General features: G+C 35.0%; 1 protein-coding gene across 1 annotated transcript; it reads right to left on the bottom strand.

Moving 5' to 3' along the window:
• Nucleotides 1-34,191: 34,191 nt before the first annotated feature.
• Nucleotides 34,192-127,571, bottom strand: LOC150096593 (beta-alanine transporter-like). Its single transcript, XM_090408655.1, has 7 exons — nucleotides 127,551-127,571; nucleotides 110,769-110,872; nucleotides 109,873-110,027; nucleotides 108,250-108,418; nucleotides 79,019-79,233; nucleotides 78,337-78,515; nucleotides 34,192-34,323 (listed from the first exon to the last, which is right to left on the bottom strand). Exons 1-7 carry the CDS (start codon nucleotides 127,569-127,571, stop codon nucleotides 34,192-34,194), a joined length of 975 nt encoding a protein of 324 aa, XP_090264781.1.
• Between the last annotated feature and the right edge of the window lie 16,608 nt (nucleotides 127,572-144,179).

Raw genomic sequence — 144,179 nt, 5'->3', positions numbered from 1 at the left:
TTTCGAGACGGACTCACTTCGAACGTAACTTTACTATTGGATGTGTTTTATAGTAACCAATGCTAGCGTTATATTCAGGTTTATTATAAGGATTAATACAAGGGTTCCAGCTAATTTTAGAATCTAGAAAGTTATTTTACTGTTAAATTGTGTCTATAAATAAGTCTTTAACAAAACATCATTGTTCTTGACACTTTTGTCAGAGACATGACTGTAATATAACTAACACTGTCATAGGATTATAACTATAATATCAACTCACTAAATATGATTGAAAATATGTCTTATTATTTATCTCCATGTTTATAATAAGTCAATTATTTTTTAACCGTTCAAAACTGACGCTGACTACCTTTCCTTTAGAAACGAAGGTATATTATTCAGGTAAATCTGTATTAAAATGGAATAATCGACAGAAGTAAGAAATTTCGAAATTTATTCTGCAAACCACCGCTAAAATATTGCATGTCATTGACCATGAAGTCTTGTAATCTGGAAAAACAAGGTGCCAAAATATTTTATATCCCACCTCTGGTTTTCTCGGACTAGGTTGGCACACCCGAAATAATGATCTTCAACTTTCCAGCTTTTCATGTGTAACTTGTAACATCACGCAATGTTTAGAGAAATAAAGATAAACTTCTCCTTACTAAACACTCGCGCTTTTCCAACAGACTCGTCTGAATAATTAGGGAACGTATCAGGTGAATGGAACAGCAGGAAACAGCTCCTCAATGTTGTATCAACAATTTGTTTTGACATTCAACGATGGGTAATTAGGGTTTTGCAAAACTAAACACACTTTCGGCAATCACATGGAATAATTAAAGTACGGGCTTCATTCGTAAATTACCGAGAAACCTTTGAAAAGTCTTTCATTTTATTATAACGGATACATCAAACAGAAGTTTGTTTTGTTTGACTAAATAGTTTCTTACTCTGACAGGTTTTGTGTTTGCTATGTTAAAAATAAGTTACCGTAGTGGCTGTTTGGATTGTCATACAGTGTCCAGTATAATACTGTTGAATTCTTACGCAAATGGATTTTATGAAATTCCCGGCCCCCTTTTCACATAAACCCTTCCCCTTCCTCTAAAAAACAGTTGCTATTTTCAGCCCCCTTTTTCATCTTTTTCTCACCCTACAAAAAAAGCGCTCTGCCCACCCTCAAAATAATATATGTATATATTATACAAGAAACCCGAGTCTTTTCAAATTAATTCTCCCACATTGCTAAGTTCCCCCCCCTCCCCTTTCAACACCATAACAGCAGAAGTATGCGCATCGCAGAAAGAAGACAGGCAACAACATCCAAGAAAAGGTATGTGCGAATTTTCTTTTATTATGCTACATATATTTGTCTCTAAAATACATCTGCAATGCACAAAGAATTCTTGAGTAAAAAGCCAATGACATTAAAATAGGGGCACTCCTAAGCAAAAGCAGGCAAAATAGCCGTAAAAATAAAAGGATTTTATGAAGTTTGCGCAATTTTCATCCATCTGTCATGTGGTTTGTTTTCTTTTACTGCAAATAATGTGTAGTTTATATACTTTCATTTAGTAAGCCTATTCTGCTCTAAAACTGGTAGGAAATACTTTGTTTTTTTGTGTGCGCAAAACTATTACTCGTTTCTTTTTCTGCCTTTCGCAAAATTATGTTGATGTATTCTCTAGCATGGATGTAAGACAGGCAGATAAGGATATTGAACACTGTTCGGTTGACATATAGGAGGCCGTTGCACCTCGATAAATAATCTTGTATTTGTCATAAAGTCATATCTGTCGATCTTGAAATTCCAGTCTGGTGATTTGTGAACAAAAGACAAATGTTGCAGATGACTTCATTCAGATCCGAAACTATAACTGAATACTAAATGGTATTTTCACAGAAATAATAACTTGTTTAACAACAACCAGTGCCGGCGGAAGCGGGCATGCAGAGCAAGCGGGCACCGCTACGAAGGAGGCGCCGCCGCCAGGCACGGTTCATAAGTTCATTTTTAAGAAACAAAATTTTTATCATAAAAACAAAAAAAATTCTTAGAATGATCAATACTAAAATAAATAAGGCCGGATACGCCGAATACAAAATTTATAAAAATTGTATATTGCCGCATCTTTGATCAGCGCTGCAAAATGTTTACAATTTTGCAGCGAGAGCAGGCTAAATGCTTGCCTGCAGAATGTTGTGTCTACTGCAGTCTATCTAAAGTGAATCGGTGAACGGTTTTTATGCGCAGAAACGAATTTTCGTACAAAACATTTGTTGCTAGTTAACCAGTAAAATGTACGCATCTCAGTAGGTTACTGACAGTGCGGACTATTATTTCGTCTGTGTGTTGTGTAATAATTTCTTGGGTATAAAATAGAAATGAAATAAAAAATTTAAAAAACGTTATCCGGTGCACAAAATCGTAAGCGTCATGCTGCAAAAGAAGCTGATATTAAGAAATAAACTGGGGCTCTTAATAAATTTGTTAAAATATTAAAATATTCTGATGCAGATTGTAACCAACTCGATACATCAGAAATCAGAATTGACGAAACGTGTACATCATCCAGTTTTCATGAAAGTACTATTTCAACTATTGAATAAGATAACAAGGCGCATGATTTAAGTGAAAAATAGAAGATTTAGTTATAGTTGACCACGAAACTAACACATTGTTAGTCTCTGTAAATTTAGAAGATCTAGGTGAATGGGGAAATATTGATGAAAAATTACGAGTTGTTTTAATCGAAATGGGACCTGTTCAAAAGAAAAATATAATATATCCCAGAGATACATATGGTCGTAAATTTGGCTACACGTATTATAATAGAAAAATGGAAAACGGGGAGCTCGTGCGCCAAGAACATGGCTCATTTATTCCGAAACTTTAAATTCTGTTTTTTGCTTTTGACTAGTTTAACTCACATGAAAAATTTCTTAAAATGGAAGGAACTTGATAAAAATTTAAAAAACAAAACTACTATTGATTGCCAGACTCAAAGCATGTATGAAATGGAAAAGAAACATTGGACGAGTGTTTTTAGAACGCTTGATTGAAATTATAAAATTCCTTGGTAGCCAACATTTAGCTTTTCGCGGATCATCTGATAAATTATATGAAAGGAATAACGGCAATTTTTTAAAATTAGTCGAACTGTTTCCGAAGTTTGATCCCGTTATGGAAAATCATGTTGAAAGGGCCCTACAACGAAACAATAGATTACACTATTTCAGTAAAGACAGTCAAAATGAAAATTGGAAACTTTAAGTAACGCAATCAGGGATACAATTTTGTTATCAATTCGAAAATCTAAATATTATTCCATAATTTTAGACTGCACACCTGATGCATGTAAAACAGAACAAATGACCATTATTATTCGCTTTGTTTCCTGTGACAATGGAATTTTCAAGATCAGGGAAAACGTTTTAGGTTTTACAGATATATCAGATTCTACAGGACGTGGTTTATGTGCAACAATAATGGAACAACTGGAAAAATGGAACATTCCCATTGAAGACATGCGAAGTCAACGGTATGGGGCAAATATGAAAGGGAAAAAATATGGGCTCCAAAATTTGCTTTTGAACAAACATCCTCGAGCTTTTTGCGTGCCATGTGCTGCTCATACTTTAAATTTAATCATTAACGATGCAGCCAAAGTGAATTCAGATACAATTAGTTTCTTTGCAATTATTCAAGAAATATACAATTTCTTTTCATTCTCTTACAAACGTTGGGCAATCCTTTTAAATTTCGTAAAAACTTAACATTGAAACAGCCATCAGAAACGCGATGGGAAAGTAAAATTAATGCAATCCGCCCTCTACGATATCAATTAGGAGAAATTTACGATGCACTTTTTGAAATTTTAAATAATGAAAATTTTAATAAAGAAACCCAGCATGAAGCACAAACATTATGTGCTAAAATAAAGGACTACACATTTATTTGCTGTCTTATAACTTGGCATGGTTTACTTAACAGAATAAATCCTGTGAGTAAAATGCTTCAAGACAAAAATATGAACATTATACTTGCTTTAGAATCTATCGAAAACTTAAAAATATTCTTACAAGAGTATCAGAGATCAAATACAAATTTTAAAAAAAAGTTCAAAAAACGGCAAAAGAAATGAGTGAAGAGGTGGATGGAGAAGAAGAATTTAAAACTGGTACGGAAGTTCGACGACGAAAGAAGACACGGCAATTTGACTATGAGCATAATGACAAAACGCCACAATCGCCAGAAGATAAATTTAGAGTGAATGTGTTTTATACACTTCTAGACGTTGCAATGTGTTCGATAGAACGTTTTGAACAACTAAAAACATATTATGATGATTTCAATTTCTTGTATAGATTACTACAAATTAATAACGAAGATTTACGAAAAAATTGTGACGATTTAGAGATTCTCTTGAAGGACGGCGACAATAAAGACGTAAATGCAATAGAACTATATGACGAGTTATGTGCTTTCAGGGATATTTTTCGGAAGGATAATTTAATTATTCAAAACCCTTTCGATATTCTTAATTTTATTGTGTCCAATAATTTATCTTTTCCTAACTTTTCAATTGCTTTAAGAATACTATTAACCTTACCTGTTAGTGTAGCGAGCGGTGAACGTTCCTTTTCCAAGTTGAAATTGATTAAAACCTACTTAAGAACATGTATGTCAAAAAAAGCTTGTTAGTTTGGCGTTAATAGCTATTTAAAATGATATATGTGCGGAATTAGACGTTAAGACAATTATTTCTAATTTTGTGAATATTAAATCAAAAACCTTAAAATTTTAATTAAAAAAATTTCAAGTATATTTATGTAAATTAATTTATTTTCTGTTATTCTGTAAAGATTTTATTTTTTGAATACTTATATTAAATGTTCTGATTATTTCTGAATTCTTTTCTTATTTTCTCGTCTATCTTGAGTTTCTTTTATTTTCCTAAAAGATAGTTCCACTTATAAGAATTATTAAAACATTTTTACAAGTTACTGAGAATTTAGTAACATGCAAGAATTTTTTAAACTTTAGTTCAAATAAATTTTAACTTTAATTAAAATTCATTTTAATTTTGTTAGCGATTCGGATCGGTGAGAAGGCTATAATCCCTGTATCATTATATTCAACGATTAAAGTGAAGCGGCTTTATCAAAATTTGCTTTAACTTTTGTGAATTTTTGAATATTCGGATTTTTAAAGATTATCCTGCCTAGTCAACACCCCCGGTTCGTTACATTTAGCGAACCAACGTGTGGCTGTTCTGTCAAAATTTATTTAAGAAATTTCAAATAATTTAAATTTTTATTATCGTAAAAGAACCACACACGCCGGATCGTTACAGGGGCGCTTAGATAGAAATTGCATGCGGGCGGCAAAGATCCTAGCGCCGGTTCTACCAACAACCATTGGCTCTCTACTCAAACTTTCCCCCCGCACAGAACACACTTAAAAATAGTATCTTATCTTTTTGTGCACGCACCAACACAAGCCTATGTCATGGTCTCACTGCACACATTCACTGACTTCATATATTTCACGAAAGTAAAATACCAAAAAAAAAAACCACCCTAACGTACATCGCAAAAAATACACACAAAATTCCTTAAAAATTGCCTCAATAACAACATCATATCAAAATTCGGTAGCACGCGGCAACAACACAATTCCTGGAAACAAACAAATTTGCTTCCTGGCATCCAGAGCACTCATGAAACAGGCCCTGAATAAGAGATTAAAAAAAAAAAAAAAAACAAGCATATTCATAACTTTGCAGTATCCCCAAAATACGTACCAAATAAAGACATTATTATCGAAATCCAAGCAAAACTAGAAACTCACCCAAACAAAGAAATAATATTCCAGAAAATAAACAACATCGTAAACAGCAAAATAATAGTAAAACCCAACATTAATCGCAACCTACACAAAGCCCTTATATGATTAAAAAGAACCCAAGTATAATTATTACAAAAGCAGACTAAGGTGATAGAGTAGTCATCATAAACCAAACAGATTACTACAACAAAATATCAGCTATCTTAAACGACCAAAACATGTATCAAATAATTCAAAATGACTTAATCTCCGACCTCATAAAACAAATCATCATCCTACATACTCTAAAAAATCAGAACAAGATAGACAAAATCACAATGAAAAACACAACACCTCGCACCACACGTACCCGCTTTGTAGCTTTGTATATTCGGCCAATTCCAAACACGCAAGGAGGATTACCTGATACTGCCAATAGTCTTCTATAAAAAAACACCACCACCACATCACCCTTATCGAAATTCGTAGCCAAACTATTCAAACCGTTATTTACAACGTCAGAATCTATGATAGAAACACAGAAGACCTTTTCCAAAAGGGAAAAAAAAAAAACTTTATACAACAACGTGCCCATAGACATCGTATACCCTACTCACAGAAGACCGCACACTACATTCAGTGATATCATAAACCTAATTAAACTAGTAATCTCAGCAAACTTCTTTAACAACAACATGTATATCCGAATTTTCGGACTCCCTACGAGACAAAATCAGCGGACATTTAGCTGAATTGTTCCTAGCACACATAGAATCACTCCTACTCCCCCCCCCCGGCATCACCTTTTATGGCAGATATGGACGATATTCTGTGCATTGGAGAACCAACACACATCACCACCTTACAAGCGTCCCTTAACGATTACAGCAAGCAACAGACTAAAATTCACCATAGAAACCGAACAGGACAAATCCACCAATTTCCTAAACCTGACATTAGTCAGAACAAACAACAAAATAGCCACGAAAATATTCCACAAACCCACACATATCAGAAACTGCCTCCATTTTAACTCATACCATCCTTATTCGATTAAAAAGTCAACACGATTCCTAAATGCTTACAAGTTTTCAACTAACCGTAATTATCTCAATATAGAAATAAAGAAGTTAACACACATTTTTCAAAATCGGAATTACACAACACAACTAATAAATTACGCGCCAACAAAGCAGCAAAAACCAGGTAAAACAACCCAGCAACCAAAACAAACTTCCCAAAACAAAACATTATCAAACCGCCATACATACAAAACCTACAAATACATTTTCAAACACACTGACTATAAGCTGGTGTTCACCACGAACCAAAAATTGGCATTCTAAAACGAACAAAATCTCACACACACAAAGAAATATTAGAATATCACAACGTAGCTTACAAATTTGTCCGCGCGGTTAGCCTAGTGGCTTTGCGCTTCGCAACCATATGCCTGGGGAAGGAGTGTCCTAGGTTCGATTCCCGTCGGAGACGTGAGGAGCTGAAGGATCTTCCTCAGCCATAGCCAAGTTAGCCGGTCTTGGGCGCGGGCAGTAGGGTTTTTTCCGCCAGTTTATCTGGTGTTTTTCATCCCGCAAGCAGGCAAACCGGCCCCTTGAACACACAGGGATACAGCCAAGAATACCTTGAGGCATAGGAGTGACCATTCTATCCTCGTATTTCGGTTACGAAATCCAAGCATGCTTGGAAGGAAGTGGGCCTTAAAGGCCTGTTAAAGCCATTGGGATAGATAGCTTACAAATTTCCTTTGTCAAAAAGACTGTGATATTACCTACACAGGTTCTACTATCAGGTTATGGGCAAGACTACAACACTTCCGGGACTGTAACATCCCCATTCCAGATCATTTAAACAATAAAAAACGCAAAAACAAAAACAGAATACAAAGTACAGGAAAAACAGAAATAGCAGAACAGAAACATACCCGCAAATCAACAAGGCCATAATATTAGACACACAGGACAACGAAACAATGCATAGAATATCGGAGACGATAGCCATAAAATGTGACGAAAACTCAACAAACGTCCACCGACCCTACATAGGATATGTCAGAAACAACAGACAAGACATTTCAGGCCTTTCTTGCCACTTTGCCTCTACTAACCATCACATTGAGTGGGATAAGAGCCTTATGCCCTATATAGAAGATAACTACCATTCAAGAACCTTCAAGAAAGCAGCTACAGTCGCCCGTAAAACTGAAAACCTAAACAAGAATCAAGGTCTAACCTTACCAGAAATTTGAAAGCTTTAATCAGATCATTAAACATCAAAGAAATGAACTTTCATGACAATTACATCATGAGCCATAACGAATAAATCACGTTCCCGAGATACTCGCATTGCTTCGTTCAATACTAATTTTTTGTATGAATTACACCCATCAGTTATAACCTAGTCTGTGACCTTCATATAGCTTACTAGTTTGTATTCCCTGAAGATGCCGATAGAAAAAAATTGGCGAAACATGTAGGACGATAAAATAAAGCTACTTGACGAACATTATATAAAAAAAGTGTAATAGTCTTATCTGTAGAATAGATTAGGCCACAAAGGATCCAAGTTCACGTGATTCCTGAAACTTTTAACTTTGTCAAGTATAATTTCAATAAGTAAATATGAACTTTTCCTTTGCATTTAAGCTAATTCTAAACTTTTTTTAATAAAGCAATTTCGAACTTATATAAGTTCACTGAGATTTGTTTTAAAGCAATTTTTTTTTTATTTCTTTCATAGATATATTTATCGGATAAAATTAATCGTTCTTGGATAGAATCGGAGGTACTTTGCTAGCAAATACTTTCCACTCTATCTAATAATGATTAGTTTTGGTCAAAATGAATCCACTAGTTTCTCGTTCTTATTCTTCAGGGTAATAGGTTGGAAAAGGAAAATATAAAACAAAACATTAATACCATTAATAATTAATCTTAGAAGTGCGACATTCTCATTCTTCAACCTACATTACAAATGTTAACGTTTTGCATTTCTCTCTTTAAAGAATACTGATTTTAAATAAAAGTGTCTTCCATTATCTTCCATTACTTTTTATGCAACCTGGCCTATGGCCTATACACCAGGATATCGATCTATATTTGATTGTGTAAATACGTCTAAATTAATTACTGTATGACTAGTTGTCTCGTAATCCCATTTTCACTATCAGTCTCTGCGCATGCCCTGAATTACGTAAAATAAGTGACGAATAAGCATATGTAAAAAATAGATATAATCAAATTTTTCTATTTTGTGATATCTATCATTTAAGGCAGAAAAAATATATTTGGACGCAAGTTTCTATGCTTTTGTTGGCTAAAGAAACCTTAGTTAAAAAAACAACGAAATGGTACTTTATTTGTTTATATGATCTTCATCTAAAAGAGACCCTGTCCAATTTGTATTAATAATAAGTTTTTTCATTCATTAATTTTACTTTCCAAAGAAAACGTGCTTATTGCTGTGGAGTGGGAATGTATTTATGGAGGGAGAATTAAACAGAGCGCGAAATAGATAGTTCAATGGAACACATTATCTTGAAATCTTGATTCAAACCATTGAAAGTCCTGCTTGTTTATTTATTCAGGTGCAGTTAAATATCATTAAAGCTGTGCAAGTCATATATATTTTAGCTGTTCTAACTTTTATTTAATAAACAAGCAGGGCTTTTAATTTCCACCCCCACTCCGTTTGTATCGGAGCTACCAATCTAATAAGCTATTGTACTACTGTAAGCCTCAACAACAAACACGATACTGCAGATTATGGACCCACTTGAAGTTGCGAGAACACCTCTTAGATAGACAGATCATTTCTTGAAGTCCCATCCGATTCGCTGGAAATAGATCCATCACGAATATCTCGTTCTACATTTGATTAATAGGTGTCAGATCCGGTGATTGCTGGCAAGTTAATAATTCCATTACGGTCACTTCTTTTCTTTTCATCTACATAATATAACAGGAAACGAGATTCACCACTCCATTTAATCTTTCTCCAGTCCTCCAATTCCGACCATAGAAATAAACGTATCTTTCAGACGGTGACGACGGAAAGCTTGGTTATTATCTACCCTTGTCTTGTTTGTCTCAAGCATTTTTCACGAACCATTGAGGTTCTTTAGCTGTAGACCTCACAACTGCGACCGTCTCGAGGATAAGGTTGGTCCTATGCCTCCCGGTGTGTCCTTTGTCTGTAGATGCGTGTGTTCACTGGGACGGTTTCCTATTTTGGAGGACGAAAAATCCGAGTTTCCGGGTGAAAAACCCTCTATCTCCGTATGAGACCGGCTCTGATTATCTACCCTTATATGGAATAATGTTCTCCATACAATACATTTAAATACGCTACCTTTCTGTCGCGAGATTATACTGCAAAGTCCTTCTTCAGATTGTGGCACCTTATGGTGTATTCATTTCAAACTTTTCGATCACCAGCCTCTCGGATCAGTTAACTGAGTTTAGCAAGTCGAATGATGATTTTTAAACCATCCTCAGTATACCCTAATGAAACTGCAAGCAGTTAACCAACCAAAGCCTAAATTGATTTTCATTTAGTACACTGGCCAACACACTTTTAGTTACCAACGCATGTAATTGGTAGCGATAATGCGTTACCGTCAACTTTTGTTGCTTCGATCGTAATTCAAAACAACCAAACCATTGTCCCCTCTCTCTTTCACACACACACACACACACACACACACACACACACACACACACACACACACACACACACACACAGAGAGAGAGAGAGAGATCGCCTAACATTCATTTATAGTTGGCTCCAAATGTCGATACTGGGTTATTATGCTGCAGATATTCTGCCACTGATTTCATTTATTTGTAAAAGTATAACAGTTGCCGGAATTGCGAGCGAAGCAGTTATTCTGTGTGGTCAATGACTTACGGGTAGAAAAACACTACACACCCGTATTAGACAGTCTAACACACCTTCACTTTTGCAAAGCCTTACAAACGTTTTTCTCTTTTATAACTAAGATTCGAATTCTAGTATTTCCCGCCCCAAAGTCAAATGTCCAACCCCCAGCTACTTTGCTAATGGAAGTGCTTGAAATAACAGTTCATTTATTCTTTCAAAATCATGACAGAGCCCACTGGGTAATAACAACAGAACATCCTCTGTATTAGGAAGTGAAAATAAAGGTGTCACTAAACCGGCAGATTTTATGTTTTTACACTATATCCAGTTCAATAGAATCTTCACTGATTTTTATCCTCGCACGTCGTTTTATAAATTCAAAATTTATCTTGTAAGTAATACGATTAATTTGCATATGCTTAGTTGAATTCTGAGAAAAATTTTTCCCGAAAACTTGCTTCACGGAAGAATTCGCCTCAAGTAATGTCGACAAGAATACAATTACTACTCCACACCCCAGATCAATGGGAAGACAGATGAAAGAAAGCCTGACTTAACTTCCTAGTAATTTCTGTTTCTTTCCCATCGAGAATTAAAAACACATTAACTTTAATTTTATTGCACGTATCTTATTTGAAACTAAGAATAGTTTGTGGCAAGACTAGTATGGGAATCCTGAATGAAAACTTTGTTTTATTAACAACAATGATGAAAGATTCATTAGTATATGCCATTAAAATATTAACAGAAGATTGCCCTTCTCTTGTAGTTGAACAGATCATAACCATGATTTTGAATAAGTTATAAAATGGAGTTTTTAACATTTATTTTCATTTATAAGAATAAATTATTTTGAAGTCATCATACGCTCTTGAAATCAAAGGGATCTGGAATGAGTACAAGATACATGGTTTGACGAATGATTAAGAGAAAATGAACCGAAAAGAATACAAAGAAGAGGCACGGAGTGAATCTAGATGGATGGACCCGAACAATAGCTGTAGTGAGAATACACAGTCGAAAAAGAGTTTTTAAATGAAGTATGTGATATTTCACTATTTGAGTTCAAAGGAATCATTGCAGCAAGTTGAGTAGATAAAAAATATTTAAAATAATTATTAATTAAAAAACATATGACCACTTAATAGTGATCACTTCCCAAAACATGGATACTGACATACAATCTGATCATTTTAATTTCAGACGGTTTCTTTTTTGTTTGCTAAGCTTTTCACGGAATACAGCATGGAAGACTGTTGTTTAAATTGGAGAATATGGGCTTGGATTATAAAATATTAGGGTGGATGAGAGGATCGCTGACTCACATATCAAACAGTGGTATACAGGGAATGGAGCCTGCAAGATGTAACGTAGCTAGTGGTGTATCACAAGAATCAGCGCTTGGTCTATTGTTATTCAATCTGTACATTAATGATATCGGGAAGTATTTGACAGGCCACATACAGCTATTTGCTGAAAAAGCAAAGATAGGTAGGATCATCAGAAAAGCGGCTATGTATTACTTGCAGAATGATTTGAATAGGCTGGAATTTCGAGCATGGAAAAATGGATGTCAGTTTAATGTTCGTAAATGTCAAGTCATGCACTTTGGCGTGATTAGATATCCAATGCCATATTATATTGGTATTATATTATGCTAGAAGAAACTGATCAGGCTAAGTTATATATTGTAGTGTTAGTAGATAGGACGTTGAAGTTTAGAGGCCATGTAGCAATGATTGCAAATACAACTCAAAAGATAATTGAGCTGAAACGAACTTTGATATGTGAATATGCCACAAGGCGTTGATGAGATCTCACTTGGAGTATTGTGCGCAGATCTGGTTTCCGTTGTGAATCTGATCGAGAGAGAGTGCAAAGCAGAGTGTTAAAATTTATATAATTATTGTGAAGTACTGATTAGAAGCACAATAGTATTATTCGATACTATTATTAGTACCGAAGACTTATCTTGGGCTACCTGATTTATCCACACAATCTATCATACCTCTCCTTGAACCCATTAATAGAAACTGACTCTGGCAACCCATTTTTTATCTAACTCAGCTGTTACTCTATTGTAAAAAGTTAATAAATTACTAAGGCATGACAACCCTTCACGAAGCCATATCGATCTTCTTACAGTATCATATTTTTATCGACCCATTCTTGAATTCTCTCTTTCAGAAATTTTTCTAGTACTTTACGATTACCACGACGCCTGAGAAACTGATTGGTGTATAATTTGCTACTGCAGTCTTAGAACCTCCCTTATGAATGGAATTACTTTGCTAGATTCAAGATTTTTCTGAACTGGAATCCTGTTTTTTGGGGGGGGGTCTCTCCAGAAAAACCAACCCAATTAGAACTCTGCCAGAGCTGAGACTTAAAGAGACCATTCAAAGACATTGCCAGTTCCCTTGCACATTCTCGCAAAACCCTAGCTGATATCCCATCTAATACCACAGCTGTATTTATTTAGATACTGCAGTATCCTAAGAACCTTCAATTCACCCACCTCTGTTCCCATATTAGTCTCTGACACATAGGACACACACTAAGAGATATATGTTGTGGAGCATATATCTCCCTAGTGAGATTAAAAAAGTAACCTCACTAGGGAGATATATGCTCCACAACATTTTCTTCTTCTTCAGCTCGTGCGTAATGATATTACTCATCCATCTAACTCCGATCTGATAAACTTTACTTACCCTAGGTTTACAATTTAATACTGCTTCCTCTAGATGACCCTTAACTATATCCCATGCACTAGTAACATCCTTACTCTGCAGTGTTTTTAGCCATGGTACAGATTTAAGCTTCTTCCTACGCTTGTCATAATTACCTGCCTTGTAGTTCCACAGATATTCCTTGAAAGAATATTCCTCATGTTATGCGGTCTTGACTTGGGATATTGCAAAACACGAATTTATAATTTAAAAATTATTTTTACTTTCAGCATAATCTCCATTGAGATTAATATATTTATTCCAGCAATGCTCCAGCACCATTATCCCGTCCATGTAGTGGTTCTCAGTAAGATATGCAAAAATACCCCTCTACAGCTGCAATCATCTCTTGATTCGAAGGAAAACGCTGACCAGCGAGGAATAGTTTTAGTTTTGGAAAGAGACAGATGTCAGAAGGAGCCAAATCTGGTAACAGAGTGAATATCCCAACAATTATTCGTAGTGCAGATCCCTTAATTTTCCCATTGCCAAAACACCTTTCTGGGCAGGTGCATTGTCCTGATGAAAGATGATTTTTTTCTTCTGCAAACCGGGTCTTTTCTGACGAATATTTTCGTCTAGTCTGGTTAAAAGATCGGAATAATATTCCCCGGTTATTAGTTTACCCTTTTCTAGATAATTAATAAACAAAATGCCTTTAGCATCGCAAAACACCGATGACATGACCTTTCCTGCTGATGGAACCGACTGTGTTCCATCAGCTGAGCAACCGGCTTCTGTCCACTGCATTGACTGCTGTTTGGATTCTGGTGTGTAATGCTAAATCCAAGTCTCATCCATAGTAATAAATCGACGCACAAAATCGGTGTCATTCTTGTTAAAACGCTTCAATCTCTGTTCAGAGATTTTCATGTGAGTGCGTTTTTGATCTGTGAGCGTGCATCTTGCGCAAAGCTTTTACATTTGCAATTCTTCATGCAAAATATATCCTACACGTTCTTTATTATTATTATTACGGGCAACTTCAAGGAGTCCTTTGACTCAAGGTGGGAGGCCCTAAACATCATGTCAAGAACAACTATTCAACATCCACACGGTATCTATCATACTTTGCATTGAACTAATTCACAGTCATGGCACCCACAACAGAATCTGGCAGCTTATTCCACTCATTCACCGCTTTCCAAGTAAAAAGCCTAGTTATAACACCCTTGCTAACCACACTCTTGCCCAGTTTCCATGGATGGCCCCTAGTCCTCCCACCACCAGTCCTGTTATCAAAAACATCCTCTGAATTAATCTTATCGAAACCCTTCAGTAATTTGAATGTCTCAATCATATCATCCCTTTTCCGCCTATCAACCAATTTCTGCAACCCATAAATCTTCAACCTGTTCTCATAAGGTTCATTCCATAGACCTGCTATCATCTTGGTCACTCGCCTCTGGATCATCTCCACCTACTCCCCATCAAGAAGAAACCCTGGCGCCCAGATCTGGACACAGTAGTCAAGATGGGGTCTTATCAAGGCTCGATACACAGGAACAATAACTTGCTTGTCACTTTTGCAAAATGCCCCCTAAACTTCAACTCCCTATCCACCAACACTCCCAAATCCCTGGCTTCATCAATCTCCTGGAGTACAGTTCCACCATTGTGGTATATTGCTGCTAATCTTTTCACCCCAAAATGCATAACTTTACACTTTGCCACGTTAAATTGACATCCATTATTTTGAGATGCCTATAGTCTCAGTAATTTCACAGCCTTTGACTCGCCAGTCATCCAATACAATATCATGCACTTGATCAATGATTTCTAGTGTTTTTACACTTTTTGGACATCCTTCACCTGGATCAACTTCAAGGCTTGTATGGTCACGTTTAAATTCTTCAGCCCATTTCTTAATTGTCGAAAACGAAGGAGAAGAGTGTCGGTAAACTTTTATGAACTTCGAATGAATTTCGTTTGGCGTTAAAACCTTCTTTTACAAAGAATTTTATAACCACAGGATCCTCAATTTTACCATTTCAAAGGATACAGACAACACGCTTGCTTTAGACAGCTGTATAAATTAAATTACTTGATAGAATCACTTGCAATTTCACATTGATGCTTATGACAGATGTACAAACTTAGAAAAAAAATCTTGTCGATAGGTTTGCCATCTATGGTCGTGGCCGAGATCTTTTCAGACCACCCTTTTATCTTCCAAATCATCCGTGAAACTTTCTGGCCTGTATTAACAACCAACTGTATATTTTGTCTTAATGACTTTAATATCCCCCACCAGATTGCTTCAAATGAACAGACATCCTATTGCCTATTCTTATTCTTTTTGGCTGCAATTCATCTGTTATTATCACTTGCACCCCCCCTCCCCCAATCCTGTCTTCTCTATCTTCCCTGTAAATACGAAACCTTTCACATTCAATCCCTGTAACGACATCACTGACCAATGCTAAAAACACTTCTCCCATGTTTCTGATATATCTGGCATTAGTCTTGTCCGACAATAAATCGCACGAAAATTCTTCGCGGATATATGTGGAAAAAAAAATTCCCATATAAGAAATACTTTAAAAAATATTTCTTTTAAAAAGTATTTAAAAAAATTTAAGAAATATTTTGTATATTATTTAATATTTCGATGACCTTCATACGGAATAAATTTTTCATACGGAAATTTTTTTCCGTATAAAGTTATTAATATTCTTTCTTACTACAGGTTGTGTAGATGGAATATTAATTGTTAGAGAACATTGGATGGTTAGGGAGAAAGAGCACTATATTAAGAATATTTAGGGAGAAAGAGCACTATATTAAGAATATTTAGGGATAATAGTTATATCAAACTAATATTTATAGTTAACTACTAATTATATATTTGGTTTAACCTTTATATAAATGTAAACAAACAAAGTTTGCGCCTGAAGTATTTTCAGGACTGAGAAAACTCGTGGTAAAGGTGGAATAAGTTCTGATCACTTGCTTTAGTATCACATAGTGCAACGCACATCTCCTTGCGAACATGTGTAATGCTATGCATTAAGGGAAGGGCCACTACCCAGACCGGTTTCGACCTTTATTGAGGTCTCATCAGTGGGAGCCAGACCCAGAGGTGGTGATACTAAGGTGGAAGTAATGCAGAAGTCATATCACCATATACCAGTTGGCAAAAGGTGTCAACAACGTATTATTAGAATTCTCTGGGTTAGAGATAGTTGATAGAAGTTTTTTCATTTGGCTGTGTTACCAATTATATATTTGGTTTAATCCTTTATCCAAGTGTAAGCAAACAAAGTTTGCACCTGAAGTATTTTCAGGACTGGCAACTCAGGGTTGTGGCCCTTCCCTTAATGCATAGCATTATATATGTCCGCAAGGAGATGTGCCATGCATTATGGGAGATACTAAGGCAAGTGATCAGAACTTATTCCACCTTTACGACGAGTTGCCGCAGTCCTGAAAATACTTCAGGCGCAAACTTTGTTTGATTACACTTGGATAAAGGATTAAACCAAATATATAATTGTTAGCATAGCCAAGTGAAAAAACTTCCATCAACTAACTCTAATCTAGAGAATTCTAATAATAAGTGATATGACTTCTGCATTACTTCCACCTTAGTATCACAAGTTCTGGGTCTAGCTCCCACTGATGTGACCTCAATAAAGGTCAAAACCGATCTGGGTAGTGGCCCTTCCCTTAATGCATAGTATCATACATGTCCGCAGGGAAATGTGATTTGCATTATTGGAGATACTAAGGCAAGTGATCAGAACTTATTCCATCTTTACCACGAGTTGCCACAGTCCTGAAAATAGCTCAGGCGCAAACTTTGTTTGCGTACACTGGGATAAAGGATTAAACCAAATATATAATTGGTAGCATAGCCAAGTGAAAAAACTTCCATCATTTATAGTCAACTATTTACATATCCTCAATAATGCAAAGAACATCTCCTTGCGGACATGTATAATACTATGCATTATACATGTCCGCAAGGAGATGTATTATATGTATTTAGTATATGTATAATAAAATATTATACGTATAATTAGAATATTTATTAGGGAGAATAAAATATTTAAGAATATTTATTCTTCTGATCATTCACTATTGTTTTGTTCTGCTCATTTAGGCATCCATCCAGGTGTGATATATATATATATATATATTTTTTTTTTTTTTTTTTTTTTTTATCTGAGCTAATTCAGAAGATGAAGTGTTTCAGTTATTGAATACACGTGTAATTTGAAAACCACTCCAATTTTTCTGCATAAAGACATGTTATGTGCTGCATGTTATAACATGTAACATATAATAACTGCATGTTATTATATGTTACATGTTATACAGAGTTTATGATCATAGGTTATTTTTCAGTAATTATATTAAAGAGATGCAAAACCAGTCTTTACCTTTTCCTCCAATACTAATATTTCATAACACTAAGAACTTTTAAAGTTTATATTTAGTCTTCTTTACTGATAAAAAAAAATGTATATATAGATAGATAGATGCATGCTACCAAAGTGAAATAAGTAATTAATTACTTCTCTTGTGAAACGTTCAAAAATAAACTGTAATCAGAAATATCATGTCGTTAACAACTGACTAGATAGCATACCCTTTCACCAATGAGCTGTGGCATCGAAACTCGGAATGGGCTCGAATGTTTGTAATTGTTTTTAGGTAAGAGATGAATTTCGTCGTCTGATGTAAGATCACAGCACTACTTATTGGAGGCCTGAAGTGGCTTGAGTGGTTTCCATGTTTGGTCATGAAATTTGAGCAGTATTTCCGAACCAAGTTAAAATGAATAAAAATTACAACGGAACTGAAATTAGAAAACTCATCGATAAATAAACGTATTACTTTCATTGTATAAGAATAAAATATTATAAAAATCTAATGAAAATCTCAACAAATAATACATACATACATACATACATACATACATAAAAAAACTATTTTGTGAAATTTATCTTGCGCTTTATTTACTTTTTATATATTAGTATCAATTCAACATCGTTTCAATTTTCTGGCGAATTTTTTCTGCGATGAATTTTGCTCTCGATGAATTGTCCGTGAACCGGCATTAGTATATAGAAACTACCTTAGCAGAATGTCTTCTAAACTTTAGCTCTCCGTCTACCACCAACCCTAAATCTCCAGCTTGATCTATGAAGCTAGAGATTTATAGATTATGAAGACAGATGGAGAATTTTTAAATTTCAAACACTAGCAAATGGGAGAAACAGGGTTGATATGATTGACACTTCCAAATTTCTGAATTTGCATGCACGATTTCTGTTGAAGGAATTTTTTATTTTATTTTATGGAGGGTTGTGAAAAGGACAAGAGAGCTTCCATGGAAGCTGAAATTGTTTACCGCTAAGTAGAGAGTGCGATCTAGGTTTTTCTTCCATATGGGAGAAAAACCTAGATCACGTGGTGAAAAAACCGAAATCATGTAGTGTGTGATTGGAATGGATTGCTATTGGATGTTGTGTGTGCAACCAGTGTGAATAAATGCTACCGATATGCTACAAATAAAAGAAACAATGACTATAAAAGAATAACCTACTGAATTTAGACGGTGTGAGGGTGACTGATGCAGAAGACTGCCATTTTGCTAAAACAATCAACCTGGTGTATGCAACATTGACTTCACTGCTAGCTCTTCACTGAATAAAGAAACGCAGGTGTATGAGGACAAGGTATTACAGCTGTTGCACAAATTGAATAAGAATTCAGCAATAGGGACTGATGGGGTATCAGCACGTGTGCTGAAAGAGTGTTCAGCTGAACTGGCTATTCCATTGACCAGGCTATATAATTTGCGTCTCAGAACATGAAACATTTCGCAGTAATGAAAATAATGTATGGTAATCCCAGTGCAAAGATCGAAGTGTCCAACTATCGAGGAATCACTATATCAGGAGTGGTGGTGAAGAGCTTGAAAAGTTAGTTAGGACTCGCATTCAAAAATGGATTGACATTGAATCTGTATTTTGAAATGAACAGCAGGCTTTCCCAAATTGTGTTCCGCAGAAAGTGAATAAGTGTTCCGTGATGTCAGTGACCAAGCCGTGTATTTTTAAACATGGAAATAATTCGGGAACGGGAATCCCGCTGTTTATGACCGGTCATAAAAATTCCCTGCAAGCCGATTACAACAATGGGCGGCGTATCCTCTGTTCTCAAAATTGAACGAAATAACATGTGTGTCTCAAATGTTAGTGACCAATCAGCAAGGAAGTATAAAGAAAATTTTTTCACTGACATTGAAGATCAAGGTAGTCTGTATCCGGTTCTCAAATTTAGTAATACTGAATACTTTCTTCGCAAGTTCGTATTGCAGGCTGAAAGGGCTTGTTTCGAAACCGTAGTGCCGTGATTTTTTAAAACTATTAGGCCTAAAGATTTAAATTTTAATATGAATAAGACACAAGGGACTTTATTTAATTTTGGTATTAAGAAATCTCTTATTGAAGGTGTTTGTGACGCAACAGATACCGATTCATCCACCTCCAGCCTACAAAGCGATTTCCAGGATGTACAAAAGGAGGGGAAAACTACCAGCACACAGGAGAAAAAGTCTGCATTCACTCGCAAGTACTTATAATAATATTATAAATTTTGGTGATCAGAATGGAATATGTCAATAAAAATCAGCACAAATTAATTTAATGATGTTGTCCTCAGGAAACTACAATATGCTAGAAGATTTCATTAGTCCAGTGATTGATAACTGATTTAAATCTAATTTTATATTTGTCAACATGTCACACCGTATTCATAAGTGTACTAATACTCTTTATGATTATGTCATAATTAATTATTAATAGATTACGAAAAAAACCAAGGTGACCCGTGAAAATTTCAGGATTTGTGAAGTATTCCGTCGTAGGAAAAATCTGGGAAACGCTGTACTAAGGGAAGGTCACGTTTTAGCAACTTGTTCACATTCTATAATAATGTTAACATTGAGCTAGACAAGGGGAATTGATACATCATGATACTTTTAGAATTTGCCAAGGCTTTTGACAGAATACAGCATGGAAGACTGTTGTTTAAATTGGAGAATGCGTGCTTGGATTATAAAATATTAGAGTGGAAAAAGGATCGCCGACGCACATATCAAACAGTGGTATACAGGGGATGTGAGTCTGCAGTATTACGTATATTATGACATGAAGAAACTTTATCTGTACAATAATGATATTCGGATAGATTTGTCAGGTGATATACAACTATTCCCGGAGATGTAAAGATATTTAGGGTGATCAGAAATATGGTATAGATAAATTAGATAATGATATAGATAACTTCTGAAAAGGTCATACAGGATTTCCATTGATGAAATTTTTCATTTTATGGAGGGTGGGGAAAGGACAAAAGGGCATCCTTGAAGCTGAGAATGGATTCTACTAAGAATTCATTCTCAAAAAAAGGAGGGGTGACAGCTAGATTTTTTTCTCATAGCGTGGTGCGTGATTGGAACTGATTGCCATTGGATGTTGGGGGTGAGTCAGTGTAAATGAATTCAAGAATAAATATAATAGCTGGTGCATGAAGTATGTGGCCTCCCTCGATGAGTCTCTGATTCCCTGGAGATTTTTGTCTTAAAAATAATAACAACAAATTAAGGAAAAAACCGAGAGGTTCTGCAATGGCCAAAATCTTACAACATCTCTCAACAGAAAAACCCTTATAAATAGAATTCGTTTCCTGCAAGGGATTCGAACTAAAACCTTTGCCTCCCTGAGAGCATTTGTGACCGACAGTGCTAAAGCAGCCACGTAGGAAATTAACTTAGAACTGTAGCAAGTTCCTTATAGATATTTGTCTCATTCATTATTTATTTGATTAATGTGGTTAGAAAGGTTAGCACGTTGTCCCACTTCACGTTTTTTGATTACTTTATACGGGGGATTGAAATACTTCACAAAGTGACACTTTGAGCGAGCTTCTTGCCACACTCGGGTAACGATAATGACTTCCTTGAAACATTTCTTCTTGTGAGAATGGAAGGACAGTACCACGTGACTGTAACGAAACAGCCTTTCTGTTTTCCCCCCATCTTTTTGTGCATAAAGCGTCACCTATCTTTGTTTTCTTAATTTCCGTCCTCCTCTTGCTTCTTCCAGAATTCCTTTGCTGGATAGACATAATTTGTTATCCCTTGTATGAAACAGGAGCATTTGTAAAGATTTCGTCGATTCAAAAACACCTCAGTATATCTATAAAATGTTTAAATTATTTGATTCCACACAGAGATAAAATTCCTGGTCGTCTTTCCAGGCAAAGCCACCTCAGAGAGTACATGCAGTGAACACGCAGAAGACTAATCTCGTAATCTTTGTTATTTTTTATATAACCCTCATCAGTAAATAATTATAAACGTATAGCCCATTTGTAGCATCGGTTGGATAAGAATATTTCATCCACTTCAAGTAAATTTCCCGTTTCCTCTATGAGCATTAAGATTACTGATTTGGGAAACAAAAACATACGCCCCAGTCAGTATGAAAATTTCCAAACATTGCATCATATCTCCTGCCATAGTCTGTAAAGCAACTTAGATAAAGGTAAAGAAATAACCAATACTGGAAACACAACAATACATTCTTCGAATGCGATTTGGGCAGAAAAAAAAGTACAGTAAACAATGCTATAGTGATTCATTATTACGTAACGATGGAAACCAGAGTAAATATACAAGCTGCATTTCTACCACTTCGTACTCGGATGATTCCTTGGTATGCTGCGGGTTCAAATCCACACGTAGGCAGATATTTGTGAAATGACCTAAGTTGGGAGATGAATTTCATTGTGGGATCAGGCTGTATATCAGAAATAGAACAGGTTATATATTTTAACCTTAATCCCAAGGAGAATTTATTTTAATTTCAATCCCTAAAGCAGATCTTTAGATTAATAATTCGGATTATCTAACGGTGTATTCTAAAGACTGAATTATCGAAAAATTATGACGAACTCATTAGACTAAGAATCAATCTTCTAGTATCATAATATAATATCTTTTAATATCATAATCAATTACTTTGGAGTGGGTGGTTGGGGGGATGTATGTGGCACGTTGACTTCTATTTCAGGAGATCTTGAAAAATGGGCAGTAGACAACCGACATTGTCTAAAACATTCTCAGAAATGGTTTAATCGAGTTGGTATGAGGTTCGATTAAACCATTTCTGAGCAATTACCTTTTGATAGAGTGGACCTGTTTTGCTTAATTGCACAGAGCCCACCAAATGCCGTGGACATTTGGTTTCGATTTCGGAGATATTGAAAAAAGGCGTTAGGCAATTGACGTTGTCTTTATTTTCGGAGTAGTTTTAATGAGTTAAGACGTTCATGAGTTAGAACAGGCAATTATGTTTTGGTTTCGACCGAATATTTGTGCTATGTACATTCTGATTTGCGATCCCAGTAATATTCGTTGACTCTTTGAGAATTGTCCTCAGAGTGGGCTTGTCTTGTCGAATTGCTCAGATCTTTCCAAATGCCGTATAACCAGGAAAGGTAGCTTAAGTGTTTTTATGATTTTCATCAAAAAAACCCGTCATTTGTCAAACCTCTGATGACTATTACTTAACTTGCATAGTTCGGGTATATGCTATAGAATTTAGTAATGAAAATAGGATGTCAGCAATGATAAACTGTGGAAATGGCGTATTAAGTGCGCTGTCGCAACTTTCTTATACTAATATAAATTCATGTAGATTCTTTTTATCTTTCGTTGCAGAATAGCTGTACGGGATGAGGAAGGAGAAGATCAGGTTCTAGAGATCTCTCTCTCATAGCAAGTTACGTGTTTAATGTATATCCGTGGTGTGGAGTGGTGGGCGAATAAATAAAAATGTTTTTTAAGAAAACGTTGAATCTGCATTTTGTGTTTTAATCTGTTCGTGGAGTCTTCGTGGTGATAAGTTTGAAAAGGAAATAAAAAATCAATACACGTTAATATAATTAATAATTAAACAAAAGTGCGATCTTCTCATTCTATATCCTACCTTCCCAAATGATTACATGTTTTGCATTTCCCTCTTTAAAGAATATTGATTTAAAATGAAATTGTCATCATTCCTTGTTACGGAACCTAGGGTAGAGTTGACACACCAGGGTACACTTCAAGAGAAGTTTCCAGAAACACCTCTATAGTAATTACTTCAATTACTAAGCTGTTTCATAATCTCACTTGCAATATCAATGTTTGCTCATGGCCAATATGTGACTTTTTTTCTATTCACCGACCGTCACTAACTCCAGTGGGGAAAACATGTATAAATAAGCATAATAAAAAAATAGATATAATCAAATATTCTTATTAGTAATTTCGTAATATCTATCATCCAGGGCAGCAAAAAAAAAAAAGAAAAAAAATATTGAACGGAGTTTTCTGTGCTTTTATTATTCTCTAATGAAACCCTTCAAAAAAACAGTGAAATGGGACTGATTTCTTTACCCATCTTCATCTAAAAAGCGGCAGAAGCCAATTCGTTCTAATAGGTAACAATACTCCTTTTCAAAGAAAAATGAGTGATTATTATTTGCAAAAGGTTATTAGATTAGTATCGGATTCGATACCAGGGTATCGAACCGCATGGGGTTCAGAAAACACCCTTTAGGTAGATGTGATCAATCCTTGAAGGCAGTTCGATTTGCTATAAATGGATCCATCACCCATGCCTCGTTCTATATTTCAATCATAGCGAGTTAAAATCCTTTAAAGTAGTGTCATATCGGGGTCATTGCACTGTCCCTCTGACAAGATCATATTTTCCTATGCATATTTCGTATACTTCGTCAACCTTACAAAATCGAGCAAAGATTGCTAGCCTAACTGATGATGTAGCGTCTGTGCTCTCATCAACACAAATAGAAATGAATTTACATGAAGCCAAATATTTTGTTAATTGTTCTGCTGTATTTCTTTCCAACTTACGTATGAAATGATTTTCTACTCACAGATAAATCTTTAATGCGCTGAATAATTTTTACCTTTTCTGAAAGATTGTCAAAAGTAAAAGAACACATTCTAGCCATGCTTCTTTAATTTAATATACTCCCTATCACTGAGTGGATTTCCATTGGGCAATAACTTTTGAAACTCCAAAACTAGCAGCAACTATGTTGGAACTAGGCCTACGTGAAATAAATTTCATCCAAGTATCGGACTGTTTTTTTTTTTTGCTCAGTTCACGAGAAATTAATTATCTTTGTTCTTGCTCACGTTTATTGCTTAAGTTCTTATGAACAGTTTCAATTTTTTTTTTTACAGAACAAGTCCTACAAATAACTGATTCGGAACATAAAAATGCATAATCCTTTACAATCTTTCTTAATTATACCAAATTGTTCAGTCCATAAATTCTCTAATAACCTCTTCATTTGAATGTTTATGTTTCTTTGCTGGTGGTTGTGATCACTAGATCACAACCACCAGCAAATAATGGTATATTTATATAAATAGCATAATATGAATACAAAAGGAAGAAAGAAAGGAAGTCAAGAAGGGAATAAAGCGAAAGGCAAATGTAGAAAAGTAAATTACAACTGAATGACCAAAGTTGTACAACCACAAGATACATACAAAAAATAATTGCTTTCTTCATTATCCATTGGGCATAATTGTTTTCTTCATACAGTTTTCAACTTTAATGAACATCCGATCATGGGATGTACAAATGCGGGCAAAGACGCATGGACACTGACAAATTATAATTTAGAATCAAATGTCATAATAATCACTCTCTGATAAATTATTACATTTATCAGCCTATCTTAACCTACACACATGCAAATGAAAGAGAAGGGTATGCATGCCATCTAATCACGTACAGATAACACTTCATAATCCTTGAATATTGATAATACATTTCACATAGCTTTAACAATAACTTATGTTATTGTTAAAGCTATGTGAAATGTAAAAATAGCATTTATTATGGGCAATGTAAAAAATTAGCATTTATATCTAATAAATTAAACATATTAATGACAGTAAATACTTCCAATCCATATTTTAATGACTTACGATTTAATTAAATCCAAATCCACATATATACACACTTTAGAAAACCGATAAATTCTTTACGAAACACGAAAAATAAAATGATATTAAAGGAATCGCGGCACGTTTGGCTGCCTGGCGAATGATGCAACAACTGAACGGGACAAAATTTTCTTATTACTCATTTAAGGAGATAAAAAATCCCTTGTTATTTTAAAGCCGAATAAGAAACTCGAAGATCGAAATCTAAGAGACAATATAAATCTGACATGTTCTTCGGCATGAAACTCTTAGATTTCGATCTTCGAGTTTCTTATTCGGCTTTAAAATAACGAGAGATTTTTTATCCCCTTAATTAAATAATTTACGTAGCCGAAAAAAACAGCCTTTTGGCTCTTTATTGTATTACTTATTATTGTTAAAACAGTCGATAGGGTTTGTTTCTTTACTGCATTTTTATTTGGTATCGCAGTACTTAATAAAATTGTATTCTATTAAGTTAAAATATACAACTCAGCGAAGATGTTAGATATGTATTTATTTATTTTTTTTTTAAAGTGAGCGTTTGCGTTCCTGAAAAAGGTTTGGCGTGCCACGAGTTCCCCACCCTGGTCTAGGGCTACCCCTCTTAATACCAGTAAAATAAACACTGACGATGTGGCTACTTGAACTGAATCCACACGCACAACTCAGTCATTTCATCATTTATCCTTTGTGACATATTTCCAGCAGGAAAATATGATCTTGTCAGAGGTACACTGCAATGACCCCGATATGACACTACCTTAAAGGATTTTAACTCGCTATTATTGAAATATAGAACAAGGCATTGATGATGGATCCCTTTATGGCAAATCGGACTAACTACAAGGAGTGATCACATCTACCTGAGAGGTGTTTTCTGAACCTCATGCGGTTCGATACCCTGGTATCGAACCTCATATAACCTCATCCCCATATATAACCCCATATATAACCTCATCGAAGATATTACTAATAAGTATATTTGATTATTTGATTATATCTATTTTTTTCTTATGCTTATTTATACATGTTTTCCCTACTGGAGTTAGTGACGGTCGGTGAATAGGAAAAAGTTACATATTGGGCATGTCCAAAAATTGATATTGGAAGTGAGATTATGAAACAGCTTAGTAATTGAATTACTGTAGAGGTGTTTCCGGAAACTTCTCTTGAAGTGTACCCTGGTGTATCAACTCTACCCTAGGTTCCGTTACAAGGAATGATGACAATTTTATTTTAAATCAATATTCTTTAAAGAGGGAAATGCAAAACATGTAATCATTTGGGAAGGTAGGATATAGAATGAGAAGATCGCACTTTTATGTTGAATTATTAATTATATTAACGTGTATTGATTTTTTATTTCCTTTTCAAACCTATCACCACGAAGACTCCACGAACAGATTAAAACACAAAATGCAGATTCAGCGTTTTCTTAAAAAACATTTTTATTTATTCGCCCGCCACTCCTCACCACGGATATACATTAAACACGTAACTTGCTATGAGAGAGAGATCTCTAGAACCTGATCTTCTCCTTCCTCATCCCGTACATCTGTTCTGCAACGAAAGATAAAAGAATCTAGACAAATTTATATTAGTATAAGAAAGTTGCGACAGCGCACTTAATACGCCATTTCCACAGTTTATCATTGCTGACATCCTATTTTCATTACTAAATTCTATAGCATATACCCGAACTATGCAAGTTAAGTAACAGTCATGAGAGGTTTGACAAATGACGGGTTTTTTTTTGATGAAAATCATTAAAACACTTAAGCTACCTTTCCTGGTTATACGGCATTTGGAAAGATCTGAGCAGTTCGACAAGACAATTCTCAGAGAATCAACGAATGTTACGCGGATCGCAAATCAGAACGTTCGTACATAGCACAAATATTCGGTCGAACCTCATAACTCGATTAAATGGTTCTGAGAATGTTTTAGACAACGTCGGTTGTCTACTGCCCGTTTTTCAAGATCTCCCGAAATAGAAGTCAGCGTGCCACATATATCCCCCCAACCACCCACTCCAAAGTAATTGATTATGAAATTAAAAGATATATGATATTAGAAGATTGATTCTTCGTCTAATGAGTTTATTTCTTCATAATTTTTCGATAATTCAGTCTTTAGAATACACCGTTAGATAATCCGAATTATTAATCTAAGGACCTGCTTTAGGGATTGAAATTAAAATAAATTCTCCTTGGGATTAAGATTAAAATAAATAAACCGTTCTATTTCTGATATACAGCCTGATGGTCCAACACTGGTCCCACAATGAAATTCATCTCCCAACTTAGGTCATTTCACAAATATCTGCCTACGTGTGGATTTGAACCCGCAGCATACCAAGGAATCATCCGAATACGAAGTGGTAGAAATGCAGCTTGTATATATACTCCGGTTTCCATTGTTACGTAATAATGAATCACTACAGCATTGTTTACTGTACTTTTTTTCTGCCCAAATCGCATTTGAAGAATGTATTGTTGTGTTTCCAGTATTGGTTATTTCACATTGTTTACCTAAGTTGCTTTACAGACTATGGCAGGAGATATGATGCAATGTTTGGAAATTTTCATACTGACTGGGGCGTATGTTTTTGTTTCCCAAATCAGTAATCTTAATTCTCATGGAGGAAACGGGAAATTTACTTGAAGTGGATGAAATATTCTTATCCAACCGATGCTACAAATGGGCTATAAGTTTATAATTATTTACCGATGAGGGTTATATAAAAAATAACAAGGATTACGAGATTAGTCTTCTGCGTGTTCACTGCATGTACTCTCTGAGGTGGTTTTGCCTGGAAAGGACGACCAGGAATTTTATCTCTACGTGGCATCAAATAATTTAAACATTTTATAGATATACTGAGGTGTTTTTGAATCGACGAAATCTTTACAAATGCTCCTGCTTCATACAAGGGATAACAAATTATGTCTATCCAGCAAAGGAATTCTGGAAGAAGCAAGAGGAAGGAAGGAAATTCAGAAAACAAAGATAGGTGACGCTTTGTGCACATAAAGATGGGGGGGGGGGAACAGAAAGGCTGTTTCGTTACAGTCACGTGGTATTGTCCTTTGGTATTGTCCTTTCATTCTCACAAGAAGGAATGTTTCAAGGAAGTCATTATCGCGTTACCCGAGTGTGGCAAGAAGCTCGCTCAAAGTGTCACCTTGTGAAGTATTTCAATCCCCAGTATAAAGTAATCAAAAAAAGTGAAGTGGGACAACGTGCTAGCCTTTCTAACCACATTAATCAAATAAATAATGAATGAGACAAATGTCTATAAGCCACTTGCTACATTTCTGAGTTAATTTCCTACGTGGCTGCTTTAGCACTGTCGGTCACAAATGCTCTCAGGGAGGCAAAGGTTTCAGTTCGAATCCCTTGCAGGAAACGAATTCTATTTATAAGGGCTTTTCTGTTGGAGAGATGTTGTAAGATTTTGGCAATTGCAGAAACTCAGTTTGTTCTCCTTAATTTGTGTTATTATTATTAAGACAAACCTCCAGGGAGATAGCGACTCATCGAGGGAGATTTCTCATACTTCATGCACCAGCTAGCATATTTATTCTTGAATTCATTCACACAAACTGCACTCACAACATCCAACGGCAATCAGTTCCATTCACGCACGACGCAATGAGAGAACAATCTATCCCTTATCCTTCCTTTTTTTCAGCAGAATTCATTCTCATCTTCAAGGATACCGTTTTGTCCATTTCCCACCCTCTAAAAATGAAACATTGCATCGATTGAAATCTTGTATGACCCTTGTAGAAGTTCTCTATATATTCCTGATCACTCTTAATACCTTTACATCTTCCGGGAATAGTTGTATATCACCTGACAAATCCATCCCAAAATCATTAATGTACAGATTGAATAACAGTGAACCAAGCACTTATCCTTGTGGTACACCACTGGCTACCAACGAAATTCAGCTGAATTATACGCGTTTCGTTTGCAATTTGGAAAAGAAACGTGTTAGTAATTACAATTACAAAAATGGTATTTCGGTGGATCTAACCACACGTCCTATCGTAAGATGCACGTGTGTTTCAAACATAACGGATCTTTCAAGTCGTTTAGCATACTCTTAGAACACCAATCGGCATTACCCGCACCCTCTCTTCGTTAAGCAAACCAGATGAGCTGATATCGCAAGTGTCCGAGTGAAATCAGCAATACTCGCATCTAGCTTGAGTCACGAATTAAGTCAAAGAGAGAATTGATTCCTCGATAGTTGGACACATCGATCTTTGTAATGGGATTACCATACATTATTTCCATTCCTGCGAAATCTTCCCTATTCTGAGACTCAAATTATATAACCTGGTCAAGGAAATAGCCAGTTCAGCTGAACACTCTTTTAGCACCCGTGCTGATATCCCATTAGTCCCTATCGCTGAATTCTTTTTCAGTTTGCGCAGCATCTCTAATTCCGCCTCATGCACTTAAGGTACTTTATTCCGTGAAGAGCTAGAAGAAGTGAACTCAATGTTGCACACACCAGATTGATCGCGTTTAGCAAAATGGGCACTCATTCGACAACCTCTTCTGCATCAGTCACTCTCACACCGTCTAAATTCAGTAGGTTATTCTTTTATATTCATATTCATTCTTTCTTTTACTTGCAGCATATCGGTAGCGTTCTTTGGGATTACCTTTTGCGTGCAGAGCCAGTTTCTTTTTCATACTCAAACTTTGCTTTCTGTACAACAGTTGTGATTCTTATGGCCTACTTCTTTTAATTTTCATAACGGACATCATTCTTATGCACACGGTATTCCTTCTGCATCATCCTTTTCTTACTAATCTCCTCCTTGATATGAATACACATTCTGATATCGCATCATTTAAGTATTTTATAAATAGACCGAATAGTTACGTATTTAACTGAAACCCCCTCTGACACTATACTCAAATCTAACATCTGTGACTTCGAGTTCCTTCAGCCACATACTGTTTGAGAAAGTTGTCCCGCAATAGCTTAATAAATTCAGTTTCATTTTTGTAATGAGATTTTATTGCTACCCAATCAATGTTTGGACGATTACCGTCCCCCATTATTGCTGAATTTAACAATAACAAATACATTTCTTCATGTATTTGTTTATTTTCGTTTCCACCTCACAACAGATGGTTTCAAACTCACTGCCACATGAAAAACTCTTACTAGTGTTACACTCATAGTTCTCAACTTGAACTGGATTCAAGTCATCTGATATAAGCAGCACGCATTCTCATGTCCTGTCTTGTGAATCTTTTCTAAAAGTACTCTACCATTTACACTTCATACCAGTTAGTATGTCTGATTCTGATAGCCAGGTCTCACTAATGCGTACAATCTGAGGTCCCAACATGTTGACTAAGGCAATAAACTCTATCCCTTTGTTTCTGATACTCCTAGCATTTGTATAGACATAATAATCTACCTGCATGTTCTTTTCTATACGAGTACTCTTGTCTGTAGTCTATGTGGCACAGTTGGACAACCTGCATATCTCTGTTCTTTTCTAGTGCCTTATACATGTAGACATCTTTGCACACGTTTGATAAGTCCGAACTGGACGAACACGAAATCGAATTTGTTCTCTCCAAGTAAATCATTTCCATGATAATGCCCATTCCCGTCATTAACACAGTTACATAACATTGTCGCTCTTACACGCATATTCTCACCATTTCTTCCATTATAATATCGTTTATCTGACTCTCTATGTTAGGTCTCATACCAGTTATTAGTTTTTCAAGACTCCTGATACCAAACGCATTCAAGTGTAGGCTGTCCCTCTTATACAAATCCAGTCATCCCTTAAACTAACTCTGCATATCCAAAAACTCACATCCATTCATTTTACACAGCCTATGCATCGAATTGTCATCATACCCTTTCTTCTTAATCCATTTTTATCATATCAAGGTAATATACTTACTATTTTCACTTTCTCACTCTTCACTTTCACCTCTTCCAACAATCCTGAATTCTGAACTTATCACTAGTTACGTTAATGTTAGTACCTACTACTACTAAAATCTCTTTTACTTTTCTTTTCTGCTTTTCAACTGCATGTGCCATGTTTTTAATTTTTGTTCCTGGAAAATTTAAAGTTATAATCCACTCATCATCAGCATGTTTTATGATAGATTGACCATACCAAATAATATCATTCTTTTTACAATTAACGTTACTTACCTGATTTTCATTATTACGCATTACGTTATCTGATTCTGCGCTCTGTTTTTTATTATTTTGCTGCTTAATTTTCTTTTCATCCCTATGTTTATTCACAGGCCGCTCAACGTTCTGTACTTCCCTCGTCTTCTGTCGAATAATTTACTTTAACTCTGCTATTTCGGAAATTAATTCATTTTCAATAATCTCCTCAATAACTTCAATATCGTGCTTCGCATGGGAAAACCTTATTTTCCACTTCGCTGCTTTTCTTACAGTTACGTGTCTTGTGCAGTATCTTAACAAAAATATGTTCTGAAACACCGAAAACACTAAAAAGGTTCACTAAAATACTACAAAACACTAATTTTCTAAAACACAGCACAATAAAACAGATATAAATCACCAATTTTACACGCCGTTCAATCACATAGCCTGGAACCCAACTACAATTTATCTTTAGAATTTATTAAAAAAAACTGAAATATATTTCACCCAACGTTACTTGGACATCGTCCGGGAGATAGACCGTTAACTACTTTCAAAGGATGAATCACTGTGAGCCATAAATCATGCGTATATTAGCTCGTGTCTTGGTTTCAGCTGATGTATATGATATTTCACTATTAATCTTCAAAGAAACAATTGCAGCAAGATACGTAGGTAAAAATTATTTAAAATAGTTATTAATGAAAAAAAAAACTTATAACAATTAATAGCGATCACTTCCCAAAACTTGGATACTGGCATAGAGTCTGGTCTGTTCAGGTTCCTATGATTTCGTAGTGTTTCACATTTCAGCGGAGCAGAGGTTCAATTTTGAACTTGCTGGAATGAAGAATTTTTGTCTGGTATGAAAGAACTCTGTGCTTAGTGTCAATAGCGTTAGAAGTAAAGCTTGACTTATCAGATCCAAAAAAAAAACAAACTAATATAGTCTTGATGTTCTTCAATTCGAATCAAGGCTGAAGGGCCAGTCTACTTCAAACAGCAAAGATGACGTGAGTAGTGTACCTGATAAGTACCTGGTAGGGAAACAAACGGTAAAGTATCCTTTATTGGTGGGAGAAGGGAAGACAGTTTCCGAACTGGTTAAAAGTAAGCGTATAGCTTAAATTTACTAAAAATCCTTGCTATTTGTTCCGAGGTTTTTTTTTTTAACGTATGGTATTGAAATTCTTTCAATAATATCATGGATCTTCCTAAAGGTAAATGTAAATGCCTGTGCATATCTGAACAGAAGTCATTGCTTTTCTATATAATTCTGTGGGAATCAGTTAACCTCAAGAGGACTGCCGTGTTTTTATATGTTCCTAAAACAAACTACTTATGTGTTCGTGATTTTTGACTATTCAGCGATCTGACAAAGAACCTTGATTAATCATGAATTTGCTGATATTACGTGCATTGAAGATATTAAAACCTATTAGCATTTCTTTTGTTTCCAATGATTTCGAAGGGTATAATACCACGTAATTGTATTTAGTACCAGTGTTTCTTTGTGTATGAAATTTAAATGCAATTTTTTCTGGGGGGGAGGGGGGAGGATGAAGGGAAACTGAAATAAATAGTTGAAAATGTAATTTAGTTTTTTTTTTATTTAATAAGGGAAAAACATAAACACGTTAAAACAGATTACTAGTGAAAAATATAAAACTGGGTGACAGCACACTGCACTCCTTTTCGTTTGACAATTCTTGTAAAGCTCAAATCACCGGGACATGCAAAACATTATCCTTCACTCCCTTAAATTCTGATCTTTAAATTATCCATCAACCGGTTTGGAAAACTTGACAACACTTCAATTCTAGGAAACCACATTTTTGCATTATTTTCCACAAAAAAGAACCATTTTCTTCCTCTCTCCTACCCTTGACAATAGCTATATCAGTATTCAAAATGATATTTACCTAATTGGAATTACTCTAACTTTTAATCTCTCTTGGCACAAATATCATGGAAGCATTAAATGATTTTCACAGCTTTTCATGTCATATGTGATGAAATTGCTTATTGGCTGTCCATGGTTCTAGTGTACAGTAGGTTGACCAACATCTTGTGGATAGGTTCTTCATTAAAAATAAATAAATTAATTTAAATATGCTTAAAAGTAGCAAATTCTTAGTTGTTTTAACCTTATTTAGTTGATTTGCTGTTATATATCTGTTAACTATGTTTGTGCACGCACCGGCCCCCTTCTCACAGGTTTTGTGTTCTATAGCGGGGTCAAAAAAACTCCGGTTTCCAATTCAGAAAACTTTTTTCCGAATCCTGTATATAGGTTAAGGTGAAAGCCTATTTCAATGTTCTTTGCATCTTAGATGAGATTTTAGACCAATACAGTACAAAGCTTGTTTATTATTCTTCCGACTGCAGTACCAAGGCTCTGTCATTGGCCCAACACTGCTTTATAGATTGTGACTTATCTGAAATCCTAAGAATTTAAAGTCACCACACACACACCGAGAGCAGTTGTTTTCATTTAGCAATCTTTTGGTACTGTGCATTTTCACTGTAGCTATTCGTGTCCAGTTATATCCACTCCATATCTCTTCTTTGTATTATTTTCTGTTAATTTTTCTCCTAATAATTCATCAACTGCTATGTGTCCCTTCTTCCTGAACTCCTTAAATTCAGGAGATTGCCATGACTTCAAAATAATTTATTCTTATAAGTGGAAATAAATCTTTAAAAATATCCAGTTTATAAGTTATTCAATGTATTTTAAAAATGCTCATCGTCAGAGTAAATATTTCAATCTATTAGGCACGATATATGGCTACAGATTACTCATAAGGATTGCAAACCTCCCAACTCCAAACTTATCTATATCATTGAAACTATATACCGTTGGTTACTCTTATCAATTTTCTTTAGACAATAGTTGACAAGTAATAATAAATTCTTCACCGTATACAGGGTGTCCACGTTGTAATTCCCTAGTTTCAACGTATTACTGCTGCTTAAATGTATGGACTGTGTCGAAACTACACAAATGAAAAGGAAGAACACTCACCAAGTTTTCGTAAAAAAATTCTGGATGAAACTTGTACAGTCTCTGGAACGTTTGAACAACCCAAACCGTGCATATTTCAGCATTTCGATTTTTTACTGTTCTTTGAAACTAGGGAGGTCCAATGTGGATATCCTGTATTTCTTAATTTTTTTTTTTTCTCAAGTCTATAATTGCCATCAGTTGTAAATAATTTCGCTAATGGGCCTTGACTTACTGATGGCACAGTGGTCTGTGATTCTTGCTTTGGTTTTCTCTTGTTCGTCAGCAAAAGAAAATCAGTTTTTTGTTAATATTTTAGTGACATACACCAATTAATTTTTAATTGTTTTTGTTAATATACCAAAGTTTTCATACTTTAATCTCTGTGACAATTCAAATATTAGCCTTGCCATAGTTTGTTCAATCAAGAGTTATATGGTTTTAAAATGCAAATGGGGGTGTCATAAAATTAAAGTTTATTCCTTGTAATTATCGATGAGAGAGAAATGGAAATGAAACATTCTTAGAAAGTTAAGTCGCACTTATCTTCGAACAGATTTTAGAACTGTCTTCCGATTGATCTCGTGTCTTGAATTCTAATTGTATTCCAGCCGACATTACTTGAGGCGAATTGTACCTTGAAGAGAGTTTTCAGAAAATATTTTCTCACAGAATTCAACTAAAGAAGTGTGAATTAACTGGTATTCCTGACCAGGGACGGCTCGTGCATAGGCACTACGGAACTGCAGCACCCCCAATTTTTCTCGATATATAAATATATTTATTAATTTATTTATATTTGCTGGTGATATTTAATTTTATCATCAACAATCCTTGTCACCAACAAATAATTCTCTTATTTTGTATAAAAAATAATAAAAATCCATCGTGTAGCACTTAGGAGGGCGAAGGACGCTAGCAGCACTGTATTTACCACAGTGTCATATTGTTACGCGGGCAAGCATATGCACGTCATAGTGAGATGCGAGCTATTAGCGTAATGCGGCACTGTCCGTCGCGCAGTTCCACTGTTGTTTATATGCGGTTTGCGCCAGTAGTAAAGTGTTCGTAGTGCTTATTTTGTTTACTCCGTCTCTTTAAATATTTAGACATTACAATTAAAGGATTTAATTGTAATGTCTAAAAATTGTAAATCCATTCCTTTAATTACAATTAAAGGAATGGATTTATTTTTAAGTAATTTTGAATTATAGTAAACTGTATAATTTTATCGATAATAAACAATATTTTTTCATGTTTAATTTTTATCATAATTTGGATATTTTATCCAAACACGTATACACTTCTACTAACAGTGTGTATGCGTATTTCGAAAGTTGCAGCACCCCCACGATTTCAAGCCACGAGCCGCCAGTGTTCTTGACAATAGGAGATCGGAATTTATAAAACGAGCTCCACGGATAAAAATAAGTGAAGATTCTATTGAACTGGCTGTAGCGTAAAAACCTGTTTGTTTACTGACACCATATTTGCCACTTGGTATTCTAACAGGGAGCCTCCGTAGCTCAGTCAGTATAGACCAGCGTTTCCCAGATTTCTCCTACGACGGAACACTTCACAAATCCTGAAATTTTCACGGAACACCTTGGTTATTTTGTAATGTATTAATAATTAATTATGGCATAATCATGAAGAGTATTAGTACACTTGTGTATACGGTGTGACATGTTGACAAAAATAAAATTACATTTAAATCAGTTATCAATCACTGGACTAATGAAATCTTGTAGCATGTTGTAGTTTCCTGAGGACAACATCATTAAATTAATTTGTGCTGATTTTCATTGACATATTCCATTCTGATCACCAAAAATTTATAATATTATTATAAGTACTTGCGAGTGAATGCAGACTTTTTCTCCTGTGGGCTGGTAGTTTTCCCCTCCTTTTGTACATCCTGGAAATCGCTTTGTAGGCTGGAGGTGGATGAATCGGTATCTGTTGCGTCTCAAACACCTTCAATAAGAGATTTCTTAATACCAAAATTAAATAAAGTCCCTTGTGTCTTATTCATATTAAAATTTAAATCTTTAGGCCTAATAGTTTTAAAAAATCACGGCGCTACGGTTTCGAAACAAGCCCTTTCACCCTACAATACCAACTTGCGAAGAAAGTATTGCTAAATTTGAGAATCGGATACAGACTACCTTGATCTTCAATTTCAGCGGAAAAATTTTCTTTATACAGGTAACTCTCGTATAACGCGGATGTTAGGTTCCACAGAAATGCCGCGTTATATAAATCGCGTTATGCGAGACTCAGATCACATAGAAAAGTAGGGTTATGTTCCGAAATCGTGTTTTTTTTAATTATATAAACAACAATGACATCCAACAAAAAATATTTTTATTTAATTCATGTAAGTTAAGAAAACATAAACTATGAAACAAATACGTAGTATAAAATGGTAAAAAATTACAAATTGTACGTAAACCTAATTGCTTATAATACGTAAAATGTTTTAGGCAAAATAAAATAAAGTGCATAATTTAATCGTCATCACTGTTTTCAAAACGAACATTTCGTAGATGGTCTTCATTTAAAAATGGCCGGATTTCATCATCACTTGAATCTCTTCTATATGGCTTGTATAATTCTCATTCCATACTCCGACTGGTTTAGTTATCAAAAAGTCAGTAATAAGACCTTGCTTACCACTATGCTGCAATTTTTTTTTATTAAGTTCATAATATGGAGCTACACAAATATTCAACTGTCTCGTGAATTTTTCCGGACCGCTCCATTGAGGGATCATTATCCGTAAAATAACTCCCTAACTTTCTTGTCAAGCCCAATCCTTCTGCTAATTTCTTTAACGGATTCATCACAATCAGAATCTTCGGCAGAACTTTCCCCGCAATTTGGTTCGACGTCATCTATTAATTGTGCAAGTTCCTCCTAATTTAAATCTATTTCCCCATCAATTAATTCACTCATTTCGTTTTCAACCATATCGCAAAAGCCCTCTAAGTGGCCATTACTATAAACATTAATTTTTACATAAAAAAGCATTACATATTAATTATGTATATAACTCACCAGAAAATAAAGTTCTCAGCTTGAGATTAACACACTTATGATTTTTAATGCACTTTCCTGGCAGAAAACGAAGACAACTTTCAACAATAAATACTTTATACGGTAAACAATTGACGTACATGCGTGCTGAAGGGTATTTCCCCTATGTAAATTCGCTATCGCTACGTATAACTACATGCGCGATACGAGCAGACGCAAAATTAACGAATATAAAATTTGATTTTTAAGTCACTCGATGAAAAATATATGAAAAGATAAAAGGTTACTACAATTTAGACCGTGTTTTTATCGAAACCGCGTTGTATAAGTACCGCGTTATACGAGGATTACCTGTACTTCCTTCCTGATTGATCACTAACATTTGCAACACATGTTATTTTGTTCAGTTTTGAGAACAGAGGATACGCCACCCATTGTTGTAATCTGCTTGCAGGCAATTTTTATGACCGGTCATAAACAGCGGTATTCCCTTTTCCGAATTACTTCCATTTTAAAAATACACGGCTTGGTCACTGACTTCACGGAACACTTATTTACTTTCCGCAGAACACAATTTGGGAAACCCTGGTATAGATGAAGCCCTTTGGTCAGAAAGAACAGATCTCGATTCCCGTAAGTGACGTGAGGAACTTTTATGTGATCTCGCGAACACACATGGATTACAGTCATGAATACGTTCCAGCCATATGCCGGTCCCCAGCCCGGATGATATTGGAGGGGGGGAAGAGATTGGGGGCAAAGATGAACTGCCTTTTAATCATCTCACCAAGAACACTTTGTGGGCTAACGTGCAACGTCACCTAGGGTCGAAAAAGACTGATAGGGATAAACCACTACTATTCTCGTTTTACCCAGTAATCGCTGTCATGAGTGTGAAAGAATAAATGAACTGTTATTCCAAGCACTTCCATAGCACAGTAGCTAGTGGTCATCACATTTGACTTTGGAGTGTGAATACTGGAATTAGAATTTTGTTCGCATGCGAAGAAACTTTATAAGGTGTTCCAACTAAAGGTGAGTTAGCTTGTTTGTATGGAGGTCAAGCGTGTATCTACCAGAACGTCAGTTTTTTTTTCATCCTGCAGTATAGGCAAATCGGCCACAAACACACACAACCAACAGACCTTATTACATTGATCTCAGAGATTGTTGCTTCGATAACAATTCCACAGTTGTTATTTTGATTGCAGTGTTATAGTATGCCCACAGATTCGAGACCCTTCGACACTTCTGCGCATGTCAACAGGAGGAGAATCCATTCCGATAATATGGTAATCAGTCCGTATTGTGAGATGAGTTGTTTATTATTACAAGTCGGAAAGTTAACTTCTATTTTATGATCATTGTAGTTAACTATGTTGTTTGTATTAACAGTTGGAAAATTTTACCTACAAAGCACGTGATTTCGCGTGTTGGCGACAAATTCGTACGTCCTTCATTTCTTTCACCCCTTCAGCATGAATCGACTATTCTTGGCAAGACGCCAAGCAGAGATCTACAAACTGTGGCCGAACTATACTTTTAAAAATAATATGAAATCAATGGTCAGAATATCAGGACTATAAAAACATGTGAGTGCTTGAATCCAACTATAAATGGATATTAGATTTTGTTTGCGTGAGTGAGGAGAGAAAGAGAGAGAGAGAGATAAGGGATAATGGAGTTTGGTTGTTTTGAAATATGCTCGAAGCAACTAAGGCTGTTGGCCACGCATTATCTCTACCAATTACGTGTATTGTTCACTAAAAGCGTGTTGGCCCGTGTACTAAATAAATCCAAACCAAGCGTTGGTTAACTGCTTGCAATTTCATGGAGAGTGTATTGAGGATGGTTTAAAACGACTCACCTAAGTATCAGCCGTGCTAAAATCAGTTAATCGATGTGAGAAGCAGATGATCGAAGATTTTGAAATTTAACAGAGGTGTTACACTCTAACGAAGGACTTCGCAGTTCAACATGGGAACCGGAAGGAAGTGTATTTAAATGTACTGTATGCTGAACATTATCTCAAGTGGGTATAAAGTTAGATGATCCACAAGGGTTCCGTCGTGTTCGTTCGAAAATCGCTTATTCCTTGGTTGGAAAAAGGAACATTGAATAACGTAGGTCTGGAGAAAGATCATACGGAATGGTGAATCTTAGTTCCTTTTTTATATCACGTAGATGAAAGAAAGACAAGTATGCTCAACATAGAGGTTGTACATCATAACAACAGAAGGTGGCGAAATGATAGTCTGAGGCATCGTTAAATGGATATAGGCCATTTTGCAAAGCAAAGATTGAATGATGTGAACTGCATCTAGCTACAACTCAGTCATTTTATCATTTATCCTTTGTGACTTCCATTTCCAGCAGGGAAATCCGCTCACGCCTTAGGGCACCTGCCATCCATTAACGGTTAATGAACTGCATTGACCTTTTAGTGATGCTAGCTTTATGGAAATATTTCTGTCCGCAACCGCCATCATTCACCGGATTTCTCTCCCATTATTGAAATGTAGACTGAGACATTGTTGATGGATCCATTTCCAGAAAATTGGATGGAACTTCACGAAATTATGTCTGGCTTAGGAGTGTTTTCGGAACCTCGAGCAAGTCTATATACTGTGCATCGAGGTTGTTGTAAAGACTGATAGTAATCCAATCGGTTATCAGATTACTGATAGTAATCCAATCGGTTATCAGATTAGTATCTCCGACACATTAGTCATTCCTCGAAGATTCTTTGTTAATTTTTTAATTAATTAGAAGGTAGAATACGTAATATATGCATGACGTGACTAGCTGTAATGATATTCTTTTACTGCTCATTGACTAAACAAACAGTGCTTTCAATGGTTCACCACAAGATTTCCAGTCAGTGTGTTCCATTCAGCTTCCATTGAACATTAATTTCCTCTCCCACTATCCTCCTTTTTTTTCCCTCTCATCAAATGCAGCACATGTACTTGATTGCGAAATAAGCAATGCGAATGGCCATTGCCTCTTTTTAGATGAAGATCGGATAAAGAAATGAAGTCCCATTTCATTGGTTTTTTTAAAGTGTTTTTTAGAAAATAATAAAAGCACAGAAAGCTCCGCTCAAATTTTTTTTGCTGCCCTAGATGATAGATATTACTAAATAAAAATATTTCATTATATCTATTTTTTGACTTATCCTTGCTGCCCACCATTGAAAACTGGGCATTCACGGAATTCATATTGAAATTTTGAAATTGAGGTTATAAGACAAAGTAGGTAACTCACCTGAGGGATGGTTCCAGAATCTGCTGTAGATCGCTATCCTGTTTATATTGACCATAATACGCGAGTTTCCGTGAAAAAGAATGGAAATCACTTGTTTTAAATCAATTGACTTAAATAAAAATGCAAAACGTGTAAGCATTTGCAATGTAGGATAAAAGATGAGAAGATCGCACTTTTGTGTTTATTATATTAACTTGTTTGTTTTATTTTTTTCCTTTTCCAACCTTATCTTCCTGAAAATGCCACTAACTGATAAGAACGCAGAACTAGTGAGTGCTGACCAAACCTATTCAGTCTCGGAAGGAGGCGGTGGGATTTTGCTCTGAAATTCAAGTTTTCTCAATTTTATCAGTCATATTCCCCGCCACATATGTGTATGAAAGAAAGAAAAATAGAATTAAATTTAATACATTTAATGTTATATATTAAAAAAATTAATTTAATAAATACCTTAAATGCCAATTGACGTTTCATTCTTTTTTCTTATTTGAACTTATTCTTTACAAAATTAAAAGCTTTAAGGATCTTGTGACTTTGAACCCTTTAGGGTCTGTTCTACATATTTTATTCATTTTTTTTTTATAGAGCCTATCACTTTCCTAATGCCAACAGTTAGCGCAAGCCATAAACAAGTTTGTGAAGAGCAATCTTAGCTTCTTCCTGTTCACTGTTAATCCTGACTTTTTTGAGATTCGCTTTTACACGAGATTCACTTTTACAAACCTTCGATTTCCCGTTGAATGCCAAACAGCCCAGACCAAACGTGTTTATAACAAATGAATCCTCATAACATAAAGTGAATTCTTACTCTATTTTGTTATCCGTGAACTGGGACAACTTTTCCAACACCATACGGTAAACATTATTCTACTTTATATTCACGTTCAATAATTATTGACGTCCCAAAAATATTAAAAATTCAATGCAGTTAATCTTGTTTTGTATTAATTTCTGAAAATTAATACAAAATCCTTTAATATTTGTTTAAATATATTTAAAAATTATATAAATTTTTTAATATATTTTATAAAGTCCCGCCCTCTCCACACCTTGGATGTGCAATAATCACTTACCCTGCCATCAGGGATCTCTAGAACGTCTTCTTCCCCTTCCGCATCCCGTACAGCTGTTCTGCAACTAAAGATAAAGAATCTAAACTCCTGTTACGTATAACAGGAATGTTGCGATAAGAGCAGCGCGCTTAATACGCCATTCCCACAGGTTATCATTGCTGATATCCTATTTTTAATACGAAATTAAACATGGTAAAACCCACCCAATGCAATTTACGTAAAAGTCTTGAAAGGTTAGACGAATGACGGGTTTTTTTGACGAAAAATCAAAAAAACACTTAAGGCAACCTTTCCTGGTTTACACAGCATTTGGAAGGATCCAAGCAGTTCAGCAAGACAGGTCCAATATATCCTAGGACAATTCTCAGAGATTCAGCGAATGCTACAATCGCAGTTACAGAAAAATTGGTATATATACCAGAAAAATAATTGTTAGTAATAGGTTACAAAGGTCTTCACTCGCTAAAACTACTAAAAGAATAAAGATGACGACGACTGCCCAACGCCTGTTTTCAAGATCTTCGAAAGCGAAGCCAAATAAGGCATTTGGGTGGATCTGTGCAATTAAGCAAAGCAGGTCCACTCTATCAAAAGGCAATTGCTCAGGAATTCAACGGGAATGCTATGAGGGTCGTAAAGAAAACAGTATGTCACCAATTAAATGAAACCGAAAATATTTGTTAGTAATGACTTACGAACCTCATAACTCGCTAAAACTATTCTGAGAATTTTTTAGACAACGTCGGTTGTCTACTGCCCGTTTTTCAAGATTCCAGAAAGCAAAGGTAGTGAATCACATACATCCCCCCAACCTCCCAACTCCGAAATAAAAATTGAATACGAAAGTTAGATGAATTTAAGTTTCGAAATCTTTGTTATAAATTACTCGTTACTGGTAATTAAAATTTGTTTAATTACATATTAAACAAATTTTAATTACCAGTGATTAAGTTAACTTCGCCTAATAAGTTTGTACCCATAGTACCCATTGTACTATGAGTGATGTATACTATACTCCGTGATTTAGATAATTCGAATTAAGATGTAATGTGCTTACCTGCTATAGGAATCAAAACAAGGCACTTGGATTTCCAATATCTAGCGTGATGTTCTCACACTGTGCAATGAAATTTATCTACTAACTTATGGTATTTCACAAACAAATCTGCCTATGGAAGGACTGGAACCAGCCCAATAGCAAATTCTGCAACTACCGTCTGCTAGACATGCAGCTTGTATATATACTCTTTCTATACTAGGCTCCCATTGTTACGTAATAATGAATCACAGCTGAAGCGTTTACTTTACATGTTTGTGCAAAACGCATTCGAAGAAAGTATTGTTGCATATTTTCATTATTGGTCCTTTCATTGTATATCTGAATTGCCTTAGCGACTATGGCAAGAAGATATAATATTTGGAAATCTTAATACTGATTGGAGGAGATATTTTCCCTCTCTTTTCGATTTTCAAATAATAAATGTCATCCTGTTGTTTCGTCATGATTTTTATCCTCTTGTTGTTTACCCAACCAAAGATTGAAGCAATCACTTAGGCCAAAGTTATGCAACACGGGCGGGCTTGTTATGGAAACCACCGTTGCCATGGAAACTTGGTCATTTTCGTTTCCCTTAAATTAAACCGTGCTATTACATAGAAAATAAAATGCACTCATCAGACAAAACATTATTACCATCCAGCCTGTTTCAGGACAAGGGTTGGAACCAGCTCACCAGCAAATCCTGCAACTACCGTCTGCTAGACAACCAGATTGCACGGTTTGCTGAGAATAGGCCGGTTTATGGCTGTATATTGCTATAGCAATGGTTCTCATGGACATCCGGAGTCCTCTCATTCCCATTGAACATACTTTCACCGCAAATTCTTGCCTGCAGATTGTTTCGGATCAGGGTATTGTCCTAAATGATGAAAATATGACAGATGAATCTGGATTCGTCCACTAAGAAATTCCGTAGCTCAGTCAGTATAGACCATTGGTTCTCAAACATTTAAAATCCTACAAATAATTGTAGGCGCACTATATGCAAATTTCTGAGAAATATGCTATAATAATTAAGTCAAATATTGCAGGAAAAAAAATAATGCGATAAAAAAAATAAAATGAAACATACCTTAAGTTTATTCATTCTTGTGTTTATGAGAAACATGAGCCTGATGTGTCCTAGTGATTGCTTCAATGTTTGGGCATATATTTGAAAGGCAAACTCTCATTTCCTCGTTCCTCTCTTTTTACACTTAATTGTGGTGAGGGTAGAAAATCCTAATTCACATAAATATGATGTTGAAAATTGTAGTAAAATGTTCAAAAGCTTTTTTAGATATTAATACATATTCTTCTTGTATAGAAATCCAAAAGGCTTCAAGAGACAATTCCTTATGTTTAATCATCAATCCACGATCAGTGGATATAGCTGCCAGTTCTTCTTCTTCTGTTAATGTTAAACCAAAATCACTTGAAGTTTCCATAAATTTGTTTCTAATCCAATCGTATTGTTCAGTGTTAAGTGATGGAAAATAAAACTCAGTTTTTCTTCTAAACTTGTTAAATGTTCAACTATTATTGGAAGTGTTTCATTTATGCAAGTGTTACTTACCAATGGAAACATTTCCAAATTACCTTCAACTGCTTTTCTTTTCCAAATCTGTAGTTTTCTCTGAAACGCTTTCATTTTGTCAGTGGATGTGAGAATATTTTCTTCTTTCCCCTTTCATGCTGGTATTCAAAATATTGAGCTGCTGAAATATATTGGCCAAATACTGTAACCTGGCAATCCAAAATTCGCGCCGAAGGCGGTTACAAAAATGTAATTGTTTCATCTCTTCAAAAAACGCAAGAAGTTCTTGTCGTAGCTCGTGTACACGGGTAAGTACTTTCCCCCTTGACAGCCACCTCACCTCAGTGCGTAAAAGCAGCCGTCTGTGTTGTGAATCCATATCGATATAAAGCTTTTCGAATAAACGAGATTTGACAGGTCTTGTTTTAATAAAGTTTACCATCTGAACAACTTGATCTAAAACCTCTCTTAATTTTTCTCCCAATGTTTTTGCCATCAAGGCCTCCCTATGAAGAAAGCAGTGAGTTACGATAACATTCTCATTTTGTTTATTTACAAAAGATGTAAGGCCCTTAACACAGCCTATCATGGATGGGGCTCCATCTGTACAAATGCCTACACACGACTTCCATGTTAACTGCCATTTATCAAGATAGCTATTCAAAATGTTAAAAACGTCCTCACCTTTTGTAGACACACTTAATTCTTTGCAAAAAAATAAACTGATTTACTATTTGATCTTCATTAATAAAACGGACGAATGCTAAGAGTTGCGCCTTGTTGGTAATGTCTGTTGACTCATCAACTTGCAATGCAAAATTTGAATACTGAAGTTTATTACTGCATACATTTTTCTCGATATCAGAAGACATTTCTATAATACGCCTGTGAACTGTATCGTTGGACAGTGGAATCTTGCTTATTTTCATTGCTGCTTCATTTTCTAGCATTGTCATGACCATTTGTTTTGGCAAAATAAGTGACTCACCTAAAGTATGATCTTTCATATTTTTTGCTATCAGTTCTGAGACTTGATAAGAAGCGATTTGAGCTTTATCAGAAACAGTCATTATACTTTTAAAAGAATTTGCCGCTTTTGTTTGCTGTTCAGACAATCTCTTGAAAAAACTTACAGATTTATTTTGTAAATTAGAGTGTGTAGTTTTAAAATGTTTACTCAATTTACTAGGAAGCAATGATTCATTTGCCATTTTACATCCACATACTAAACATAGCGGCAAAGGATGATCTTCACTTCCGGTCCAAGTAAAACCAAAGCTTAAATAACTTTCATTATATTTGCGAGTAGGCCGCGATTTTGCTTTCTTACTTGCACTTAACTTTTGCTCACTTCCAGAATCTGATTCATTTTATTTGGGTGTATTTATCTGAAAATAAGTAATATGCACATAACATCCACTTCCAACAATTTAAAATAAGTAATATACACAACAAGAATAAACCATATTCTTGTTCTCTTTGCAAGAAAAATGTTAATTAGCATAATAATGATGTGTTGACAAAAAGGGCAGTATATCCGTAATGAAAAGGTATAATATTAGAAAGTATAATAGAGTAACTATATTTATTTTTATATCTGGACACTCTGGAATACCACAGGGCGCACCCGGAAATCTTCTAGGGCGCACCCTTTGAGAACTACTGGTATAGACGAAGCCCTTCGGTCGGAAAGACCTGGGTTCGATTCCCGTCCATGACACGAGGAACCTTTAGTCTAACCTCTATAAAAAAAACCTATATTATAGGGGTGGAAAAATCCTGTAATAATAGGTTTTTTCACCCGGAAACTCGAATTTTTTGTCCCCCAGAACAGTTAAACCTGCCCCGTGAACACACACACACACACACACACAGATATTACAGTCAGGAATACTTAAGACGTAGCCATAGGTCTGATTCGTCAGCTATGCCGGTCCTGAGCCCGGATAAAATTAGGGAGAGATTGAGTTGGTGCCGTACTTCCCGGCAAAAGAGGTCTCACGGACGTTGTATCATCATACGAAATAATAATCTTCCACCAAGAAAACGTTCCGTGTCACAAGGCTCGCATTGGGCAGGCATGGTTTGAAGAGCACATACGGGCAATGCATGTGTTCTCCTAGTTCTTATTTGAATCTCATCAAAGATTTGTGCAATCAGATAAAACGTAGCATAGGCTGGTCGATGCTAGTGCCTAGCTCTGTCGCTTATCTCCGGGACGTTATTCTGTCTAGTTGGTTCAGAATACTTTAGGATACTATATATGCTATAGCAAAGTCAATATACGTGCGTGCAAGTGGTTCTCTTGGCTGAAGAAAGCCCAACACGCTGGCTGATAGGTGGTCATAATGTTTTAGTTAATGACTGAAGACATCTTTGTACCTTTCTATTTATTTGTTTGATTTATGCATTTTTTTTTCTGTATTTACCTTGTTATCTGCAATTTCAGTTGTAGCCACTTAACAACCAAAACTCATTTGTGCTTTTCAGTCGAATTCTCATCTGAATTTAAACATATTGGCACTGTACATCTATGACGCAAGGATTGTCATTTGAGAAAATCAATCTAAAAAAAAACGGTGTGTTAAAAACCACTAAACTTAGCAATTCAGTTCATATGAAGAAAAATTAACAACGATAATTAGAGCCTCTTCAACGTATTTTGGTACGTATTTCCATATGAAGACATCATTGGTAAACTAACAAGGGATTTGTTGCCATTGTCCCTCGATAGCTATAAAGTGATCACGTCCGCTAATAGTAATTGCTTAAGTACCTTTCCAGAACATTAAAATTCTTTACTAAGCAGGCTGTTGTAATAATGACCGAAGCTCCTTCATTTATGCAGATATGGAAACGAATAGTTTCCATATCCGCCATTCTCTTCACTTGTTCTCCTCCCACTTTATTCAAATGATACACGAGAGAATAATTTCCATTTTCCTAAGCGAATAATTCCTTGAAAAGTCCCTGGAAAGCTCTTACTTTCCAAGGAATACCACTCTCTCTTTAATTGCAAATTAACACACTCATTGTGTAGGTATGAACAGTTTTACAGATATTTTCGGCTAAATTAAAAATTTTCAACTTATAGCAACATGTCTAAATCCTTATTATAGAACAGTTTAAGAGAAACCGGAAGTTTAAGAGAATTAAAGTATTTATTCGTCTTTAAGAAGGGGGGAAAAATCATTCCGTAGAAACTCTACTGCCATCTATGGATTAAGTATGTAACTATTTCGCACTTTGCTAATTACAGTATATGCATTAAAATTGTCAGTCATCGTGGAAAACAATAAAAACGTAATTTATGAGTTAGATATCTTATTATTTATACATTTTTAAAATAAAAAAATCATGCCTAATGATCGAGGAATCCTCTAAAATAGTATATTTGAGACAGCACAGTATTAATGATTTTAAGTATATACAGAACTCCATATTAATACCTTTTTCTAAAGGAGATTGTAATAACAGACCAATAACTGAACTTTATAATCTTTATACCTTTTACTTATCAAACGCTTACATCAATTAAGAATAGCTTTTCTTGATAAAGGTCAAATTCTGTAGAAAATGACAATTGGAAGAGCAGTTTTACAGTAATAGCAGAACACAATGCCTCCTCTGTGTAGTGCCTCATGTTGAAGCTTTTGTTAAGAAAGACGATTCCTTTGTGAAAGGAGCCTTTGTACTTCGAAGAGTACCTTCGGTTCACTCAAGTTACTCAGGTGGCCTTCGCTTCTACAGCGATTGGCTCTGGAGAAACCTGTTTAGAGGTAGAAGATCACTGATTCTAAATATAGACTCACAGCTTTCCCATGGAGATCATCATTACGTAGTATGTTAGCGGTCGTTGCAGAGGAATTAAACTGGCAGAGAGAGAGAGAGAGAAAAGAAAAGAACTATGAGAAAGGACAAGATATAAATAAGAGAAAAAAACGATGTGTGTGAGAGAGATTATTCAGCAATTATATATATATGCTAGCCAGGTTAGCGTATCTTCTCTCCAACCAAGATGGGATCCAGTCTATGTCTGCCCAGAAATCGGATTCTGGAAAAAGCAAGAGAAGGAATGAAAGTGAGAAAACAAAGATAGGATGATTAATGATGCACACAGATTGGAAAAACAAAAAGAAGAAATGAACGTAAATTGGGCGTATTCCTTCGTTCTTAATTCAGTACATCCACATTCATTTATTAATGGTGGTTCTTACGCTTTAAGAACATCAGTAAACTCTTATCAAAATCATGTGAAAGTGAGTGGTAATAGTTAGTTCAACTTTACTCCTTGGAAGTGTTTTCTACAGTAATGATCTTCGGGCGGACAGCTTGCTGACATCGTAGATTTCACTAAACGATCGGTAATTTGTGGCCCAGCGCCAAACGTTATCTGAATAGCAATTCTTCTTCGACAAGTTCTTCCCCTTCTTTCCCTGACAGGTGGATGCTCCTTGCTGAAGATCACGGGAGCTATTAGGTTATTGAGGCTATCGATAAACCCTTCGGACAAAGATGAGCTTTGGCGAATTCATCCCGAATAAAAAAAAAGCGTCGGTGATAGGGCATGAATTATCAGCTGTGCTCGGAGCGACAGCGCTTTCCTTGAACTACACAGGACTGTTCGATGCCATTATAGTCGTGTGGCATTGCTCTTTCATTCACACAAGAAGGAATGTTTCAAGGAAGTCATTATCGTTACCCACCTTCCAGTAGTGTGGCTTCAAGCAGCTCGGTCAAACTGTCATTCGGTGAAGTATTTCAAGCCCCAGGATAAAGTAATCAATAAACTTGAAGTCGGAGAAAGTGTTAGCCTTTCTAACCACAGACTGACACTCCAGGCTTCGGAACGTCACTGCACAAGAAATAAGGTACTTCAGGTTACAGAAACTGATAGAGCACTCCCTTCTCAACACCTTTCTCTCTCTTCCCAAATAATACTGGACCTTATTATTTATTTATAATCTCGTATTTCTTTCTATGCGGCTGTCATTGGGATACAAAAATTTACTTATGTGAATAGAGAACATGTAAAAGTGAATTTGACTGAAAAATTCATTTTTTTTAAATGCACATTAAAATTATTATTTTATTGACCATTAAAATTATTACACCTAGAATTATTTTTCTGAATCTACATGATTGATTCAAAATAGTGATATTTCTGATAATTTAGATCAGCTGCTCTCAACTTATTTTAATCGTGGAATCCTTTTCACCTTGATAAAAAATTTTGGAACCCTGACAGTTTTTACTGGTTTATAAATAAAACAACAAATTCAAAAAAAAATCAATTTATTCAAAATAGAAAAAACAACGACAGATGAATAATGGAAAAGCACATATTTATTAATTCAAACCAGTCATTAATGTGAAGAATTAAACTAGTTTTCTTTCAAAATTTGGTTTAATTGTGGGCAGCTGAATTCTAATCCCAGGAATGGCATTCAACTTACTTCTGTGTTTTGTTTTGTCGCAGTGTCAAGCAAAAATTCTCTTTCACACCAATATGTGTGATACTAAACGACAACAAACAACGAATTGCCATTTTGAACAAATTTTGGTATTATTCTTTTACGTCACACCAATACTCGTTTCAGTTTAACTTTTATTTAGCTATTTGATACCAGTTCGATGAGATTTTCATATTCTGAAGTAGATAGCTCCTGTGGTTTTTCTTTAATAATCTTTTAGTAGAGAGAGTATTCGTTTAATGCCATATTTACTGAGTTTAGATGACAAATAATTTCTTTTCGAATTTCCACGTCCATTCCTGTAAAAAGTCATTCAAAGTTGAAAATGGATTCTTATTATTTTCTTTAACAGCCACGGCCATTATTGTAATTTTCGTAATTTATCTTTTGTGTTGATAATATTTACATTTTTGACTTGAAGAGAGAGAGAGAGAGGGGGGCATCATTCAATTTTGTGAATATATCCGCCAGATAAGCAATTAATCCTAGTTATTAATAAATAACTCGAGTCGTATTTACGTTTTTTATGCACCGCTATCCCCCCACCTCACTACAGATGATTTTGTCAAAAGATGTAACTCAACTAGTAGTGGGAGAATCGAATGCAAGTACTGTATTCGATTCATCCATCCATCATTTGACTCAACGAATTTTATTGAAAAATTTGAAACTTTATTTAAATAAATTTTTCATACATATTTTGAACTATTCATTAAAGCTCAAGAACACAAGTTGGGAACCTTTGGTGTAGAGTAAACGATAGTAATTTCATAAGTAAGCTTCCGAGTTAGCTAAATTTCATTATATGATTAACTGACTTCCGATACTTAGTCCTAGACTATCAACATTCTCATAACTTTACTTTGGTAAGAATTCAGGGATTTTTCAAAATTCTTCGATGGTTTAGAAGATGGTTTGTTTTTTAAAACAAAACATCTTTTAAACCGTTTTTCATTCACCAAAGTAAATAGACTGCACTGTTTTTTACGTAGCTTTTTTGAAATTAGTAGGCTACTCGCTCTCTAGCTTCTGCAATAATGCCTGCCTATCAGATATGCCAATCACACGGTCAAGCATGACCGTGTGATTGGCATATTTGCTATCCAACCAACAGGCCGCAGATTTGAATCTCGCCGTGGGCCTGAATGTTTGTGATTGTCTTTAGGTGGGAGATGAACTTCGTCGTCTAGTTGAAGACCGTCACCCCACTTATTAGAGGCCTGAAATGGCTTAAGAAATTCCATATTTCGGCTATGTATAAACAGTCAATGAAAAAATTCAAATCTCAACCGCGGTATGAATGTATTGTAGGTTTGCAAATAAACCTTTCATTGGTTGAAGCTACATGAAAAACAAACCAGTTAAATGCACTATATATGAGATGAGATGTCAACAACGACGAAATTACGGTAGACAACTATCGCAATCTGGTGTCCTTGGTCCTCTTACTCATATATATAATTCAAGTGTAGTGTGTACTCTGCACTTCCGAGTATACCATAATATACCATTTGGATGCTTTGAGATGCATAGAGCGGTTTCTATAGCTCAGTATCGCCGACGCCCCTTAGATGTGGGTTCAGATTCCGTGCAGGGGACACAAAGGACATTATAAGAGTTTTTCAGTTGAAGGAGAGTTACCGGTTTAAAATAGAGGCAGAAAGATTTAACCCATCCAAACTCTGAATGTTTTTATCCTTAAAACAGGTGAATCGGCGAAAAACACACGCAGTTAACAGACACTGATGCTATAATTCTCTATTGCCAAAGCTCAGGCGCTAAAGGTTTTTACATAGTGCAGTCCGTAATCTTTAGGACTCGATTTGTTTGCCTAGCGTATTGGAGCGATCTGTTGACAAACGCACTAAGTAATATCAACCACCAATGTCTCCACCCCCAGAGATTAGCTTACGTTTATTAGTGTGCGAGTTATGATGTGTGGTGTAAAATGCTTTTTCTTTGGACGTCATGGATGTGAAAAGTGAACAGATAATTGTGATTAAATTTTATTTTTAAAGCGGCCTTTCTGCTACGGAAACCCAAGAAATGGTAGAAGGCATGCAGAAATGAGGCTCTGAACCAATCTAACGTCTTCAGATTGTATTCGTGATTTCGTGACGGAAGAAAGTCGGTAGAAGATAAAGAGAGAAGTGACTATCACATATAAACTCAAGAAAACGTTGTCGATGTCATTGAGTTGGTGAAGAACAATCGTCAAGTCACATCACGGTGGATGCTTCGAACATCCCTAAGACCGTCGTTCTTAGCATTTTGATTGAAGATTGGGGATTAGTGAGATTTTTTCCCTGTTGCATGATAACGCGTACCCGCTTACAAAGCTGGACATACGTGTCACTTTTTGACATACACAAACACAAAAAAGTATCCCCCACCCGTTATCCCACGCCTTTCCTCACCAGATTTATTCCCTGCGTTTTCTATTCCCCAAGTTCAAAACGAAGAACATCAATTTGCGGATATTCGTCCGTAAACTCAACGAGCACGCTAAAGCCTCTATAGATGCCAATGGATTATATTTCGAATAAAAAGATGTTTTATTTTTATCTCACGTGTTTTTGATTTTTTATCATTTTTGTCCCAAAACTTATGGACCACGATGTGTGTATATTGACTTCACAAGCACGATTAAAAAGAGAGAATATATATTGCTATTCTTACGGAATATTAGAATGTTAGTGTTTAAGGAGGGAAGGGTGAGCTACGGAGATGGTTTTTCCCCAGAACAGATGAACCAAAGGAGGAAGATTTGTTTGTTTATTTAGGATTTATGGCTCAAGCAACTACCGCTATCACGCCAGTATATTGCTGTCTGTAATTTTTTTTCGCTGCGAAGTAATTCTATAATTGTTAATGATCCATTCCATGGGGGGGGGGATATAGGACTCAGAGGTATGTTTTCCTTCTCGTTGCGTGATCTCGACGAGTTAACTGCATACCACGATATCTGCCCCCCTCCCCCTACTACAGGCACGACCCATATCTAGCAGTGCGAATTCAGAGACAACCATCATTATGTGATCGGTATTGACCGACCTTTTGGTTTGCAAAACACCTGGGTTCAAATTTCTTCTTGAAGGAGAACAATTTTATAAGAACTTTTCACCTGAAGGTGAGTTGGCCAGTCTCAGATGGAAGTGACGGAATCCGGCAATTCAGGCTTCCTTCTTGTAAAACAGACAAATCGTTCAGAATACGTTATGAGACATAATGATTCTGGCCTGGTTGCTTCAGCTGTAATCTAAACAACCCAACTCAAATGGGTGAAATATGGCACCTACAATGCATATAAAAGAAAGTGGGTGGGACAGAAGATGTAGGTCCTGCTCAGGAAACCAAATATATCATTATCCAATTCAGATAGATCTCACTTTAAGTAGGGTGGAATATTCCACACTGAACTTTGAAAGTCTTGTACTATTCGGTGGTCTAATTAACATTTCCTTGAAAGATGTACTTTTGCGGTGACAATTTTTTTGCTATTATTTAGGAGGATATTTCTTTCCTTATCTGAATAATATTTTAATAGGCCATCAATATATATATATATATATATATATATATATATATATGTTCTTTTCCACTCAAATCAAGTCAACTCCACCTTCTGTAGTATGGTCTCTTTAAACAGACTGGGATGATATTTAATGCTTCTTGAGAGTTGGCTCCCCGACCAGCTAGCAGATCATTCTGTTCTGTCTTGTTCTGCCAAGTCCTGGAGGAGGGGGGGGGATACGTGTGAACAGCGTCCAGGGAAAGCAATGTCGAAGCCACATTTGTACTGGAAGTACATACGTTTCAAGTATTATTTCAACCATGGAAATATAACAAAATAAATACTAGTTCCACTGCAGTTATAACAAAATTTCCACTGAAATCTTCTTCTTCTTCTTCTCTTCCGTCTAAGACGGGTTGAGTCTTCTCTTGAGCAGGATCTTCCAGTCTTCTCTATTCCTTGCTGTTCGAAAAAGTTCCTTATATGTTCTGCATCCTGAGATGTTCTTTATTAATTTCAGCCAGGTAATTCTTGGTCTTCCAGGTCTTCTTTTTTCAGTTGGAAAAGTATTGATTAGGACGTTAGGAAGTCTGTCTATGTCCATGCGTACAGTGTGTCCAAACCATCTCAGTTGTTGTTTTCTAATTTTTTCTATTATTGTCTTTTTATACAATAGTTCTTGCCTGACTGTGATGTTTGTTTTCTTTTCTATCCTACTTGTTCTATTTATTTTTCTTTTTCAAATTAAATTTATTTTTCATTTCAAATGCCAGCAGTTTTTTCTCCTCTCTTTTTTTAACTGTCCACGCTTCTGCTCCATAGAAGACTGTTGGTATAATTATTGCTTCATATAATTTGATTTTGGCTTGTTTAGATATCTTGTTTGTTTTCCAGATTTTCTGTAATTTTCCCATGGTGGTCCATCCTATCGCTATTCTGTGTTTGATTGTTTTGAGTTCATCTGTTGTTTCTGTTAGTTTTGATTCAAGGTATATGAAATTGTCTACTTGTTCTATTTGTTCTACATTTAGGGTGGCTGAGATGGTAGTTCTGTTCCTCCCTATTTTCATCACTTTTGTCTTTTGTATATTTATTGTCATGTCATATGTTTTACAGGTTTCGTTTAGCTTGTTGATCAACTTTTGTAGTTCATTTGGGGTTCTTGCAAGAAGGACGAGATCATCTGCATATTTGATATTATTTATGTTTAAACCATTGATATTGATTCCAGGCTCATTGTCTATTGCTTTCTTTACAACTTCTTCTAGATATATGTTGAATAGGCATGGGGATAATGGGCATCCTTGCATTACTCCTTTTTGGATCTCTATGGGTTCTGTTGTGAGTGTGTCCTTTTTAATTATTGCATTTGTCTTAGAGTAATATTTTATCCGAAACTGTATTATATATTTGTCTATTGCTTTTTCTAGTAGAATTTTAAGAAGGATTTCTCTGTTGATGTTATCGAAAGCTTGTTTAAAGTCCACAAAACACCAATATAGTTCTTTATGGTCTTCCCAGCTGAGCTCTGCTAGTTGGTGCAATGTGAAAATTTGGTCTATTGTTGAATAGTTTCCTCGGAAACCAGCTTGTTCTATGCCTATCATTTCTTCGTAGATGTTTTTTTAATCTATTTTGTATAATTCTTATGAATATTTTATAGGTGTGAGGGAGTAAATTGATTGGTCTGTAATTTCTGCAGTCTCTTTTGTCTCCTTGTATATTGGGATGATCTTTCCAGTTCTCCTTGTATATTGGGATGATCTTTCCAGTTCTCCTTGTATATTGGGATGATCTTTCCAGTTCTCCTTGTATATTGGGATGATCTTTCCAGTTCTCCTTGTATATTGGGATGATCTTTCCAGTTCTCCAGTCATCTGGGATCTCTCCTACTTGTAGTATTTTATTGAATAGGGTTGTTAAATATTCTATTGATATGCTGCCTCCATATGACCACAGTTCAGTCGGGATAGTATCAGTGCCTGGTGCTTTATTGTTTTTCATCTGTTTTATTGCGTATCTAACTTCTTTTAAAATATTTGATGATCATTATTTTTTTCTATTGTTGGCATTGTAGTTTTGTTTCCTTGGTGGAAGATAGTCTTAAAATGGTTTGACCAGATTTTTCTTATATATTCAATATTCCCGGTTTCAGTCATCTTGTTGTTTATCATTGTTACTGCTTTTGCTGAGAATTCCTTTGTAATTTCTCTTTCAGTATCATAGAAGACTTTTAGGTTGTTTTGTTGGTATGCTTCTTGGCATTTCTTAGCTTTTTCTTCTAACCATTTTTCTTTGGCTTTTTTGCATAGGTTATCAACTTTATTTTTTAGTGCTCTGTATTTTTCTCTATTCTCTTCATTGTTTTGTTGGTTATCTTGGCCTCTCTTTTATCTTCTATGGTAGCTATGATTTCTTGGGTTATCCACGTTTTGTTTATTTTGGGTTTGGAACCTAGAGTGTCTTTTGCAATTGATAACACTGTTTCTTTTCCTTCTTCCCAGTATTTTCTGCTGTTCTGGAAGATGGAGGGTTTTAATTTCAAGTACATCTGTTCTAAAAATCGACTTCTGCTTGAGTTATCTTTTAGTGTTGATAGGTTGATGTTTTCTTCTTTTCTGATATTATTCACGGAAATCACACAAAAAAAAATTAAAAAGGCAACCAAAATTTTCCAAAAATAACAAAAGTATGCGTCCAGAAAATACAAAATAGCTTCAAAATTTCTTGCGATAAAAAAGCATCTTCGCATCAACCACCATCACTTGCAAACATCGAAACCCCAACAGTTATTTCTTTTCTAACTCCCTTGTGGCATTATATACTCTTACAATTCACTTCGGGTATCGCAAATACATAATGAATGATGCCTTCCATAAGAAGCATAGAATTTTTTTTTCTTTATATCTTTATATAAAGTATTCTTTGTCAAAAGATTATTAAACCTGAAATCGCCGTCACACTATCAGCTCTGACTCAAGATTTCCTTGCCTCACTTTATACCCTCATTTGCAGCCGTTATCATCCTCCTAATCCATGTGGCCATGCTGATCACTTTGCTTATCTCTAAAAGCCGATTTCTTGCAGTCTAATCAGTTTGGGAGACTTTACACAAACTGGGTCGGTCCATTTTCTAACCTACCTGGAAGGGAAGCCAAATCATTTGCTGTCAGTCATGATCTAACATAAATAGTTAAAACAACCTACAAAAACTTATATTTATTCCAATACTCTGTATCTGGACCGTTTCTTAATCAGATCTCGCTCCAAATATGCCGTAGGTTCTTGCTCTCCTCTTGGCAACTCTGAATATAACCTTATCTGCTTTTCTTTTTCTTTGCTTCTTTCTGCAATTAGATGGGATCATCCTTTTTCAGCCTAGCTCAGCTTCGTACCCTGTATCACTACAACGTTGGTAGCAACTATTTATTTTTCATCATTTGATTGCGGTTTCCGTTCTCCTAATCCAAACACATCCTCCTCCAACAGCAAAATACTGACCAAATCCTTGATGGAGTGAGGCTCTTCGTTCCTTACTCCACTGCAAGCCTATAGTTACTACTCGTATCTAAGCTCTGGGTGGTCTCAAAAAATGTGCCCAAACACCCCAAGATAACCATTATGCATATATTCAGTGTGTCAAGTAAAAGCTTACTCCTTCATATAGCACAATATATGTGCAAGAAAATCATTAAAACTCAATCCAACCAAAGCAGATGCTAAGGCTGAAATGCTAAATGCTTGTCTTCTATTAAAATGGTATCAGACCATCTATCTTGATGCATATCCTGATGATGTCATAGTGACAACGCAGAGACATAACAGATCTGTTGACATCTGTCCTTTCTCCAGTTCTATATAGATTACCGAGAAAAATTCTTCCCTCTAACCGTACCTACCTTTGGATATAGGCTAAATAAAAATCCAAAAAAATCGATGTGATTGCTTATGATATTTCCAAGGCATTTGTTCATCTCTCTGGCATCGTGATCTTTCAACAAGCTTCCATTTTATGGTTTTCTCTTACCTTTTCTGAATGGATTGCTAGCTTCTTGTGTGGTTGCAATGAAGTTATATTCCATTCCTCCTCTTCATTCGAGAAACCTTGTAATACTGAAACGATTCTAACTTCAGGATATTCCTTAACTAGTGTCTTAAACACTGATCTCTTTACTATTCTCAATTTCAGTCTTATTTCTGAATGAAGATCCTATTTTACTTCCTCTTACTTTTGATAATGATTTGATTTCCAGTGAAGATCCGTTTTTCTCTACTTTTTTAATTGACGTTCACGTGTAATTTATCCTGACATAGCTTTCTCAGCCTCCACTGGTCATCATCAGTACACACTTCAACTCCAAATATATGAAACCAACTTCTGATCATCTTCTCGTATTCCTCTACTCTGTTTTCTTTTCTTTTTTCTTTTTTTTTTTTTTTGTATGTGTTTGTGTGTACGCGCGTGCAGCTTTCAATCCTAATGTTCCCAATAAGTACAACTAGATCTTTTCAAGAAACGTATCAATAGATTACTTTATGTTTGTTTATTTCCACACAACAGCGCATTGTTACGTTATAGTGATTTCTTATTGTGGAATTAATATAAAAAGTGAAGTTTTATATGGTTGCAATGATTTTGAACTTAATGAAATAATTCTAAAAAAAAAACAAAAAAAAACGGGTGATACGTATTAAAATATCCAGGCATTTTAAATTAAATACGTGGGACTTTTAAATTTCTCTTGTATTATAACCTTTTTAAGCATAAATGCTTCTATGTCCCTGAATTAACGTTGTCTTGACATTCGAATCAGCATCTGTAATGTTTTTAAACCCCGAAACCATGTGCACATAAAAAAAAAAAAAAAAAAAGGATGAAGATAACTTTTAAATATTCGCACGGATTTCCATATCATATGGGACTGGACGAGACTTGATAACTTGCACCATCGGTACTTTTTATTTATTTATTTTATTTTATTTTTTTTTTGAGATATAAAATGCAATGAATGGTTGTTGACGTACAAAGGAAGAATAATTCATAAACGTTTGCTTTTTTTATTTATAAAATACAATATTATAAGACATGAACACAAAATTTAGATTTTTTTTTCTTTCTTTTTTTAAATCTAAAAAAAATTGGCTTTACTCAAAAAACATCAAATCAAAATAGCACATTCGCTTGTTAAAGTCAGAAAATAGCAGGCGTACTATTTGCTGTTAGTATTCTGTTTTGTTGTTTATTTCACTGCACCTGGGGACAAAAATGGTAAATCTCTAATACAGTTATGCAAGCTTAGCTTGTGGCATGTAATGCGCATGACCACCAAAACCCGGTTAACACTTCCGCTTCTTACAAATAGAATAAACATTGTTTTGAAACCTTTCGAAATGCAAATAAGTTGTTATTAGGAGCATATGAATAATACATGTTTGTAATATTCTTTCCGTTTACTCTCCTAAATAAAATAACTTCCGTTTGGTCAGTTCACATAACCACAACCTTCAGAAGTTTATTATCTCGTCCATGTAGTCGAATGAGACTTAAACGTCATATTTATGGAAAACTGCACGCGCGTTCTCGATTGCAGACTACAAAGCTAAGGCAATGCTGCCTTAGCTAAGTTAATACCTACCGTATTAAGGTTAATCACCTTCAATTTCGCTAACGGTGTTTGTCATCTAGATTACTTTATGGATCAGCAGCAAAACGTTTTAGTGTATAGACACGAGGAGACTGTAGAAATACGAGTTCATCAATTCAGGAGTAAAAATCTCGATTTTTTTTCTGTAATGTTTGTCACTTGAAGTAAAATATTAATAATTTAAAATAATTATTTCAAATATTAAAACAAATTATCGTTTATAGAATTTTCGGATAATCAAATCTTGATTGTTTTTGGATTTAAAAATTCCCCACATTAACGAAGCAAATTGCATTTTTTTTTTTTTTTTTGAGTATTACAGATGGTAAATACCAGATGTCGCTGTTATAAAAAACTAATTATTAGCTCGTAGTAAATATTAAGTATTTAATTTTTTTTTTAATTTCAAATATTAAATCCAAGTATTGTTTCTAGAATTAACGGATGATCGAATCTAATTATTTTTAGATTTAAAATAGTTCACATGCAAGAAGTAAGTTGTATTACTTTATCTTTCGGAGTATTGCATTATTAATATAATAATATTAATAATATTATTAGTAATTAAAATTCTTTTATTTAAAATTTTATTTCTTTTATTAAAGCCAATTATTATTTTTCTAATTATCTGTCTACCAAATCTGATTATCTGTATATATTGATGCATTTTTCTTTTTGCTTGTTTGTTTCGGACGACAAATTACAGACGACAGAATTTACAGAGTATTACAGACGACAAATACCAGATGTCGCTGTTATAATAAAAACTAATTACTAGCGTGTAGTAAATACTAAGTATTTAAAATTCTTTTATGTAAAATATTAAAGCAAATTATTCGTTTTCGAATTATCTGGTAATCAAATATGATTATTTACAGACTTAAAATACTCCAAATGAATCTAATAAATTCATTTTTTTTCCCCTTTGGGAGGCAAACGATAAATACCAGATGGCGCTGTTATAATAGAAACTAATTATTCGCGCAAAGTAAATATTAAGCTTTTAAATTATTTCATTTCAAATATTAAACCAAATTATTGTTTCTAGAACTATCGGATAATGAATTCTAATTATTTTTTAGATTTAAAATAGTCCACACGAACGAAGTAAGTTGCATTTTTTTCATTCGGAGTATTGCAGTGCGATAAATACCAGATGTCGCTGTTATAATAATAATAAAAACTAATTATTAGGGCATAGTAAATATTAAGTATTTAAAATTCTTTGATTTCAAATATTAAACCAAATTATTGTTTTTACAATTATCGGGTAATCGAATCTGATTATTTGTAGATCTGAAATACTCCAGATGAACGAAGTAAATTGTATTTTTTTTTTCTTTCGGAGTATTGCAAATGATAAATATCAGATGTCGCTGTTATAATAAAAACTAAGCACTGTCAAATTAAGATTTCAACGCGACAGTCAATGTTGACATTAATTATAAATCAATGCATATCAGAAGAAAGAATACTTTTTTACTTCATAAAAATGCTCACTTTATGCCGGATAGTTTTGACGGTATAATCAGATATTGGAGACACTAATGGGAATTTCTTTTTATCATTGATTTCGACGATGATGAAGTGCAGTTCTAACATTTCTCTTAGGAAACTACTGATATGCTTTGTCAAGAAGTTACAGCAATTTAAAGAACACTTTAAAACAACTGGAGGTAATTAAATTTGATTATGTGTAAAGATAATAGCAACTTCATGCCTCAGAAAGACAGAGAAAAGAATCTGCTGCATTTCTTGAAATAATCACGAAATAATTTACACTTTCTAAAATGCTAATTTCCCTGGCGCTTCCATAGTCCAGCGGGGAGGATTACACTAATATTTGGTTGACAAGACCTGTGTTGAAATCACTCTAGGAGAAGAGGGATCTCTATGCTGATAAGTCGGTTTTTTTCCATCTGAACAATTCATGATATAAATATCTTCTCAGGGAAAGGATATGGCTTTATATAAGAATAAGAAGTGACACGGTTTTGGTCATTAGGTTATCGACAAGTGAACTAGGACCTAAATGAAATTATAGATCCACTAATTGCGTGGATGTTCTTATTCTTTTTTTGGCATCATAATTAACCAAAAAACTCAGAATTACCTATATGGGATACTTTTACAAGTATAAGTGGATTTAGTATTTAAAATTGTATTTTAAGTTACAATTGTCTAAGTTACGAGAGTGACGAATGCTTATAAAATGAAATAGGCTTGAACAAGCTCCCTTTAATTATAAGCCTCGTTAACTTAGAGAAGTAGTATAAACCTCCCCGCTCTAAGATGCGTTAGTGTTCACATTATTGTATTTTATTTATTTTATGAAAATGGACTTTTCAAAGAGGTAATTTTGTCATTTTTGAGGATATGCTTTTTTTATTTTCCTTCCATCTCTGATATTTGTAATTTCTATAAAAATACTCTTCTTACTATTCCAACTATTCAGAGCCTTTTTGATTTTTCTTCAGAAAACATTTCCAGATAGCAAAATATCTCCTAATTCAAAGATATCTTTGCCTTTTCAAAAATGACTTTTGTTCTGTTTCATGTTTTTACAATTGTTTATTTCATTGGTATTTACAATCTGCTTTGGAAAGCTTATCATAAACCGATACTTCATAAGACTAGTGTCATTTGCACAAATATTGACCGTTTCAGAAATCATGAAGAAATCTATTCAGAATTAACTTGGGTTTTACTGGAAAGATTTGATCTATGATCCTCCCTATGAATTTCACCGCTATCACTCAAGGGCGATTGCGAACATTTATGAAACAAAAAGTGTTGCTGTTAGCCTTCGGATGCAGAAAAAAAAATTATCCCCTTCCCCCTCAACTGTCGTGTCACATGATAAGGTACTACTGAAAAGATATGCTTATAGTGCACTGCAGTTATTCTCCTTTTACAAATGGTTTCACCAAATAAAAAACTAAATGCTTTTGAATAAACGCATCTCTGACGATTGGTCTCCATTCATTCTTCAGTGGGAATCATACAATGTTCTTAATATCGAATTCAGTTTCTCATGTAAATATAATCTTTCTCTCATATTTAAAGCCTTCAATAATGTTCCCTATTTTTTCTTGATTAAATATGTTCCAAATCAGTCTGAGTAGAGAACTGTTTTCTCGCATGTGATGAGAATGTCCCGATATCAGAAGATTTCCATAAAATTGGTAACTCTGTCAAGCAGAGAGAAGTTAAGTTGACTGACGATTCTTATCGCACAGAACTCTCCTTATCGCAATCACTCCTTTTTTCTAGTAATTTTTTTGCGAACTCTTGTCCTGTGATTAGACTTTCTTCGCTAAAGGCATATTTCTATTCTCAGTATAAGAAATGTACGCATATCAGCCACGTCATTTATGAAGTGTATATGCAAAATACTTGGTCACGTCCGTCACTACTTGTTCTAGGAAACTATTTAAGAATGCTGCTGTCACTAATCATCAATAGTGTTGATCACAATGGGAAAAACAAAGGATCATTCGGACTTCGATAAAGGGCGCCTGTCGGGTTGGAGCCACGATTTTGAAAACAGTAGAGCTGATTGGTTTCTTAAAAGGGTGAGATATCCTGGTGTTTAATCAGAGGAAAAATAGGCGTAACTGTGGTTCTAGGACAATCTGTCAGGAACGAGATCACCATTGTGTGGGAAGGCTTGTACGGACAGACATAACTTAGTGTGTGTGTGTGTGTGTGTGCGTGCGTGCAGCAGTTGACCGAAACATTTAATGAAGGCTGTTCCCGACCCATATCTCACCAAACTGTGCGTAGGGAATTGAAAGGATCGGTATTGAAAATCGCAAGTGTAAACGTCCAACAGGGTATTAAATACAAGTTTCTAATTCAGTAGCCGGTATGTGTCATTTCTGATCTCTAAAATATTGATAAATCAAATATATATTTATGAATACCCTTTGTAGATTTAAGAACGTAACTCAAATTAATCACGTCTCCAAACAAAAGACAGCACTTTTATAATGCTAAATGTAGAGACGTTATTTGTTTGTTTTCCATGTAGAATTTATGTGCAGGTGCAGTTGTAAAGGTTATTTGAGAATAACTGAACTAACAGTTACTCTCATTTCAATTTATTAGAAAGCATATTTCTTAATTTACCGGTGTTCTAGCTTGTTATCATGGATAACGGAGAGGAATAGTTATTCAGAGATGTCTAGCCCCTCAGGAAATTTACCCACTCGAGTCCTTCGCTACCATAGCCATACATCTGACAGTGTTTAGTTTTCTTCACACTGAATGCACTCGCCAGGATCAGATTCCCTCATTATCTAAGTAGAAAATCCTAGAGACTTCACAAATTCAAAAGAAGTTCAACGAAATCTTTTCAAACCGGTCTGCGTCTTTCATCATTAGAAACGCACGTAACCGTGAGACTAAGTCTTCGAAAGAATTACACAGCACGAACATGTTATTTCATTATGAATTCCGAGAATATTCAGTACCGAATTCTTCTTCCTGCATTGTGGATATTGCGGTTGTAAAGACTGAGTGATATTCCTTTTTTTAAGGTTGTGCATTTCTCATAATGAATTAATTTTTATCCTTTCTTCTGCATGTATGTATATTATTGTTATTTAGACTCTGACTGCTCAGGTTTTATTTAAATTTACTATTTCGAATTGTTACAAAAAATTGTCTAGCCATTCCAATTTTGTTTCCATCGAGCCAACTAGAGGAACATAAAGGGAAAAATGTGTGTGTGTGTGTGTGTGTGTGTGTGTGTGTGTGTGTGTGTGTGTGTGTGTGTGTATGTGTGTGTGTGTGTGTGTGTGTGTGTGTGTGTTACATATTGCAATAACTCAGCTCTGGTTGGTGGGATTTAGAATGTACACATTAATATATCAGTATAATTAAAGTTCTGCTTGAATTGGCACATTTTTATTGTCAAAATTTGTCAGAATAGTTTGAACGGATAGTAATTACTCCTTTTCTTGCTGGGTGGAATTTCCTGAAGTTTTTTCGCTCTTTGTACAATCTTAAAACATAAACGAAAACTTTCCTTTTTATTTTTAATTGAAATTTCAACATTTGTTGTATTCTCATGTTCATCAAGGCATCTTACATCACCTCCATCTTTCTGCGATGCATATCTAACTGACTCAAGCTTTGCTTGTTTTTTCCATTTTTAATAATTTCATTATTTTCCTTCAATTCTAAAAATTGTTACCTTAAGGTAACAATTTTTAGAACGAATTTTAAAGAACACAGAACGAGTTTAAATTCGTTCTGTGTTCTTTACCACTCTGCTTCCTTGGAAAACGTCCAACTATAAAATTCTAACGAATAAATACAACCGTCTTCTTTCAGTACCTTTTGGTGAAGCATCTATTTATTAGTAAGCATTGTCTGGAGTTCTCGAATGTTCATTTAATCTTCGAACAAATTGCTTGATCATAATCCTAATAGACTCATTCCTTGACTTAATGGCAGCTCCTTTATTTCTGTGTACGGTATAGTTCTTATGGATGACACTCCATTGCTGAATTATTGGATATTAAATACAGTCAAATGCTGTATAATACGATATTTCTGCACATGGTCTCTCTCCCTAACTGAGAATTGCGGCCAGTCTCGCATAACACGGTATTTTTGAGCTATTGTGCGGGATAACCCTGCTGTTATGTTGGATGTAATTTTTTTAAACATTTACATTATTTTTTTGTGAATCTGAATCCCCCACTTCTGACTTAATGTTCCATTAAATCAGCATATATATATATATATATTTTTTTTTTTTTTGGGGGGGGGGGGGGAGAAGGTATGTGTTACTAAACTTTGTTCTTAAGAACCGTATTGGAATAATTTCTTTGTTGCGAATTAAATTAAGGCCCTAAATTATACTTAAAGAAAATAAAAAAAGCACACAGCTCAAAAGGAACTTTGTTTCTCAAAAATCAAAGATACAAATTTTGGATCGTCTTAAAAAAAAGGGCCGGTATCGTACGTTGCAAAAAAGTTTAAATTTCAATGAAACAAGAATCCGGACTACAATAAATGAAAAGAAAATTAAAACGGCTATATTGCTGCAGGATATTCCATTTCTGCAAATATGACAGCTCGTTCCCAATCGCCAGTAAATATGAAAAAAAAAAAAAAAAGAACTCAGTATTTCGACTGACTATAGCAGTAAAATCGGATTCCATTCAGAGGTCATGTAATTAAACCAAAGGTACACCAAAACTTTCTGTCTATTTAAAACAAAACGGAGAATCTTCTCTTAAGCTGGAGTTTAAGCGATTTAAAAATCGCTTCTCATAACATAATAATAATAATAATAATAATAATAATAATAATGTGCATTATGTCTTTACATTACCTGACATAATATCTATCATATTTTTTAACGCAATTATTATTTTTAATAAAAATTAAGTTTGAGATAGTTATGGAAAAAAAAAAAAATGGTGTGTTTGAATTTTTGTTGGATTTTGTAACTCCCTCTGTTTTTGTATTGATTTCTTAGCTTTTTTTTTTAACATGATTTCATACTACATGAGATTTTATAGGAAAATAACTACTCTGTATAAGAGACTTGTGTATACTTCATTAGCAAGGCCGTTGACTCATTTGATTACACTTTATTAAGTGTAAACACATAAACACTTTTAAGGATTCTAAAATTAAAAAATAAGTATTAAGCCACTGTTTGAGTGGTGATTGCTATAAACATCAGCATTAAACAACGTCACGTCCATCGGACATTTGTGACATTTTCTTACCAAAAGCATTTCCATTTGGTTTAGCGCATGCACAGAAGAGGATAGTGTACTAATTAGAACGTTTATTATTCTGCATTCTGTTTCGCATTTGGAATTTCTGTATCATTAAAACTTATGAATGATGGAGCCTTACTTCTTCATCATCATTATTATTATTATTACGTTATACCTCCAAGGAGTCCAATGACCCATTGTGGGATGGCAATCTACTCCACTTTGCTACACACACACAGACACACACACACATCTCCCCGTCTTCCCTACTACTTAATTATCCTACTACACGCAACTACCATCAACGAAACCTACCGCCAATCACTACCACCCACCACCACCACCATCAGTATTTTTTTGTCTGTTCTGATGGCCGATTTCATCCCACGTACTTGTCTATACGTAGGATGAAAAGCCTGAGTTTCGGGGGAGAAAAACCCTGCTATTACCCTATGAAATTGACTAACTCACTTCTATTGTTATAACTACTTTGTTTTATGCCGAAATATTTACTGATATGAAAATGATGGCAATTTTGTAATGATAATTATTCATTGTAAAAAAAAAAAAGTAGGTACAAGCACGTATGCGCCTGAAGATAGTTTTAATGTACCAAATTTTGTCATCTTATATGATAGAGATTCCTTTTTCTTTCTTTTTAATATATAATAGCCTTCACATATTTTGGCATTCTCAGACATATATAAAATTTGCAACAGCAGTTTGTCTTACAGTCACCAGATGGTGCCAAGAACAACACGCCACGTTTTTGCATTGGAAGAGAATCGCCCATTTCGATTTATTTCATTTTTTTTTTTTTTTTTGAAACTATTAAACCGAATAGTTTTCTAGTAAAGAAGTTGGTTCTTTATTGTTTCTCAAAACTCATAAATTGTTATTAGATTCGTGTTCGTTTTTTTTTTTCTTCCTTCTATAAAGAAAATTATCTTGTGTCTCCTGGATTTCATTGAAATTTGGAAGAAGGAAGAATGCTTAAATTAAAAAAAGTGACCATATCCAGTTTGTTTTTCAATTGGATAGAGAGAGAGAGAGAGAGAGAGAGAGAGAGAGAGAGGTAAATCGAAATGGTCGAAATTATATATTGAAATAACTACGATCTGGACAGATGAAATTTAATATCACTTAGTTTATAAGGATGTGAAAAGAATAATCCATGTGTTTCAATTTCGGTTTCAATCGGCAATTTATTTATTTTATTTTCATTATTATTATTATTTTTCCATAATGATTCGAACGGATATTAATGAATCCAAACTGACTGGATGAAAGTTAATGAAATTTGAGATTTGGTGTTTTAATTTAAATTAAAATTAATTGGACAGATTGCAACTTATCTGGGTTTTGCTGATGAAACAAAATTAAGAGAGTTATCCCAAGTGTTTACTCAAATTGGTTTGAAGATGAATTTGAAGAAAACGAAAATAATGATCAATAACAATTTAACACACACACACACACACCAAAAAGAATTTGTATTGGCATATAGAGAAGTGGGAAAAATCGCTACACACAATAACTGGGGGCTTAACGATATCTTCAAAGGTGATATCTCCATTAGTTTGAAGGAGAAAGCTTTCGATCAAGCGTGTCTTGCCTGTAATTACATATGAGAGTAAAACTTAGGATTTAAATCAAAATGTCAAAATATGATTCACTAATTGAAAGTTACTCAGAGAATAATGGAAAGAAAATATGCTCTGTGGGAAAAATTGAATAACCTCCCATTTATTAAGATCGAGAACAAGTGTACAGGACAGCATCGTTTACATTATGCATCCAAAATGGAGGGCTGGACACATTGTAAGTAACATAAATGATTGAATCATGGATGGCAGTTGGAAAAGTGGAAGACCAAGGAAGAGATAAGATAGCAAGATGAAATTGTTAGGATTGCTGGAATGCAGTGGAAGAGAAAAGCCGAAAATAGATTGGAATTGAGAAAATTGGAGATCTTCGTCCAGCAGTAGACTAATACATGTCGAAGAAGAAGAAATATTTTTATTCCAATAAGACCATTTATAGTGACAAACTTAGATAAAACAAAATTATGTGTACAGTTAATATGCTGAAAAAGTGGCTTACCTTTTAATAGAAACTTTGATCCTTTCGATTTGTTTCATACCTACCAGCATTCCATAAAGCTGTTGAATACGGTAAATTTGTCCCAGACATCTTGATAGTGGCGAAAATCTGACAATCGAAAATTCTACATAATAATATCTTGTGTTTGTAAATTGCATGTGTTCTTCTAGCTTTGTCTGTTTTGCGGCTGAAAAACCCGAGTTTCCGGAAATGAAAAACCTTGCCTCCTCCGTATGACACAAGCTAAATCATCTTCAACTGAAAAATTCACACGGGCGTTTTTCGCGTACTAGACGGGATCCAAATCCACATCTCTTCAGCCAAAAGGCATCGTAGAAACCGACTACAGAACCATGTAGTCGGTTTCTACGAACTACAGAAGCGCTCTGCAAAATGCATGTTAAAACAATTATGCTTTGCATCATCGGGCTCTTCTATTGAATCAAATGCACTGCATTGAAAGAGAGCGATTTTTACTTTTAGGTTAAAGACTGATTAAAATATATATAAAAATAACTAAGAATTATGAAATAATAACTCTTTCTGATCGAAATCAATGAAATTCGGATAGATGGTCACTATTAAAATTTATCGAGGACGTTGCATGGAACCATTTTGAGTGGCAAAACAAAACTATACAGCGCATATGAGAAAAACTGTTTTAAGTTTAAAAAATCTACATTGATTCAGACATGGTTTTAATCCATCTTCATAACTTGTTACTTCTATTTTCTAGTCGGTATGTCTGTTTCGCAGAATAAATGTCCCAACTTCCAGATAGCAAAAATTCATTTCTTTTCAGATGTCAATCCATTTTGAAATATTTTTTGTACCCTGAACAGAATTCGAACCAAGGTATTTCCAACTTAAAGATCCATGGCATTCTATCGTGTTCTGCTCTCTGGTGCAGGTAGAGTGATCTCTGGGAAATTTCAGAAAATAATTTCGGCTTAGTGCTCACATTCAGAACGGTCTTTCTATACTCTTTGTGGTTTTGTGGACTGAACCAGTTAGGCATATTTTTTTACGTTGCTCTCTTCAGATGAAAAACCGTTATAAAGTCTCTTAGCATTCTAGAAAAGATTCGAATTCAGGTTTTTCCAACCAAAGGTCATCGTCTATACCGAATAAGATCGTGCTGTGCGTCAGAATCAAACTCGACATAGTTGCTAGTAAAAGTTGTTGGCACCTATATCAAGTTTGATTCGGATGCACAGAGCGATTTCTCAGTTGGTGTAGACGACGTCTTTTTGGTTAGAAAGACTTTCTAACCAAAAAGACTTTCTAACCAAAGAGACTTTCTAACCGAAAGACTTCTAATAAGACTTCTATTAGAATTCTAATAGAGACTTATTAGAATTCTTCTAATAAAGACTTCTATTAGAAAGACTTTCTAAACGACGTCTTTTTGGTTAGAAAGACGTCTTTCTTTGGTTAGAAAGACCAAAGGGCATCATCTATATGATGAAGTGCATTTTCATGAATTTATTAGTTATTCAAAAGTATGATGCTAGCGAACAAGTACATGGTTCATGCGTAACGTTAAAATATCGCTTTTTTGGTTTCCCAGGTAGAAATATTTGTGGAGAAATTGTACTCAGGTGCCCAACATTTGGCAGTATGTGAATAACCACATAAGCAAAACTAACTGTTACCATGGAAACATTGACACATCTGTATTTCTGACTGAAACGAAAAAAAATGCATCGTATATGCGAGGTTATTATAGAAAGCATATCACCAAATGTGATATTTAAGGATCAATATTACTTGATTTCATTGCTCATCCATTTCATTTAACACAGCTATTTTTCATGAAAGAAAAAAGAAAGCCGCCATCATCATTTTGTTTGCGTCTGTCACCGCTAATGCAGTTTATGTGAACTGATAAACTTTTGCATAAATATCCTGACATCAGAGGTCATTTCAATGAGATTTTTCATAAATCGTAAAAAGCAATCCTGCGGGGGTGGCTGGAGGGAAGGAGATTGTAAGTTGTTCTTTTCAGTATCCTGAAAAGACGAGTATACACAGAAGACATTTTAAAAAATTAAAATTCACTAAACGTGATATAGATGGAGCTATAGTAGGTAGAAGAAACAATAAACCTAACATCTTCAGATGTCAATTGACTAAATTGAAGATGCGTATACATGTATAAACACTACGGATGCAGATGTGTTCTCAAATTAGAAATATGAGCGGCACCTTGAGAATTTTTATAATATCATTTAATATGTTAAATGATAATAATAGTATCATTTAATACATTAATCATGATATTAAATTAATGTATTACGTAGCTCTTAAGATAAACTATGCAGACATGAATGGAGATCATTTTGTAAGGTTGCATAGTTACATAATAATGTAAATGATGTATTTTAATTAAAAATTTAAAAAAAAATTTCCAGACGAGATTCAGTTGTTTTCTTATATTATGAAATATATAAATTATATAAATAATATATTATGGAATAGCTTTCAGATGCATTCCAATTGTTCTTATGTATTAACAGTGTATAAAAGCAGATAATTCCAGAAATTATAAAGCGATTGAATACAATTCCCAGATGCATCTGTGGATACTAACAGAATAGAACTGTGCGCAAATATCATCTTTAACTGCTTGTAGTTCGAATCGCTGAAATGCTCTGTATCGATATGGTCAACAAAATGTCGAAAAGCATCTGCTGTATTCCACAGACTTACAGTTATATTATATAAAGGAGTAGAATAATGAATGTTGTTCCACTTGATCCAACGAATGCAGAACTATTTATTGTACTCATTGCACAACGGATTCATTGACGTTTGCTTAGCGAATGACAGCTTCGATTTGCTGAAAGCAATGTCAACAGAGTCCCAGTGTGACCATTGGACATACACGATTAGTATGTACGACCACGTAAGCAGTCGAGTTTGTTTCGGCCTCTATTCTGATCACGTGACAAAGAATAGATCGGCAAATTATCTCTGAAACTATTATTTTCCCTAGCCTGCACATTGACGCAACACATATAAGGTTCATTGATTTAAGCAACTTTGACTAACTTTTCTATTGAAGCTAAGTATAAAAGCGAGAGCAGAGAGAGAGAAACAAAAGTGTGTGTGTAATCGGATCACGTGACCACCCTACGATCCATATTAAAGAAGCTTTATCATTGCCAATTTCATTTTCCTATTTTTTTTTAATTTGAATTGACTCCTGCAATGGTTTTTAATTCATATAGCGCATTCCTCAGAGCTATTGCAACTGTATTTGATACATATTCGTCATCTATTACACCTCGTTGAAATACTCTGAAAGTTATTGTCTCTCCAGTTTCCTTGCCTTGTAATCATTCTTGTTTGATTGTTGACAAACATTAGAATGAATTGACGTAAGTGTCGTATGCAAGGTAATGATAGCCGGGTATATTTTTCTTCAGTATTAGTCCAATGTTACACAAAAAGACGGAGAATTAAAAACATACACATCCAAACAATTTAGTAGAAGTGTTTATTCTTGGAACGATACTAAAGTATTGAAAGGCTGAACATCCAAAATGGCAGCAAAGAATATCAAAATGGACAAGGACAACACAGTATTAGAAATTGGCGTTGTTATGGTTACCAATGCATAAAACATATAAAGTTCTTGTCTCAGCTACCAGGTGTCACTTTTTTTTTTTTTTTTTTTTTTGTATTTTTGACACAGGGGTATATCGAACAGTGGTGTAAATCACAGTACAGTGACTCGAACTGCTTCTTCCGCTGAGATGGGTTGCAATTGGGAGTCATATACCTCGATATCACTCCCGCCAGTAGCACATCGGAGACTGTCTCTTTTCCTCAGTAGACTAAAAGAAAAGAAAAGAAAAGCAGCATTTTAGATTCCTCACAACACCAGCTTTAACATAAGATTTTAAATTAACATATTTAATATGTTAATTTAAAATCTTAACATATTTAAATTTAACATTTAAATATGTTAAGATATTTAAAAAATCTTAACATAAGATTTTTTTTTAATAATTATTAAATTTTATCGAAGACTACTTTATATATAAATACAATTATAAGACCTAAAGTCTATTTGTAACCATTAACTTAATTAAATTCCATATAACTTTCTCTTTTTTAAAATTCGAATTAAATTGTATATTTTAAGGTTTAAATCTAACGTCTTGTTTTAATAGATCTAATACTTATGCCTAAATGCCTTCATTTTCTAAATGCTCTGTCATCCTCTACTGACGAGTAAATTAGATCCCCAAGCCATTCTACACGAGAAAGTTTTTTTTTTTAGATGTTTATAAATTGTTTTCTTCCATTTCAACTGAGTACATTGAACTAACTTACGTTTAAAAATGAATATTTTTTGTATGCTTCACAATAATCTACAGAAACAGCATTGAACCTGAGAGATATCTAAAAAAAACTTCCTACCTCAGAATTGGAGACTGAGGTATTTGGCCTTTGTTTTTAAGAATTCCATTTTTGTGCTCTAATCTGAAACAAAATTGAAACACTTTGTTTAGTATTTGCAAAAAAAAAAAAAAAAATAAATAAATAAATAATAATAATAAGTCATAGGCGTTTCATGCAATTATTTTTGTGTACTCGGTTTAAATTTACCCTATATATATAAAATGATAAGCCGTTTTATGTAACGTTTATTTGTCAAGTTATTTGAAACGTTTTGAAACTCAGGGGCTACCCTTGAGTGTCGAGTCTTCAAAATTCGAGTCATCAGAATTCAGTGAGAACCGGCCTACTAGTCCAGAACGCGGGGGGGGGAGTAGGCGCCGGAACCCCTCCCCTTTCGAGTTTTCAAAATTCGAGTCATCAGAATTCAAGGAGAGAACCGGCCTACCAGGTCCGGAACTCGGCGGGGGTGGTGGCGCTGTAGATGCCAGGGGGGAGGGTGGTGAGCTATAAAAATTTTAACAAAGGGCTCACATCGTCGAGCAGGAAAAAAAACCTAACTTAGCCATTATAATACTTAAGTTGCGACTTTGGTAATTCCTGTAGGATATCAATCATTAATGCTAGATCTTTAAAAAATTCAAATTGAGAAGCCGGTTTAACACTTTCATTGCCAAGCTGAAAATTGGAATTTCGTGTGGTGGCCAAATTTAAAAAAATTTTTTTTATTTAGTTAACGACGTCCACGCGATAACGCGTGATCGGCCGTTTGGTGAGAGCTCTCATCGCGCGATATCGCGTGGTTGGCAATGAACGTGTTAAAAAGCCCTTATATTTATCGTTCGATGCAAAATGCTTGCATAAAGCGGTAATTTCTCCACACAGCAAGAGCCGTTCGCAAACTGCAAGCTGCTCATCGTGGTGCAAACAAACGGCCGATCTTTAAAATTTCGATAGCGAGGTCTTTTGCAATCGTATTTAATTCTCATTGATTTTTTGGTAATTGATGATAAAAAGCATATAATTTATCCATAAATATTTCAAAATTATTTATTTCTTTACTGTTTTTTATCGAATCGTCTAATGCTAAGTGTAAACGATGAGCGCAATGCCAAATCACAACGTTGGGAAATGTTTGTAGAAGTCTGATTGCTAACATTACACTAGCTCCATCAGAACAAAATGCAACGAAATGATTTTTTATATAGTTATCAGAAAATCCATATGAATTTAAAGTAGCAATTATAGTAACATGTATACATTCCATGATGGTATTTTCTAGTTCTACAAGATTATTAAACAAGAACAAGGGGCTCGCAAATTTGAGAAAAATATAACAAAAGGCTGGCGCGAGCCCATTATAGCTCACCACTGGGCCGAACCCCCCTTTCGAGTTTTCAAAATTCGAGTCATCAGAATTCAAGGAGAACTGGCCTACGAGTCCGGAACACGGGAAGGTTGGACGCGCCGTAGGCGCCAGGGAGCGGAGCCCCCTAGTATTAATTAATTGTCATAGCAATACACAACACAACAGCATTTTAATGTTAGAATAGTAAATGATATAAAATTAAACTTAAAATATCATTTTTTTTAATTAAAATCTATTAATAGCCAATTCAGATATTTTGCTAGTGACCTGCTTCCTTCAGTTTATTGCAGCGAAGATCTATCCCCGCATATTATTATTTATAAAGCTTTAAGGTAAGAAACCAAAAGTTCAATGACCACATAAAAAAAAGGAAAAAACATATATGGCGCCGTAGAAGTATTCGTGATTATACAGCAGTTGATCTAAGGAAATAGATGTGTCGTGGCAGCTAAGTAAGCTACTTTCAACGAAAATTGACGTTTCTTACAGGAGAGAAAGAAGTACTTGGCTGTAGTGGGTAAACGTGAGTGAACCTAACACTTTTATTTTTCATAACAGAGCGCAATTGTCGTAAATCGACATAATTTTTCAGAAGTCACTAAATCTTCTCGGTCTTCTCAACAGTCAGTGTTATCGCCCACTTTATTTATACACTGGGGAAAAAAAGGAACGAAGTCTGTCTTTGATTTATGGCACGAAAGTAACGTAAGAAGTTTTCCTGTAGGAAACATAATTCCAGCCATTACTGAGTTTGTTTCAGATATAAAAGTCCACGGCATCGAAATAGAACTAGCTGAAACTGTTATTTGTTGAATCATTATCGTGATAAATGACTAAGAGCCAACTGAATACGTGTTGCGATGGCGGAGAGTTTAAAAGCTCTTCTGCGATAATTGGGAACTATTCGATGGGTGAAGAGGATTGATTAAGAATCGTTTTAATGGGGAAAAAAAAAAAAATAGAAAAACAAAAATGACTTTGCTTTAAAGCGAAAAAGTTTAAGTCAAAGTATTTACTTTCATCAACTACTTCGAACATTAATTATTGTTTACCGATAGATGCTGCAAAGTTATTCTTCAGGACTCCCTCTTTCATGTGGATTGGTCGTGATTAATACTCGTTTACCTTGAATCATTTTCCGTTTAAATCTGAAGGGTTCAAAATATGCCGGAGTTAATAAACCTTAAGAAACGCGGTTTTGAATATAACAATATTTTGATAAATCGTCATAATTAAGGCGAGTTTGAATGTAATGAACTCTTGATAATAACAGTATTGCTCTTAACTGTCAAGGATAACTGTAGTAGTTCTCATTACTAAATGTTAGGAATTATGGCGTATTAAGGATAATTGTTGTATTAAAGAAATTACTCAATTCTTGGTGATGTCATAATAATTAACTAGAAAGAAATATTTTGTCCAAAATTCTTGGTTAATCAAAGGTGACTTTCATGTTATTTTAAATTCATTCTGTATTTAAGATCGATCTTTTTCTCCACAAATATTAATTACTTAACTTATACTTTAACTTACTTGATAGTTCTAATCCTAAAGTAGTCTCTCCACGTCCAATGCCTCCCAAGTTCTTCTGCGTCTTGCAGAGTGTGTAATGACTTCAGATAAAAGGTTTCTGGGAGACCCAGTACTGTAACTGCAGCTACAAGTTGGAGGGTCCCCATTGTAGCGAGTGGTAGGAACGGCAATTTTTTCCCCTGCGGTAATTTGCAATTTAATATAAATGCATAATTTGCAATTTAATATAACAAAAGATAATTGATAAAATAATAGACAAAATTTATATTTTCCATCATAATTTTGTATCTATTACATTTGTCAGTCATTATTCTTTGTTTTATCCCATAATATTTTGTCTATGATAATTTTTTTTCTATTATTTTTGTTGATCGTAATTTTATTATTATTATTTTTTTGCATTATTCTTGTTCATCATATTTTTATACCCATTATTTTTGCAATCACGTTTTTGCCGCGATAATCAGTATGTTCTGTCTAGGGTTTGTTCTGCATTTCGCCCAAAGCAGATAAGGTTATTAGGCCAGTGCATTGTGTCTGTATTTTACAAGAAATCATGGAATATTGAAAAACATGTCAGCGAGTTAAATGCTCTAGGATGCTTGAACACAGCATTGCATAAATAAAATCAGCGTATTAACTGACAAAAAATGCGTTATTGTAGATGCCGGCCACCAGGAATTGGAACTGCGTAACAAAACCGACTTACCAAGTGATCTTAGAGTGGATAAAACTATTATTGACAAAAAAAAAGCCTACTTTAAACATGGGTGACAGGACGAAAGGGGACAACGGCGTTTGTTTGTAGCTGTTTCTGAGGTCTAAGAAATTTTTGTGATATTCTCAACCCTTTCGAGGGTATGTTTTATGTTGCCCAGAAAATTATTGTATGGATTGGATTGTAAGGTTTGAAATCGTAAACGAAGAGTCTGAAGTATCAGTCATCAATCTGATTGGGGTGTTGCATCTTTTTAAATAGTCAGATGGACGAGTTCGAAGTGGCCTACACATCTTTATAGAGATAATCTATAAAACTTTGGATTTCTCTGGTGTCCTTATGAGCATTCTTACGTATATACTTGCACTCTCTCTTCACTATCTACTTGCGCCCTCAATGAAAATCACTATCAACGATGAATTATTTTTCGTACACCCACATTGAGAGGATCACATTCTTTTTATTGACAGATGCAGAAATTCATCTGCTCTAGTGGACCTCAGAGCAAGTAGATGATCGCATCCACTTCATGGGGCATGCGTACTTGAGTGTCAAAATGATATCTTTACAATGCAGCAAAATAAATAAATAAATTAATTAAATAAAACACTATATAGTTTATGCTTGTCGAATTCAAGTTTGTAGTTAAAGTACAGAGAAATATCAAGCACACATATAGACTAACTCCAGCATAATGGCATGGCCTAACAATTGTTGGAAACGGGTTCTCTGTGTTGGAGGAAGCAATCGATGCAAAACGACTTGAGGCACTATAGGAGACGTTCAATGTAGCTTTTGTAGAATACGTACAACGTACGTATTCTACAGAATTCTACAGATTCTACAGTACATGGGCTAGTTGCAGACTTACGTCTTTCACGGTTTACGCACTAGGATATTTTGCATAAATCTAACTGGAAGGAGTGTGCACAGGAAATACATCGCGGATGTCTACACTGCATATTTGGTTACACTGTCTTCGCTGATAAGAATACCTTTCATGTTTCTGGAAAGTCAGATCAACATAGTTGATTCGGGAGCTGAAAATCCACAAATTGTGGTGGAACAAGAGCGCGATGATCAATACTGAATGTGTGTTTGCCTTGCAGATTGTGATTCATCGATATCGGATATGCACCAAACACTTGCGAGAGAGAAAATATCGTCTTGATATTTGTTGGCCTACCATCAGAATAGTGGGGATCTATTGAAAAGCATTAATATTTAATTTTCCGCATTTTTTCACTATATTTCAATTTCATTATTCAATTAATGAAATTGAAGTTCATTAATTCCTTATATTTCATTGTGATGACCACTTTTTTCAGTATTGTTTAATTTATATATCAGTTTTAATAGTGAGACTTTCATATAAATATATTTTTTACTGAAATTTGGATCTTGAAACTGTAGGAAGTGAACAATGTGATACGAACATAGGCTTAGAGCTAAAATCAGAAAGCACTTATGATGATGCAGATTATGGCTAAACAGAAAAAAAGACCAAACGTTAAGAGGATACACCATAAATTCGTTTGGAAAACGGACAATAATTTTCAGTCACGTTTTATTTTAATAATTGAACTGGAGTTTCAAAGTTATTTTTATAATAAGGAAAGATAGAGTACGAAATGATAACAAAAAATAGAATAAGAAATGTTTTACATTAAGAAAGTTTTCGGACTAGAAATTGGCGAAGAAATACATGTGAACTCTCACTTGAAGTGGCTAGGATATATAATGTTAATAAATTTGTAAAGAATATCAAGAATAATGTATAAAATAAAAATTGAGGAGAAGAGACCAAGAGGAAGGCCACGGTAAAGATGGAAAACCAGTTTGTAAAGATCTAGTAAATCCTGAACTGGTGCAATGTTCATGAAGAAAGAATTTGACAGCATAAAAAGAAATACAGAAAACTTTGATCCCTGGGCCTAACAGTTTCTATGGGAGCAATTGTTGATAAAGAAGAAGAAAAAGAATTCATGCTCAGGTGACCGTCAAATTCCTTTGTGTGAGAGAGATTGCGGATTACGTACACCCTACAGTTTTATTTCTATCCTAAACTTCACGATTCTTAACATGACAACGTATCTGTTGGGAACTAAAGCTCAGCAGTTGGCAACTGCTGAGCTTTAGTTCCTAAAATTCACGTTACGAAACTCTCTCATTCACAAAAAAATTAGTAGTGATTTACTCACCTGATACAACAACACTGGTACGAAAATTTGGCCAACAAGGCCGCTGATATCTAACATGCTATGACCTGAGTCACGAACTACCGCAGGTAGTTGCTCACTGGTCCATAGAGGTATGACCGCCGCGGACGAATGAACGCAAAGTTTGGCGAGTATATACAGCACCAGAGACAGTGTGGGACCTAGAAAAAAATCAGAATCGTAACATGGAAGAGTTAATAAGAAGAATATAAAGATTTAAAAGTGAAAGCTGAATTAGAAATATGTATTTGGATAAAATTTTGGAAATCTAAAAATAAGTTGAAGTTTTTGATTAAAATTTTCTAAACTATTTTGTAATCTGAATAGTTTTTAAGATCTTTTGCGTAATTATAATACCGTTTGATTATTGCAGTGAATTCATATTTACAACAATGAAAGCGTGCTTAGGTTACAATTCTAGTTTTTAAAACAAGAACTAGACTTGCAACAGTCTGGTTTAATCAAAAACTGCAACAGGAGTTAGAAAAATCTTATTTTTTTTTCACGATTCCCGTTTACTTGTCTTTCTACGGCATATAAAATAATCCACTACATCTGCTACTTTGAAAAGTTCTTTTTTTTTTCATGACACGTATCCAACTAACAAGATAGAAGCACTCAAAGAATTGTTCTAAACTCCATTTCACTTTTCTTACTAACTTACCAGTTCGGCCACCTGCGGCGACAAGGCACAAACTTCCCCCTAAGGCACAACTAAGGAACATAGCGCATCGTCTTCCAAAGCACCACAGCATCACTGCCGACAATGCTACGCCACACACCTCGGAGATAGACGCAAAGGAAAAATTGTGATAAATATCTCCTGGAAGCTCTAGAGCGTAGTAGGTTAATCCAATACATGCTGTAGTACTAGTAAACCTAAAGTGAGAGAAAGAAAACGAAACAGTACTAATGAACTGCAGAAAGAATACGGCCAATGTGTATCAATAAAGATCTGACAGTAGTTGTGTAAATTAACAAGGAAAGCGCGAGATATTAGAATGGAAAATGACAACAACACATCGTTGTTCTCGAGGGCTGTTAGGTGCGTCAGTATTTATTTAGAATAATAGCGTAGCGACAATTACATGACACAAACGAATGCTTGCTATTAATATAAGTGTGAATAATGCTAGAAGATGAAGAAAGAGGTGTTAATGATATCAAATAGGAGAAGAGAGAGAGAGAGATAGCTCCTTAAAGAAGCCAAGCTTTGGAGCTAGTGACATTTTATTGCTATCAGATTTGGTGTTGGAATATTGAGCGTTGAATGCTAAACAGTTTTGTTGTCAGAGGAATGCATTTTTAAGTTTTATCGCTAATGGTAGCGTGTCATTTTTTTACGCCATCCGTATTCACTCCATCGACTACGTTCCCCCCCCCCCCCCCCACACACACTCCGTTCATTCTAGTAAAGATAATGCCTATATATGTTGTTCGGTAAAAACTATCACACTGTAAATATTTGCCTTCGAGATTATCTCCGAAAATATTATCTTGGATTAGCGAATATGTTAGAATATTTAATTGCGAGATTATTTGGTTTCTCCTTTGATATAATGCTTCTTCCAACGTAAAGTTGGAAGGACTCAATTCCATGCCAGTTATAGATCAAGTTATAAAACGAGCAAGCACTTATTAGGTTTGAGTTTGTTTCTGTTTAAGATGGATGAATTTTAACAATGTTTTGAATCTTTATTAAATGATGTCAAGTCATTCCAATTTGGTTTCGGTCGGAACATTATTTGGTGGTAATATTCGGAAAAACACTTCCGAATTATTGTTACAGATGGCAACAATTAAATTTATGTGATGAATCAACAGCCAATATTGAAATCAATGGGAAAAAATCATAAAAAGATGCATTTCCAGTATCTTTGATACATGTTCACGTCATATATCACCATAGTAATGAATTTAGACTTAAAGTATTGGCTTTATATTCTGTGGATACGTTTTGAATGACAAAAAACGAAATATTGTGTGATTTTGCCACTAAAATGGTCCATTTGAAGCCAATGTCATTCGAGTCAAACAGATTTGTTGTCTGTGCGTGCACAAGGACATAAATGAATAAAATATGTATTAACATTTGGGGAGACCCAAATATAATATAATATAATATGATTTCACATACAATGAAAGGCTCAAACTGCACGTGCATTAAGCATGGAATCATGGTCTGACACTACAGCATGTACGTGTACTTCGCGCGTTTCATTGTTGAATCTGCCGGATTCTGTGCTTATTGTGTTTGATTACATTCAGGATTCTAGATAAGCTGTCATAAGTTTTCTTCATATGCGAATAAGCCAGAGGTGTTGGAAGATATTTTTGTTCCCTTATGCAGCAAAACTGCTTTCAGTATTCCTAATTCTCCCACCAGTCTATTTTCTTATAAACTGCAAGCGATGCAGAAATTTTAAGTACAAATTTGTTGTAATTTAATATAAGAATTTCGGTGTCAGTCGTGGTACGAAAACCTTATTGGCTTGTATTTTATTTCTAACAATCTAAATGTAAAAATCGTTATTATGTATTAGGTAGAAACAAATGCACCTAAGATTTGACTTTGGACCATTAATAACATCATTATCTTTGTGGTTCTAACAAGCCCAAGCCTTTCCAAGTATCCTTGAATTTCGTATAACCGTAATTCGAGGATAAGCCACACCCCTATAAGTTTTCTTTTGTGTGTAAATTGCATGTGCTTTTGCTCAGTTGCAGGACGAAAAAAAAAAAAAAACCATGCCATCTTCGTATGAGACTTGCTAACTCGCCTTCATTTGAAAAGCCCTGATAATTCGAATCAGGATCCTTCCAATCAAAGGGTCTCTCATCTATACTGACTGAGCTACGGAGGCTAGAGAGAGCATTAATAAACGTAATTAGTTCCATTTAATCAACATTTATAATTATATACTTTTAAGACCCAAAGTGTTGTATATATATAAATTGGTACGTATAGTCTAGAGCAGTATTTCTCAAACTTCAGATATCCGCGTACAACTTCTTAAATTTTCATTTTTACCAAGTACCCTTTAATCAAAATAGTAATAATAAGTATATTTCACTGTAAATGTCTATTTTATTTGAATTTAGATGTACATGTAAACAAAAAAATAATTTATCTTTAATGGAACAAAATTTATAATGATACTATAAATTTCTACTTAATTTAAATAATTTATCATCAATGAGAAGGATACAATATTAACGTTTTCTTGCTGTTTACAGCTACTTATATCTGCTGTATTGCTCTCTTTTGTGCTTTTTATAAATCCAGTCTTTAACCAACTTATGCATTTGAAAACTAAAAAAAATTACCGTATTTACTCGAATATAACTCGCAATTTCATTTTTTCCCAAAATTAAAGCAAAAAAATCGTGGTGCGAAATATATGCGGGGATTTTCGGAAACTAAAGTTTTCAGAAAAAAACTGAAAATGGGTATGACTTACCATGAAACTCCTATTCGCTATCGCTACTTCCGGCCTCGAGAGCAGTTTCAGAGTGCATCGTCAAAGTCATCTATCCAAATAGCGTTGTCATCTTTCCCATTATCTCAAACAAAAATTACCAGTAATTTACAAGACTTGAGATACCTAATGAACAATCCTTCACAAATGACACAGTAATGGTAGGCTAGTAGAGATAGAGCAGCTATGAAGACGTGCATATGATTGGTGCGGTATTAACAAAAGATCGTGCAACCCAAAGACAAAAGCAAGCGGATAGTTGAGTTGAAATGCTAACTCTCTTTAACCGAATTCCATAATATCTGAAACACATTCACTATATATTTCTTAGATTTAACACGTTCACGAAGGGGTGGTGTCAAGCAAAACCATATGTTGCACCGGCAACATATGGTTTTGCTTGAGTCTATACAGCCGTTTCTGTTGGAGGGAAGATGCGATTCATTAGTTAGTGCCGTTTTTATCCCAGTTATCTCTAATTGCCCTATTTGTTCAGATATATTACACATCCTGCAAATGTCTCCGTACCTGATTCAGAGATATAATAAAACTGTTTTTCGTGCATCTGCTGTATATAGTAGCTGTTGCGGAGGACGTGTTATTTACCGCAGGGAGCGAGTTACTATCTCCCCGACGTTCAAGTCAGGGCGATAGTAACTGGCAATTTGAATAGGAGAATTCATACATAATATAATTTAATATATTATGTATGTCCCCCCCTCAATATACACGTATATATAATTTATTAAGAAATATATAGTTTAAATTCTTTTTTTCTTAATAATGATTCCATGCGTTAATGATGCATAGCCGAAAATTGCCACGAACTCCCTGAAAACCTTTCACGTATCCCCGGGGATACGCGTACCACACTTTAAGAAACACTGGTCTAGACTCTAGAGTACTGATTTTGTAGTTTTCCTTCACGTACTGCTGAAATTTTTCCATTAGTGAAGTATAGAAAGAAGTCTGTCTAAAAATTATCTGGTTACACGGGATTAGTTCAGACCTTTTTTTAAACTTTTTTAGCATTAAAACCAAGTACTATGCCGTACTTGGTTTTAATCTAAAATACAGATGTAATAAATATAACTAATATAGTATGCTTTAACATAGAACAAATGAGACAAAATACAAAAGAAAATTCTATTATTGGAAGACATACAAATATAACAAAATGTATAGTAAGGGATAATAAAATATATAAGGTGGGATTTACAATAATAAGTATAATTACATGTGTGTAACCAAGGACAATTGTAATACTGGTTACTAGAATAGAAAATAAGGATGGGATTGCAAGAACAAAACATTGACATTTATTGTCCTATATCTATAATATTAGATTAAATAGATTATTAGGTATACTGTTATTTGATACATGTTTAATAGATTATAAAGTTTATTTAATACATTATGATTATATTAGATTAAATATATATATAACATACACACACGCATACTTTTCTCCAGTATATTAATGTTTCGTCTGCTAACAATTTTATTTTATGTACTTGATTAATCAGTCAGATAATTTATTCTAGCTGTTAGCGGCTATATGTCGAAAGTGTTTGTGGACTATCTCTGTCCTGTTGGAAGCTGCCAACAAGTTTCTCCTACAGTGCAGATTATAATCCAAGTTATACAAGTGAATTTTATAATGTTCCTGACATTGTTAAACAGCAGTATAGGTAAAGTTCCGTAATAGCAATATATCAAGGTGGGTATACAGTTTTTCGATGGAATATAATGCTAGATAAAGAAGTGAACATTGCTATTATTTTAATACCCCCCCCTCAGCAAGTGATGCCATACTGGAGTGAGGAATTTATCCAAGAATAGTTTCAGGGATTCTATACTGACAAATTTTCTAACACGATACATTCTCTTGATAATATGTCTCATTTTGTTTGTCAAATACGAAACATGGGAATTCCATTTCAAGTTGCCGTTATTATATAGACTTAAGCATCTTATTGAATTTGCTTTTTTTTATTAACCACAATCACTTACTCTTACTTGATTGGCATTGTAATTTAAGTCGTGCCATATTTTGATGGATTGCGATCTAGCTTAAGCTGAATGTGCTAAGTTAAAGTACATATATTTCTTATCAAAATTTACTTTGAGACTATTGATATAAAGCCATTTGTTTATTTTTGTCATAGCCTGATTTATGTGGTCTTCTAATGGGCGATATTAATTTCTTGGTCAGTCAGAAGGGTTTCATCAGCAAAAAACAGTTTTTTGCCAAATGACATAGATTAAAAAAAGAATAGATCCTAGTACCGATCCTTGAGGTACCCCGTACTTTATATTTTGTGTTTCACTATTCTGTTTGCTAAAGTTAGTGTATTGTTTTCTGTTTGCTAAAGTTAGTGTATTGTTTTCTGTTAGCTAATATAGTTAAACCAATCATTCGCAATACTTCTGCCGTTTGTACACTTTACGATAAAATTGTGTTCCTTGGAACTATTCACTCACGAATTATCCATTTCCTTCAAAATACGATTTAAAATATGAATATACGAAAGAAAGCATAAATAATCAATGTGAAATATTCAATCAATAGAAAATGAATAGAAACTAATGACATATGAATAAAAATATTTTGAGTATTCAGAATTCGAGAGTAACAAAGTAAGGTAAATTACATTAAGTAGTCTCGATTCTAAGCAGTGCATACAAAAATACAATTCCTAGGCGGATACGATTTGAAGCCATCACACGAGACACTAAGCATTAGGAATGAAGCAAAAGTAAGTTGAGTTCTTTGAAACAAATGCTCTCAAGTAGAGTGGCTGCCGACTGGAGCATCTGATTCTTCTTAAATCAGTAAGATGTAGAGAGAGAGAGAGAGAGGAGTTTACTTTTAAGAAGTGAGTGTTTTTTTCCTTCTAACTCAGTTTTTTTATACTTAGCATCTCTTAAATATTGCACGGAATAGCTGTCATTAGAGAATGCGAAGTATTTTGATGGATGTTTTGGAAGAATTCTTATGATTTATAGGACAGATGAGTTTGGCTTTTAGCCTCTAGGTCTTGTAGAAAGCAAATATAGACCGTAAGGAAAGAGAGCGAAGTATGAAGATGACTGCTTTCTTCTTTATTTTTTTTAAAGGTAGAAATGTCACTGAATAATACGAATATATGGAAAGCTTAGAAAAGTTATTCCATTCGACTGGTAACTATGGAAACCAGTTTTCTTCATCATAGTGCAGCTCCCACATTTTCTAATTACAGTATATCCCTTTCTTATGAAACTACATGAAAATAGTGAATATATTACAGCTTTAAATCGAAGTAAAAATTGCTTATTGTTTGAGAAAGAAAAAAAAATATTTAAAAACACTCCGATGATTTTTTTTTAATATCCAGTTCGAAAACACATTAACCAATATATACGCCGCTTTCAACAATGATATGTGTTTACCTTTCAACGTTACCATGGTAACCAGTAGTTTTCATTATTTCGCTGCTTCTCCAGGTACCGAAGAATCCAAAATCAACGAATAGTGTCCAATGCTTGGATGCCAACCAGCTGAGTTCGCTTTCACAAGATTCACTAGAGTCTATGACCTCTGGAAACAACTCTGACATTCTTCTTAACTTACTGTTCCCCCCCCCCCCCCGTAATTAACACACTCAAGAGGATTGCACTGGTGTAATACTCCTTAGAGAGGAACGGTCGACAAAAATAAAAAAAATAAAAAATCACTGCTCAAGGCTCCGGCTTGGCTAAAGTTCTCTTTCTTTATCTTAATTGTCTTTATTCCCCATAGTACAGATAGTTAACAGATTTTTTTCCCTTCATCCAAGTCCATAACTGTCTTACAAGCAGGTGTAATTAGTGAAATATATTGATCTCCTGCAATGACTGAAGACAAAAGTATTTAGTAGGTTGACCGGAAAAGATTCTTTTTTATAAAATTCCGAGATCTAGATTATTCTTTGTTAATAAAATGTCGAATAGAAAAAATCTCCCAAATTAAAAATTTTTGATGACAAATCCATTTTGTATATAATATTTATGATTTAAATATTAATAAACAAGAAGTTTATTTTTAGACGGATTCATAAAATGAAATGCAGTGTCTTGGTTAGGTTTAAATTTTTTAAGCAAAATATAAAAACAAATTCATATTCAACAGATTCAAAATTCTGTTATGAATCATCAAAGGTGTTCTTTATAGCACATAAACCATTTAAGTGTAGATTCAATTGTTGTGATAAAGAATTTCACACGATACAAGAATGCTACTGCCAAATGCAACATTTTATTATTATCTAGGATAATTTCTATACTCGCATTTTTAATATTATGAACAAATTGGTTAATAACGTTTTATGTATTTTTACGATATAGTAAATGGAGTTTGTAGTCATGGATGTAGATTATAATCAATAAATTAAATGCTACATAGATCAGTGGATTAAAAAAAAATTCAGTAAAATATCAATAGATTAAAAGCCTCATACACCAACAGAATGTATCAATAGATTAAAGGCTACATAGATCAGAAGATTTAATCAATCTATATAAAGATCAAGAAATTAAAAGATGCAACTACAAAACATGATTGATTTATTTTTTGACTATCTTCTTGTTTTCATATCAGCCATTATGATTCCCATTTTTCATTTACCATCTGTTTTTTTTTTATTTTATTATTATTGTAATGTTTTTTGATGACGAGGAGATCTTCAGTGTGAGCTGATCAGAGATGAAATTTTTAGACGTACACTAACATACTGAGATATGATTTATTATTAATAATAACAATAGTATTTTAGTGTGGAAACATTCATTTTTTCTCTCTTTTGCCACTATTCGTTGGTTGATTGTCATTGCACACTTTATTTATAAATGATTTCCCCACCTTGAAACTACTTTCGACACGCTTATATTTGATCGCTAAAATTGTTTCCATTTCGTTCATTCTCTTTTCCTTTTCCATTCAAAAGAACTGAAATATCTCAGGGGTCCTGTGCATTTCTTTACTCTCACGGTTAAATGCTTCTAGCTTCGGTACTCTAATGCAGAACGGCTGGAAGTGGTGGTGATGAACATCTTACCACTTACACATGACTTACCTTAAGATCGTTAGCCTATTTCGTTCTTGACTACGTATGAGGTAGAAGTCTGGAAAGTTCTGATAAACGCTTACAAAAAATGATATTAAAGCAACAAATATAACCACAAGAAAGAACATACTAGTAGCAGAGTTATGAAGGTAACTTATATTCTTATATCCTCATATGTTCTTTCTTGTGGTTAAATCAATTGCGTTAATGTCATTTTTGTTGTAGGCGTTTATCAGAACTTTTCAGACCTCCCTCCCCCTTCTTTCGCAACATGTGGCGACAGCAGAACTGTTGCTATGAAAATATCACATCCGTCTGTATTAACGACAACCAAAACCATTTTATTAAATAGAGAGAGTTAAAGCACACCAAAACTTGAAAATAATTTAATCAATAGGTACTATTTGCAAAAAACTTTTACAAATACTTCAAATAACCGTAACGTTTTTAACCTACTGGATAAACGATGCTTCTGCAATACGGATATTTCTGCACTATATTTCGCAGGACTGCGTAAGTTAGTTTATTAGCTATGGAACATGCCGACCACGATTCTTCTAACCACAGTCGCACTCCATAATAAAGACCATGATTTAATATTTTTTTACCAAATCGGTGGTTCCATATCACTACATAAAATGACTACATTTATTTTACGAAAGAATTTGATGTTAAACATTCAGGTTATTGACACTTTGGTATGTTTTTCGTCTGTTCTTTGCTACCGTATGCGTTGATGCTTCGATATAATTCAAAATATGGAATTACAAATTTTTATTCCATGCACATTGAAGTTGAAACAAATTATGTATCATCATTTTCCAACGTTTCTTTTGAAATTTTTGCATCAAGTCGAGAGATTAATACCTACCCACTACTTCGAGAGAGAAAAAGAAGAAAACAAGCAAAAGAAAAAAAAAAAAAACCATCAAGGAAAGAAAAGCTGCCAAAATGATATGCGCTGGGGACGAGGTTAATAGTGTTCTAAGTCTCTCTCTGGTTTCATGTTTGCTAGCAGCTCCTACTTCAAATACGTTAACCGCAAATTTTTAAGAAAATTTCCATTATGAGCCGAGAGCTTATCATTACGGTATGATTTACTTTGGCAAGGTCTCTGAGGATCGGTGCAGGCACGGTCATTATCCACACACAAACACCTACTCTCTCTCACACACACAGAGCAAACTTGTAATTGCTTAAGACTTTTTTTCTACATGTAATAATAGATTGTCTAATACATCTTTTCTTTATAAACTACACATCAGTTCTTTAAGTAATCTGCTAGATACTTTCTTTTTTGCTAATGCCCTCTGAATGTAGATGACCACAAGATCTCATATCAGACCCACAAGGAATATTATCTTTCAGCCTTTGGATAGATTTTTTCAACGGCAAAATAAACTGTATCGATTTATCATTTGCATAATGATCGTCTTAATCCTAGTAAATGGCCCGAAGTTACAAGTATTTTAAATCCATATGTATACATATGGATTTATAATAATCCATATGTATACATCGTTCTTAGAATTTTTTCTAGCAAATTTGACATATTCAGGTTAAAACAATAATGACGCAAACACGGGTATCACCTTAAAAGAAATATAATCATCTTTTAAGAGCCCTTCACGATAATAAAATCAAGGTAAGATGAAAGCAAAAATAACTTCGTTGCTATTGATGGTCACATGGAATTATAAATAGAAAGATATCGACATCGTTTTAAATGAATTTTAAATACACAAATTATTCGCTTTTTTTTTAAATCTGTAAATAATTGAAACAATGCACTTTAATGAAACTCACTGCTAGTTAGTTTTAATATTGACTTATTATTAGAATCATTTGATCTATAATGATACATTTTCTTCTTCGATTTCTGTCTACAATAATTTTTCTACCCTTCTTAGAGTGCACGGAACCAGCTTACTTCGATCTGCAGAAATTCTTTTGATACTGGCAACGCTTTCATCCACTTGTCTTCTTTCCAAGATGGGAAAGAAGTTAAAAAGAATTATTAGTTAGAACCGGAACGAGCATTTTGTGTGATAATACATGCATTGTGATAGATACAGACCTTTATTGCCAATTACCCGAGTTACAGCGACTGTTCACGAGATTTATCTCCTCGGAGCTCAAAGAGTTCACAGCTGTTAAATTTGTAGCAGGACTGTTGGAGCTTCGCGATAAGAACCAATTGGCTATTAAGTTGATGAAAACGGATCTCTAGAAGAGAAATGAACTTTTCTGGTGTCCGGTGCTAAATATGGTTCTGTATGTGAGCTAAAAGACTCGCTCCCCCTTTCCTGGGCGATTCGGTAAGCTGCTAGTTTAAGGTGTAATGTGGTAGTCGTCATTGAACTTATCAAAATTAACAAAAGCTTGATCCATAAGTACAATTGTTTTCTAATTCTTCACTCCTCATCTCTGAACTGGAGCGTCGGGCATTGGTCAAGGGACGTCTGCCCCACAACAGTCCAGGCCCTCATTACATGCCTACTGGAAGAAGGGTCAAAAATTTCCATTGATCACTATCGTGAGATTGTGGAAAGTGCGCTCCGTAGGATTGCTGCAGTCATCACAACAAAAGTTCCTTCATCTTACTAAGGTGCCTCACACTATGGTGATCTTTGACTTCTTTCCAAGCAGTGTTATATTCGGAAAGAATGTTGTACTTGCTATATAAAAATTCTTATTAAAATGAGGATAGATTATAGTTTGTTTAAATTTTGTTTAATTTGTAGAAAATGTTTTTGAAAACACAATGGAGAAAAAAAGAAAGAAAGCAAACCGAGAGGTCAATTACCTTTAGTGAGATGGCTCGCAGTATATTCATTGAGATACAGAGAGTATTAGCGAGTATCTACTCCCTAGTCCATTATTCACGCAGCAGTTGATGTCAAAGGCTTCACTTAGAAAAATAGTCTCCCGAAGCGAACGTTTCTCTTCAGAGTTATTCTCACCCTAATCCAAGCAATAAATTTAAATACATTCGATGGAAAATTTTTCTTATTTTTAGTATTTTTTTCGTTTTTGAAATAATATTTTAATTCCTCCATTTGTTGTCCCTAAATCTGTTAGTTAAACTTCATCTTAAATGAACTGTTTAATCCTTTTTATTTATTTATTTAAAATATCTTTTTTTCTCCATATTTTTTATTCGAATTTCACACCAAAAAGTTGGTTATATAAATTCCGGAAAATTACAAATCTTCACAATCCTGATAGTAATATGGTCTGCTTTTACGCAATATCATGTTCATCCATTAAAGTTAGTGTATTCTTTAATCTTATTTAGGATTAATCTACTAATTATAGACTGAAAGAAAGATCCAGACTTAAGCTTATAACAAGGAAACCAACGCCAAAATATAGTGAGTGGTTTGTACGTACGTTAGCCTCGTGTGATGAGAAACAGCAGATGGAATGGTAAACAGAACAGTGACGCCCTCTGCAGTAAACAAAGGCGTTGAAATAATCCCGCAAATGCAATCAGATAAATCGCTGTAATGAAACTTTTTTGTATTTTTTTCTTATTCGTTATTATATTTTATTGTAATCAGTCAATCATAACTAACGGTCTGCTAACCCTTGCAAAGTGTTTTTGAATTCCCACCATGATGCTAACACAAGATGGCGCCACTAGAAACTGTGAATTTCATCTGTACTTGTATTACTAAAAGGTAATGAATTGTTCAGGCTTACTAAGCGACTAATTTATTTGTCGAAGCCTTAGAAAGAGCAGACAAGAAAAGTTCAGTTCAGAGCATTCATACGGCATTTAAACTTGGTGACGTGTTACAGTCAGATATTCATCAGAGTTATGAATGTTTGGACTCCTGGGGAGCCTATTGATAAACACGCTGAGAAAATTGGCGTGATGGTGTGATCTACAAGCGTTTCCTACATGTGTAAGCCATTAAAGCCATCCGCACGTGCGCCACAGCACTACCCTCTTCGTTCACGGTCGATAAACACTCTCACGCCACGTGGGAGCCGCGAGCGTGTAATGAACAGCACTGGGGGGTAGTTTGACTTCGATACGTGAACTTACTTTCTCAGTACTTGCTTTGGGTGAAAAATCATCTTGTACAGTCTGATCTGATTAATCATGGCTTGCATGGTTCACTTTAAGCAGGCTCCACACTCGATACTTTATATATAGACATTAGAAGTAGTGGGAATGTATCAGAAAATCCACTCCACATCCCTTGTGTATGTGTTTATACGTGTTATTAATCATAAATATTATGGCTAATGAAACTTATAAAATATGTTTGGGAAGTTTTTCTTTTGGAAAAGTAAAGCTTTTCATTTTTGCCGCCAGATGGCTGAACATATCCCGTCAGTATTTACTTCAATACACGATCTTTTAGAGATTTAAAAGGCGAATAAACTCGTTTATTCGCCTTTTAAATAATGTAATTGAGGGATCGGTAGTGGAAGGCGAAATGTATTATGTTAGTTAGCATCGTGTGTTCTCTGGCAGGTTTGTCTATTTTGAGAGGAGAAAAATCCTACCACTTTTTTTTTTTTATTTTTATGAGACTACTGCCGTATGGATCGAGAACGGCTAGCCAAATAGTTGTTCTAAATACGCCATGAAGTTTCTGGGGAAAAGGCGGTAGAGGGGGGGGGCGTGTTTTCCCTATATCAAAATATCTCCAATGGTAGAAAACATCAAATCCAATTACCGTATATGTCGGCGTATAAGACGACTCTCAAATACCACAGAAATCACCCTCGAAATCATGGGTCGTCTTATACGACGAGCATGAAAATGGAAGCTTAATTTTTTGGATGAACATTTAGGTAATTACAATACATCGTTATATAAGAAAATAGGCATTGTTTATAAACAAATCAGATTAATTTTTGTTATAAATTTATTAAAAATTACTAAAAAAAAAGAGAGAGAGAGAGAGAGAGAGCCCAAAGGCTTCACTTCGGCGATGCAAAATTTTCAAATTAAGTCGATATTAAATCCAACATTATTTCAAAGCCGAATTGAGAAACTGCAAGAGTTTCGTGCCGAATATAGAAACTATAAAAGTTTCGGCGGATCCAAGCGTAAGCAAATCTTTCATGGCAGGGGAAACTCGTAGTAAAGGTGGAGTAAGATCCGATCACTATCCTTAGTATTGCCCATCTTCACTATCCTTAGTTTTCATCTTCATCAGTGTCCCACAACAGATCATCTTCCATACCATCCATAAGATTAGAGATACTACACTTTTTAAATGATTTTATTACAGTCTCTAGTTTTACTTTATTCCATCCTTTGATCACAAAATTGCACAACATATCAAGTGATGCATCGCGAATAGATTCACCGTTTGTAAATGATTTTTCACCAGTCAACATCCAATTATTCCACTCTTCTCGCATGTGATCTTTAAATGGTTTGTTCAAGCAGACGTCTTGTGGTTACAATATAGAAGTTAAACCACCTGGTATAACCACAATTTTTGTGTTATTTTTTTCTAGAAGACTTAGTATTCTTAGTTAAATGACTACGAAACATATCCCGTACTAATAAACTGCGTTTCTTCATTATACCGCCTGGTCGCGTGTTCCATACATTATTTATCCATAATTTCACACCATTTTCGTCCGTCCATCCTTTTTCATGAAAACGCACAAAAACACCTGAAGGAAATTTTATCTTAGATTTAGTTTTACGTTTGAAGATGATCATTGGTTTTAATTTGGTTCCATCAGCATAACATGACACACAACCGTAAACCTTGTGAAATACGCCGAACTAGCACACTCTTACTACCTTTAGACTCCACTGTTTTATTGCTTATCATATCAAAGCTCATAGGAGTTTCATCCATATTTCTAATATTTGACAATAGAAAGTTATCTTCTAGTCTCAACTGAATAATAAATTTATGGAAACTGGTAAGTTTGAGGTCAAGATCTGCTGGTAGTTTTTGAGCACGTTTCGTTTTTTGTCATATTACCAGATTTTGTCTGTTCGTAAAACGATTACACCATCCTGAAGTAGTTTGAAATTCTATACTTTCATCCGGATTCAATCTTGACCATTTTAGCGCATATGCTCTAATCATATTTATTGTAACAAGATAACCATTCTGCCTTTGTTCGAATACCCATTCTGCAACGTGATTTTCCAGTTGCGGCCATCGGGCGTTCTCATTGCACATTTTTTCTTTGACATTTTTTAAAAATATCTTCTTTCTTCCTCCATTTTCTTACCATCTTCTCGGTTAACTTTCTTGCAGCAGCACAGTTATTAGTTTGTTTTGCCAATTCAGTTACCCTTATTTTAAATCGAGCTTCATACTTTCTTCATTTTTTTGTTGGTTCCATGATTTTAAATGATAACAATTTAAATCATCCTAAAATTAAAAAAAAAAGCGAAATTAATAATTAATAAAAATTGGGGCTAATCACTTTTAATTAGGGTCATTCGCGTAAATACTAAATCTATGCTATGCAAAAAAATAACGGATATGCATAGATATAAAAATAACGGATATAACCAACGTTGCATTAATACAAGAAAGAAGAAATTGGGGGGATCGTCTTATACAACTGACATAAGCTTAAAACCTAAAAATAGCCTAAAATTTAGGCCTCGTCCTATACGCCGATATATATATACGGCAATTATCTTGTAATAGAGAGTAGACTTCGAAGTATCATTTAGGTGAGTGAGTTTGGAAGCAAGTTTTTAGCAGGCATTTCTCGTCCTTCGAGGCCAGTATATACAATTGCAGACAGCCTTCATGACTGTGTCTCCCCCCCCCCCCCCCCCAACCAACCAACAACAACAAAAAAAGATTGCAAACCTATAGCGCATTAGTACTGCGGGGAGTCTAAGGAATTTTTTAAACACTTTTTAATTTTATTTATTTTTCACATAGTTCGGAAACAGTACTCTAGAGCAGCGTTTCCCAAACTTTTCCTACGACGGAACACTTCACAAATCCTGAAATTTTCATGGAACACCTTGGTTATTTTGTAATGTATTAATAATTAATTATGGCATAATCATGAAGAGTATTAGTACACTTGTGTATACGGTGTGACATGTCGACAAAAATAAAATTACATTTAAATCAGTTATCAATCACTGGACTAATGAAATCTTGTAGCATGTTGTAGTTTCCTGAGGACAACATCATTAAATTAATTTGTGCTGATTTTCATTGACATATTCCATTCTGATCACCAAAAATTTATAATATTATTATAAGTATTTACGAGTGAATGCAGACTTTTTCTCCTGTGTGCAGGTAGTTTTCCCCTCCTTTTGTACATCCTGGAGATCGCTTTGTAGGCTGGAGGCGGATGAATCAGTATCTGTTGCGTCACAAACACCTTCAATAAGAGATTTATTAATACCAGAATTAAACATAGTCCCTTGCCTCTTATTCATTTTAAAATTTAAATCTGCAGGCCTATTACTTTTAAAAAATCAAGGAGCTACGGTTTCGAAACTTTCACCCTACAATACGAACTTGCGAAGAAAGTATTCAGTATTACTAGATTTGAGAACCGGATACAGACTGCCTTGCTCTTCAATTTTAATAGAAAAATTTCTTTATACTTCCTTGCTGATTGGTCACTAACATTTGCAATACGATGTTATTTCTTTCAATTTTGAGAACAGAGGATACGCCGCCCATTGTTGTAATCGGCTTGCAGGCAATTTTTATGATCGGTCATAAACAGTGGTATTCTCTTTCCCAAATGTTGAAAGATTTTGATGTGTGAAAATTAACGATAATTCATGAATATTTCCATGTTTAAAAATATGCCGCTTGGTCACTGACATTTCCTTCAGTTTTGAGAACAGAGGATACGCTGTCCATTGTTATAATTCGCTTGCAGGCAATTTTTATGACCGATCATAAACAGCGGTATCCCTTTCCCAAATGTTAAAAGGTTTCACATGAACGATACACAGATGTTATTAGGCGTTCTGGGTCTGAGCCTTTCGACATATTCACGAATATTATTCTCCTCAGAATATTTCCACTATAAAATATTTATTCATGAAAAATGCTTAGAAAACTAAAATGACAAATTCCAGGAGAACCTCTCGCGGAACCCTTATTCACCTTCCGCGGAACACAGTTTGGGAAACCCTGCTCTTGAGATCAAATATGGAACTTTATCAAGCCAATTCAAACCTCCCATCTAAAGACAATCACAAACGTCCATGCTGGCTGGATTCGAACCCGCAGCCTGTTAGATGAAGACGAGGTATGTTAACCATTCGAAAAACCAGGCTGGCAACTGCATACTCTTTGATGGATTCATCTTCTGTTTTCGGGAGAAATAACTCTATTGTATTAGGATAACCCACCTCCACCTTAGAGCATTCACTTCAGTCATTAGCTGAGCTAAGATCAAGAATAGACACAAGTTAACAAATTTTGAATTATGTTTTTAGGATGATAGTAAAGATATATTGATAGCGGAATGCGGTATATTTTCGAATCTTTATATATAAGATGTCTTGAGTGAAAATTCAAGAATTTTCGTATATAAGATATAATATTCATTAACTTTTTTTTCTTTTGAAAATATTACATATTTTTTAGATCTAAATGAAAACTCTATATTATAAAAAAAAGAAGCTAGTTTTTTATATTCCAATAATAACAATCTCCTTATAAAATTTCACAAACAAAGACTATTTAATTTTTCTATTAAATAGGGACCCAAATATTCAGAGTAATATTAAAATTCTGAAAGACGTTCGATTCTGACTTAGTATATCTTAAGACTTTCCCCAATTCAATCTCACGACAGACGAAAGGCATACAAATTATTTGAATTCCAATAGATTGCGCTTCTTGTCCTCAAACCTCTGATTAATGTCATCTTCTTGGCGGGATTTGACATGAAAGCAATCACCAAGGAAGCGAAGGTTCTTTGATTAACATTCCACTCTTCATTTCTTTTCAATTCCACGTTTCTATTCTGTTTCCACTGTCGATTAGAACTCGCAAAACACCATAAGAGAAAACAAATAAAACGGAGAAATATTTGATTTCTACAAACTAGAGTTTAAGGAATGTACCGTCTATTATTATGCAGAATGATCTTTTATATTGGAAAGCTTGCCCAGAAAATACTACAATTGCATAATTTTCATTGTTATGGCTGCATGAAGTATCTCTCGGTGTCAAGAGGAAGTGACGTAACGGAAGAAGTCGCACGTCACCTCCGTTTTCAACTTTTCTCACTTAAGTTGTAAAAATATAATTTTATAAAATTTATTCAGTTATTTAAATTTAATTTAAAGCAATATTTCGTCCCAATAAAGAATATTGTTATTTTGACTTACCATAGTATTAGAAGTAGAATTGTTTTGCGTCGTGTGTTTGGAGTTTGAAAGAGATCAAAGCAATCTTCCTTTCGAGTGTCATTCTGTCGGGCATCCTGGAGAGCGCTTTCTACTCGAAACCTTCGCTAGGAAAAAGGGTTTTGATTAACACACAAAAGTTTCAGATAAGAACGAGAACATGTTAACAGGTCAATGAAATGTTATAGACAACACTGTGTCGTTACAGGTACTGCGCTCTTGCAAATGATCTTTACCATTTCGAAACATTTATTAACAAATAAATAAACAAGACCTGAAGGGGTTAGAGATATGAAAATTAAACCATTGAGATGAAACTTTTAAAATTTCTAGTGCGTCCGTGAGAGTTGTCGTAACCTTAGCGATAAGTGTCGTGTCATTATGGCTGCTGCTCAGTAGAAAGTTTTAATTAGTGGTTTCATTATTCTAGATCTGTAACCTTGATTCAGAGATGATTTCGAATGAAGTTTTGAATGTGGAATCGTTTATGGAAATATAAACATCTCGGATACTCTCCAGTAACCGACTGGACTCGACATAAAATCGTCAAGCGTTCTTCAGAATTACTAAAAGAGTAGAAATTCGTAGATACTGCGGCCGCCCACATAGAATATCTTATGAAGCAACTAAAACTAAAGTGTAACATGTTTTAGGCATTGAAAGCAGTTACAACGGTAGAGTCACAAATTTTAGTTTTTGCGTTAACTAATGAAAAGAAGTAGAAGATAAAAAGCTTTTTTTTTCCCTCTAAGAAAGCCATTTCATTAGTCCTGAAGGATTAATTAACATAGCATGGGGATCTTGACTCTGAAAAACCATTAGCAGTAATTAACTAAAAATGAAAAAAAAAAAAAAAACTCTTGTGCACTGTCTGAAAAGGTGTGCGGCTTATTTTCTTTTAACTGAAAAAAACATACAAACACGATTATCATTTCATAAAGGTTATTTCTCTTTGAAAAATAACCTGTCTTGCATTACTGCTAGGCTTTCATGTTCCAGGCTGTAGCCGTTAATTTTTTTTATATTTTTTGTGATTATGCTACAGATACTCTTTATTTCAGTAACGAGCTCATCTTGAACAACGAGAAAAAAAAATTAGATTAGCCATTGAAAACATGACTAGCTTTCTTCCTGTGTACGTGTGTGCGCTCGTGTGTTTGTATGTAGGGCCATCACTTAGTCATTATAGCATCTATTAGAGTAACCAACGGTGTTCAGTTGAACACAGATAATATTAATATTACCTGTGAATACAATCGACTTGTTCTTCTTAATAAGTTTCAATTTTTAAAGTCTTTCGCATCTTATATGTCTTTGTAACAACTATTAACTTCCGGTTATTTGAAGAAAACTATGTAAGAGATTGGCTTATCTGTAAAGCACGGAAGAATGACAAAAACATATTTGTGGCACTTGGGTGGGAAATAACAGGTGCACATGGAAGAAAAACTGAGTTTCAGGTAAACTGAAAGAAAGAGCCTTTATAATAATGACATTGTATAAATTATCACCAACAAACAGCAAAACAACTCACACACTATAAAAAGCATTCTCACAATATAGAAAGCTTTCATTATTCTTTGTCAAACATTCCGTGCTTTAAGGAGCATATTTCAAGTAGATAAGGGCATGCATAGTCACTTAGATGTTATCATTCTCAGCCATCATCACTTTTAATAAAAAAAAAAAAAGAAAGAGTATCAGAAACACAAAAATGAAACTAAAAGAATGGTGATAGAACAAAAACGCAAAAATAAAAAAGAAAGGCAAGTATAATCCATAAATGGAGTACGTAGGATCTTAAAGGTATTCATCAAAACATTCTGTGTTTAATACTGGTTTCGGTAGCAAAAAATACCTAACGAGGTCTGTCAAATAAATTTCACTTTAAGAACCAAAACACTCATGTTTCGGGGATATTCAACAAAGGGACGGGATGTATTTCCTTTCCCCCCTATAAATACTGAATTTATTGAACAATTAATCTGTTTTATTTAAATTTTGGTCTACGTGCGAGATTCAATAGACACGAATGCCAAATTTCGCCAAAATCGGTCAAGTGGCTGAAAGGCGAAGAGTCACCTTTGACAGCATACAGAAGAATTGTTATCTTAACTTCACTCTAATGTGATAAATAACCCCTAAAAGCATCATCTAAGCAAAGAAAATTAAAAAAAACAAAAAACAAGAGTTATATCGAAAGTATAGAGAAAAACGGAAAAAACACAGGAAGATCACACACACACACACACACACACACACACACACACACACACACACACACACACACACACACACACACACACGCTTAAAGTTTTATAGAAAGGTACCTTGAGATTTATGACGTAATCCGGCGAAAGACTCCTTCCGTTAGTCCGGGCGATGTTCCTCATTAGACGACCGGCTTCCTCGTATCGTCCGTTGCTTAGTAACCACCTCGGCGACTCTGGAAGAACCCTGATCGACTGCTGAATTATTGCGAAAGGCCACCAGATGAAAGTACATTGCATACACTAAATAAGAAATTCTTAATGCGTTAAACGCAGCAAAAGTTTGCTGGGAGTGATCGTAACACCTCAGCGACCACATTTGATTAGTTGCCCTAACTTCTTTTCTGCTAAGCAAAAAAGGCAGCGAGTAAAATCTACTGGGGGAACGGGGGTATTACTGACTAATCTAGTTCGCATTTTGTTTCTTGGAGCAGCTTAGAAATAACAGCACAACATTTTTTTGTATAAATATGGTCTGAGCAAAGAAGCAGTTTTTGCTGTAGATGGAATAAACAGAAAATCTGTATTTTCTGAGAAATCAGGATTTTTTTTTTATATTTTTTTTAAACGATTTACTGTCTTTGGTGTGTTCAAACTTATAGGTATCTTCCGAATGAAATTCTATTTTCCAACCGATTTGATTATTTTTGTGTGTGTTTCTCGTCTGCTTGTGATTTGAATTGTTATTTGATGCTCTTATACGAACACACGATTGGAAATATGGTAGTTGTTGGCTTTTTTTTTAGTATTAGTTGCGTCGGAGTAAGCCAGAATAACTAATGCTGTGATGTATTTGAACGAAGCAATTGTGTTTTCTATCTTCTTTGCGAGTTGGAAAAGCAAGCATTCTTTGGTTGGAAAAGATTTGGGTTCTAATCCGCTCTAGCGCACAAGAAAAATTTATATGGGTTTTTCAATTGAAGATGCGGAGGCAATCAACTTATCGGTAAAACAATCAACTATTGCACAACATGCTCTTTGACGATTAAATCAGGTTACAATTACAATTAAATCAGGTTTCAGCTCTGTGTAATGCGAGTTCGAGTTCCAATCTGATTTGCTTACACTTGCATAAATAAGATGTTATATTCATTATTATTTTTCTTGAAAAATTCTTCTGGTCATGACGAGAGGAATAAATGAAAAGTGCCTTTCTTGGACTCCTTAGGGGTGTAAGGTAAAATAGTAATAATTATTATTTTTCTCCTTCCAATTGTGGCGACAGTATAACCTCCATGAAAAAATTCCTATTCTATACTGGTGTAAGCATAATTACAAAAAAAAAACTGTTCGATACCGGACTTGTTTCTGAATGGAAAACCGGAGCTTCTAGAAGAAAAATAATTCTAAACCCAGCAAAAGAAAGACAGAAAAATATCGCAGAAGGTGAGCCATATACGGACTGTCACCGAAACCAATGTATTACACTATATGACTATAATTTAAACTTTACAATAGTTAACAATATCATTAATAACAATAAAAAATTGAATATTAAAAATTGAACAGGTCTGTATCACTTATCATTTATTCCCACGCTATCTTGTAAAATACAATATAAAAACACCTATCACCGATATCTCATGTAGTAAGTACCTCAGTTAGTGATATTACATTCCAGCAATATCTATACTAATTGATAAAGGAAATAATTCAAAGTCTAAAAGAAATAAAAACAAAATGACTCAAGTCATTACATTTGTTTTATATAATATGTGCTGTCAAGTGATCCCTGGCATCGACAATGAACACGATTTAAGTTCTGTAAATCAACATCGTGTACTTGTTTCACATGATCGTTAAAAACTTCAAATATTTTTTGCAATAAAAATTCAATTATTAAGACAGCGGCGATTAGTCATTTCAAAAGAAAGTGCACGTTTTCCACTTATAACTTTTCACAGCTAACTGTTTCTAGTACCCGTCTGTTGTGATGTCATGGTGCAGCATCCATATTGTATGGTTAAGTGATGATACCAAAACGGTATGTAATATTAAGAAGTAGAATAGAAAAACAGATTTATACGTAAAAATAATTAAATAAAATCATTTAGTCCAAACTGCGTTTAACCGTCAGTTAACAAAGAAAAACAAATACACGAAAACCATTTAAAAATGGAAGAATTTCAGTTGCTTATCTGTTTATCGAGATTTAATATAATATATCTTCATATGAATTACAGAGTGAAAGGATAGGGTATTATTGAGCTATACAATGCTCTGATCATGGCAGGAGGGTAACAGCAATAGCCGAGTCTCAGTTAAACTTCATTGGCTACAGTATTGCCATCTGTTACTCTCCCGATACCCATTTTAGTCGCCTCGCACGACATGCATGAGCTATATTGGGGCTATTCTTATCCCGGCCACCACACGGGAATACTTTTAACTTTCAACTTTATTGGTTTAGAGGGTGAAGCAGATGCTTTTCATATTCCCCGCTGTCTGATGAGGAAAAACTGTGAGAGGGAAAATATTAATGAGCCTGTTGTTCGCCCTGAGTGGGCCTGAGGATTAATCATTGAGGTTGCAGTTTAGAATAGCTTTTGGTCTTTTGTACTTGGTGTAATCTGTTTCGTCGTAATTTGCAGCTAGTTGAATTCAATTATTAGGATGGACAGATGCTATTGAAAAGAACTTAGTTGCTATAGTCTGCATGAAGGTATAAATATAGGGGACTTCTGTGTCCCGGTGAAGTTGCACAGTGCGTATGAACCATGGTACGTTCAGGATTATTCTGAGACATTTATTCTGCACACGTTGTAGTTTGAGGATATTAGTATTAGCAGTATGATTCCAAGCCGGAGAAGCATAGATGAGTATAGGACGAATAATCAATTTATATAAAAGTAGTTTGATTCTGATGCTCAATTTGCTGCTTCTGTTTATTAGAGGATAGAGCTGTGCAATGATTTTTGATGTCTTTAAACATTGAGACTTGATATGGGAGCTGAAAGTCAATTTTCTGTCCAACAATATGCCAAGATATTTGATCTCAGACTACCAAGGGATTTCTGTGTTAAACAGGAGAACGTGTCCAGTAGTACGGCTATGCTTTTCTGAGGATTTATTTTGATTCGCCATTTGGTGAAATATTGTTCAATTATCAGTAGATTTTCCTGCAAGGTGCGGTTTTAAAGATCTGGCTAGTATCGCTGTATCGTCCGCATACGAAGCCTTGATAGAAGATAGTGGGGTTGTGTGGAATATCACACATATAAATGGAGAAAAGAGTTGGTGCCAGTAGTGATCCTTGTGGGACACCAGCTAAGATACATTTTTGTGTGGAGAGTGTGCCATTTAACTTAACTTGCATGCGCCTATCATAGAGGTATGATCTGATCAGGTGAACCACTTCCAATGGTATTTCAGATGTTATCATTTTATATAGCAAGTCGTAGTGCCAGACTTTGTCGAATGCACTGGCTATGTCAATGAAAACAGCCCCAGTGCATTGACGCCAGTTAAATCCCGTGGTAACATATTCTACCAATCTGTATACTTGTTGTGTAGTACTATGAAATTGTCGGAATCCAAATTGCTCCTCAGGAAGAATGTTTAATTTGTGCACTAGTTCTTGGAGTCTGGTGAGAATTACTTTCTCGGAAAGTTTGCCTAGGTTGGAGATGAAGCTAATTGGTCTGTAGTTTTGAGGTGATCGCGGGTCTTTTCCTGGTTTATGGACTGGGATTACATCTGCTAGTTTCCAGTGGGAAGGAAAATATTTGTAGTGTAAGATGGAGTTTATAATGTTAGTCAGATGCACAATAGCTGTGTGGGGTAGTAGTTTTATCACCCTGTTTCTGATTCCATCAGGTCCAGGAGCCTTTTTGTTTTTAAGATTCTTGATTATGTCGTATAATTCTGTAGGTGATGTGGGTGCAATTTGACTAGAGCATGTGACAGAAAGATTGAGCGAAGATCTGACATGTCTGTGAATCTTGTATATGTGATTGAAGTCGAGATGGTCATATGAGGAAGGAATACTTTTAGTCCTTATTCTTATAAGGACTGGCTTAAAGGGGCGAAGCAAGAATGCTTTTCATCTTCCCCGTTATCTGTAGAGGACAGTGTAGGGATAAGGTGTTATTGAGCTATTAAAGCTTTGATCATGGCAGGAGGGTAACAGCAATAGCCGAGCCTCAGTTAGAGCTTCATTAGCTACAGCATTGCCATCCATTATCCTCCAAGGGTATTGGATTGAATGAATCAATCACCGCATCTCACGGTCGATTGATTCCTCCTCCGGAATACTTTTATTACGAGCATGCATTTATTTATTAGATAATATTTCATTTTCAAAAAGAGTGTATGAATGAACATAACATATTTTAAAAAATATTAAATTTCTATTTAATTTTTTAAAAACATTTTATCAATAAAGTTGCAAAATAAGTGCATATATCGTTTTTTCTTTTTCAAAGCATGAGCTATATTGGGCTATTCTTATCCCAGCCACCACACGGGAATACTTTTATTATACCTTATAAGGACTGGCTGAAATTGGCGAAGCAAGAATGCTTTTCATCTTCCCAGTTATCTGTAGAGGACAGTGTAGGATAAAGCGTTATTGAGCTATTAAAGCTCTGATCATGGCAACAGCAATAGCCGAGCCTCAGTTAGGACTTCATTGGCTACAGCATTGCCATCCATTACCCTCCAAAGGCATTAATCACCGCATCTCACGGTCGACTATAACCTCCTCCGATTACTTTTATTACGAGCATGCATTTATTTATTAGATAATATTTCATTTTCAAAAAGAGTGTATGAATGAACATAACATATTTTAAAAAATATTAAATTTCTATTTAATTTTTTAAAAACATTTTATCAATAAAGTTGCAAAATAAGTGTATATATCGTTTTTTCTTTTTCAAAGCATGAGCTATATTGGGCTATTCTTATCCCAGCCACCACACGGGAATACTTTTATTATACCTTATAAGGACTGGCTGAAAGGGGCGAAGCAAGAATGCTTTTCATCTTCCCAGTTATCTGTAGAGGACAGTGTAGGATAAGGTGTTATTGAGCTATTAAAGCTCTGATCATGGCAACAGCAATAGCCGAGCCTCAGTTAGGACTTCATTGGTTACAGCATTGCCATCCATTACCCTCCAAAGGCATTAATCACCGCATCTCACGGTCGACTATAACCTCCTCCGATTACTTTCATTACGAGCATGCATTTATTTATTAGATAATATTTCATTTTCAAAAAGAGTGTATGAATGAAGATAACATTATATTTTAAAAAATATTAAATTTCTATTTAATTTTTTAAAAACATATTTTATCAGTAAAGTTGCAAAATAAGTGTATATATCGTTTTTGTTTTTCAAAGCAGTGAAACGTAAATTCTTCCTAGAAACAAAATTTCGGTATTCCTACATATTTATCTCAATCTAGTGTATGTGCATCCAGGAAGATTGAGATAAATTTGGCCACATCATGAGAATACCACAAAGCGTGGTCATTGCAGAAGAAATAGCAAACAGGTATCAATGCGTGTCGGTATTTTAATTAAATTGTGAATCAGAGTAACTTGCCAAAGACGCTGGCGAGGCGTCTTGTAGTTACATCCCCTGCTCCCCCTCACCCTCGTAGATATTCTACGGGGAGAGGCCATCGTCCTGCAGTGCGGTTACGCTTAATAAGATAAGTGTTGAAGTGATCCTGCACGAACCACTTAAAAGGATTGTAAGAAAACTCTATTAGTCTTTTGGGGACTTCTTTTCTTATTTGATATGTTAAGGATACATCGACAACGCTTTCAAGTATCACCCACATCGATCGAATTAATGTAGTGATAGTCGCTCTGGAGAAAAAAGAAATTATCCCACAGGTTAGTCTATAGATTAAAGGGGAAGAACCTACAAAAGCATAAGCAGCAGGTTTAGTTAATAAATGATTTCTTTTTTTTTTGACTAAAGAAACAAGTCATTGTCTGTTTCATCACATTAGGGTTCTCTTGTTTATTTTATGACCCGCCGTGTTTATGAATTAAAAGATGGAAAACAAATTACTGTTTAGCGAAGCACACAAAACCAGTTAGTTACCATCAACATTAATTTAATTATGTGATTTGAACTTTCCATTTTCAGAATGTCACATCGAGAATGGTTTTATTTTTTTCACCATTCCACTTTAGATATATTTGTTTAAATTAAAAGTTTGTGTGCAGTATAATTAACATGGACTTTCTGCAGTCAGCGAAACAATGGATAAAGTTATCAGAATAAAAATAGATTAAGCTATTTTAATTATTTTTATCCTCTTCAAACTGGAAACCCCCCATTCCTTTTTTTTCGAAACTAAGTTTACCATTTTGTACTTATTTAATGTTAAAAATGTAAATCAAATTTTGTGATATAATTTTCAAAAACTCACGACTATTTTAAAAGTGACAATTACATCATTTACCTTAGCAATTTAATGTATTATAAATCTAACAATTGAGCTTTAACATTCTTAAAGTTTTTTACATAATTGTAAAATTTATAATTTCCGTTGGCAAACTAAAATCCTTTTTAAAAATTCGATGCTTTAAATTAAACATTTAAAACATAGAATTTAAAATTACACGATAAAGGTATTCTATAACGTCATTTTAAATTATAAGAAAAATCAAAATTGTAAGGTTGCACGTCACGCTCATATTTTGAAGTTCAAAATTATTTTAATTAAAATATTTGCCATTCTTGCTTTAAAATGTTCTCCTCTAACTTACTATTTAACTTAAAATAGTTTAACAAAAATTAATATTTTAAAAGTGATCACAAATAATATAAGAAATTTGTTATAATCTACAAATAACCTAAGACGAAGTGGCCACAAGAACCCTTTAGACTAGACTGCTGTAGCGTTGTTGTTTTATAAATGGTTTTTCCTTGCTATGGAGTTCCTTACGCGATATATTCCAGTCGTGTTTAGCTTCAACAATTCAGTTGATAACAGATTTAATCATTATGTCAGGTGCGTATTAATAACATTAGGCGCAAACCTTTTTTTCGAAAAGTTTACTCTACTAGGTCAAACATTTACTTACGAGAATTAAACATGCAGGTCTAATTTAGGTCGCTGTTGTTAAAAGATTTCCTTCCTTCGGCCTCGAAGAAATAATTAAGTAATTACCATGTCTTCGACAGAAACCAAGGCACATTATGGATTAAAGAGGTTATCAAGGTAGATATTAAACACTTCCTTTTGTTTATAGTTAGATAAGTAATGACTAGCTTCTTATTTTTCTTTCGGTAAGCACATAATTTAGATTTTTTTTTTGTCACGATATTTTAGGCATAAATGAATGGATGGAAGTCACCAGGGAAACGACATTTATTCTTTGAACTTTGGAATTATCTGGCGTATATTCAGAATATTTTTAACTTCATCAATATTACATTCTTTGGTATAATACTCCAGAAACCTTCTTCTAATGGGCAAACACGAGTAGTATCACACCGGGTGATGAAAATCATCTACCACCCACTGTGGCGAGTGAATATACAGCAATCCTTCGATTAGTGCGCCTAATGCGTCCTTTAAAATTAGACCTTTAAAACAGGCGCATTAATCGAAAACGCACTAATCGAATATAATAACCTATGGGGAAATGAATAATTCGTTCCTCAGATTTCTTTTTTTACCCCTAATTTTTTTTTTATAAAAGAATTAGGGTATATCTCAGGACCTAGTTAAAGGGAAACCATGAAGCTAAAAGGCAATAAAACATATTCAGAATATAAATTTTATTATTCTACTTCTTAACAAAGAATTGAGCTAACGTAATTTGGCGGGCATTTTGTTTCTTTTTTTCATTCAACTTACGGTATGGCATATTGCTTCTTCTACTCTTCTGCAAATTTTACTGCTTCTCTCTTCATCAGGGTCAGCCTCGAAGCATTGCTGCTTAAAAACGTCGATTGTACGAAAAATATTTTCAAATTGTTTCTGTGAAATCTCTTTTGACTGACTATCAAGTGGTTAAATTTTCTTCATATTCATCGGGATCTTCCCGCTGTGCATCTAAATTTAGCAGGTCGGAATCACTCAATTCTTCAGAATGAGATTTAATTAACTCTTGGACGTTTTCATTTTCAATCTCGTCAAAACCTAGTTCATGCCTGATGTTGGAAATTTCCTCAACAACATTATCCATTTCATTTAAAAAGCTTCCAAAATCTTTTGCACAATGTGGAAGAATGTGCTTCCAAACGGCTCGCATTTTGCTAGCAGTAATTTCATTCCAATATTGATGAATATTTTGAATAGCAGATTTAACATTAAATTTCTTCCAGAATTCTACTAATGTCATATAATTCCCACCAGATGTTGCTTCTATTGCCTGTTTAAATGTTCTTCTCAGGTAGCATGCCTTAAAGGTTGCGATAATCCCCTGGTCCATAGGTTGTATGAGAGAAGTTGTATTTGGCTGTAAAATTTTGGAACATAGTATACATGGAAGTAGTGTAGTACGGCATTAAAAATAACTTTGTAAAATGTTTTAAATAGATAACTAAACTATTTTATTTCATTCTGGTGAGTGATTTTTTAAAATAGTTAGCCATAAAAATGTATAGATAGAAAATTTTTAAAATCTGTAACATTTATTTTTAAGATGTATATAGGTGCACTAATCGAATTTGGGTATCGTAAAAAAATGACGCACTAATCGAGGGATTTCTGTATATGCTCTCCACTCTGCCAACAAGACTAAGGTTTGCCTCTAATGGACATAAAATTTTTACAGGAAATTCCTAATTACTCGTTGGACTTCTATCCTTTTAAATAGACGATACTTTTATATTTTATAGTCTAATACAAATTTATCTTTCGCAGTGTTTTGATAGATCTTTTCAAATTAGATTAGTGTCTAACCAGTGGATTGTTCCGGCTGTCATTTTATATATATTAAGAAAGGAAAGAAAAAAAAGTATAAAAGCAAATAGCTAGTTTCTGATGGTAACATCTTTCAAATAATAACATATGTAAGATGATAATGAATTACATAATAATTTGATTAGTTTTCTTTATATATAGCTTAATAATTAATTAGTTTTCGGTTTTAAACAGACGATAATAACAGCCATTATGAAAAATAAAGTTAACACAAAAAAGATCAATTTAGGAGAATTTCAGCGCAATTAATGACTGAACATTGAACGAAAATATTTTCCTACTTTTTGCTATGCTCTAATTCAGGGATGTCAAACTCGCGGCCAGTAACGATTTTACAAAAAAATCGAATTGTTACAGCTTCGCTTTACTTATGTTTATTAAGGTACTCATGATTTGGTTACAATTTCAGCAGCAACTCTCATTAATAAAAACAAAAAAAGGAATGCCGATGTTCTTACTTGATTGTAGTTATTATTAGTAGTGAATACGGAGGGAGGGGGGCGAGAGGAGCTATCATTTTCTCCTTCAAGAAATGAGAAGAAAGATAGTTGCTTTTCTCTTTTGAATTATTTCAACTGCATTGTCCTCTTCATGTTTTTTCACCTTTCCTCTTATACTTATCATTCGTAGTTATTAAAAAAACTAAAGGGTGGATTCACTCCCAGCTTATTATCGTTATATCTAGAAAAATATTCTTATAATTATATTCTTAAATTTTATATTTTCCAAAAATATTTAATGACAATGTTTTTAGTATTGCTATAGAAACACAAACGAAACATTTAATGAAGAATATCATTTTAGGGATAACTTACCACCAGTACAGGAAGAAGGCTAAAAATGGTACAGAGTTAGCTAAGGCCAGATGAGACCATTCTCTGATAAACAGGGTCACAACTGATAGCAATAGCACTCCTAAACTACGTGCGAGACTGCTCAAAATCCACATACGTCCGCGAAGATTTGGACCAACTATTTCTCTTGCTATACATTCGGGGAAACATATTGAAAAGAATAAATCACCTTCTTATTGATTTGAGATAAAAATATGTATAAAAAACAGAAACACTGTCTGATGATAATATAAATATTTCTATTAAATCTATTCCTAATAATCTTTAAAATATTAATTTTAAATTGAAATTTTTCTTAATATTCACTTTTCTTTAACATCATTTCACGATAACACTTGGAACTACTATTTAGATTTACACATTGGCGCATCTACAAGGCAGACCTATTCCAATCTCCCCCCCCCCCCGCAAGTGATTCTCAACCAGTTGTCTATTCTGAAATAAACTTCATGCATTATCCAAGTCAATCTTCGTTAGTACTCCTTCTGTTTTGTCTGCATTTTTACCGCACAAAACATCATTCGAAATAGCTTTTACATAATGCATTTTTTAACTTGATTGCCAAACAGCAAAAAATTCCTCATCTCCCTAGAGAACTTCATGCTGATCAGCAGAATGTACATGAAGATTGACGTGGCATAAGGGGTAGTTCTTGAGCAGTGTAAACTTTGTAATAATTCTTTTGCAGTTTACATTTCCTTGATATTTCGAATTTGATTTAATTATTTGAAAAGGACAACAGTTTTATTGTTTAACTAACTAGTCCATCCTTTTCTTTGCATTCATTTCTTCAGCATTACGGTTTCGAGTGTAATGCATTATGTATTTGTGGCAAGTAATGCGATATATGACCAAAGCACTTTATTTAGTTTCCAAAAACTGAATATACGATAAAAATCCTGCTGGCTCTTAAAATCAATATGTCTTTTGATGGTTGCCACAAATCCTTGTAGTTAGGTGACTGCCACTAAATGCATTTCGCATTAGTGGACAAAAAATATGTCGCATAAGATATCCAACTGTGGAGTCTAGTTCCCGAGTACTGTAACATCGGCAAGGAGGAGCTTGATTTATTGGAATCAGATTCTTGAAAGGGACACAGTTAAAGCTCTTGAGGCCTCACTAAAAGAAATTAGAATGTCGAAAGAAGAGGAGAACAAAACGATAGGACATACACCGTTAAACGTGAAGGATAACAAATCTTTGTATCCAGAGAGAGAGAGAGAGAGAGAGAGAGAGAGAGAGAGAGAGAAGTAAGGATCGTTGTCCCAATAATCTGAGCATCCCATTACATATTTCCGTTTAGAGTTGGGAAGATGTAGAGTAGTAAGGATAAAAAGGGATCCTTTTCGTTTGCATATCGAAACCAAGTAGCTAGATTTAAGATATCGAATTTTAGAAAGGGGGGTTTTGATATTTCACTTTTGCAGTACTCTTACAGGCACTCTAAATTATATAAAAACGCACATACCAATTCCATTCTAGTACTTTCTTCCTCATGACTATTCATTGCTTTGTAGCTAAGGTATCCAATAAGTGTTTTTTTTTTTTTTTTAACGTTAAACCTATTTCATGCGAACTTACCTAAAGAGGACGGCGTATTTAAAATTGCAGGGACTGTCAATCCCAGAAGAAGTCGTACGATTGTGAAGCACATGAAGTCAGGTACAAAGGCGGTGGCTATTCCAAATGTACTCTGGATGGAAAGAAAGAGAAAGAAGCACAGCCTCTTTCCAAACCTGTAATGATAAATTAAATACGCTTAAGAAGTTTGAATGGCACGTATTGAATTTGCACCAACTGAAATTCTATAAATGGTTCTGGAAAAAAAATATTTTAAGTAGAGAAAACTTTTAGGCATTCTCTTATCTTTGAACTGGTTTAGTTAATTAATCTCAAATTGATTAGGATTAATTAATTGCTGCTTTACATTTTCTCCATCTCTATAGATTTTCAAAATGAATAAACTGAAGTCTGGTTTGCGTTTGTTATTTTTTATTAAATTATTCATAGAATAAATTGCGTAATTGCTATTCTTGTTAAGTATTTCATGAGTAGCACATCTTTAGTGATGATGGAAGTACAAAACAATATCGTTCTTGTTTCATCTGGGTTCGACTCTCCGCTGATTTTCATCCTTTTATTTATGCAGTTCTGTGCAGAGCGCTATGATGTTGCTTACAAAAGTTACTCGAAAATTTATTACTTTCCAAATATCTGTTCTTCACCATGATACTATACTGGGCCTTCTTGAGAGGGATCCCACTTATGATAGCATTAGTGGTTTGCTTAAACCAAGAAGAATTTTTTCCCATAAATATTAAAATATTATAAGTTGTGTAAAGAAATGAAACTATTTATTAATAATATAATTATTATTAAGAACAGCTACCATATATTAAAGCAATTTATTGTACTATATTGCACGGAAGAATCCCAAGTCTCTAGCAATGCAGTATTGCATTAAACGGTCAACTCACCTGTTTGAAACCACAAGGTACAGACACTGACCCAGCAGGCCCCCAAATATAAACAAGGAGAGGGCTAAGACCGGAAGCCATGCATGATCACATACCAGGTCCCACTGAAAGGAGATAAAAACTATTAGAAATACAAAGTTTTTCTGTAAGTGTTTATAATGAAATCATCAATACTAAGGCAATACATTTTGAAGTTCGAAATACTGGAGTCTTTTTTTTTTTTAATTCATATTTTTGCTGTCTTTATCACATTAACATATTTGTACATTTCATCAATTATAATTGTACAATTTAGGTAATTTTCAGAATAAATTTAAAAATATAATAGAAAAAGAAATTAGATTTTGATTACTTTTCAATTTTTGAAAAGTATTAATATAATTTCTTTTATATTAATTATTATTTACACATCTATATTCTTTTATTAAAGTATATTTTATAAGCACTGATTTTGATTTTTTGCTAATGAGGAAGGGGATGATAGTCATGTAGTCTGTTGCAAAATCTTATCTCATGCAAAAGTTGAGTAATATATAGATTTTTATTTTAATTTGATCATTCTAAGGGACGAATCGACTCTAAAGGTTGAAATTGTCGCTAACAGAAAACGAGTACTTCTCCATGACATCTCTAAGACGTGTTTTATCGCGATATCAGCTATTACAACGTTTGATAACTGTGGTTTACCACCTCTTTAAATTAAGCTAAGCCTAATTAATTTACCGCATAGCTCACGGCTAAACTGCCGGCTATTGCCGCATGAAAATATTTTGAATAGTCAGGGTTTGCATAAACTTCCTTTGAGTATTGCCTGCAGCACGAAATGTAAAAAACTGCACTTAGATGCTTACCCAAGTAAATTTTCACATTTTTAATTCTTAACAAATTAGAGACAAACTGATTGTTAACACTCTTAGTATTCCTTAAAAAGTAAGGGAAGGAGATGATGAAATTTCTTTTTCTGAACATAAAATATGACATGCGAAATCTTTTTTTGTTTTTGCGTGTGTAACGCAAGGATGGGATCTCTTTAAGACGTTTACTGTTGGGAGTTCTTTGGTGGCAATGCCAATTACACGATGAAATTCTTGTCGGAAGAAATTATCGGGAAAAAAGAGCTATAATAAGAAACTAAAACACCTTATTGCTGGAAGAGAGTGTTCTACTATTACCTTCGAAAAATATTTCCGTAGCAGTTGCAGCTTTTTTGAACTATGTGAAATTACATCTGATTTTTTTTTCGTTTCATGCTTGAGGTGTCATTAAACAAATGTTCCAGTATTTTTATCTGAGTTTTCGAAATCGATATTATAACTAATGCGAATGCATCCTGATATGCATGCGATTTAGGAAGCGTGACTTGCACAGAAAAAAACTGTGCAAGTCACACTATTTTTTTTTTTTTCCTCTCTCAAGGAAATCGTGAGTTTTTGAAAAGGTTTGTTTAGGTCATATATGTTCCTAATGTCGGTAAATTTATGTATGTTTCAGTACAACTTGCATTCGCCTTCAAGTGAACAGAGCTGTTCTAGAAAACCGCAAGGCCTGATTCGAAAACGGGTTCATATAAACACAAACAACTGTATTATTGCATCTGGAAGGAACGGTATATAACAACATGTTGTTAGTTCACTATCTATTGGACAGTATAACTAGCGTATCATGCAAATAGATAATGAAAATACTGATAACATAACCTAATAGAATATATTGGGTTATGCTATCAGTATTCTATGTTGCATCAATTCAAATTAGACCGAAATTTATATCGCTTATATGTTAAGTAATCTTAAATATACTGGAATACATCTCCTGGGTAGGTATTCTATTAAACATTTAGCATAAGGTGTGTTTTTCTCTGTAACCGATTCTGTGGTTTAATTAGGGACCTGTCTATTTTAAAACAGCTATGATAATACTTGTACCCACTAAGATACAAACTAGCTAGTGCATATAAACATTAATAAATAATCACTTGAATTTAAGTAACATTCGTTTAAATGAATTTCTTCTTAGAGTTCAAACAGAGTTTATTTCATCCTTATCAAATGCAGCCAACATTCTACAGTTATAAGGTTATTAATTATTCACACCCAACGGTTACTTGGAATAAACACATAAATAATAAAACACACGAACAGCAATGCATGATGATAATGCGAAATTAATTCTTCATAGACGATCCCCTCCATGCAGCTTTCTTTCTAGTATAAATATCCAGATAGCAGGCTCTCTTATTAAGAATGGTAAAAACTAACAGTTGTTTACTTGGAGATTCACGTGCGAAAGGACCTTCCTCCATATTAATGTATAGAGATCAAAACTCATCTACGTGAACAATTCATTTTATTAATATGCCTTTCTGTTGGCTAAAAGGAAGGCATTTTAATTGATGATACCGATCTGTTTACACACATTTTTCTTGTGTTTTGGCAAAGTATGTGAATAGAATGGATGATTAATTCTATCCATCACTGCATCGTTATGAGGACAGTTCTGTTTCTAATTCAGATGAGAAGATTATACATACATAGATATTTAAAGATAAATTGTTTTATTTAAAACAAACTTAATTGATTACAATAACAATTTCCTCGATCTACTGTATTTGTAATAAATTTAATGCAGAAAACTATCATTTGTCTGTATTTATTGGAAATGAAGTGTGATTCTGATAATTAAATATTGGTAGATTCATATTAATAATGCAACGTAGTAGGTATGCACTTGGCATCTGTGCTTTTTTATTATTGTTCAATACACTTTGTTCAATGTTGAACGTTACTAATATATTCGTTATCCAAATCTTGCCCTTATTTCTTTATTTCCTTTTCAAAAGAGTCTCCGTATGAGCCCATAACCTGAACTGCTTCAGACATAAATCCAACCAACCAAATCCTTTAAAAAAAAAGAAAAGAAAAAGAAAAGACTTAATTTGGCCTGACGCAATGCTTCCCATCTTGCATGGAATGCGCATCTTCCTTTTACAAATATTATTCATTATTTTAGTCAATACTATTCATTATTTTGGTAATTTTTACCAAACACTTGTATTCTAAAGTCTGTCTGTCCATCTTTGATATAGTATCACGTGTGATGGATTTTGATTATAGCTAATTATTAATTAATTTATACTATAAACACTATTAATACTATCAATTAATTGATAAAATCTATTTAAACTACATAAAATATATGCTACTTAAGTCATATCTCTCTCTCGTGACTTTATAGCATTAGCTTTACACAAATAGACTATGCCTATCTCTACACCTGTTCACTGGTTGATGAATTTTATTTATTCGTATGGAGTTTCCTCCCTCGTCCCTATTGGGGCGACTTGAGCCTCCTCATGGGGGGTTAAGTATTTATGGCTGTAGATCCGTGTGTGTTCACGGGGCGGGTTGCCTGCTTGTGGGATGAAAAACGCCAGATAAACTGGCGGAAAAAACTTGCTGTCCACGCCCAAGACCGACTAACTTGGCTATGGCTGAGGAAGATCCTCAAATTCCTAACGTCTTCGACGGGAATCGAACCTGGGACACTCCTTTCCCAGTCATATCGTTGCGAAGCCCACAGCCACTAGACTAACCGCGCGGACATTGGTTGATGAATTAAACTGTTTCACAGATTTCAATGAAATTTCGCATTGGGCTATTTACAAAATTTTATTTTGAAAATATTAGGTATAAGTGCCAAAATGATAATCAGTTATGCTCCTATCACCTTATATCTATAACAAAATCCTTGGAAGTTTTGCGTACTCAAGTGTGCAAGTTATCTTTCTACTTTTTTTTTTTGTTGTTGTTTTGATATTGTTAATTTCAATGTCATGTTTCTTTCACTTGTCAAGCAAAAAATAATCCGACTTATACACGCTCTACTAACTTTTTTTATGTCAAATCATCCATGGAATAGTTTAATCCAAATGTTGTCATGGTGTACTCTAGAAACAGATACAGTTCAAATTCCATCTACTTTATGCATCCAGTTGTTATTGTTATAGCTCGGTACTTATGTACGTAAACATTTCTGTGATGGCAATTCAAGTGAGAGTCTTGCGCGAATGATATAAATATCTTCCCCAGCTTTACCAGTCTGACAACCTAACTATGGGGAATGTCATAAACGGGCTAATAAAACAGTTTTTATCACTTTGTTTCCCTAACAAACACGTATTCCATTGATTTTTACATTCGTTTAATACTGGAAAAGAGAACGAAGGAAAAAAAAACCACAGAATAAAATTCTGACTGCTCTCTTCCCAGATACCCAGAACAACAAAAAAGTTTTACGATCATTCTTAACCATTCTTTTGAATTTTATTATTCTATGGGGAAAGTGAATACCCTAAAGGAAGTCAACAGCAAAGATGTCGTTTTCTTGAGGTTCAATAAGGTTTCAATTAATGACACCGTTCGGGTGTTTAAGAGGGAGGAGGGGGATGAAAAAAAAAGGAGATTTTACAGAATCCTTTTAAGATTTCTTCGTATTACTTTACCCCAAGTTTTGACATTTTAAAATGGTGCAGTTTTGAAAGATAAGACAGTTTGTGGCTTCCGATTGTTCATTTTAAAAGGCCTGCACTGAGTGGGCATTTTATTAGTTGTACCCAATCACTATGTTGTCTATTACTTTGCAAGACAGGGTCACTTATCCTGTATATAAGGAGCTTAGATAAATATCATAGGTTAGCATGTATATGTTGATTTGTGCAATAGACAGCGCTATCTACTTAAGTGATTACTAGCTTTAACTTTGCTAAATGGATTGTTTCCCCATAAGGTATCATAAAGTGTTCTAAGAATAATAACTGGAAGACATTCGTGTCTGAGGGATAGCGTGGGCGTAAAAAACACCGAACATACTAGAAGAATGAGAAGAAAAAGGTGTCTGTGGATCCAGATTGTGGGTTCCAGTTGTTTCAGGCTCAATGAAAGGATAAGGGGTTGGTCACGACAGCAGCATGAATCAAATGTAATGTACCTGTCATTTCCAGCATGCTGGTGTATGTGTGTAGACAAAGGGCTTTCTTGGCATATGTTAGGTCCCTGATACCGATGGAGCAATTTACGAATGCAACGTCCTGTAAGAACATAATTTCCCACAGGCGCATCCTTTCATTCACTAATGTAACAAGACAGAAAGCATCGTTCAAGCATAGTTCCAGGGAATGAGCGTGACATTACATACTCTACCAACCTGCACAATTTTTCAAGTGATTCTGTCTGGTTAAGCATGCGTGGAAGGTGAAACTAACCAAACAGGAATCCCCCGAAGTCCAATCTGAGGCAATCTTTCTGTGTCCCGTTGATTCCTGTGCGGTAAATTGAGACTATTTGACGAACATAGGGAGGTGTGTGGGGGGGGGGCGGACATTACTCGTCCCTTGGTAGGATCGTCTAATAAAACGGATATAGTGTGGAGTTTTGAGGACATTCTGTAGTTCAGGTGTAAAATAAGGAAATGATTCTGTATTTTGGGTGGTATAGGATCGCGATTCGTTTTCTTATTAACAGAATAAACGTTTTTGATAGCAATTAACCGACAAATACGAGACAGTAGTAATTAATGTCTTTCTAATTGAGCAAAGGAAATCGTGCTTCAAAACAAAACCGAAGTTTTTTCCCTGAATTCCGTATCTTTCTCCTCCCCCTCCCTCCCAATTATTACAAAATTTCAAAAAGATTCGTTGAAACATCTTTGCTATTCAATAAAATGCTTTTTTAAATTGCTAACTACATTTTAATTTTTAAGATTTTTATCTCAAGGTTTCCCGTGAATATTTGGACAACAATTTTGTGAATATTAAGGTTTCGTATTAGCTTTATAGAAAATATCAAACCGTAGTAGTCGTCTTAATTAGAGAACAGAATTATCTTTTATCGTTTTCTACACATCTTATTGTAAAGTGCAGAAAATATTCTTCAAAATTGAAACATTGAAAGGAATACAACGTTCAAAATAAATTGTAAAATATTTTATTTTTATTTTTATTCTCCTGAATATCAGGTCCTTAAGAAATGTGCAGAACGACAAGGGCTTCTTATTTGAAATACCTCGATTTGCAAACTATCAAATACGCGGAATTTTTTTCTAGGTATTCTTAACAGAAAATCTTAGTTTGCTAGTCTCAGATAACGAATCCGTCCCCCCTCCCCCTTCCCCCCCCCCCAAAAAAAAAAACTTTGGAGAACACATGCCGTTACACAATTCGCATCACTAGTTGTGCAGTGGCTAAGATTATGCGAGGGTGTCGTGTCTTAAAGAGAGATAAGTTACGAATTAGACCTGTGTAATTAGGCCTCGTGGAAGCGGCATTTGTATTCATAGGACTAGGCTGACCAAAGAAAGCTTCTCTCATTTCGAATCTAGTTGCCAACTAGAGAAACGTTTTTTGCTTCGACTGGCTCCCGTGTTAGTCGATTAATGGCATAGGCAAGCAGATTTTTTCTTACCCTAAACTCTCTTTCAGACAATAATATACTCCGTTCGGGACCACGAGATGGCGACATTCGTTTGCCTATCCTATCTCTGATTGGCTACTGGTGAAGACTAAACTCTCCCCCAGCTCAGTTTCCAAAAGTTAGGTCTAAAACCCTCTCCTACCTTCTCCCTATTGGGAATAAAAAGCGTAGAGGAAGTTATAATTATTTTCTGTATTTTGATTTGCACTTGGAGCACTTTGGACTTTCTGAATTTTTAAGAAGAATAAAGATATTGCAGCTGACATCTTCGTCAACTGTTAAGTATAACTCCATCATAAAGAAAAATGCCGGGGTTTTGTAACAGTCACTTCGTAAAACCTTTCTGATTGATAACAATTTATCGCGCATGCGCTAGATCTAAAACCAGATTAGTTTCAAATAAAAGGAAAGCGCACCAAAACACCCATTATTTCAGCTCTATTAGATTTAAGAAATGACGTAAAGAATGAGAACAAGTGCTTACTAAGCCCACAAAATCTTTTAGGTCACATCAGGAACTTATTGTGTGTATACAGCGTAGGGTGGACACCGGTCATTGCTATCTTTTCACCAAGACTCAAACAAGAAAAACCTGCCACTGTCTTCAAAGAAACCCGTTATTCAAAAGAATTATTGATGACATATTAAGGCGCACAAAGAGAGAGAAATCTTGCTCGGTCAGATAAGTATGACTGATGAATACGAGAGGCGATCGATACTAAGAGAGGTCGGGGATAGAGTGGGGGAGGAAATGAGAAACTGCCGTTTGTTGCTTGTGCTCCGATGAGGTCAGCATATTGTGACCGAGTTGTCAAGGGAATAGCAAATGGTCCAAGTTATTTCTTCGGACACCAGGCAACTTCTTCTCTTCCTCGCAACCTGACGTTGCTAATCCAAGATGGGACAGACGCAGGCTGCCGTTAAGCTACGGATGTTGCACGGATGACGTTCCCGAAGTGACATCTGCGATTTCCAAGCGTTTATGAAGGAAGCACTTTCTTCTGAGTGGAGAAATTGTCTTAAGGTGCGAGTTTTATTTCTTTTTTTATGTTTTTCTTTTGTTCTTTTTTGTGTTGTTTGTTAACGAGGCACTCATTTGTCACGTGATTGTGTAATTATTAAGCTGAAAAGAGTTTTCCGTTGCTTCTCTGATAGGTGAAAAATGAAAAGAGTGTTTAATAGAAATTTGAACTTGCCGACGGATTGTACTGCGTCAAGAACAACAGAAGAAAACAAGTATGGACAAAATCATGGAAAAACAGTCCTGAAAAAGACGAAGTCTTAGTCTCATTTTTCTGTAATGTCATGATTAGTTGTCGCAACAATTTTACTGTAGATGCAGCTATTTTTGCTTCATTATTTTCATTAAAACGATTCGATCTAACACCAAATTGAGATTTTCGACAAATGTCCGTATACCCTAAATTTCATCAAAATCAGTCGAGCCGCACATCCTATTTTTTATATGAGTATGTATGGAGGAAAAACTGAATCTAATAAGTAAATACCCATTTTGTGAAATGCATCTTTGTTTCAATAAATCGAAAACGTAAGGTTAAAGTTTACGAGGAGCAAAGTTAAAATAATAAATAAAGAAATAAAAATTGGGCCGAAATATTTCATCAGATAGCATGCCACGTTAGATCCGGCAGGGATGGTAAAATACAAAAACGAACTGCTTGCTTGAAGTTACTTATAAGAAAGTAAAACATGAGAATGCTATCGTATTCTCAAATAATTTTTGTTCTTTTCTGTGTTCTTGTTAGTCCAATACAAGTTCTGCTACCATTATACCTTCTACTGTTGTGTGCCTGAACAATAGACGGAACTGGAATACGACTCTCATTACTATAGCGAAAGGAAAAGTCTGTCGTATTTCACCTACAGGAATATTTCGTGTTCTGCTTTCCGTGACTTACTGAAAAGCGTTCCATGTAGCAGATTCTTTCCCTTCATCTCTCTCTCCTCTGTATTCCCCACATAGAGTGTTTTATTTTTCTGGTAGCGAAAGCTTTATAAATCCATCTCTGTCGGGCAGAATCTTGTGTGTTTAGCTCGATGTTTTCAGTACCGTTTTCCATGTCACCAATATCGATCCGACTTCGTTGAAATCGATCGAAGAATATTTTAATGTTGACGAACTTCTCAAAGGTCTTTATAATTTCTACCCCTACGTTGTAATTTTACACGAGCACTTCTCTCCTCTTCATTTCTCGCAACCCCGAAGTCTGCAAGTAAATCCTCTATTTATTTGTAACGTAAGTTTCAGGAGATTTTTAGTATTTATTTAAAACTAAAAAAATGTGCAGTCTTTGAGTTCATGGATATCGAGCTGCAGATAAGGGAAAGAAAATTGATGAGATGAAGATAAGGTGACAATCCCTATCGAAACGTATATGTATATTGTTAAAGGGGTGTGTTGATGACCTTTCTTTGTTTCTACAACACACAGTTCTTGATGGAACGAAGATACTTAAAAAGAAAAAAAGAGGAAGAATAAAAAAAGTATTTCTTATGTTTTTCTTCTATTTGTTACTCGCGTTACTTTCAAAACACCATAAGGTATTCAACTGCAGCCAACCACGTGTTTCCTAGTTATTATTTTTCGATTTATGGTTCCCAGCATGCGCCGTTGGATATAGATTGACTAATGCACACTGGTTATGATGAAGTTTATTTTGTTATATAAAAACAACAGAATTTTTAAAATTCAGCTCATCTGCTGTACTATGGGATTGTAGATTCCACATTCTTTTGTAGATTACGATGAATATTTAAAAACTAAACATGAACAAAAATCCACATGCAATCAGAATTTTATATCATTTCTCTCGCTATAAAACTGATGCCTTCAGAGATGCGCGTATTGCTTATCCTTTCCTCATCCGAGCGTTGCTATGGTTACTGCAGTATAATGCATGCTGGATGTTTAATCATGGCTCATCAAATATTTTAGGTTGCTTCACTTTACAAGAAAAAGGACAAAATGAAATTGAAAGGCTGTGGGAACGATAATGAATATTGAAGAAGGAGATATATAGATAGAAACAGACAAGCCATTAAGAAAGGCTTGTTGCAAATATGACTTCTGTGCAAGCAGAATGTTGACCAAACTGTGTACAATATGCTAACCATAATAGGATAACTTGTATAAGGATATAAACCCAAATATCAATACTGAATTACTAGCAGTCAGCAACTCCTGATTAAATTGGCGATCTAATATAAAAGTGTACCAGGAGAAAAGCTGAGGTAATAAATAAAAATTAATCAGAAATATTTCAACAGATAAGATATGCCACGTTCGATCTGTTGGGAATGCTAAAATCCAGAAAAGAATTCAGTCGAAATCAGTTGATTTCGACGAAGCCCTTCTTGTAGAAAGATCAAAGGTTCGAATCCTGTGTGGGATGTGAAGAACGTTTTAATTGAAGGTGAGTTAGCCGGTCTCATCACGCGAGTGGAAGGGTTTTTACCGCACAAAACAGATAAACCGGTCAGAAGAACACACGCAGTTTACAGACATAATCAACAGTGCAGATAGGACTAGTATCTTTAGCATAAGCAGTTAGAAGATTACTTGACTATTATGACAGGAATGAAAAGGATTCAGTTCTAATTTGGAAAGATCTTCTTTTGAATTTAATTAAAAGAATGTTTTGGTTTTTTGGATGTTTATTTAGAACAATGTTTTTATCAGCGGGTTCAGGTGGAGATGGAACGAATTGTGATCAGGAAGAAAACACATGAAGTTTTGTTTTAATGAGGATTCAGAACTTCAAAAACCTTAACACTCATCAAAAGGATAAAATAAAATAAAAAATATTTGGACTTTTCCAGAGAGAGAGAGAGAGAGAGATGCCGAATTGGGCAAAAGAAATGATCAAACGATGTTGAAAAGGCCAAAATATAAAAGCAAAATTGCCGAAAGATGATATTCTTGAATTAATCGACTTTAATGCCTGAATGTTTGAGTTTACCTGCTTTTAGATAAATTACAAGCACAAATAAACACTGAAGTTTGCTTCTCGCTATTGACGACATCAAAAGATCCGAGTTTTCATTTGATGCAAATAAGAAGTGACTGGGGGTGATGTGTTGCAAAAGACGAAGCGCCTTCGTTTAAAAAGAAATCACTTTGGAAAAGTGTTCACTAATTAGAGTAGGTGAAGCGTAGCTGCTACCTCCTCCTCTAGCTGATGCGAAGTAAGTGTTTCTTTCATGTTCCATCAGAGGATATAAGTGTTTTGTTCCACTTCGTTTCCCCCAAACTGTGACCTTTCCTGCCTGGATTCCACTCCCAACCCCGTCTGATCTTATGCTATTAAAGGCACGTTTGTAATGAAGACCGAAGAAACAAATGATGAAATATGATGGGGAAAATAATAACAATTGAGGAAAGATAGAATGTATATGAAAGTGTGTGAGGGGAAGCAAACTGGACTCGAAAAAATGGAATGAAGAAACAATTAAAAAAGAGAAAGAAAACAGAAAAAGAGGGAAGAAAGAATAAAAGATGGAAACAAAGAAAAAGAAAGTAAAAAGAAAACAGCGAAGCCAGAAGAACGAAAGTATAAGGGAAAAGAAAAGAGTACAGAAAAAGTCTACAAAAAGAACTTGCTATAGTAAAGGTAAACTGTCATCTCACTGTTCTGGAAGTACCCACTCACTGCTGCAGCAGTTATTTCGTATTTATTGATTTGAGCAAAACAGTATGGAAATACAAATATTTTTATATGCAAACAAGTCTAGTGAGAAGCCAAGGACAGGCTTTACCTTCATCCAAACACTAAAGAAGGAGAACGAATCTTAAATCCTATTTATCTTTTTAGATTGGGTGGTTTTGCTGCATTAGAAATGAAAGGATTTGCGATATTTCTTATCCCCTTTTCATTTTTTGCCATCCTTCGATGTTTATATTCCAACTGATTGTTCAAAATCTGCAATAGTTCTCCATCTGTTCTCTGCTGCTAACACGTATCGGTGTTTTCCTTCTTCATATTTACTTGCACGCCTGTTTATCGTCTCCGAGGAACTGGATTATGCTACTGGTGTAACCCTCCAAATAACTTCATAGTATTGGGAAATACTACAATGATAAGATCAAATCCACAAGGGAAGAAGCTGGAGATATATTCCAGACAGAACGCACTGTAAACGCGATTTACTGCATTCTCCTAGCTAGGAAAATTCGTAACTCTGTATTTAGCCAAGTTTGCTGAGAATTTTCGTTTCACATAAGATTAGTTGGTATTTGATTCATTGACTTTTCTGAAGTTCAATAATAATAAAAAAACGTGACAACTTTATATTTTAAAACAGAGTTATTGCATATTTAAAGAGAGAAATTTGCATATTTTAAAACATAGTTATTGCATATTTAAAGACAGAAATATTGCATACAATGACTACAACATCTGACGTTTATTTGAGAACAAAATGATTAAGGCATAATATATTTATTTTTTAAAAAGGTGTATGACTCCAAACCATGAAAAATTATGAAATTTTAGTATATTAGCATCTTAAATGACATTACATTTTCTTTAATTATATTTTATATTATATGTTTTTGACATAATCTAGAATTTCTTTTTTACAGACCAAACCTAGAACTTTTTTTAAGTCACGTCCGGCCTCGAATTAGTAGTATGGTTGTCTTATCGTGTAATGAAAATTTACAGATTCGAGCTTCTGATCTATTGGATGGAGAGGAGCTAACCACCGGGGCAATGATTCCGGCAATTAACCAAATACTTAACTGGGTAGTTTATATTTCTCTAATTTCATCAACAACTGCTTTAAGAAATTCCTTCTTTTTATTATTATTTTTAATAACTAAGATTCATCATTGGAATTTTTTTTATAAAAATCTGATAAGCTTGTCTATTCGAACTGTGAGTGCAGTTTTTTATACCTTTCTTAAATCCGCCATGATCCAATTACATTTTTTATCATTTGGAAAATTCTTCCGCAAACATTCCGAAGATAAATGAAGGAAATTATTCTGCAAGAGTAACGAGTACTTAACGAAATCTGTTTACACGTACATTACTGAAATGAGATAATTAAGATTAAACATGCATTGAAAATGACTTAAACCACCTCAACTGTTTCCTACATTTATTACAATCCACAAAACCCATCTAATGATGAGTTTTTTGCAACTCCTTAAGACAAAATTTAACTTTGCATTCTTATATAAATTTTGCCTTATATTAAGCTATTCCCGAAATGATATTTGCATCAAAGTGCTGCGCTGGCTTGTTATTAAAAATAACGCATTATTTTCCTGTTATGGATGGTTTGAAAATTAAATAGAACCCTTAAAACATTTTGAATATTATATAAATACTTTAAAACTTTTCGATTTTATTGAAAATGTCACGAAATCACTCCGGGAAAAATGTGACCTCAACCGCCATCTATGAGTGATACGAAGAACTATTGCATATTTTCCTATTTATACTAATAATAAAAATGCAAATCGCTCAAAACCGAAAATACCTATCAACTAGATATCGATAATTATCATTAAAGTTTTACTCAGATAAGTAAAAAAAAATTAGTAAGCATAAATTCATTTAAATATCCAAATCTCATTTACCAATGAAGAAGGCAGCTGAAGTTATTAAACGAATATTCAGAGATCGGGAATCATTAGTCGATGCACCATTGTTACATAACGTACAGACATTTAATAGCATTGGAGATTGCTAACATGTACAGTATTGTTAATTGTTTGCCAGCTACATTATCTTTTTCTCATTAAAGGAAGAGGTTAACCTACGCGCGCGCGCCTGTGTGTGGGGATTCATTGCACTTGACAATACGTTTACTTCTCTCTGTACCTGAGTTTTAATCATAATTAATTAAAAACCATACTTTGATCCGTAGTTTTTTAGTCCATTTTATAGAAAGACTTTTCGGATTTCAATTACATACATTAATTAACTCCCCGTTGCCCATGAGATTCAGGGAAAATTACGAACTCATTCTATGATCCAACATGTCGGACATTAGCTAAAGATAACAACGAAATGAGAGTTTGTTTTGTGGATCAATTAACGGGGGAAGTCCCTGACGATAATTAGAATGATTGTTTGAATAGTTCTCACTTGTTGACACTGTTTCCTATCAAATATCTCAAGGGCCACAAGGAATTAATTTATACAGAGATCACGGATTCTCATGAGGGTACCTAATTATCACGAACATGACATTTGTAGCTGTGTGCTCGTCAAGCGAGTCGTTCACGAAGAATCATTAGGACCCGGATGAATTTTAATGCTACTTTGAAATTCGCAAATGCTTGCGTTAAATTGATTGCAATTATTTTTCATTTGCAGACTAATGCATCAAATCTCCTGATGAACGAGTGTATATGAGGGGGGGAGGCAGTGCACGATATCGACCGGTTGCGTGTAGTGTGTTCTATGGCTGGTTTGTCTACTTACCCAGATGTAAACCTCCACCTCCGTACGAGATCGATTAACCCATCCTCAAATGAGAACATTTAAAAAGTTTCTTCAAGCTTCAGATGAAGTCAACACCGGCTGAGCTGAGCTGAGCTATAGAGGCTTCGAATTTTTGAATAATGTACGGATTTCGTGTTCACCATCCTTGATTATTTTTGTCATTATTCATATCGTCTAATCTGTGACTAATCTATCGTATTGCTGCAAATTATTATGAGTACATTCAATTGACTTTTGCGAATACAATCTTCGTTCATTGATGTTGACTTTGTACCTAAATTCCACAATAGAGATCTTCAGATTATAGGATCATAAATTGGATCTTAATCATTGTAGAATTTATTATTTACACAGAAATTTTCTATTATCATTATTCAGTTCCCAAAATAGTCCAAAGCTCTGAACGATGGCAAATTATCTATAATTCAGTCACTTAGCGCCATCTAGGGACGACAATAAAATCATTGTCGATAATTGCATCTTCTGTAAGTAGATTTCTGTTTATTGCTTCCTCCTTTTCTCATAGTAACTGGACAGATATCTCCCATGTTGATATTACGGAAGGTGATATGCATAGCTATGAAGTCAGAGTCGAACTAACGACTGGTGAGATTACACGTCCGTTAAATCATCCTCCCCATTCCTCATCACCTTTGCAGTGACTCTCACTCTCTCTTTCGACGCCGTCACATGATTTTGCACTCGACACCCATAGCTCTTTCGTCTATCGGTGGCCGCGTTACTTGAGGACATTGCGCAATCACGACGGCATTTGGGGAATGTCGCAATTAGTGGGCCGTTAAAATTCCTCGGGGAGTGATGCAAATATGCCAAAAGAGAGAGGATCAACTCCGACGACGGAATTCTCACTGGTCGTTACCACCTGTGTGCTCAGGGAAATTTTCTCTCCGTGCTGTTTCTTCCTTTCCGCTGAAGTCCCACATTCATTTTTCGGTAGACGAGCTAGCTGATGAGCCCCAAGGGACTCGAAAGGCTTGCTTCGGTAACATGAACTAACTTCTACTGACTTTGAACAAATCAGCGATTGAGGTCTACAATTTTAATGATCTGAGTGCAAACAACATCAAAATAACTTGAATTCCATGTAGAAAAACTACACAATCTGTTAGGAAAGATGAAATATTTTTCTTCTTTCTATAAAATCTTTTTTTTTTCTTTCTTCATGTTTCTTAAAGTTGTTTTTCTTGCAATATCCTAAAAGGAATCAATCCTTGAATAAAGTAATTTGTACTTAACTTTTTTTTTTTTTTTAATTTATGCCTTTGACAACAGTCAGAGCCTCCGTAGCTCAGTTCGTATAGACGAAGCCCTTTGGTCAGAAAGATCTGGGTTTGATTCCGGTCAGTGATGTGAGGAACCTTTATCTGGTCTCTTTCGACTAAAGGTGGGTTAGCCGGTCTCATACGGTGGTAGGGGTTTTTTCACCCGGAAACTGGCCCCGGGAACACACATAGTATACAGTAATGAATACGTCCTAGCCATATGCTGTTTCCGAGCCCGGATAAAATGGGGGGTGGGGAAGCAATAGTTAACTACCCAGTAAAAATCTCACCAGAAATGCTTTGTGGGCAATGCCTACAAAGTCACCTACGGTCGGAAACAACTGAACGGGAAAAACAAGAACAACAGTCACTGTTGTCTATAGAAATCGACCCTGACGTACCAGACTAAAAATACAAGATCGAATGTCGAAAACAAAATTGAATTTTCACTTTGAGAAGCTTCTTTAATTTCCTTTACACTAAACCAATTTTATGCTCACCTGTTTTAATATCAAAAGGAAATCTTAATTAATTGAGATATGTTCTTTAGGCGCATTACACGGAGGCTCTTTCAGACCGATGGCCGTCTCGTTCACCCTGCAAGGTAAGTATACACGCTGCCATTGAGATATATGAGTGTTTAATTTTGGATATAGTACAAGCATCAAGGACAGGTGGGGGGGGGGGGTTCCACTGGGAAATTGTGAAGATTCGGTGATGTTGATAAACCTAGTTTCGTTTTTTTTTTATCTTTCCCTCTTTTCTATTGATTTATTTCACACAAATGATAAACCCCTCCCCACCTTTTGTGGTTATCGGTAGTGATTTTCAAATTCTGAACTTTGCTAAATTTGGACATTATCATATTGGGCATTATGGAATGCGATGCTAAGTTATTACGCATTTATTTGGATAGATTCAAGAATAATAGCTAGCTACCCAGTACTGATAACTGCAAGCATTAATCCTATCAAACTCTACTCATTGATATAGAATATCAATTCGGGAAAAATACTTGCTGTTCATTGGTCGAATTTAACAAACAGTTGCACACTCCATTCAGAATAATAGATCTGTGGTCAATTATTATCGAAGCAACAATAGTATTAGTACATTGTTGAAAGTCGTTACTGATGTGATATTGTTAGATATATGTTCATATATTAATTAATTGTTATATTTCTGCCAAACTCTAATTCTTCGATTAAACGTGATTGACCCTTTGGATTCTAATACACTATTCATCCGAAAGAAAAAAAATACTTGTGTTGGGAAAGAGGCTGGTACTTTCCTCCTGGTCATGGTTGGCAGATTTCTTTTAATGCTAGCCAACTGTGATACGCTCCTTTTTCTGTTCCATTCTACTCTCTTCCATTGAGAAAGAAAAAAAAATCTCAAGACGTCGATTAGGGATCATTACAATGGCCCCACGGAGCTGTAACTGCATCACCTTTAGATGGGCGAAGAAAATTTCAAGGGAACAAAATTACAAATCCAATGTAAGTATCCGCATCTCCGATAGATGGCACTGCTGTCGACGATACATTAACTTACCTGAAATCTGTGTCTACACATTTTTACTTATATTTATTAACATTTGCCATTGTTTTTAACGATCTTGTGGAATTTGTTCTGCATTGAATTTTTGTGTAAAAACCACGGAGTTCTCTTCAACCTTCCTGAGTGTTCAGGTTTTCACAGAAGGAGAGAAACAAGCACAGATCTGATGTGTCGTAAAGATTCTCGAAGCACCCACTCCACTTTTATGAACGGAAGTAAGGTCGACTTTCTTAAGCGCTAACTCTTACTATAGTGAGCCTTTCCCAGCTATGCACCCCATTTACACCGAACTTTGCCGGATCCCTTTTATGGCTTCTACGAATTACTGAAGCAAGTAAATAGCCAATAGAGCAGTTGCTATAAAAGGTAACGAGCTCCGAAATGTGTCTCCAGAAACTCCTGAAGAGAGAGCGTGAGTATTTGTTTGCCCCCCCCCCCCCCTTTAAAGAGGACTAGTGTGACGAATAATGAAGTCTGAAATGAATACTACCTTTTGAGTTGAGATGGGCACTTGTATGGTGTCAGACATTAAGGAAATTCTGTTGGCACCTGAGCATAACAAAGCACCTAACGGTGTGTTTAGTTTAAATGATTTGGAAATGTGGTAAGAAATAGTTTGTCCTATAGGGAAACCTAAATTGGCATTTATTTAATCAGGAGGACCAATTTATGATAGATATTCTAAATTCTACCCGAAATAGCTAAATTTAAAAAAATGGCAATCTCTCCTTGTTGTATAGTTTTAACAGTGAACTAAAAATCACCTATCGTTACGATAATGGTAATTTTTCTGATCCAACAATGAACTCGATAGCGGTATTCACACATTGTTGATTATTAGCTGAACATCTTTAACGTTGATATTAACAATGATCACCCCATTGTTATATCAGCGCAACAAAGCTAATAATTGAGAGTGATTAAGCAGTGCAATTTTTGTGATGAATTAACTGATTTTCTTGATCACAAAATTTAATTAATTTTTGTGTGATGAAGACATTCTGCTTTTATTTCAAGTCTGAAGTTTATAAAATAAATGTTTTATAAGTTTTTTTGAGTTTTCCGTCGGTATATTATTTTCTTTCATGTAAACGACACAAGGTTGGTTTTTCATATTAATATCCGCATGACTTGTTAGTGACCTTTTACAAGTTTCCACAATTTCTACATATGACAAAATGCTATGAAGGGAACCGCGTGGAGGGGGGTGGCGGAGGATCAATAAATCATAATCTAAAAAAGCGCTAGTTTTATAAGATTCAATACGGTCGATTGTATACCTGGGGGTATTTTCTGTGCTTGCAAAATATGCGTACGAGTTGGTTTCTCGTCTCCTCAAATTCAATAAAACGAAATATTTCTTATTGAAACCTAAGAGTCGGTCGTTTTCGAGTCAGAGAATCGAGTGTGTGAGGGAGCTTTGCGGTGCGGCCTTGAAGACATTCTCTCTGCCGCATTCAATAATCTGTTTGCACTGTGGACTTCAAATGGATGATACAAAGAAATCGAGTTTTTCAAGTTTTACAACTGCGACCATGAAGATTTTATTGCATATGACTTCCTATAAATGTCAAACGAAGAATCATTATTCAACTGGTCGAAAGTTTGGCAGCGTGCCCAACGCTGTTGTCCTTCTTAAACAAAATTATTGAATGAAAATATGTGTCTGAACAAAATTCGATTTATTATCTTAAATGTAAGAAAATACAGAATAATATATAGATATCTAAAATAAGCATATTTTTATCCAAATTTATGGTAACTACTATAACTAATGTCATAATTTAGACAGGGAAACTTCTGAGAAACGAATGGTTCGTAATGGAAAAAGAATTGAGGAAGTCAGCAAGTTTGAGTATCTGGGATCCGTAATTAATGTGAAGAATTGCTGTTCAGAAGATTAGAAGAAGATTAGGAATGGCTAAAACAATAGCCAGACAACTGTTTAAATTCTGGAAAGACGGACCAAAGCAACAAAGTTGAGGATTCTTGATGTAGCTGTTTTTCCAACATCGACTTATGAATGTGACACTTTTAACCTAAAGAAGTCAGACACGTAAGGGATAGCCACTTTTGAGATGTGATGTTACAGAAGGTTGTGAGGATATCATGAACTGAAAAGTGTACAAATAAATGGGTGTTAGAAAACATCAGGGGGTGCGTCAGCTATATAACTGAGAGAAGACCTCTACATAGCCTTTAAAGGAATGCGGAGAACCGATCACGGCTTCTGACCAGTGGTTAAATTCTAAATGAATACGTTCTGGGGCCCTGTACAAAATAACCAATTGTATTTACCTTTGAATGCTATCCGGGGAAGCTCCAAACCTCCCCGTCCCTTTTATCACGCGTTCCTAATCAGGCAATTGTTGATATTGACTTTATATACACATTCAAAACTGTAAACAATTGTTGAATAATAATACAATAATGTAAGCATAATTACCGTAAAGGGAGAAAAGTCACAAAAAAGAAAAATGTTCCTACAAACTAAAGAATTGTATTTACCTTTGAATGCGATCCACTGGTCCAGTGTCCAGCAAGTCAGCAAATCTTTCCTGTCTCTTAGCGTATTAATATTAATATTATCGCATTGCAACTGATTGGAATTCTGTGTTTCTGTGAATTCATTCCAGACCTCTCTCTCCTCAAAAACTACACACAAACTGTCATTACAAACTCTTTTAGTATTATTACTGTCATTTAAAGATGTACTTATCCATAGTTGAAATACCATACTTACTCGAATAAAACTCAGCGGTAAACAACACGCCGTCCCCAACAGCCAATATACTACAGAGGCAAGAAAAACAAGTACTTTTATTATGTCAGTAATAAGGTGTAAGCGGTCTGTGTCATATATTTTTCAACAAATAGTGCAATTAGAGACAACTCGGATAAAAACGACACTAATCAATGAATCACATGTCCCCTCATACAGAAACTATGCATAGACTTAAACAAAACCATATGTTGCATGGGCAAACACAGTATCTAACTAAAACCTATTGTTGTTAATTAGATGCGTGTGAGTTCACCTGCCCCAAAGCAGCAATAAAATTCAACCAAACGTGTTAAAACTAAGAAATATATACAGGGTGTTCGGGATAAATTTGACAGTTTCGTAAGGAAAAAGAAAATCTTCTTTGTATCTATTAAATTTAATGAATTGACAAAAAAACATTACAGGCAGAGTTAATTACAATACTATCAACAAGATTTACTCAAAATAACCACCATTAGCATCGATCACAGCTTCAATTCTGCTTCGGAACCTCGAACAAGCTGATGCTACAGTCTCCCTGGGAAGGGCCGCAAAAACTGTTTTAATTTTATCCATTAACTGGGCTTTTGTATTACTGGAAGTGCGATTGGTGTCTTTTTCAACTGCGCCCCATACAAAATAATCCATGGGGTTAAGGTCTGGGGAGTTTGGAGGCCAAACATTTGGACTGGTGAAGTCGTAGAAATTTTCAGACAACCATTTTTGACTTTTCCCAGAGGTGTGGCAAGGGGCCGAATCCTGCTGCCATACATACGGCCTACCATTGGCTACCCTTGTTATCCAGGGCTTGACTACAGTTAGCAACTCCACGAGCAAAGCCCGAATTCCAATGCCAGGGTTCTTCAACACCTGTTCCTGCAGATTTGCGAGGAATTCTGCTGTACGAACGCAATCAGATCGTCTGCTAGGGATCTTTCTTCTTGCTACATCCTCGTAGTCACCATTGCAAGTCTCTAGTTCATGCCTGATTGTTTTTACTGTATTCAGGGAGCATTGGGCAGCAGTCGTAATATCCTTATTTTGATGGCGGGCACGAATCATCATGATACAAGTTATTCTCTTCCATGATTCAGGTGGGTTCCAGCTATCCATCCTTTCTGACATCTTGTATATGAATGAAGAAGGGTCCAAACTTTTAAATGAAGAGAAGTGTGTGTTAATACATGTAACTTACGGAAAAATATAATTAATTATAAATATGTCAAATTTATCCCGAACACCCTGTATATATATATATAGTGAATGTTGTTATGGCAGTTTCACATATGGAATTTAGTTGAAGAGAGTTAGCATATCAACTCTCTGTCGGTTATGCTTTTATCTTTCGGTCGTGCAATCTTTTGTTAATGCCTCACCAATCATATGCACATCTTAATAACCTGCCATTGCTGTCTGTTCCGCGTTAGGCTTAATTACCTTAGAGGGAGAAAAGGCACAAAACAGAAAAATGTTCTGGGGACGGACCCTGGAGAGCCCGGGCTGCATTTAAGCACTGCTTCTGACCTAATGTCATCCTCACATTCTCGTGGTCAGGATTGGACGCTGTTGGGCATCTACCTGGGTACTGAGCGAACTAGGATGGGCTGGCAATTTGGGATGTAGCCGAACAAATTTTATTTTTATTGGCTTAAACCAAAATAAAAAAGGATGGTACGGCATGACAGAATTTCATGCCGGCTGGGGCGTCGCCGGTTAAACAAGGCCACCATTGTTTTCGCCAGGGAACCAGGGCAAACAGCGAAAAGTCCGCTACTGGAAAAAATCCTAAAATCCACCCCCAACTCAACATCACCAGAGTTCAAGATCGGTACTGTCACCATAAGAAGCGTGAATGGCAAAGAAATTGAGCTGGCTGAGGAATTGGATTAGTATCAGATCGTTATGGCAATGACAATCAAGGAAAAGAAGGAGTAGCCATAGCATTCAACACTAAATATGAGGCTAATCTTCTTGAATGGCAGCCAGTCTCAAGTGGAGTGATGTAGGCAAATATGAGAATGGGAAAACTGAACAATGAGACTTATTTGGGCCTCTGGTCCCACAGAAGGTTCTACTAAGGTAAAAGTGGAGGAATATTTTGAGACAATGAAAAAGCAAAAGTTAGTCCTTGTTGGGATCTAAATAGCAAAGTAGGAAATGATTGTCAGACATACAAAAATATTTTGGGAAAATTTGGAGAAAAGAGCAAAGCTAATAATAATGGCAAATATCTGTTGGATTTCTGCTCAGGACATGGACTGTTTATTACTAACACCATGTTCCAGCATAAAAATGTGCACAAATTCACATGGAGAGAAGAAGCAAGGAATAAGAAAAGTCTCATTGACTATGTTATTGTTGATAGTGATGGTGCAGGACACCAGAGTGTACAGAGGATTTGAAATTGGAAGTGATCACTATTTAGTCTTGAGCAGGATAAAATTGAATTTCATATTGAAAAGAAATAACATGTAAGAAAGTTTTAAAGCGAATAAAACTTGAGCAGCTCTCAGATGTGAACTGTAGACTAAAATACACAAAGATTATTGAAGAAAAAATGAAAGTGTTTGAGAACATGAACAAAACCTTGGAGATTCAGTGGTAAGCCCTGAAGAAAACATACATTGGTTCAGCCAGAGAGGCATGTGGTGAGGTTGTCTGTAAAGATAAAAAAATCAGAACTCCATGGTGGACACCTCCTTAACTTCCTGTGTCAGGAAGGTAAAGAGGCAGTGAAAGAAAAGAAGAAAGCATATCAAAAGTTCCTGGCAAATAAGTGACTTGTGCTCTTAGGGAATACAGAGACAAAATGTAAGAAAGCTAAACATTGTGTAAAACTAGCTAAACGAAAGTTATGGGAGGACTTTGGTAAGAACATAGAAAATAAATAGCAAGATATCCTGAAGGTTGTTGAAGAAGCTCAGAAATGGATGAAAGAGTGCTGTAAAAGGAATTCGAGATGATAAAGGTGATATGAAAAGAACGTTTTGATGTCAAACAGGAGAAAAAGATATTCTTGAAGTATGGAGTAATTATTTCGAAAAATTGATGAATGGTGATGACAGCACAGTTGTAAAAAAACACTGGCCAGGCATACATATCCATACTTGAAGTAGAAAAAAAGCCATCAAAAGCGCGAAATGTGGAAAAGAAGCAGGAGTAGATGATATTCGACAGAAATGCTGAGTATGGAGGGGTATAAAAGTCTTACAGCTGCATATTTCAGAAAGCCTAGACAGAGGAATGAATTCCCGATGATTGGAGTAGAGCTCTCATAGTACCCATATATAAAAAGGGAAATAAAACTGAATGTGAGAATTAAAGAGGTATTTCCCTACTGAGTGTTCCTGGCAAGATCTATGCAAGTATACTTGAGAAACGGTTGAGAAGGATCGGAGAAGAGAAACCTGGTGAAGAACAAGCTGGATGCAAGCCAAATAGAGACTGTCAGGATCAGATTTTCACTTTAGGTGGCCACTTAAACAGAACGGGCGAGGAAAGATTATCAAAACAAGTGTCCTCTGCCAGGTTGGCAGGAAAAAGACCCAGAGAAAGACCAAGATGTAGGTGGATTGATACGGTACAAAGTGCCTTAGACTATCGAAATATAAGATCTGATAATACTGGAGTCTTGACAGGTAACAGACTGATTTGGAGGAAAATTGTATGAAAAATTACATCATTATTAACTTTCTGTAAGTTAATAATGATGTAAGTTTTCATGTAGTACTATCATATCCTGTAAACCCCTTGAGGATACATGGCAGGAATGTGATGAATATGATGAGAAAACATCAGTAGAACTTTAAGGCTCCTTAACGATATTGACAGAAGAAAGTTAAAATATTTAGGACACATTGAAAGGCTGGAAGGAGGACTTCTCAGAACAGCAATAGAAGGTAAAGTTCCTGGAAAAAGAGGAGGGGATAGGCCGTTAATGAGACTGATGGATGGTGTTTATGGAGTGACTGATCTTCAGAGAGTTGAAGCCTCCAGAAAAGCACACAACAGGACTACATGGTGAGGCTTGGTGGGACAAATAAGCGACCACATAGCATCGGATGATGTCCAATGAATAGATGCGTGGATGCATAATTAAATGTATACTAAATTAAATATGCTGAGTAATGACTTGAAGAAACCAATCTGAAGCACTTTTAGTGTAAAGAGACGAGATTGTAATTCACAAACCGAGAAAGAGAGAGAGAGACAGCAAGGTAAAACAGAAAGAAACTACCATGTTGGCAGAAAATATTATCATAAATCTCGGCTGAAAAGGTGGGCCATATTGAAGTACGATAATGTAACAACTTGAATTTAAAGGCCAAGGACAGTCCATAATATTTTGTGTATTAATTGAGTGTGTGCTCTTCTGCTGGTTTATATATTTTAAAGAAGGGGTAGGGCGGACGTGCAATCTCCGTGTGAGACCAACTAACTCACATTCGGCTATGAAGCCTACAAGATTTACTTTTTTTTTTATTCGGGATTCGAACTAGGTAGGACCTTCTCATCTACAGAACAATGCGACATTCTTTCGACTACGCCACGGAAGCGCTCTTGTTTATCGATATTCGAAAACCTGTATTGCACGATACGCTTATCGATCGTTAATTCATATAACTTTATGAATTAACCCGCCTCCTCCTTCACTATCAGATTCGCTTTCTTTTACCGCAGAAGATTAATCTGTGCGATCTGCTTACAGATTTTAAAATCGCCCTTTCGAAAAAAAAATCACTAAATAACATATGATAATGCGTCAGTTGAATTCCAAGAGTGCATTTCACGGTTCGCTACATTTTTCTACTTCTACATGAGCGTAATCGGCAGGCAGTTGTAAGAAAATGATGGATGCTTCCGAGTTTCTCATCCACGGCAGTCTATTACGGCTGTCTCTTGCGAAAACTCGGCGCATCCTCGCATATACATCTAACTCCCGTGTGTCCGGTGTTTGTTAAGTGGGAATTGTCTTTTCACTTATCGCCAACTTCACGTTTCGTAACATAACAAGTCCCCGTATACCCCACCCCTTCGTATAGCTTAACACTTCCTTTCTGACCTCTCGGCATTCTTAATAAGGATGCCGTACCTAGAGGACTAATTATTAACGAATATTTCTCGGATGTTAATTTGTTCAGTTGATTAATAATCTGCTTAGCAGCCTATTTCCGTTACGACGTCCTCCCTGGCGAACTCCTAGAAACGCTTTGTCTTCGTTTTGGTGTCTCAGCAGCGTCCTTCTTTCATTTTCCGCTTTCGCTCGTATGTGTGCGTGAGTGTGTTTAACACCTACTGGAGGGAGGAGGTCAAATGAGGCAGAAATGCTGGCTGCTCGGAGTTTCACCTCCGCGTCACTTTCAAAGCTACACCGTCAAGAAAGTGATGGAGTGGCAGCGAATAAGTAATTACTTGCGGCGTTATCTTAATTAGTGCCAAGGTGCAGCTTCTATTAATTTATGGACCATATTACATCTCTGGAATTAGTGGACGTGAGGTTGGTTCGTTTTGCATTTGATTTCTCTACTTTCTACATTCCGCTTCGTGTGTGTTCGCAGGCGTCAGTTAGGCTTAGGAAATAAATGAGGTAATAAGAAAGGTGTGACAGGAGGAATTTCAGAATAAAAATTGGACTAAGCAAATTAAAATAATGAGGAGGAAAAGAACGATAGAATAAGATTAAAATGAAAAAGTGACGTTATGAGAATTTCATCTTTCTTTGTTTCTTTTTTAAACAGCTATACGAAAGAATGATTGCGGCACAAACGAATAATGAAAAGAGAGAATGAATAACAAAACTAGAATACAAAACCTGCATTCATACTGCTTAGCAGGAATCAAAAAATATGATTCAGAATATAGAAAAAGAAACACGAAAAATAGAAGAGAGAAATTGAAAACAGTACGAGTAAAATCAAACGAAATATCGAGAATACTTCAAAATAAGACATTCATAGAAAAGAAATGGAGACCAAAAAACACGAAGAAAGATTAAATAGAAAAATAAAAAGAAGATGCAATACAAAATTAAAAAATATTTGAATAACAGGAAAATACATTGAAAGCAAAGAGAAGAAAATATGAGATAATATAATATGTACAAGTCAAAAAACGAGACAAAATGAAAACAAAGCAAAATAAAATTAAATGTTAAAAATAGAGGGAAACAAAATGAACGAAAACAGGTGAAAAATTCAACGAAAAATTGAACGAAGACAGAATAAGCAAAAACAACACAAATAAAGAGCAAAAAAAAAAAAAAAAGAGATGACACGAGAATATCGAAGAACAAGACCGAAACCAAACAGTAATAAAGACAGCACCTGTCAATAGAAAAGGGAGACAATAAAGAGAACAGGCAAGATACAAGCATAAGCAAAACAAGATAACGTAAGACAACCAAGCATGAGTGAAGAAAGATAATGTTTCCTCTATCTTGAGTTAAGAAATTCCCTTATCATGTAACAGGACAGCTACGATGTTTTTACCAGCAGTATTATGTCATACGAATGGCTCCACCTGTATCCCGATCGACCCCCCCCTGTTTTATGCGTGAACTGCTTTCTTGACGTGAGTAATAGGATTACTGTCTTTGTTTTGAGAGGTAGTCCGATGGCATTTTGTCCTTCCAAGAGTGAAACTTTCTTCGTTAGCTTAAGAAGTAAATAAGATTTCGGCTTAAGTGCACACTCGTTGAGCTAACAAAGTGTGACGGGCGTAATCACGTGTAGTGGTTACTAAGGGATAATCGGATGAATCAACTGTTCTTCAATGGGGTAATTTGCTCTTCTTCATCACACTATCTTGACGGTAATCTCCTTTTTTATTAGAGAAAAAATGGATGAATTGGACTACGGTTATTCTTTACATGAAAGTTGATTTAATGTCATCGTAAGTGAATTAAGGATCATCATGTGTATGAAGAAAAGGGGCAAGAAGACCCCACATAGTGATGAAACATTATACTCGAAAGATGATTTTTTTATTATTATCAGAAGGAAATAGAAAAATAATTTCTCTATATAATAAATAATAAATACAGAATAAATAAATAAACAACGGAAATTACTTAATAAATACTAGTTTTGTATGGTTTACCCGTGCCTTTCATTTTCAAATGCTACGTTGGAATCAGGGTTTTAATGTGGCATAAATACGATAATAAAATGGAAGATATTATAGTTCCATCAATACGTATAGCCAAATAGAGGAACATAAAAGTGTCAGAATTTACTAATGAGGTTATGAGAACAAATTGTAAGTTTTTACATTTGATTATAAAATATTAATGCATATAGAATATTATATTTTATTTACTTTAACTAACAAAATTATAGCTTATTAACTCAATATTTTAGTATTTCATTATACACCTATTATGAGTTCACTTATTACTGATTATTTAGCTTTCTGACAGGTTGCGATATTGAAAATAAAACCTTTGCATCAATTTCTTGTTTCAAAGTTTTGCATGAAGCTCAATTTGTCTTAATGTGCATTTTAAGATGAGAGAAATCTCCAGGTGTGTTTTTTCAACTGAAGGTGAGTTAGTCGATCGCATACGGAGGTATTCATCTTATGTGCAGACAAATCGGACATGAGTTCTGAACACATGCAATTTAGAAATAGAAATGCTATTTGTGATGGACGGTGGCTGGAGACATATATTGATGGTAGTGTTGTAGTTGGAGAATTAGGGAAGACGGTAAGTTGGGTGCAGTGGAATAGCGTGCGCTCCCACGATGAGTTCCTGGCCTTCATAAAAGTCTTACGTCTTGTGCAATATGTACAAAATAGCATACACAACATCCAATTTTACTGCAATGTCTTAAACCTGAAGCTTCAACCTAAATTTCAATGCTGCGGTCCAAACCAACCCTACCCACCACAGCCCAACTGGCACAGCCGACATCCTACACATCGCCATCCTACACAACATCAAATACCAGTACAGTATTCAAGCACTGAACGAATTATCATCAGGTCACAACCCAATCCTACTTCACTTAGGGAACAAAGGCCAGTCACCTCCCCTCCTCCTCAAACCTCCATTGTCAGGGAGAAACTTAGGAAAGTGCTACCAGAACACATTGGTCCGGTTCCCCATATAAAAGCCAAGGAAGAAATAGACACCGCAATAAAGACCTCACCAATCAAATCAATAAAGCCATAACAGCAGCCACAGTATCTATGATTACCCACAAACAAAACCGTCTCCCGGAAGAAATCATGGACTTAATAAGGGAAAAAAACAGAGAAAGAAAAATATACCACAACACAGGTATATTTTGCTCCCCAGGACAAAACAGCCCTCAACAGACTAAACAAATCTGTCCGAGAAGCTCTCCAGAACGACAGGAATCAACAAGGGACAAAAAGCTCACCTCCATCTACACAGCAGATCATTCCATATGGAAATTCCTAAACAACCTCAGAAACAAACGCAACCCCCCCCCCTCTCCAAGCAGAACAGCACCTTGCATACAAGAAACCTAGAGAAACAATGCAGTCCTGCATATGAGAACCTAAACATCAGCCATGTATACAAGATCCATCGTAAAGTCAGGTTCACAGTAAATCGTCCCAATGACAATCCAAGTCCTATAATGCCTACCTCACCTACCGAAATAATCGGCATCATCAACCACCTCAAGATCAAAAAAAGCCCCAGGTCCCGACGGCATCACTAACAAAGTCATCAAGGCGCTACCGCGCAATGCCATGGCACATCTGGCAAACATCATAAACTCCATCCTCAAATGGCAGCACTTCCCCCAGTCATGGAAAATAGCTGACATCATCCCAATTCACAAACCAGGCAAAGACCCACACCTACCTGAAAATTACCGTCCCATCAGCCTGCTATCCAACTTCGTAAAAATAGCAGAGAAAATCACCCTCATCAGACTCCAAGATCATGTCAACCAACTAAATGTCATTCCACAAGAAAAATCTGGCTTCCGTCAAAATCACAGCACCACCCAACAGATCCACAGAGTGGTAGAATACTTCACCACAGGATTTAATTGGAATCAGCACACTGGAGCCTCAACATCTCATAGACATCTCAAAGGCCTTCGATAAGATCTGGCATCAAGGCCTCCTCTACAAACTTATCATCTCAAACCTTCCACTAAACATAATACACCTGATTAAATTATACTTCTCAAACAGGCAAGTCAAAATCAATGAAACAGTCTCAACCCAACGGAAAATCCTCGCTGGAGTTCCTCAAAGTTCACTGCTAGCCCCGATCCTGTTCAACATCTATGTGGCAGACATCCCTCAAAATCCTCTCACATCCACCATCGCCCTTTATGCAGTTGACACGGCTATACTAGTCAGATCCCGCCAACCACAACTCGTAACCAAAAAACTACAAGACACCATCCTGAATCTAGAAAAATGGTTTACAGTCTGGCGACTACAATTAAACCCCCAGAAAAGCACAACGATACTCTTCGCAATAAGACGAGCATCCCCCAAAGGAGACAACACCCTGTTCAACTCTAAAATTCCCTGGAAAACTGAAACAAAATACCTCGGAATACTTCTCGACAAACAATTATGCTTTAACAGCCACATCATGAGCACATGCACCAAATGCTTCAAAAGTTATCGCCCAGCTATACCCCTTGATCAACAGACACAGCAAACTAAGCTCAAGAAACAAAATTCTACTGTACAAGACAGTGATCCGTCCCACAGTTATATACGCCTCCCCAGCCTGGAGCCATATCTCCAAGACAAACATCCTCAAGCTACAAAGACTATAGAACAAATGCCTGCGAATGATTCTGGACGCCCCGTGGTTCATCAGGAACGCCCAGATCCACCGGGACATAAATATCCCCTACATCTCTCCACTACTACGCTCCCTAGCAGAAAAATTCTTTGTGAAGACATCTACGCATCCAAACCAACTATTACAGCAAGCCGGAAACTATGACGGTAATGACCACTGGAAACATAAAAGACCGAAAGCCATTCTAACACTCAACGACGAATAACCACTTCTGCCCACTCAGGGCGAGCTAAAATAGCTCACAAATCTCTCCCATCACTGCTCCCGAAACAGACAACAGGGAATATAAAACGCGTCAAGCTTCACCCTCTGCACCATATAAGTCCTGCCTCCTGCGTCCTGACACAGGAAGAAAATGAATATTGGAGGGTAATGGATGGAAATGCTGTAGCCAATGAAGTTCTAACTGAGGCTCGGCTATTGCTGTTACTGGCTGTTACATCTCCTGCCATGATCAGAGCTTTAATAGCTCAATAACACCATCCCTGCACTGTCTTCTACAACTTTTCAATCTACAACTTTTCATCTTCCCCGTTAACAACCTCTGCGTTAACGGGGAAGATGAAAAGCATTCTTTGAATTTCATATAGAACAACTGTACTACCAGATAAAAGTCAAAATGGGGAAATCAAACCATGCTTAATGTAAATGAACTATGACTAGTGTATTGAACACAGAGTTTTTGCCCTTTGTTAAATACCGGATAGATGATAACTTAAGAGGCTGTTGCCTAGTCTCTGATGAGAACCAACTAGTTCGAAACAGCTATCAGGCTAAATGAAGCTAATAAAAGCGAATATACGGAGTCCTGGGAAGAGCTCTGGTAAAATTCGAAAGCTTTAAGCTCTTATATTTGGCTATAAAATATAGAGGGATCTATAATGTCATCAATTTTAAAGCATCTTTATTCTCGTATAGGGTTAAGAAATAATAATAACAGTAAAATAGGAAATACTGATTAAAAAAAAAACTATTAATCTATGTAAACCTCTATCATCTATCTATCACCTCAATGAATATTACATACATTAAGCGAATAATGGTGAATTTAAACTTAACCCTAAACTTTTTTTAAAGGTTAAAAACAATCTTCAAAATACATGGTGATATTAAGACATCTTAATCTAATGCCTTTGAAGAGATTAGTGTAATAGTGTACATTCCGAATTCAAATACCACTAATAAGCTCTTTCTCTCACAGAATATATTGAAACTAGAAATCTACTTATTAATGCTAATCAATCTCTTCTTTCAGCATTAGTAAAAAATATTAAACCTATAAAATAATGTAGCACTCTAATGTGTTTCGCGAATTTAATTATTGCAATTTTGAAATACTTTTATTTTTTATAAATTTTTCCATAGCCATTAACACACTGAAAAACAAATATTATCTGCGATTTATATTTTATATCTTAAGGAAAATTCGTTGTGAATATCCGTGTGGTGGCCGGAATAAGATTAATCCCAATCCATGCATGTCGTAAGAGGCGACTAAAATGGACGTCTGGGAGGGTGTTCTCCGTGGCCCTTGAGGGGCTTCATCGGTGCACGCTTTTCCCTGGAATATGAGCGGTTCTGCTCGATGGTGGGGGGCCCCGTCACTGAGTGGAGCCAACGCCGAGTTGGACGATCTCTTGACAACTATGGAGTGGTCCAGGGATCGTTCTAATTTTTAGAGAAGGCTTTACTTACATATCAGTCCCACTGTAGCCCATGCATGTCGTACGAGGCGACTAAAATGGGTACCCAGGGAAGGTAATGGATGGCAATACTGTAACCAATGAAGATTCAACTGAGGCTCGGCTATTGCTGTTACCCTCCTGCCATGATCAGAGCTTGTAGTTCTATATTACGCTATCCATACATTTTCTTTACAGATAACGGGGAATATGAAAAAAACTTTTGCTTCGCCCATCTAGCCAAAAAAAAAAAAAAAATCGTTGTGTGTAATTGTTTATTATTTATATTCACGTGTTATTATGTTTTATTTTTCTTTTATATGATGCGTTCAATCGAGTATCATGAATTATTATCTGTACGTTCTAGCTGCTCTACGTGCTTTACAAATAATATTTCGTCTGATATATTATGGTGTGTATGTAGATTTCCTCAGGGGAGTTCATCGCTCGTCTAATCCATTAGTCCTACTAAACACGATCGTATGATATTCAGAAATTACATTGGATAGACCCCCCCCCCTCAATAATTATGAATGATAGGTCTTTCCGCTGAAGAACATATATCGCATGTAACGTGATCCGCTTGATATGAATTTTGATAAGAACTGCTAACTTGTATTAAAACTGCCCAAAATACAAATTATGTGAAAAATGAGTTTATTAATAGCTCTGATTCTTCTTAACAAACATAGCGATGACTTTAAGTCACTGATAGCGAGATCGCATTGCTGAATCTTTAATGAAGTATTTCATTTAGCATTAGAGAAGCAACGGATCATTAAAACACAAAAAACCCGACTTGTAGGTTTATAATTTGGCTTTTTCGTAGCGAAAACCTAAAGAGATTTTTACGCCATAATAAAGATGTGTATTCACTGAACTGGGACAGTTTTTCCATAAAGGAAAATTATATTTGCATTCAGAGCTTTTTTTTTTGTAAGTGAAAGGGAGTGCCCAAAAGATCAAATTATCATCCTGCTAGCTTCCTGCAACTAGCAATTATTTTAATAAATGGAAAATGAAGCTTACTGACTGACTACAAATTCTATGTAATTGTAACTGGAATGAGCAAAATTATTCATGCAGTGCTAATTGCACAATAATATTGACTTCCGTATTTATTATCCTCCATTGTGTGCTATCATGGAGAGCAAAAAGCCAAGAAAGTACAGGAATAACATCAAAGTATAGGTAATTTTATTTGAACAGAGAGAGGGGGTTGGAAAAGTGCTGTTCCCATTATGACTGAGTGAGGTCCTGAACTTTAACAATAAAGAATTCCTCTGTCAGTAGATTTAGCTAAACTCCAGATAAACTACAATTTATATCGGTAGCACAAACAAGTCGTTTCACTTTATGAGTCATTTGTCCCCTAGTTCCAGTTGTGTTTGTACATGGAAAAAGGTCATCTGGGACAAGTATCCAGACATCATTTGTCTTCCACAAGTGCATCAAAGGGAAGTATGATCATCACTATGGCCCGTAACATAGTATTACAGCCAACAACAACTCATGTTAAAGGATTGTATTTCACACAGGGTGCTGTCCAACAACTGATCTCTTTGTAAGTGCGAAAATATATTACTTCATGTAGAAAACAAATCATAGGAAAAACTAATATAATGCTGAGTGATAAAATTGCTATAAGAAAATGCATTTTTGATGGCTGTCAAGATACCAAAAACGCAGTGTTGGAATACCACAAGAACAAGACAAAAATGTGAAGTTTTAATGGAAAGACTTCATATAAAATGCATTATATTTCGTAGTGTATTTCGTACTTTATATAAAGTACGAAATTAAAACTCTCTCTCTGTTATAATGCTGCTTTAGTGTACAAACGACTGTATTCTTTTTTTCATTTCCTTTTAAAACGGACATGAAACTAACAGAGGGAGGATAACATTAATACAGACTTCTCATTTCATTTGCCATTAATAATGGAGAAAATAAAGAGAAGTTAATATGATGCATTAGGCTCGAAGAATGTGTTTCTGTTCCCATATTTCTATTCAAAAAATATCAATGTATAATGTTTTAAACCCAAAATCTTTATAAATATTAAATAAATAAATTTATTTAAGTTAACATAATTTATAAAACAATTTAATTAGATCAATTCATTAAGAACAATTAAATAATTCAGTAAAACACCATTTTGAAAACTGTATAACTTAGCAATATTATGAATTAAAACTTAAGCGTGAAAATCTGATTTTTTAAGCAAAAATATTCGAAAAGTTTTTATTCTTATTTTGTTTAAACACAGTACCCACAAAGTTAGAAGTAATATGAAAAGGTTATGGGGGACAAAAGCTGTAAGAGAAGGCAAAAAAAAAAAAAAAAACTCATACTAGCTACCTTTCACGGGA

The sequence above is a fragment of the Typopeltis vanoorti genome, chromosome 18 (genome assembly GCF_054136105.1).
Source record: "Typopeltis vanoorti isolate ZY-2024b chromosome 18, IOZ_Tvanoo_1.0, whole genome shotgun sequence".
NCBI lineage: Eukaryota > Metazoa > Arthropoda > Arachnida > Uropygi > Thelyphonidae > Typopeltis > Typopeltis vanoorti.
Note: the sequence above shows the minus strand (reverse complement) of the source record. Positions and strands in the feature narration are given on the sequence as shown.

What these genes read in the sequence shown, in the direction of transcription:
- LOC150096593 (XM_090408655.1), bottom strand. Translation starts at nt 127,571, where the DNA reads ATGTGTAGACACAGATTTCAG. An exon ending in GCCTTCTTCCTGTACTGGTG is followed by an intron (nt 79,234 to 108,249) that starts GTAAGTTATCCC and finishes CTCTCACTTTAG; the next exon opens with GTTTACTAGTACTACAGCAT. An exon ending in TACCAGTGTTGTTGTATCAG is followed by an intron (nt 34,324 to 78,336) that starts GTGAGTAAATCA and finishes ATTATTTTGAAG; the next exon opens with TCATGGCAATCTCCTGAATT.